This window comes from Pteronotus mesoamericanus, unplaced genomic scaffold (genome assembly GCF_021234165.1).
Source record: "Pteronotus mesoamericanus isolate MK-2021 breed Mesoamerican mustached bat unplaced genomic scaffold, CSHL_Meso_final contig_221, whole genome shotgun sequence".
Lineage (NCBI taxonomy): Eukaryota > Metazoa > Chordata > Mammalia > Chiroptera > Mormoopidae > Pteronotus > Pteronotus mesoamericanus.
The window spans coordinates 3857785-4000027 of record NW_026555092.1 but is presented as its reverse complement, the minus strand read 5'-3'; the positions used below and the strand labels follow the sequence as shown (position 1 = coordinate 4000027).

At 47.5% G+C, this 142243-nt stretch overlaps 4 protein-coding genes and 1 non-coding gene across 6 annotated transcripts in view; 1 reads left to right on the top strand and 4 right to left on the bottom strand.

Moving 5' to 3' along the window:
* The window catches only part of RCAN3 (RCAN family member 3), a 26105-nt gene extending 13713 nt beyond the window's left edge, over positions 1-12392 (bottom strand). The window contains exons 1-2 of the mRNA XM_054571731.1: positions 12181-12392; positions 5110-5364 (exon numbers count right to left, since the gene is read on the bottom strand). Coding sequence (XP_054427706.1) covers positions 5110-5304 — 195 coding nt within the window. The 5' untranslated portion in view covers positions 5305-5364; positions 12181-12392. The remainder of the gene's footprint in view (positions 1-5109; positions 5365-12180) is intronic.
* Positions 12393-20617: 8225 nt separating this feature from the next.
* Positions 20618-53331, bottom strand: NIPAL3 (NIPA like domain containing 3). 2 transcript variants are annotated; one of them, XM_054571729.1, is made up of 12 exons: positions 53227-53331; positions 49873-50205; positions 44468-44536; positions 42992-43163; positions 40367-40426; positions 39650-39795; positions 36458-36554; positions 34075-34210; positions 31957-32045; positions 29905-29968; positions 28084-28178; positions 20618-23927 (listed from the first exon to the last, which is right to left on the bottom strand). In XM_054571729.1, the coding sequence occupies exons 2-12, from the start codon at positions 49963-49965 to the stop codon at positions 23728-23730; spliced, it is 1221 nt and encodes a 406-aa protein (XP_054427704.1). In that variant the 5' UTR covers positions 49966-50205; positions 53227-53331; the 3' UTR covers positions 20618-23727. The 2 variants fall into 2 exon arrangements, with proteins under 2 accessions (XP_054427704.1, XP_054427705.1); XM_054571730.1 differs by lacking the exons at positions 49873-50205; positions 53227-53331 and adding an exon at positions 47333-47387.
* Positions 53332-56389: 3058 nt separating this feature from the next.
* LOC129069553 (small nucleolar RNA SNORA15) lies at positions 56390-56529 on the bottom strand. Its single transcript, XR_008529044.1, has one exon. It is a non-coding gene; the product is annotated as a small nucleolar RNA SNORA15 (small nucleolar RNA).
* A 965-nt stretch (positions 56530-57494) lies between these two features.
* STPG1 (sperm tail PG-rich repeat containing 1) lies at positions 57495-93823 on the top strand. Its single transcript, XM_054571473.1, has 8 exons — positions 57495-57567; positions 62553-62671; positions 70273-70374; positions 74665-74835; positions 79202-79310; positions 83699-83864; positions 91685-91875; positions 93747-93823. The coding sequence occupies exons 1-8, from the start codon at positions 57495-57497 to the stop codon at positions 93821-93823; spliced, it is 1008 nt and encodes a 335-aa protein (XP_054427448.1).
* Positions 93824-97971: 4148 nt separating this feature from the next.
* On the bottom strand, positions 97972-118691 carry GRHL3 (grainyhead like transcription factor 3). The gene is made up of 15 exons (XM_054571472.1): positions 118611-118691; positions 116078-116139; positions 114524-114869; positions 114207-114280; positions 113591-113744; positions 113278-113389; positions 111777-111871; positions 109458-109616; positions 108885-108963; positions 108623-108756; positions 106912-106946; positions 105612-105700; positions 104643-104728; positions 102100-102164; positions 97972-98086 (listed from the first exon to the last, which is right to left on the bottom strand). The coding sequence occupies exons 1-15, from the start codon at positions 118674-118676 to the stop codon at positions 97972-97974; spliced, it is 1671 nt and encodes a 556-aa protein (XP_054427447.1). The 5' UTR covers positions 118677-118691.
* Positions 118692-142243: the final 23552 nt, after the last annotated feature.

Sequence of the window (142243 nt, the reverse complement as noted above, 5' to 3'; positions counted from 1 at the left end):
GTTAGAGTCCCTTTCCGTTCTCTCATGTGCATACCCCGAAGGAGGATTACTGGATCATATGGTAATTCCATGCTTAAATTTTTAAAGAAACTGCCATGTTGTTTTCCACAGTAGCTGCGCCTTTTTACATCCCCCCCAGCAATGCGCAAGTGCCCCGCTTTCTCCACATCCCTGTCAACACCTTCCTGTTTTTATAACAGCCATTCTAATGGGTGTGAGGTAGTATCTCATTGTGATTCTGATCTGCAGAATCAGATTATTAATGATGTTGATAATTATTAGTGATTTTGAACATATTTTCATGTGCTTATTCGTGATTTATGTATCTTCTTTGGAGAAATGTCTATTCAAGTCATTTGCCCATTATTCAGTTGGGTTGTTTGTTTTTTGTTGTTGTTGAGTTTTAGGAGTTCTTTCATATACTGTGGATATTAATCCCTTACCAGGTATGATTTGAAAATATTTTCTCCCATTCTGTAGGTTGCCTTTTCACTCTGTTGCTGGTGACCTTTGATGCACACATGGTTAATTGTGATGAAGTCCAATTTATATTTTTTATTGTTGCCTGAGCTTTTGGTATCATATCCAAATTATGCCAAATCCAAATTTCAAAAAGCTTTCCCCTTGTGTTTTCCTCTAAGAGTTTTATCTCTTACATTTAGGTCTTTGACCCATTTTGAATTAACTTTTGTATATGGGATAAGGTAGGGCTCCACCGTCATTCTCTTGTGTGTAAAGGTCTAGTCTTTGCAGCACCATTTGTTGAAAACTCTGTTCTTTCCCCACTGAATGTCTCGGCACTCTTGGTGAAAACCAATCGACCATCTAGGCAAAGTTCATTTCTGGGGTCTCTGTTTTAGTCCATTGGTCAATATGCCTGCCTTTATTCCAGTACCACACTGGTTTATTTTTTATTTTTATTTTTTATTAAAATATAATTGACATATAAGTACCTACTGTTTTGACTGCTGTAGTTTTGCATTAAGTTTTTGAAATCAGGAAGTATGAGTCCTCCAACTTTGTTCCTTTTCAAGACTGTTTTGGCTAGTTGGGGGTCTCTTGAGATTCCGTATGAATTTTAGGATGAGCTTTCCTATTTCTGTAAGAAATGTCATTGGGGTTTTGAAAGGAATTGCACTGAATTTGTAGATGGCTTTTGGTGGTATTGACATCTTAACAATATTAAGTCTTCCAGTCTATGACACAGGATGTTTTTCCATTTATTTGCAGCCAGAATGGCACTAGAGATTCAATTAAACAAATATTTACTGAAATCTTATTATATTCCAGGCACTATTAAAAACAGAGTTCACTAAACAGAAACATTCTTCCTTTAAATCTGTTTTTCAGTTCCCAAATTTAAAACAAATCATTTTCTCAAATAAGGCTGACTTCTGGATTGAAGGTTGTGTCAGAAAACACACAATTGATTTAATCTAAAAACCAGAGAATCAGTGTATTAACTTCCAAAAACCATTTACTTTTCTTAAATAATATTTTCTACTCTTCTTTAAATGGAGGGCATAGAACCAAATACTTGATAGAAAGCTTTATATTGTACATATGATTGCACAGACCACAAAAGATTTTGGGCCAGTGTACCTGAAATCGTAATTCTGGATGAAATCTCCGACATACTGCTTAACCTCCTCAGCTCATAATTCTGTTTCTTCATCACAGCGCTAGTCCTCAACAACCATCATACAAAGTCCATTCATTCAAAAAACATTTAACAGGCATTACCTTGTACTGAGAATTGTATTAGACATATTACTGATCAAAAAGCAGGACCAAGAGAGCAAGCAGAGATGTTTTCATATACCCCAACTACCATCAATAGAGAAACAACTCAGATCAACGTCCTGTAGGGAGTAGGTAAGTAGAGACAGTTTTAAAGCAGTACTTTGTGAAGGGACTATAATCCAAAGCCATATGCTTTTCTTTATAAAGTCAGTCCTATCAACAGTATTGCTTTGTGGCCCTGGCTGTTGTGGCTCAGCGGATTGAGCACTGGCCTGCAAACCAAAGGGTCACCAGTTCTATTCCCAGTCAGGGCACCTGCCTGGGTTGTGGGCCAGGTCCCCAGATGGGGGCGCACAAAAGGCAACCACACACTGATGTTTCTCTCCCTCTCCTTCTCCCTCCCTTCCCCCTCTCTAAAAAAATATATTTAAAAACATTTTTAAAAAAACAATATTGCTTTGCATTAACATTTACTGCATCCCCTCAGACACACAGACCTTAAGACAGAAAGAATAGTCCTGTTTCTTTCATTATAAAAACCTAAGTTGCATTTTAAAAACCTCTCATGTTCAAATCAGAAGGCTGCTCAATTTTTCCTTAAGAAAAGGAAAACTGGGGTTAAAAACAGTGAGCAATTAAGCAAAATCAAATTGGGAAAAACACAAATCTGTTATAGAAGAACTAGGTACTAACCCTGCAGTCAGTGCTCCCGACGGGGTTACTGATTAGCTGAGCGAAGCTGAGCGAACGCATGAAACCTGACACCTGTGCAGCTGCTGCACTCAGAATTAAGAGATAAGCCTCAGTTTATTTCTTACGGCTCATTATAGTCTTCACTTTTCCTCCCCCACCTCATGCACACTATTTTCAAGAAACAGAAATGAAAATGTAGAGCCAACATGTAGCAATTTAAAATGAAGATTCACCTGTATATGAGCATGGTATCTGTGTTAGTCTACTATTCAGAAGAGGGTAGAAGCTCATTCCAACACAAAATTATAAAGACAAAAAGCTCTTCAAGTCAGGGGAGAAACACTACGATTCTTTTGAAAATAAAGTGCTTAATTGCAATTATGATTCTCCTGCCTATAAACCCACCAGAAATGGTTTTGTTTTGCTTTGTTCTCTGCACATACAGCGTGTGGATGACCTGCATAAATGGGTTATTCCAGGGGAAATTAAAGCAGAGTAAGACGGTGAGAATGATGTAAAGGAAACATTTGATTCTCCTCACATTTTATATCCAACTGATGATCCACATAATTTTATTATATAAACATTTTATATTTTACAATTTCAGTTTATTAGCATTAAGGCATTCATATATAATTTACTATGACTAAGAATTGTACATAACCTGAAGTCCACTGAACTGCTACTAGAATTTCTGCTGATATAATCTCCAATATATATTTAGGTTAGATACAAGGTATGGGCAAAAGTAGGTTTACAGTTGTAACAATAAATAATACAATAATTAATTAATAATACAAGAATGAACTGTGTTTCATGTATTCACAACTATAAACCTACTTTTACCCTTCCTTGTATAACCCCAAATAGATTTTTGTTTTATTTATTTTTTAATTGAATTTATTGGTGACATTAGATAATATAAAGTTATATAGGTTTCAGGTGTAACCCCAAATAGTTTTAAAAATGAAAAACCAATAGGAAGTCACCACTTCGGCAAGTTCAGAAAGTTTCCATGCTACAGTTAAAAAAGAAAAATTTGGAACAGGTAAGATAGTGAGGTTTCTTGAATGAATTCTTATGAATGTAATTTTAAGACAAATTGGTAATACATGTGGTTTCTAACAACAACAAATAAACAAGGTTAATGTAATTGTTAAATGGAAATGTAGTGCTCTTAGGGAAGTAGGAGAAAATTGGGAAGGATGATTTCAAAATGACCATGTTATGACTGACTAGGGGAAAGAAAAATGGCATTTGTAAATGAAAACAAACCCAGAAGATACAAAACCGGCGGCTGCAGTCCCTCTCCCTGTTCCACTCCAGGTCTTCAGTGTCTCCGGGCAGGTTTTCCACCACTCCGCCCGCACTGCGGTCAGGTGATCTTCCTAAAGCGTAATTCTGCTAGTCACTCCTCCGCTCAGATTATGCACCACCGAAGGGCAAGCTCCGGAGCTTTGCAGGATGCCCCACACTCACCTTTCCAGCTCGATATCCCTCGACTTCGGCCGCATCTCACCTATGTACCGGCCACACTGAACTGCATCCTACTCACTGAAGTGGTCCTCGGTCTTCGTGATTCAGCTCTTTCGCTCATTCTCTTCCCTCTGGCCAGAGTTCTCTTTCCTTCCCTGCGAACTTCCTACCAGCCTTCACAGCTCTACTCCAATGCCATCTCCCCATAAGATCGTTTATTCCAACTGATTGTGATCCTCTCTCCTCTGATACCCCAGTGCACTTTCTCTAAAGACATTGGTATTCCATCTTACAACAAATGACTTCTTATCTCCACTGCAGGACTTTGAATGATCGGTCTGAGACAAGCAAGTGTTTAAGCTCCTGCTCTATCCCCTGAAGCAACTAGCAGGGGGCCTTACACACTGCAGGCACTCAAGTGGGTAATGAGTCAAACTACATGGAGTTCTGCTCCAAGAAAGTCACTGGGAGAACACTTTGGGTGCAGAGATACAAAATGAAAGGGCTGCTCATAGCATTGTGAGGAAACGTCTCAGAGCGTGCAAAATTTATACCGATGGGAGAAATATTTTACTGTTGTAAGAGTAAGGCTAATACGCTTTTGTGAGGTCATGATGGAAAAATAAGCACACAAAACCTCTCTCTTTCCAGGTAAATAATAAATGAACTAAAGGAGAGTAACCTTTAAAAAATAAACGTAATCATTTTGCCCGAGTCAAAATGTAGAAAGTAAAACAAAATGTTAACACATCTGTTAAGATGAAATCATAAATAGTCCTAATTATGTAATTAGCCCTAGAAAAGGATTTTAAAAGAATCTCTTCTTTGGTGAATCTATTCCCAAGTAACAGGAAGCCACACTAAAAATCAGTAGCTTTTTCTTAACGACAGGCTCCAAAAGTGAATGAATGAATGAGTGAGTGCACTTAATAAGACCTGACTCACTATAAACCAGTGGTTCTCAAGATACTTGTGGGGAAGAACTGGTTTTTAGATATTTCCTGTGTGTTACAGGTTGATGCTCTTATAAAATACAATGAAAATGCTGCAGCAATGTCTAAAGGTTGATGCACACTTTTTGCACTTTCCATGGACCAGTAACAAACTTCGCAAACAGGCAGCCATCTGCTCCGCTCCCCCGAAACCATGTACATTCAACACACACCAACTGCAGGGACAGGCAGGGTACAGGCCTACCTTCTGCTCTTGCATCTCGAACACTGCTTCATGGACACTGCAAGCAAAAAGTGAGGTGGGCAGATCGCTGAAATCCATCATCTCTTCCAAATCATCTTCATTTTCACCAAAAATCATCTCTTCTTCCTCTTCTTGGTCGCTGCTACAGAGATCTGACTGGCTGTCATTCCAGGATTTCATAGTGTCCCTCAGCATTATCCCCTAAAAGCAGGTCTTTTCCGTTTTTAAAGTCCTAAGATGTCTACCAGGAATCTACTGTTAAAAAAGAAAACAACAGAGATTAGACTTTGAGGGCCAAGAAATGTTCCAATCAATTCTCAAGGAAATAGTTCATCAAAGGAAACAATGTTATTCACTAAAGATAAATCAGCATTTAAATCAACTCATTATAGTTTTCATAAATTAATTCTATAGGAGCTAACTGGATTTGCATGGCATAGTTTGTGCAATACAGTTCACTGGCAATGATATAATACAAAACAAAAAAAGGCAAGAAGTTTTCTAGTGAAATTGAGGGAAAAAAGATAACAGAAAATGAGATAACATCAATGTGTATGCTAGTTTACAAGCCGTAGGAAGGAAAATGTGAACCAGAACTGCCTTCACATATTTGTTGTGGGTTTTAGGTCTACAACACTGAAGCTGGCGCGGCAGCACAGAACCCACGCGGATACGCTCGCCATCTGCACCCTGAAATGCGGTCTGTGAGGAGCTCACTTTACCTTTCTTAAGCAATTTGGCTTTTTTGGGTGTACTCTCAAAGAATTCAGTTACACAGAACCAAAAGTTCTATGTAAAGCCAGTCTTTGTTAATATTTGAAATATTTACAGTAGGTAAAATCTGACATAGATGACAAACGATGTCCTTTTCTGAATGTTTAATAATCAATAATTTTAACCCCAAAGCACGGAGCTGCCAATGTCTCTCTGTTAAACAGCAGAAGAGTCTGTCTTATACGTACTGTTCACATGCGTGTCTGTCCCCTCCAGTGAACTGCACCCCACACCCCCCGAGCAGAGCGCCTTGAACATAACACATTTGAAGATGCTGCAACAGAATTCAGGAAATATCATGCACAGAAAAATTAAGTCATCATGATTATTACTACCTCAATATTACCCTATTTCCAAGAACACAAAGCCATAAATATATTGCTCAGAGTATGTTACAGAATATTATAGGATAAAAATAGTGTTTAGTTGTTGTTGTTGTTATCCTACTACATCAATTAGGAAAGACATTCTAAAAAGTAAAACCTTCACTCACTTTTATAAAGATTTTCTAAATGCCTATTGCATGCAGGGATTACTAGGTACATTAGGTAAATAAGACAAGGTTCTTATCCTCAAGGAGCTCCCTCAAAACAAGAATTTCTTCTTAACAACAATGGCCATTCCTAAAGGATCTTGTTCCAGTAACTGCTTCCTATACTTTCAATTTCCCCTTCTCCATCTGTCCCCTTTCCTCAGTAAACAAACCTTTTCAGGATTGCCACCCCCACCCAGTCCCCACCCATCCAATGCTTGAGAAAGCCTTCCTTTCAGATTCGACCTTCCCCCCAACCTACCCTCTCCCTGTCCCTCCTTCCCCTTCCTGCCAACTTCCTGGAAAGAGTAACGTAGTTGCTGCAGCCACTCCTGAGTTCAGTGTAACTGGACTTCTGCCACTGCCTTTTGGGGCTGAAACTGCCCTCACTGTGGACGGCAATGGTTCCCTCATAGCTGGGACCTAATTCCAGGCCTCAGCCTTTCTCTGCAGCAGGAGACCTTGCTGCGCACCCAAGTCACTGTGGGACTTCCCTGTGCCCGCCTTCTGGGTCCTGGTCCTTCGTGCCTCCTCTCCCTCGCCAACTGTCTTTGTCACTGGCTCCTTTTTCTCCACTCACCCTTTACAACTTGTCCCTTTAAGGTTTCCTCCCCATCCCCATCCTCTTCCTCTTCTTCCCCTTCCTGGGTGGTGGTACCCACATCCAAGCATTTCCCCACTTCACCACCAGCGCTTCCCACCTCCCTATGCTATCACGCATGCTATCAGTGCCGCCTCTCGTTCCCCACAATGATTCTTACGCCAGGAAGGATTCACCCACCTTGAGGAGAAAGCATGAGCAGAATCTTGGGCAGTGGGAGGGGTGGGGAGTTTGGAAAAAGAAAGAGACCCCAAGAGACTGTGACCTGCCCCTAGGTCTTTCCTGCCTAAGCTCACTGAAGACCACTGCTCTATATAATTTATACCTCCAGACTCAACCTCCCTCTCCTGAGTTCGAGACTTCTGTTTTTAGATTTCTATCAAATATATCTACTTGGGTAGCCCACAGGGACTAGAATTGCTTTTAAATTTATTCATTTAATTAGACAACTGTGCTGGAAATCTCCAATCTGGAAAGGAACCTGAAGAGGGGAGAAGGCGTATCTCATTGCGGCTTTCATTGTAAATCTTTCGTCAAGGCTACGTTGTGCGGGGCGGGGGGTTGCAGCTCTCACAGTCCTTTGTTTTCCTGTTATATACTTGTTTTATGACTATTTATTTACAAACCGCTCCTAGCTACAGGACCAGGAGGGCCACTGAATCCCCAGTCCCTGGGACAGTTTCTAGCTCAGAGTACATGCTTACTAAGGATTGCTGAATGAAAGCAGAGAGCACTGTGTTTACACCACTGATAGGGCAGCACAGGCCAAGGAAAACTGAATTCTGCATGAGGTTAGAGGCGGCTTCCCCAAGGTGGTTATGGTGAGACTCAAAGGGTGAACGGAATTTCAGCAGGAAAAGAATGGGAGCATTCGAAGCAAAGCCAACAGTCCATGGGCAAAGGCAAGAGGACAAAAAGATCAGCCTGCACAAAGATCCTGTGACCTGATGCGGACAGAGTGTACATGTTTGGTGGGGGTGGCATGGGACAAAGTTAGAAAGGTTGGTGTCGCGGAGGTACCCTTGAAAACAAGGTTACAGTGTTGCGACATAAAGCCCAGTCAATATCAGTAGGCCACTGAAGGTTTTCAGGCAGGGCAAGGATAAGACCAACCCAGTTTAACTTTCAGTGTCACTAAGAGTGGACCGTCTTTGTGTCTGAGCTCTTAGAGACACTAATGTTGTGAATCTTCCCTCTATTTCCAACCCATTAAAAAGAAGTGAAAAAAAATACTGCATCCATTTTTGAGGCTGGAGAGTTGGGGAGCTGTGAATGGCTAGATTAGTAAATTTGAGAGTCAAGTTATTTTTGAAAAGGTTTTTTTTTTTTTTTGTTTCAAGTTCCTTCCTCCCACCCCTTAAAAAAAAATCAGAGCACAGGAAACAATCCTTTACCTGACTTGAAAAAAATATTCTTAGAATGTTACACCTTCATTTCCTGTTTTCTACCTTTGTTTTTGGGTAACTTTTTTGGAGGGGATATAATTTCAAACAGAAAAGTTTTAAGAACAGTACAAGGAATTCCTATATACTCTTTGGCCAGGGTTACCAATTACTTACATTTTTGCCCATTTTAAAAATCATTCTTCCCCTATTTTTATACATATACTTTTCCCCTGAACCACTGAAATACGAGTGTGTCCCCATAACTCCCCTATACTTCAGTGTGTTAAGAACAATGACCATTTTCTAATGTAACCCACGCTACAATGATCAAAACCAGGAAATTTAACATTGACATGATTCTGTTTTCTAAATCAGAGTCTATATTCAAATTTCGTCAGTTACCCCAGTAATGTCCTTTCTAGCTATTTTCCCTTCAAGCTTTTTAGATTATTGTTAAATTATATGCTTTTTTTGGTCACAAGATTGTTCAATAATCTTTATAGCTTTGGTACATTTTCTTCACTTATACATTATTGTATATTTGATACAGTTTAAAAGAATGGATTGATGAAATGCCACAGTGACTGCACACACGTCGGGACAGTCTCTAAGGACAGTGCGTCAGACCCGCATCAGGCTCTATAACCCAACTTTTCTGTCCTTTGGTCCCCCCGTTTAAACTCTAGTCCCCCCCAGGGCTCTATGTTAGGTAAATTGCTTTGTTTCCTTTTTGGTTTCCTCAACTATAAAAAGGGGACAATAATCATCCTTGGATGGTAGAAGAATTAAATGAAAGAATATACGCTAAGCGTTCAGAATACTGCTTTGCATACAGTGAGTGCTCAGTAATGATTCTTACATCGGCACAATCTATGTCAATGCACTGTTGGGTGGAAAGGACCCAAATAATATCGGAGCCATCGGTGGAACTGATATTAACACAATAAAGTGAGAAACATCCATACTCAAATCATCTAATTCCAAGCTACAAAATGACTACAAAAGTAAAACCAACACTTTGTACGTGTCATTTTAAGAAAACTGTTCAAGCCGTACCTATCAACAAAACCAGCAACCACCGGCGGCAGTGATACTGCTGCTGTATGAAAATGGTTAAAGATTTAAAACCAGAGAACTAGCTGAAAAAGTCCTCACAAAATTGTATGTTGTAATCCAGTCCACATAGTATCATTCCAATGGTGGGCCTCTTGCTAAAGGCAAGCCGTGAGACTTTTTTGGCGATAGCTTGTAAGTCAAGATTGTCACCCACTTCATCATTTTTGACATTATAACTGCAGTTAGATTTTAATAGAAAGAGATGATCAAAGTCTGCCAGCGGACATGACAATCGTAGCGCGTGTGTAAAGGAATCATCTTGTGAGGTAACTCAGCTGGTACTTAAAAAGTAGCTTGGTTTTATTAAGCAAAGGAAGATTACAAAGGGATACTGTTTCCATGCTGGTATTACTGGAGGTGTCCTTAACTCTGCCCCAGCTCCAACTATCACAAGACTAATCCGCCCCTCCGTTTACTATCCCAGGGAAATGTTGACTGGTTCAACACAAAGGGCTGTACCAATTTCCTCCAGCTTCTGTAAGCAAAGTTCCCCATCACCTCCGGCGCAACTGTAGCTGTGGCTGGCTTCCGGCGAATGGTTTTTTCATGGAAACATCAAATGAGTGGAAAAGTCCAAGTAGCATGACCATCTGCTCTGCTACAAGTCTTGTGACAAAAGCAATCCATCAAGCCAAAATGTCACTCACATGGATTTGACTTTGCATTTTAAGTTCTGATCAGAAAGACTAAATTCCTTCTCCTCCAGGATTTTTTTTTTAAATAATTTTTGAAAATCCTATGCTTCTCAACTTGGTGGACATTTAAAATACCTCAGGCTAGATGCACTTATTATTTTTTGATGTGTTCAAAATGCTACTGAACAATACTGGAAGCAAACAAGTACCCCATTTCCCGTTCTACGGGGCCCTGCTGAATCACCTGGGGAAAGTCACCCGGCTTCGTGTTTTCTGTTTGTTCTCTCACACGGAACACACAGAAAATATTCACCGATGCTGTTGAACTGCTACATTCCTTTTTAAAAATTCTAAATTATAAATATAGATTAAATTTCTTTTCTACAAAAACCCTCAGGATTGTCGATGAATGGCTACCTACAAGCCTCTACCTTCCATTCCATCCTCAGTCACCATTTATAGGTAGAACTTTACTACATTTTAATAGTTACAGTAAAATTAAATTGTGCAACTGTAAACCAGGTGAAAATGAGATTTCTTTTTTTTGTATATTTCAATGACCTGTGCTCTCATTTCAGATAATCTAGAAGTGGTCCTGTTACAATCATTGAGGTTAATCATTGAGTGATCCACCAGGAACAGTGGTATTTGTTAGCGTGAAAGAGAGAACAGAAACAAACAACACAAATCAACTGCCAGAACATATGAAAATAATAGATTTTAAAGAATAACTGAAGTGGAGATATAAAAAACTGATACTATTTGTTCTGCTGTATGTAATTCATTTTCCCTCACTATAACCTCTATATTATAAGAGAAAAAATGGAGATCCACTATCTGACCTCCACCTTCTGTGGATTTTGGGGGTCTAAATAAACAAATTACCCTGAACTTTAGAGTTTCCATTATTTCACAGGCTTCATCTTAAAAGATTCCCAAATCACACTATTTTTCATGATATGTCTTTCAACCAACAAATCCTCTAGCACCATGCAAAATTTGTTCTCATTTGTAACCCTTAAGATCCACATGTTTAAAAGCTTTACAGATATTACAATTCAATAGTGGGAAAAATCTTGTTTTCCCTAAGAACACTGATATATCTTCCCAAGCTAAGAAAGAAAAGGTCTGCCAACCTCGTAAAATCTAAAACTGATGGCATGGCTAAAAAAGGGGCTGTTAGTTTTTCAGGCCTTTCATTGTCTTCCTGCATCAAAAGTGCACATCTACAATGCCATCATAAAACCCCCACCCAAAAGTACAAATTTGCATGATATACGAACATCTATATTCTCGGTCTCACTATTGTGTTTTTATAATTTAATACATAGAACCAGAGCTAATGAAATAGTCTTAAATCACATGTAATCACAGCTACAGTCATTTGCTTCTTTAGCCAAATGCAGGGTTCTGTGAAAAGTTAGAATAAACGTAGTGTGCTAGGTAATTTTCAGTAAGGGGGAGTGAAATTTTTGGCTTACCAATACACAAAAAACAGCACTTTAAATAATCCTGGTCTGCGTGTGAAACTCAGATCTGAACTGCTCCCTACACTAAGACGCCTAATCCCTGAAGGAGATGAGCAGATTTTGCACGGAAGCTGGAACGAAGCAACCTGAAAACAGCACCGTTGCTCTACCGGTCCAGGCTGCAGATGGAAGCAGATAGACAAGTTTCAAGAAGTTAGCGAATAAGTAATGCGATGGTTATCCGAGGAGGAGCGAGAGGAAGAGGGGCCTCCAACTTCTGTCCTTCTGTGTATTACCGACTGCACCTTTCCTGCCTTACGGTTTGGGCCTGTAAGCTTTTCAAAAAGTCAAACAATTGGAAGAAACAATTGTCGTGGAAATAAGACAATTTTCTTTTCTTTTGTTTTTTGTTTTTGTTGTTTTTCCAAAACACCATCCCAGAGCTGCCAGAGGAGACGCTGGCGCGAGAGGGGCTGGACCACCACCCTCCCCAGGGCTGGCTGCAAACCTTGCTTAGCGATGCCAGGGGCTTGCCCCACCCTGCGAAGGGGAGACTCACCTGTGCGCTCGGCTGCTGCAGGAAGACAAGCAGGAAGCCAAGGGAGAGGACGGGGCGCCACGAAAAGCCGGGCCTGGAGAGACACCCCGGACGGCAGTCGGGGCAGCGTCTGTGCAGGGAGCCTCACCGCCACGCCCTCGACGCCCGCGGGAGCGGCCGCCTAGACCGGGGAGCGAGCGGCTTCAGGGCCAAACCTAGGCGCTAGCGCCGCGCGCGCGCACCAGCTCCACGCGCTCCCCGCCCCGCCTCGCCCCCTCCTGCCGCGGAGCGAGCGCGGCGCAGGCGCCCGAGGTCGGCGGCCCGAAGGGGTTCGCGGGTCCCAGACGCCGGCAGGAAGCGGCCCCGCCCCTGGCGCGCGGCCTTGAGGGCGGGCGGGGTCTGGGCGCGCGAGCGCGCTCTTGGCCCGCAACGCAGGCTTTCGTGTTCCGGGCGACGGGGTGTGCGCTGTCATGCTGAGGCGGGGGCGTTAGGTACTCACGACCACAGGATCTTTGGCGACCTTTTCATCTTCCACCGTGACCAGAAATAATTTATCTCTTTTTCCTGCTTAGCCCATATGTCGGCCACAGGAATAGTAGGAATATATGAGCATTGACTGAGGGCCAGTTACTATGTACAATGCACCTCGTGCTCTGCAAGCTTTACCTCATTTAACCTCATGGCAAGCAGCGGACCGGATATTATTATCCTCATTTTATAGATTAGGAGGACTTCCATGTGCTTAATTGCCTGACGAGAGAATCCTGGTAGGTAGCTGAGCTATAGGTAGCACTTGAATGTGCAGCTCCCTGTCTTGGCTCCTAACCACGGTGGGATACTGCCAATGCCCCTCCACCTGCGCCTCCACCGCTCTCCTCTTCGCCCTATGTAAAGTCTTAATAATGTTTACATTTTTAGTTTACCATTTACAAAACACTTTCCACGCACAGTCTTGCTTGCTTCTCTCCACAGCCCTGGGAGACAGTGGAGCATAATACTCTTATTTTTACAAATAGGGCAATAGCCTAAGCTGTTCAATGAGTTGTTCAAAGTTATAGTGGTAGGACTGGGGCTTTATTTAGTAGATATTATTATTACAAGACAGCTGGACCAAGCTTGGGAGGGAGCATCTGTCTCTTTCCTTAGTTTACAGAGAGGGAAACAGAGGCACAGAACAGGAAAGGGATTTGTCTTAGGGATGTGAAGCTGAAAGAAAATCAGCTCTGATCACCCACTGGTAACACCCTCAGAGTCAAAGTGAAGCAAATTGAAGGTCAAAATCAAGGAGGCAGCCTTGTCAGGCACGGGGCACCAGGGTCGTGGGGGAGGAAGAAGGATTAAAGTGTAGAATACATCTAACCTCCGTTAGATTTAAATTAAGGAAACAGGGTTGGATTGTGGTCCCAATCAGCCTTTCCCAACTGATCCTGCACCATCAGAGAGTTATGTCCAAGGAGCACCCCCTCCTGCTTCCTGCTCATTGTTTCTGTTGTTTCTGCTGTTTGCAGCTCAGCTGCTGCCCTGCTCCTCACCTTGACCTAACCAATTCTTCTCTTTTATCTATGTAACAAATATTTACTGAGAGCCACTTCTTTCATTGTCACCCTAAGAAGCACAGTAATTTTTCTTCTCTAAATTCCTCTAACACAGCAACTTCAGCAAAAAAAAAAAAAAATTGAGTTTTTAGGTCAAATGAGTTTGGAAACTGCAGCATTCTGCACCCCTGGTTGGGGATCCATAATGCACATCAATGCAGAAATGGCTCTGAGAAGTCCCCCAATAAAAAGGCTGATTTAGCCCTAACTCAGAGTCCCCCTGAGGTATTAGGCCCTGTGCTGGGTTCTGGGCTTGCAAGGGTGAGGCCCACACAAATCTAGCCCTTCAAGGGCTCACAGCTAGGGGAGACAGGTAAGTAAACAGCTAATTGTGATACGATTTATACATGCACTCACAGAGGCATTTTGCAAAGTGCTGACAAAAGCAGAGGGAGAAGTGAGCAATTCTGCCTGGAAAATTAAGGGGAAGCTTTGCAGTTAAGAGGCTATTTCAGTAGGAGTTTTCTAGGTGGAGAATGTGGTAAAGGGCATTCCATAGAAATAACAGCATATTTGGACATATAAGTACACCTTTGTGTAGGTCTTTGGGTAATTAACTATTATTCACAAGTCTTCTCTCCTTCTCTCTCTCTCTTTTTTTGCATGCAATATACCACTCAAAATGGGTTAAGTAACAATGAAATTCATTGAGTCATGTAACAGAAAAGTCACGGACTTGACATGGCCGGATCCAGGGGCATAAACTGTGCTATCAGGATGCAGTCTTTGTTCTTCATTTCCTGTTTTTTTTTTTTCATTGACTTTTCGTTCTCTGGCTGCCTTTCCCAGTGAGATGGCAGAATGGCTGCTTACAACTTCCAATCCCATCCTTAGCAGCAGAAAGAGGGTTTCTTTTCCTCGATATTGTCAGCGAAAGTCCCAGGACTGCTTCTTGTTCGTCCGACTTGGTTACTTGTACATCACGAGACCACTCTCTTGAGAAGGGGCATGAAATATTCTCACAGCCCAGGCCTGGCCCCTGTGCTTACCTCTGGAGCTGGGGTGAAGTCAGCAGCTCTTTAATCCCATGGACTCAGAACTGGGGGAGGTGGCTTCCTGTGTGAGGCCTTTTTCTATTGGTCCCCTCAGGTCTTCTCTCCACCCTTTTCCTTCCTGATTTGTACCCAGGACGTTGACCTGAACAGGTGTCTTCTATGGGTGCCACTGGTTCACAGTTTAATTCGTCCGATAGAAGACATTGGGAGGAGGTCAGAGGGTTGGAGGAGGATGAAGTAAGGCTAGTACTGTATTTCACAGGCCCCTTCCCTTCTAGGTCACTGCAGGTAGGCTGCATACATTTACTGAGGCGTCTGTTAAGTGACTCCTCATACAGATCTCTCTCCTAGTTCTGATAGAGTCTCCCTTCTCTTGGCTCAGAGGTGGTAATGGCTCGTCTCTGTTGGGAGTTCAGAGCATCATACCATCCTTCCTTCTTGTTTCCCTCAACGCTGCCTTCATATTTGTAACCTTTACCAAGCTCCCCTCAGGTTAACCTTCTTCTGGAACCCTCATGGTTACGTTCATCAAAAACAATTTAAGTTCCGATTACCAAAAGAAAGGGAAATGGTAAGGAGCAGGCAACAGCAATAAGCTAGCAATACCGGTTTGGTAGGGCTGTTGTACTAATAATGCGTACCAGAGATGGTAGCGGGTTGGACAAGGGTCACAGGGGAGGTAGTGGTGGAAATTAGTATGATTCTGGCTATATTATAAAGGCAAGGTTAACAAAATTTACCGATGAATTATTTGTAAGTTATGAACATTAGGAGTTGGGGGTGGAAGTGGCTGGAAAACATTGATCTGGAGCCTAAGTGTGAACTCAGCCTGGGTGTAGTGGTCTGGGAGGGAGTCTTGGTGGGTAGTTGAAATCATGGGCTGAGAAGAGATGACGCAGGGAGAGCGCGTGGAATAGAACACAAAAAGGACAAAGGGAAGAATCTAAAACAGCATCAGTCTTTACACGGTGGGCAGAGGAAGAGTTTCCACCTTGTGTCTGTCCCCTGGGTTACAAGAACCTCGAGGCCAAGAATGGACTCTTCCCCATTTTTCCTCTGTGCTAATGTGTACATCAAGGTGCTGGGCGCACAGTGTGTAATAAATGCTTGTTATGAATGAACCTCACACAGTTTAACATTTCTAACACTCCCTCCCTCTCCTCCTCATCATTGTGAGGTTTGAGTTTCAGGCAGAGAAAAAAAGAGAGAGAGAGAAATCGATCCCTTGTGGCTCGATCCACTTGAAAGCTGTGCCAAGGTTGATAAGTGTTTTGCTGTCCTGGAAAACTCAAGTAGAACCTGTCAGATGATGCTACAGATCTTGAGTAGCTCATCTCTTGCCCTTCAGGAGAATTTCCAGACAGTTGATTTCATTTCAGATTTTGTCATTCTTATTCGAGTAGATTTAAAAGTCAGTACTTTAAAATGTCTGCATTATGTCTGTATTAGGTCTGTGCTGGGGAAGTAACAAAAGTGATAAAAGATCGCCATCTCACATTCATGCGTTGTTCGTGGAATGTAAAAGGAGATGACTGTTTTTGGAAACCGTTTGCCAGTTTATCAAGTTGAACGTACACCTACCCTATGACCCAGAAATTCTACTCCTAGATATATACTCGAGGGAAATTTAAGTAAATGTCCACCAAAATAAAAAAGGTTTGTACAAAGAATCCTTTTTATTCATAATATCCCCAAACTGGAAATATCTCAAGTGTCCACCAAAAAAATAATGGATAAACAAAATATGGTATATTTGAACAATGCAATACTACACAGGCTGGAAGGAGCTGCTCTTTAAATGGTGCAATCCTTGAACTTGTTAGGAGGAGATATTATTTCCTGATTAATTTGAGCTGCAGATGGGCTGAGGAGAATGAGGACCAAATGACCATAATCAGGAAGGAAGGGGTGCAAAGAGAGCCCAGGAGAAAATGGAACATTAAAAATGGGCAGCTGTATGAATAGCCCAGGAATTCAAATTATTTTGATTTTTCTTAACTATCAGTCAGGGTTAAGTTGGGAGACAGGAGTCACACTGGTGATTTGACCAAGCAGAATTTAATATAAAGAATTGTTATCTAGATACGCACAGTTATTAACTAGTAACTGAACAGGTTAAAAAGAACTCTGAGGGACTGTGGAATGGCATTTGCAGAAAACAGCTACCATTCCCAGGAGAAAAGGAACTGAGGGAAGAGGTTGCAGTTATTAAAACTTAAAAGATAAGAGCATATTTAGCCGTAAATATGAATGAAGTATGGATACATGCTATAACTTGAATGAACTGCGAATACAGTATGAAAGGTGAACAAAGCAGACACACAGTACACCTATAATGCGATTCCATTCATATGGAAATCCAAAATAGGGACCTCTGCAGAGACAAAAAGTAGATTAGTGGTTGCCACAGGCCCAGGAGGGTGGGATAGGTAGTGTAACAAAGTGACAGCTAAAGGGTGCAGGGTTTCTTTTTTTAAAAGTTATGGTAAAATATATATAAAAGTTAGCATTTTAACCATTTTTAAGTGTACAATCCAGTGGCATTAAGCACATTTGCACTGATGTGCAAACATTGCCTCCATCCACTCCAGACCTTGTTTCATCTTGCCAAGTTGAAGCTCTGTACCCAATAAACAAAAACTTGCTGTCCCTGACCCTACCCCACCCCACGCCCCTGGCAACCACCATTCTACTTCCTGTCTCTATGAATCTGACCACTTTATGTGCCTCACAGAAATGGAATCATACAGTGTGTATCCTCTTGTGGCTTGCTTTTTCCACTTAGCATAATGTCCTCAAGGTTCACCCATGTTGCAGCTTGTCAGAATTTCCTTCCTTGTAAGGCTGAATAATGTTCCGTTGAGTATATACTGCCTTCTCTTTACCCATGCATTGCTGATAGACATTGAGTTGCTTCTATCTTTTGGTTATTGCAAATAATGCTGCTATGAACACGGGTGTGCAGATATCTGTTCAACTCCCTGCCTTAGATTCTTTTTGTGTATACCCAGAAGCAGCATTTCTGAATCACATGGTAATAATTCTACTTTTAATTTTTTGAGAAATCACCTGATTTCCACAGTGGCTGTATCATTTTGTTACTTTCTTACTAGCAATATTCAAGGACCCCAGTTTCTCCACATCCCCACTGACATTTATTTACCTTTCAGGGTTTCCTTCTGAGGTGATAAAATGTTCTACAGTTGCTTAATGGTGATGGTTGCACATATCCATGAACATACTAGAAACCATTGAAATGTACACTTTAAGTGAGCGAATTGAATGGTATGTGAATTATGTCAATAAAGCTATTAAAAAAAAGAGAGAGGTAAAAGGAGGGCCCCCTGGAGCTGGGCCCAGATCTCTGAGAAGAGGGTGCTAATGTTGGAGGGGGTGCCACGAAGCTGATTGTACAGGAGTTGGAAAGGACTGTACAACTAGGTTCAGCTGCTGCTACCCTACACGGAGAAGGGTGGCTGAGGTGATATGCCAGGAACTGGGAATAGACAGGAAGGAGCCTCCTGCGCACAGGTTCCCAGCAGGGAGCAGCTGGCAGAGCAGAGTTCCAGCTGCAGCATCCCAAAGCCATCCCCCAGAAGGAGAGAAGAGAGCCTAATGACCGGCTGCTTTACTCAGTTCAGGTTGCTATGGCAAAATGTCATAAGCTGGGTGGCTTATCAACAACAGAAATTCATTTCTCAGTTCTGGAGGCCGGAAGTCCAAGCTCGTGGAACCTGCAGGATTGGGTTCTAGTGAGTACCCGTTGCCTGGTTTACCACAGTCTTCTCGTGTATCCTCATGCAGTGGAGAGCCAACTAGCTCTTGGCCTTTTCTAAATAGGGCACTAATCCCATTCTTGGAGGCTCTACCCTCATGATCTCATTTCCTCCCAAAGGCCCCACCTCCTAAAGCCACTGCATAGGGATTAGGGTTTCAACATAGGAATTTTGGAGGCAGGGGACACAAACATTTAGTCCATAGCACTTGCACCCCTTGGCGACTGGGACTTTGTCCTTTAATATGACTAAGACTGGCTTTGTAATCTCAGAGACTTGTCTGCATGGGGGTCTTCAAGAAGATGCCCACAAACTTGGACATAGGTGAAACTTGGAAAAATCCACTCACAAGTAAACAAGATACAAGACTTTGGAATAGTAATCCTCTGTCCCTAAGGTGACCACTGTAGAGCCTCAAGACCCAAGCAAAATGCAGGAAGCTAAAATCTAGGCACTAAGCTCTTGACTTCAGCCTCGTGCCTCTGTGCCTCTTATACAGCTCTCTAGCTTAAAGAGGAAATGTCGATAGCTAGCATTATTGAGACTTTACTATGTGCCAGGCATTGTTCTATATTCAGTCCTTACAACCACCTATGAGCGAGGTAGTATTATCCCAATGTTACACGTGAGCAAACTGAGGCTTGGAGGGGTCATGTATTTCCCCGAGGTTGCGGAGAGATTGAACTCCTGAGTCTGCACTCGTTGTCCTGATGTTGTTACCAAACCAGCGTTACCAAAGATCTCGATGACACTTAAAACCCACCTAAGTGATCAAGCCGGAGATCACAGGGCATGGCTTTGCTACATGTGCGACCACCTGCGTGGGCTTCAAATGCTACCAGCATTCACCTTGATGTTGCCAGTCGTCTGGAGGGCTAGACTGACATCATCTCATAGAGTGTAGGGGGTGCTTGGCGAAGGCCTTAATGAGAATTCTGAAGCTGGAAAAATCTACCATGTGAGATATTTTGTGGCTTCTATAGTGGAGGCTCGAGTCGCTTCAGTCCCTGGAGGGCCACTGAGTTGGGATTTTTTGAGGAAGCAGATGTAAGTCAAGTTCTTCAGGAGACTTGCTCTTTTTGGGCCTGGGGTCAGTCAGATCTGAACTTGCCTGTGCTTGGAGAAACCTGGTGAGGGAGAAGCAGGATGGGTTGCTGGCCCCATGGTGAGACCTACCTGGAGCCAGGGGAGACCCCTGCTTGTGAAAGGCTCCTGGGGTTGGCTTTGCTGGTGGGCTCCCAAGAAGCCATTTCCAGGGGCTACTGAGGGCCTGTTCCATGCTTTGGAGGGGGAGGCCCATGGTCAGGGCTGTTTCCTCTCTAGGACCAGGGAGTGGGAGGTGGGTATGAGTTGGAGGTCCCCAGCAGGGGGCAGCTGACCTCACTGAGTGCTGGCCTCAAAGGGGCTGCTAGAACAGAGGTCATGGCAGATGAGAAAGTCAGAACACAAAGCCCAAGAGATGTTGCAGAGCATCCAGTACACTAGAAACTGTCCCTCAGAATCTCTCAGAGAAGTCGATGTGGGTGGGGGAGAGAATGTCACATTGAAGGGGGTTAATTTCCAGCTCTTAGGCACTTGTGATATAATAATCTGGGTATAAAAAGGAAAAACATTGTTAACCCAAGTCATGGTCTGGTGAGGCCTGTAAGGATGGGTTAAAATTGAAATGCAAATGAGATAAACACATTTATGTAAGTGGGTCTTAGATCAAGCCGTAGGCTTTAGTGAGTTGACTTGAGGTGAATTGCCTCAGAGCTCTGACATGTCTGGTTCTTTTACTTCAAAAGTATCCCAAAGAGCTTTGAACCTTTCTGAATTTAAGAGTCTTCAGTTTTTAAAATGGTAGCAGCAGACTGGAAATGCCCTCAGTGGAGTCTGTTTACTTTCTTTCTTTGAATCACCATGATTTACCTCAATTAGAATGGATTTGGATTGTGGCTGCCATACTCGGCAGCACCGACCCAGAACATTTGTTATCACAGAAAGTTCTATCGGACAGCGCTGCTGTAGATAACTCTAGAAAGCACTAGCCAAATATAAGACTGACACTCAACAGATATCATATGGATTGTTTTAAAATTAAATACCACATCATAATTTTATTTGCACCTAGCACGCACATTTTTTGAAAAATAAGACATGCCATATTAGTCAAGAAGTTAACAAAATATAAGCATCCACACAGAATATATTCCAAGATGACTTCATTTACATAGCTTCTCAAAGAAACACACAAGTAAATTCTTTTTGCTTATCATCCAGTGTTGGACTAGATTTAAAATTCACAAGGCTGCAGGTGGAGGTTCCCCAATGCTACCCTGATGGATGAATTGTATCCACAGAACCATCAAGAGGGCCGGTTTCCATCAGAAAAGTAATGGGATGTCAGTCCCCAACTTCCCTACCCAGCATTCAGTTCTGTGCTGCAAACTCCCTACATGATCTGAAGCTTAATTGGATGGCATTATCAGACCTGCGGCTTCACGGGAGGGGTCAAAGGAAGTGGGGTGGGGGGCTGAACTCTTGTCAAAACCCACAGTACCAGTCTGTGAAGAACTGGTTCTAATCTACGATTAGAGTATCCAGAGTCTCTAGACAAGGGGGACAGAAGGGTAGGGAGAGGAAAACCACAGAACAGCTGAAAAGTTTAAACCCAAGTTTAACTTCATGGCTGCTAGAAAAGAGATGAGGCGTGATGTTTAATGTTGCTTGTAACATTCAACAGGGCTTGGGGATGCCAGAGCCATGAGAAGAAACAAAGATTCAGGGATGTGGGTGGAAAGTTGATGCCATCCTCCCCTGATAGCAGCAAAGCTGGACTTTAATTCCCCGTTTGTGTTCCGTTCTTGCAGGATTGCCACTTGACCTTGAAAAGTGACATTTAGTATCGCTTCAGATCCTTCCTCCAAACTGCATAAGGCCTTGTTTCCAATCAGTGTTGAGCCTGTCATTGCCTTCCTCATGAACCATCAATGACTCCCATGCCTTCTGGGATAACTTTAAACTCCTCCACCAGGCATTCAAGCCTTTTGTAATTCGGCTTCTGATGCTTATTTTTCCAGGCTCACCTCCCACCTACCTGGCTCTCCTTTCCTGTGATCTCCCTCTGTGCCTTTGCAAGTGCTGGCTCCTCTGCCTGGGGCATGGCTGTGGGGGTGACCACCTGACTTTCTATGCTTTGCCCAAAATTTAGGTAGTTTTGCCACTCATTAATGAATGGGACCAAAATCACCTCCATTTTGAATCCCTCCTTCTGAGCTCAAGGCCCAACCTTTAGCAGGATCTCCACAATTGTCATTTTTTGTGGTCCACTATTGCACGCGGCCTGGCCTGCCAGTTTCCCTTACTGGGTATTTGCCTTTCCCCCACTGCTGGCCCAGAAGGCAGGGACCATTCTTACTCTTTTTGCTCACACCTTCCAAATGCTTAACAAATAGGGAATGAATGCCTCATAAATATTGTTGCATTGAGTCCATACTTATCCTAAAGGGAAAAAGGTCCTTCATTGCCTGCTGCCCTCCTAGGCATGTCAGACACAATACAGAAGTGGCTGAGATACAATACAGAAGTGGTTACCACAGGCAACAGTCAGTTTTTGAAGTCAAGGTACTAAATCAGTATTAAGCACAATCCATAAAGGTTAATGATCTATCAACACTGGTCTGTTAACACTGTTATCTTGCCCGTTAGTTGAAGGCTGCAGAGGGAAGCAGTAAGTGTAGCTCTAAGTAGTAATCAATGAATGGAGCACTGCCTCTGATCCTAAGGGGATTGCTCGACCTGCCACACGAACCCCAGGGCAGAAACAAGGAATGGCAATTCCAACTTTCCAGTAGGAGTGGGTCGGCCCCTGAGGGTCTTAAAGCAGACCATTCCAATTGTTGGGCTTTGGAGGTGTGTGATCCTTGGGTTACCTGCCTCAGAATCACCTGCACTGTTAGTTGAGAATGCAGACTCTTGAGCCCTACCCCAGTCCCACTTAATCAGAGTATTTGTGGTTGGGGTATAGGAATCTGCATTTTAAGTAAGTTCCCTAGGGGATCCTTATGTTCATTAAGGTTTGCAAACCTTTACCTGCCATTCTTGAAAACTTACAGTCAGTCTAGGGGAAGAAGGTACACAGCCTGAAAGAAGGCTGTAGCTCCGTTCCTGAGATTGCTCATGTCTCCCAGACAAATGCATGGGAGTGAGGACCCAAACAGTCTCTCCTGACTCCAAGAAAATGAACCAGTAACCCCAGCTTGGTTTGTTGACCTACAGTGAAGAGGATGGTGGGAGGTGAGCAACGCTGTTTCTGAAACGGGCACCCCCAATCTTCCCAGAGGGCACTGGTGTGCAGGAAAATACATGTAATACAGCCAGATTTCCTGGCTATTCTTTTTAAGTGAGGCAATCACCTTTTGTAAGATGGAAAGGGATTCTTCCTCCCTTACAGGCTGAAGTGTAGTAACTCTGCCCCTGTCCTCTTCTCCTCCTTCTTCTCTTTACTTCCTAGTTCCTTTGCGGGTGGGGCAGGGAGCGAAAGCAATCAAATAGTTCACAGAACTAAAACCAAGTTAGTTTGCGGAGTAGATCCACCATAAACACATCAAGCACATTTTCACTGGGAGGGCACAGACAATGGGAAGGCAGAAGTGCATTTCCTACCGGTGAAGGGCAGAATGTCCCACCCATGGCTGGCCCACTAGGCCATGTGAAGGTGGCACAAATGTTATCACAAATATGGAATCACAAGTGAGAGGGATAGAGAACAGGCCTGCACGTGAGGCAGGGAAAGACTCGACTTAAAGGTCTCCAGTCTTTCACTGGACTTGGAGAGGAAGAGCAGAGTCTCTGCCTCGCTTCAGCTCTGAAGGACGTGGCAACCTTTGGTCCGTGGTCGAGGAAGCGCAGTTACCAACCTCAGGGTGATGAAGGCTTTCCAAGTCCCGCGTGGCTGACCAGGCAGAGGCTGAATTCAATACCACCCACCTGGAATGCTGCTTTGGTCCTCTCCCCTCACCCCCAACATTTGAAATTTCCATGACCAAGATAACATATCCTCCACCAGAGACAAAGCCTTTTCAAGATCCCCATCCGTATACTTCATGGTTTAGAAAAATTAGACTTGAAAGACAAGTTTTAGAATTAAGAGTTGGACCACTGTCAGCATGGCTTGAGCAGTTACAAGTGGAGGGGAGGCGAGTCTCCTTCACAGTGGGCTCATTCCTTCTTGGTATGTTCCAGGACTCGGTAGGGAACCCCAGAGGTGCTTCTGGAGCCGTGTTCTTCTTGCATGACAGGCAGTGTGGCAGGAGCATAGAACTCAGAAATGTTGTCATTGTTTTCCAGGGCCCCATAGGAAAAGGAAGCTTTGAGGTCAGGCTGGACTGCTGTCCCCTTGTCATGCATATTCTGCATACCTGAAATGAGAGCCATTTTCCCCGAGTCACTATGTGGTGAGGGGTGCCAACGGAAGCTGCACCTTTCTCTCTCCTGCCACAGACTAATTACAGTGCTCGAGAGATAATCATGTGCACTGTCCATTTCCTCAATGCTTTAGATTGAAAAAAGAACACCCATAAATATACACTAGAAATATTACGGTTGCTAAGCAAGAAGGGACACAACTTCAGGAAATATGCACACAGACTGGCCACTGTCTAGGGGAACCATCAGTTGACCTAGAACAGGGTGGGAATGTCTGTTGGGGCCACAGGGAGAGTGGAACCAGTGCTGTGCTTTGAACATGGTAGATGCCATCACTTTTCTGTTGAATTAAGTCAGGATCCAGAAAACTTCATTAAATTGTTCACAGAAGAGGGTAACTTTTGTGCCATGGACACATCATAGTGACAGGTGCATCATGGCGCTCAGAGGGAGAGTCTGACCTTAACGTTAACACCCCCAATCCACATACAGGGTAAGGTGTAATTTTGCTTTTACTTCTGGGCACATTGATGTTGGATTTCTACTTACATTTGAGAGCAAAGACTGAGTCATTAATTCCTTTAACCTTATGTCACAACTCCCCTAGTCAAGTGGGGACCTGACATTTTCTGAGGCCAAACTCTGACCCTGTAGGGAATTAAGACCCTTCAAATTCTCTGGCCCCTGGGCTGAGTCATAAGAAATTGCATGCAGAATGTTTTCTATGAAAGTGGGATGATGATAAAAACAGCTGACATCTGACTGTTTAATATGCCTTAGACACTGGGCTAAGTCCTTTAAATAGTAATAATAACAACAGCGATAATGATAATAGCTCATGAGTACTGAATGTTTACTTGGTGGTGACACGGTTATAAAATTTTATTTCATTCTATCCTTACAACTACCAATAAGGAAAATGAGGAAGTTGGAGGTCACAAAGCTAGTAAGTGGCAGTGCCAGGATTCATATTCAGATGGTTTAAACTCTGAAGCCCACACTCTTATTTATTTTTAGAGAGAAGGGAAGGGAGGGAGAAAGACAAGGAGAGAAACATGGATCGGTTGCCTCTTGCATGTCCCCTACTGGAGACCTAGCCCGCAACCCAGGCATGTGCCCTGACTGGGAACTGAACCAGTGACTTTTCAATTTGCAAACCAGCACTCAATCCACTGAGCCACAGCAGGCAGGGCTAAAGCCCACACTGTTAACTGGAATGTTATGTGGACCACCCTATATACCTGCCCTTAATCTCCAAAATCCTATGACGGAGATATGCTACTATCCTCATTTGCTGGACAAGAAAACGATTCAGAGAGGTGCAGTAACTTGCCCAAGGTCACACAGCCTGTTTCTTATTCACTCTGCAAATGGGCTGGGAAGACCCAGTGTCTTCCCACATTGCACAAGCCTTAGCTGATGGTCCTTTGCTCTCACATTGCACAAGCCTTAGCTGATGGTCCTTTGAAGGATACAGTTTAGGAGCCTGTGGTTTGAATTTGGGGGAAGATGAAGGGATGCCTACTCCTCAGGGGAGAGAGTTGCCTTACCAGGTGTAGTTTAGCTTTTGGATTTTACCAGTGTTCTCTAGCCAAAGACCACCAGGAACACACCAATAGTCTAGCAAATCTGGATTCACTGACTCACGGCAGTGACCGAGGTGGACACCATGGGGAACTGTGGGCTGCTTCAGTCCGAAGTTAGTAGAAAGGACTTATTACTTGGATTTGTGTTAGGTGATTTTGGGGAGGATTTAAGGAAGCAGGGCTTTGCTTTGGATTAAATGCGGTCAGGAAGCGGGGATGATTTTATAATTGAGGCTCTTAATAACTCTTATCTAAAGGAGAGGAGGCCGGATTGCGGCTAATGCTATGATTGGTGAAGAGCAGCGGTCACTCACATTAGCGGGATGGTCATGCTAGGGGGACGGTCGGGCTTTTCTGCGGTTTGGACAATGTTCATGTGCTGTCTGTGCTCCTGCGTGATCCTGGAGCGGTCCTGTTCGTGTCCGGATCCGTCAGGGTCACAGAGGGGCCTTGTCCAGTGTGGATGTTCTGTGAAATTGTTTGTGTCCCACCAGGGAACACCGAGGCCCAGCTCCTACCATCACGGACTTCTTTCCTCCTTCTCCTTCTTTAGAAGTCTTTCAGGGGCTAGAACTACTTCAAGCCTCTCCAAATTATGATGTAGAGTGAATTTTTGGGATTTGAATGCCTCTTGAACAGCAGGTACTGGTCTCTTGTGAAGACACCACTCTAGGTAGGCCCAAAGCAAGATCCTGATGCTGACCAGGGAAACCAAATAGGTGGGAAAGCCACCCTATGTAGTTTTACTCTGCAAGTTCTACTTGGCATCAGGTCACACAAATGTTTGAAATTTTCAAAGGTTTTTTTTTTTTTTTTAAGCAAAAGGGAAGTGAAACCAAATTTAACCAGGCATCTACCATGTCCCAGACACTGTGCAAGGGGCCTTTGTCATGTCATCCCACCATCCTGAAAGGAGTCCCAATTTACAAATGAGGGTCAGAGGCCCTGGAGGTGCAGGCCCAAGGTCACAGAGCAGGTAGGGGGTAGAGCTGGGATTTGAATCCAGACCACTGGACTCGAAGCCCATGCCCTTCACAGCACGGAACCCGTCTGCTCAGAAGCGTCAGACATATCACAGCAATGGGGCAGAGCCTCCTTTCTTCAATGCCTACTTCCCACTGGTCACAAGGTAAAAAGAGGAAGCAAAGGCCACATCCACACACCAGCCACAGAATGTTGATCTTTAGGACTACCTTAGGTTACCGTCTATTTTCTACCAGGAAATACAGTTGTATATATGTGTATACAAATACTTACATAGATATATACACATACACAATTTATCAAAACACAAACACACAGACACATACACATACTTGCACACACACAGAGTTGACACCTCACCTATCTGGAATTCAGCTATCCAGCGCCCTCATCTATCCGGAACACAGCAGAGAACAAGGAAGTAAGCAAAAGAGGTATCTGAGCAGCCAGGTTAGATGTTTAAAAAGTCCATGCACTAAAGCTCATGCACTTAACTCCTAGGAGAAACCTTAAGGCCCCATATCTCAGAGCTTATGTATTTTAACTTTATGCACAATTCGAACAAGCTGGGTCAAAGGACAGGACTGACACGGAGTTGCTGTGCTGGTAACGGCAGGAATTGCAGGCTGGTCACAGCAACGATGACAGACAACGGCTTAATAGCAAGAGATGAGGAAATGATATGAAGAGTAGACACATAAACTCTGGGGTCATGGGAGGCAGAGGCTCCTCAGCCGGCCCTGAGGACACACCCCCACGTCACAGAGCTCCAGAGGAAGCGGCACTCCGTGCCATCAGTGGCATTGTATTTGGTTCTAATGACCGTCTTGATGAAACGTGGGAGAGAGTTCTATCAAATATATTGAAACTAAAAAGTGTGACTTAAAGGGTGAAAGCTAGTGGCCCTGGCAGCTCAAGAGAATTTAGGGCAGCACACATGGATGGGGCTGGCCCAGCGTTCTAACTTTTCCTATCGGGGTCCTGTTAGGCTGGATGGATGCTCTCCAGTTCTCCACTGGCCCCACCACCCTTTCTGGGCAGCGCTTTGCTGATTACACATTCCTGTTACTGTGAGGCCTTAAGGGCACTCAAGCTTGTGCTTCTCAGCATGAACCCTTAGGTCCCTGGGTAATTAGGCTTTCCAGAACAATCCACTCCTTTGTGGTATAAGGAGTGAGGTTATTGTAGTTGAATTTCATTCATCCCGCTTTCCTTCCCCTCTCTGATCATTCCATTCCAACTAGACAAATGGGTTTTTCCTTTTGCAGGCATGAAGCCTGGTGCTGCAGATCATAATTAATTATATCCAGTGGGAATCAGGATTGTCTTTAAAAGATCCCAAAATAGACATGGGAGCCGGCAAGATGTGCTCAAAACCAACTGAGGATCCTCAGCCATTGCCTCCTTTTTTGCACACTGAGATTAAAAAAATAAAAAACAGAGAGACAGTCACACCATAACAGCACAGCACACCTTCCCTGTACCAAACCCAGCGACCGTTGTCTTTTTTTAAACAGGAAGTAGCAGTCATTCTATATGGGTGAGCTGGCCAGCTGGAGACAAGGGATTTTAACATTACCTGGCATGGCATCCATGGAAATATAGGGCTCAAATGGAATGGCCTTCTTCCTGTTCCGTGTGATTAAGAAGACGCCAAAGAATGCAATGAGGCACCTGAGGGATGGAGATAAGGGAGGAAGAGAAATAAGGCCAGAGTGAGATTGGGAGGGATACTTCCAAACCCAGGTAATGGAAAAACAGTAGGAAGAAGGTTGCAGCTGCGAAGGGGGGTGGTCACTGCTGAGCAGCCCGGAGAGGCTGCTGGGCCTGAGATCAGCGGGGAGCAGACGTGAGATGAATAACAATATCCCCACACGCCCTACACTCTGCACAAGGCTTAATCAGAATAAATTAGACTCTCCCAGGCAAAACTCTAGTGGTTCTTCACTTCCACTTAGCCCATATCTCAGGACCTTGCCTTTAAAAATGTTTGTTTTAATTTAAAAGGTTCTTTATAGCCTAAATTTAATCAATACAGGAATAGAAAAGGTAAAAACTGGAAAGTCCCTGTACTCCTCCAACCTCATTCCCCCAGGGAGGTGTATATTTCTCCAGAGTCTTTTTTGCTTTTTTCATTTCTCTAGAGCTTAGATAAACAAGCACACTTTCTAAAAACTGAGGTATAATTTTCATGCAGTAAAATGCATACCCCCTAATTATAGTTTCATGAGTTTTATCTGTGTGTACACTCGGGTGATTACCGCCAGGCCCACGGAGAAGACACTGCCACCCCCTCCACTCCCGAAGTGTCCTTGGGCTTCATCCCGGTCCCTGCCACGCTCCCCCAGAGGAAACCACCATTGTGACTTCTCTCACCACCAACTCGGTTTGCCTGTCTCTGAACTTCTCACAAGCGACACTGTAGCGTGTTTGACACTTATGGCTAGTTTCTTTCCCCCAACAAATGTTTTTAAGATTCGTTTACTTCATTGTGTGTATTAGTTCATTATTTTTAGTTGTTGTGGTGAATCCATTGTCTGAATAGACCACAATATGTTTTTAACTCTCCTGTTGATAGACATTTGGGTTGTATCCAATTTGCGCATATTATGAATAAAGCTACTATACATATCCATGTATAAGTCATTTTGTCAATATATGTACTCATTTCTTTTGGGAATATATCTAGAGGTGGAATTGTGGGATGGTGGAGTAGACTACACATGAAAAGAAAGAGTAACTTTTCCAGCTGATATATCCATGCCTATAGACTAGCCTCAATTTTTCAAAATGGCATCATGGTACTTTATTATACAAATATACTATAATTTAACCTATTTATACTGCTGGGCATTTAAGCTCCTTCCAATTATTTGCTTATACAATTAATTTTAAAATTAATAAGTAGCCTCATACATGTGTTTTTGTGTCCCATTTCAATTATTCTTCCAAGATAAATGATTAGAAATGAAATGCTACATCAAAAATATGCTCATTTAAAATTTTTATTGATATGGCCAAACTGTCCTCTTCCACATTAAAGAACTTCTCATGGTCTCCTCATCCTCTTGCCAACATGGAATATTATCAATCCTATTAGTTTTTGCAAAATGACGGCATCTCACAGAACTTCAATATGCATTTCTTTGATCTGAGGTCAGATAGGGAGGCCTTTCATGTATGAAAATGTGATTTTTTGAAATGACAAGGAGATTAAAAGCCAAAAGAGAAGAAAGAGGAAGGAAATGAAGGCCTTGGGGGAGTTGAGTGTTCACCTCTTGGGACAAAGCTCCAAACCCAGCTGCTCTACTGCTCTCGAGGACCGCCTGAGAGGGTGAAGCAGTAATGCGGAGAGAGGCACCCTGCCTGGAATGCTCCATGCACGGAGGATGGAACTCACCCTAGGGCAAACATGCAGATGTGCAGCGCGTCCTCTCCGATGAAGTCCAGGTAAAACACTGCGCCTGCAGCAAATAATGGAAAACACGGGTGAGCTGTTGTCAAATCACCTACTTGCCAGTCTGCCTGGGATTTGGCTAAGTGCTCTTCCCTGCAGGAAACCAAAGCAATCAAAAAAATACTGTGATTGCGCCTAGAAAAATATTAGGAGACTGGAATAAAAACCATTTAAGGCAACAGATTGTCTTCTTTCTCCCACTCCTAGGCCCCTCTTACCTCCATCTTTTTTTTTTTTTTTTTACTGATATTATTTATTTATTTTTTAGAGAGAGTGGAAGGGAGAAAGAGAGAGAGGTAGAGAAACATCAATCTTTGAGAGAAACATTGATGGGTTGCCTCTCAGCTGGCAACCCAGGCATGTGCCCTGACTGGGAATTGAACCCACGACCTTTTGGTTCACAGGCCTGTGCTCAGTCCACTGAGCCACATCAGTTGGGGCCCCATCATTTTTTAACTTTTTATTTTGAGTTAATAATAAACTCACAGAAATGTCGAGCTCTCTGTGGAGCATGCCCACAACTTCCCTCTCAGGCATTCATCTTTACTTTTCTCTCTTAAACTCTAAGGGCTCCCATGAGACTTGCAACCAAGGGAGCAATGGGCAGCAGCAGCTGGTCCCTGACTAACCCCCGAACCAGTTCCCAAGGCTGCCTTTTCTCTGACTTTGCAGGCAGTTAACAGCAGCCCCGCCTTGGCTCATTTATTTCCTGTAACGTTTGTACAGAGTCAAAGAAGCCCTGCCTAGGCTCTCTCCTGTCGCTTCTCCTACCCTAACTCCTTCCTTTGTTTCACTGTCCCCAACTTGAACAAACACAATCTCAAAAGAAAAGCCACCACAAAACAAGAATGGTACAGGATTCCCATGTACCCTTCCTCCAGATTCCCCCAATGAAACAATTCTATGAACTAAACTACAGACCGTATACCAGTTTTTACATACTTCTTTTCCCCATCTTTCTTCAGTCAGATAAACACAAGGCTTGGTGATCAAGCTGTCAGAGCTTTCAGATGTCAAGCCTGGGAGTGACATGGGCCTGCCACCCCACCTGCAGCCAGAGGCTGCCTGGACGCAGACTGTATTCCTGAGCTCCTGATTCCCTGCCTGACTTCTAACTTGACTGTGGTGTTTGCTCTTCCTTTCAACTGTGGCTGGACCAAAGTTCTTGACTGTGACTTATCTTCACATTAGGTTAGCTTTCAGGCTGCTCTGGGTCAATGCCCTACTTGATCCCTCGTACTGCTCAGGGCACAGGCTCTGGTAGGCGTGGGCCCTGCTCATTCCTACCTCTGTGGGTGGGACTAGGGCTCCACTTGTCTAACGTGCAGTGTAAGGCAGAAGGCTTCATGGCCAGGCCTTCCTCTAAGGCAGGCACATCAGTTCTTCCTGGACTTTTTTACTCTGAAGATTTTAGTCACCACAGTCACTTCAAAACAAACAAACTCTGACATGCTTGTAGCCTCTAAAGCCACCTCAGAAAGAAAATTTAAAAAAAAATTTAGGGGTGGAGGAGAAGAAAAGGGCAATACAATAATCATAATCACTGATGGAGTTCTTATTATGTTGCAGATGCTTCATATACTCATGATCTCTAAAGTTTATATGGAAGAAATCTGTGGTTACTTGTCCTACGAAGGCTATAAAGTTAGCAGGTGACAGCAAATACTGTTAAAGAAACCATGCATAAGCACTACGAGGTTGTGGACATCTGGATTGTATGTAATTCAATTTCAGGAGGCAGGTGTTATTACTTCTACTTGTGAATGTAGAACTTAGGCACAGAGAGGCTAAGTGATTTGCCCAGAGCCACACAGTGCTGGATCTGTGCTGGAGGCAAACCCAGGTCTCCACGGCTATAACCCTGCACTTTTACCATGCGCGCAGCGAGTCGGTGCAATTGGCTTCTGACCAAGGCAGGGCCTCCTCCCTCCACACTGGCGTACTGTCCCTGCTGCTAAGGTAGAAGACAGAAACCTGGCAATCGGCCACCCTTACCTGCTGTGATGGCGACGGTTGTGGATAGGATGTAGCCCACACTGGCAATCAAAGAGGAGTCATACATCTGTGAGGCTTGACTTAAAAACCTGCAACACAAAAGCACTCTCGTCAGTGGGCTGTGGGGATGCTGGAAAGGCCTAGGTGAAGCGGCTGACGGTAGCCTTGGTTTGACATAGGAAGATGACCCCTGAAGGAACATTCCTTGGGTTCGTGAAGATGCCCTCCTTGTGCCTCTCTAGGTCTGAGGTCGGTGCTTTGCTCCTGTTCTTCCCCAGACTCATAACCTGAGGTCCATCCCCATTCACCGAGCGGGCCGTGCCTTCCTGGCCTCATCCCGTTGACCACATGGTTCTCGTAACTGGAAATGCTTTTCCTAATCATTGTGTCCCCTGAGTCCCCCTCCATGAGAAAGAGCCATCCCTGGTTGCTTAAACACTCCAAGAAACTCTTATTTCACTCATCCATTCTGTCTTGTTAACAATTTTTTAAGTCAAATTTTCTTCTTAATTCAAAAATAACGTGATCACTGTAATATACAGGGATAGGCAAAAGTAGGTTTGCAGTTGTATGTGCAGCAGTTTATTCTTGTATTATTATATCATAACCTGCATGTCTTTTTCCATATGAGCAACTGTAAAACCTCCTTTTGTCCACCCCTGTATATCAGAAAAAGACAGGAAAAACTAGAATTACTCCTATTCTCTCCATCTAGGATAAACACTGCCCTCATCTCAGAATATAGTCTTGGTCCTTTCTCCACGTAGTATTTTAGTTATTACAGTTGCTTACGCTACAACACACTTCCCGCTCAATTGTAATTGTGTCTACCAGGCTTCCCCCCCGCAGGGCTGAGAGCCTTGAGGACAGTCTGTGCGTGTGGAAGGCCCGGCAGAAGCCTGGCCTCCCGTAGGCCCGCAGGGAATGTGTACTGAGTGGGTGGGCGAGAAGCTCTCAGGTGTTGGGCGGGGCATCTGATTCGTCCTTGTAACCCCTGCAGGGCTGGGCACAGAGTCTCGCACTTGGCAGGGGCTCAGTGGGGATGGCTAGAATTGTTGCAGTAGGACAAAGAAGTCATAATCGACGTAGTGATAGTAGTAACAGTCATAAAAGAAGCTGTTATCTACCAGACGTTATCCTGGGGGCTATAGTGAGGGTTTTATGTGATTATTTCAGGTGGGGACTGCTCCTTGCTTTTGTAGACAAAGCACCTGTGTCTTAGAGAAGCAAGAGGAGGTGGTAGAGCAGAGGGGTAAGGGCTGTGGGCTGGGAGTAGGATGTCAAATCTCAGCTGCACCACTTCCTGGCCTTTTAACCCCACTCTGCCGCATAGTTCCTCCCATGCAAAAGGAGGACTGTATCATACACGGGAACGGGGTGTTGTGGGGATGATACGAATTCAAGCTCACGTGGAATCAGAGAGAGCAAAGCCGGCGCACCCTGGGCATCAGTCACTCCCACGGTGCCTCGGGGCCACGCTGGTGGGCACTGACCCTGCGCGGGCCTGCCCAGGTGAATCGGCCACGCGCATCCCACTGACACCTGCGCTTCGCCCTCGGTCCCCACGCAGGGTTGTCCCATTCCCTTCCAGGCCCACTGCTGGGCACCAGGTCTCACATGTGAACAAGCCCAGGCCTGCCCGCAGGACGGCTGGTTTTGACTTAACTCTTGTGCTTAGAGAAGTGATCACCTCGCTCTTCCACTTGGGAAGATTTGGGGGAAGATTTCTTGAGGACAAGAAATGACAACCTTTTGTTTTTCACCTAGTCGACAAAATAGGAGCCTCGTGGGTCTAGAGCAGCTCCAGTGAGAAACGGATGCCGGCCTTGGAGCAGGTGGGAACCGAGGCTGCTTCTGATCATTTCTCACATTCTGAGGCAGAGGGTCAAACCCCTCCACTTCAGGCTTCGTCTTTTAAGCAACAGAGCCCCGGCACATGATAGCTCAGCAAATTAGCAGCTCCGCTCTCTCCACAGCAGGCGCCCAACCCCGGCGGCAGGCTGCATCTGAACGTTCTGTCTTTCTCACTGTTTCAAATACAATGTAATGAGGCCCAGGCCCAGACAACGGAAGAGCCCCATGTGTTGAGGCCCAGCAGGAAAAGAACTTGCAACTCACGCGGCTTGATAGACGGCGGTGGTCACCATGCACACAAACATCACGTAGAAGATGGGGTAGTCGAGCTGCAGGTTCCCCTGGATGGACAAGACAAGCATCCCGGCCACGGCCTTCACCGTCACCACCGTCATCGAGCCTGCAGAGGGCGAACAGGCACGTGGGGGCCTCAGGGACACGGAGGGGGTCAGACCCTGAGAGTCAGTGTGTCACCCCCAAGGGCTGGGTGGAAGGAATGGAGGGGACCCTGGCACAGCCAACGCAGTGATGCTCATGGCGAGGAGACACGGTTTGTCCCGGGTTTCTTAGACTTGCCACTGTTTGTACCACGGTATCAAAAGAAGTGCGGGAGGCAAAGCCCTGACACCTATTTCCAAACGTCACTTCTAGACTCTACCGAGAAAAAGCAGCGAGTTCAGGTCTCCAAACCCCAGCGCGGGGTTCATTTCATCCCCACAACATGTGTGGATGCCTGCAACATGGCGGGCGGGCCAAGCAGTCTTTGGAGAAATGAACTTCTTGAGTATCATTCTCATGTCAATCACAGGAAAAACACGTAATATGTAAAGAGCTCTTTTTTAAAAATGTCACTCAATTGTGTTTCTAAAAAACATTTCTCTGGACAGAGGTCCCCAAGTGTTTTAGAACCCTACTCCTAATGCATATGCACACTCTTCCCATGTATATGTGTTCATGTATTCTAAAATTATAGTCACGCAACACTGTGCTTAAGTGTATGCACATTACGAAACATGTGCAGGAAACACCATGTAAAAGGTGGAGATAAAAATAAATTCTAATATGCTCCTCTCACACACCTGGTGAATCGCCTCGCTCACTTCATCATGAAGACCAACTGCTGGCACGGAAACGACTCTAACCCATCAGATCCTCTCGCTAAGGCAAGAGTTCAAAGAAACCACCCCCAACTGAGGTACAAATGGAGCCCCTCATTCTGGCTGAAATGCTCTGCTTTTCTATTTTCCTCAGCTTCTGCTCATTTTGCCTTCTCCTGCCAAAGGCGCATCACACATGGCGGCTTCTGGTCCCTTTGGCTCTGAAAGCTAGTTTTCAAACAGCAGCAGCCAGTTAAGATAAGCACCTTCATCAGGCCGCCCTTGTTAGTGAGGAGCAGACAGGAGGAGAGTGGCCAATGTGCTTCAGAACCTTCTAGTCTTCCTGCTCAGCAGGAGAAAATGTTTTGGGACCATGATCTTCCAACTCACCTTTAAAACATCACCAAGGGATGGCCCACTGACACACGTTACACAACATGGACGAACCTCCTAAAACATTATACTCAGTGAAAGAAGCCAGTCGCAAAAAGCCACATAGTGTATCATTCCATCTATATGATGCATCCAGAAAGACAAGTCCGTAGAGACAGAAGGTAGATGGGTGGTTGCCAGCGGCCGGGAGGAGGGGGAGATGGGGAGTGACGGCTAATGGGCATGGGGTTTCTCTCTGCATAACAAAAATGTTCTGAAATTTAATCATGACAGTTGCATAACTCTGTGAATACACTAAAGTCCACTAAATTGTATACTTTGAACAGGTGGGTTTTATGGTATGTGAATTCTATCTCAATAAAGCTGTTTTTGAAAAAATCAAAATCATCAACCCTGTCTTACGGCGACCCCTTTCTGCGTGGTTGCTGGCTTGCCGCCGGGGTGGGGGCTCGCTACGGCAAGGACAGAAGAGAAACAACGCGTATCGGGCACTTGTGCTGATCTCACTGAATTCCCCTCTCCCCGGGATCTGGGTGTGCTTGGTGCCCACCGTCACAGGGCAGTGTGGCCTGAACAGGGAGAGAGCTAGACAGCTGCGGGGCTTCATCCTTTCTCCTTCAAAGCTCCATTTAGTAATCAAACACTATGCGGGGTTAGAGCCTCGCCCCAATCTGATTTCGGAACCATTTCCCCCATCCCCCTAAAAGGAAAGGAAAAAAACAGAGATAGCAGAATCAGTTCTTGCCTTTGAATCCAGAATGACTTCCTGAGCTCTGCCTGGTTTTATGTGGACCCTTACGGGCTCAGTTGTTGAAACCTGGCCCACCTCTGACTTCTCTGAAATAACCTCTCCACTCTCACTCTGCCTTTTTCTTCACTGCGTTCATCACTAGCCAAATGCACGTTATTATGTATTTGTCTCCTTGTTTACTGCCATTTCCTCTCTTTAGAATGGAGGTATCTGGGGTTTGTCCATCCTGTGCATTGCTGATGCCAGTTTCCAGCACATTCATGGCACTTAGGAGACTCGGTATTTAAACAAGAACGTTGAACACAGCCAGTGACGTGATGGAACTCATGGGAACTGCCTCCAGCCAGCAGGGACCTTCCGGTGCTACGCAGTGATGGCAGAAGTCATTCACCCGGGGCCCACTTACCCAGTAACGCCACCAAGAGAAGAATCACGACGATGTTGTTGGCATTCTTCTCCTTGTAGAAGTACAGCAGCAAGCAGAACAGAATGATCTCCACAAGCTATGGAAAGCAGCAGGAGGGGGTGTCAGTGGGGGCCACAGAAAGGGGCGAGACCGGGAGCCTCCGGCGGGCTGGGCTGGAGGTTACGCGGCTGATTTCATTAGCCACAGACCCTCAGAGTTGAAAGGGCACTGAAACACTGAGCACCCCCCAAACTACTGACAGAATCCTATGGAGAAGGAGGGAACGCTGAGTGAATCTCTTGAATCCCTGGACAGCACCGAGGGGGCTTTTGCTTCATGGTTGAGCTTTGAGGGTGAGGGGTTGGCCTCACATCTGCGTTGTCTTGGATGGATAAGATTCATTAGGCTGAGATGGTCTCTTCCCATCATTGCTCCATGGGTGCAATGATCCACGGGTGACCCCGCTAAAACTGGGGGTCAGTCAGAGAGGGAGACACTTGTTCACTGAGAAGCGCTCAGTGAAGTATACAAGTATACATACCCCTTCCCCCTAACTGGGCCTCCAGTGTGTGTGGCTTTGTAGAGTAGAAAGAAGAGGGCACTAGTGTCTGGGAGGCCCAGGTTTGGACTTGGATCAGCTTCTAAACTAGTTGTGTGACCTTCGGCAAGTCACTGAACTTCTCTAAATTCAGTTACCTCCTCTGTGAAATAGGAATGAAAATTTATACCTTACAGAGCCATAATTAAAGCTTCCACCTAATGAACATAGAAACATGCCAGGTACAATTCTAAGCATTTTATCTATACTCAAGTAATTAAATCAGAACAATAATTCTATGAGGTACTATCACAACCCCAAGCTAGTAAATGGCAGAGCTGGGATTTGAACCTAAGCTCCAAGGCCCACATACTTTTCCGCTAAGCTACACTGCCTGAGGACAGGTAGCCATGTGCCTGGCATTTGCAAGGCTCTCAATCAGCAGACTCACCGTTAAATAATGGCAAACCTAAAGTTTGAGAAGTTCCCGCCATCTTGGATAAACAACTCATCCTTTCTACTCCTTAAAGGCTCAGACACGGAGCAATACTTTCCAAGAAGTCAGCCCCAGCACCCAGCAAAACTAAAGCAAAACAACTTGACAATGGTTCAGCTCCATTTGCCTATTCCAACCTCCTACCAAAGTTTATTTATTATAAAAACCAATGCAGAAACACTAATGGGCACTTTAAAAAGAAAATTTTAGAAAATTCCTCATGAGAGACCACAAAACACAGCTGTGTTCATTTTCTTGTTTCTTCCTGTCTTTGTCACAGTGAATGCATATTTTATCTACTTGCCATCATAGTCAACGCACAATTTTGTATTGGGCTGCTTTTAGTTACCATAAACAATTTTCATGTTTTATGAAGTTGTCATAATTATCTTTAATGGCTGCAGAATAGTCCATCGGGCAGATGGAGAGTTATTTAACATTCCCAACCAGCATGTGTGCATCCAGGGGGGCCCTGATTTCTCGGCCGTTCTTCACGACGCCTAAATGCAAGCTGGAACAGCACTTGGCACTCTCGCAAGATGGTGGCGTAGAAGCTGGTGCCTCCTGATAGACTGTGAGTTCAGTGAGCAGGTCTCATTTATTTTTTTTAAATCCACAGTGTCTGGCACGTAAAAGACACTCAAAAGTATTTACTGAATTCGATTTGGCCAAATCTTGCTAGCTGGCAGCACCGTCTCAGTCACAATGAAAGACCAACTGAATCGGTCACTGAGCGTCTGCCAAGTGCTGGGTGGTTTCCACGCCATCTCGTGTCCCTCCCAACAACCAGTCCAGGTCCGGTGACTTGGCTTCCAGTGAAGTGACCTGGCTAAGGTCAAGCAGCACATATGGATTCGAGCCTGTGTTCAGGGTGAACCTTTTCCTGAAGAGGTGGGTCTTTGGCTCTGTCCTGCAGACATGCCTCCCCGCCCACCGCGTGACCGCAGGGGTCGGCTGGCGCTAGGGACATGACACAGCCCTCATCTTAGGGAAACCTGTTTCCTGCCTTGTGGGCAATCTGAGGAAAAGTGAGGTTCTGAGGCCTCCAGAGCAGTCGCAGGCTGCTCCCCTGAGAGGACATAGTGAATACCATTGTCACGAGGCCACGGTGAAGGACGGTGGCATGTGAGGCCAGGCAGGCCCGGCTTCAAGTTCAGCTCTGCTCTCGTGGGATTTGGAACAAGTGCGCTAGCCTCCCTGAGCTCTGGTTTTCTCATCCAGAAAATGGAGAGAACATTTACATTATAGTGTTGTTGGGAAAATCTGAGATTATACCTAAAAAAGTGTTCAGCGCAGTGCCAGGCATGGAGCAGGAATACTCATATGCCAGAAGCTTTGGCGAACACCTCAGACGTTTTCCTTGGCTGGTTTATTTGCAGACTTAACTCGGGATGTAACTGGGGCAGAGAGAAGACTGAGCTTGAGCAGCAGTTTTAGGAGATGTTTCTAGTGTCTCCCATTTCTCTCAGCTGTGTGATACTGAACAAAAATAAATAAATAACATTTTATAATTGTTGAAAACTTTTACTTACTTTCTTACCATAAAAGTTTGAAATGCTCCCTGTAGAAATTTAGGATGACACATAAAGACAAAATAATAAACAAAGTCATAATTCTATCTCCTAGAGACAACTACTGATGGAATTTATTTTCCCATCTAGTCTTTTATAGATACATTACATGTGCATCCTACAAATACCTCTAAAAAATAAAGTTATCAGTGGCCCTGACTTATGCGGCTCAGTTGGTTGGGCGATGTCCCACAAAGCCAAAGGTCACCAATTCTATTCCAGGGCAGGGCACATGCCCAGGTTGTGGGTTCGGTCCCCGGTGGGAGCACGAATGAGAAGTTGGTATTTCTCTCTCACATCGATGTTTCTCTCCCTCTCTTCCTCCTTCCCTCCCCCGCTCTCTAAAAATAAAATGAAATACAATAAAATAAAATACAATGAAGTGAAGTAATGTAGACATTACTCAGGACCTAAGAGAAAAAGCATTTCCCGTGAACTATATACTCTCTATAAGTGCGGTCTGCGGTGCTGTGAAATACATCATGATTCATGTGAATCCCCTCGTGCTGGGTAGTCAGGTTTCTGGTTTCTAGGACTCAGTTCCTTTCCCCAACATCTTAGGCAGAAGGACCAGAGGCTTCTCTTACCATGTACAAGAGAAAAGGCCAGCTCACGAGGTGCCTGGTGATGTTCTCGCCAGTCATCTTCTCGTGACTGTTGGGTGCGAATGTCACCAGCAGGTAGGTGCCCACAATGGCCAAGCCACAGCCGACAAAGGACAAGACGTAGCGCCCTGCAGGGAAGGGGAGGCTGTCACAGGGCTCACGGCAGGTGGCAAACTATGACAGGTCAGCTGTGTTGCCCCCAAAGCACACACTGCCCCAGATTACAGAGTGAGGAAGTAACTCTGGGTAAGCGTTCCATTCCGTAAACCCAAATGTTTTCTTGGGAGACTGGCGGGAGATCTAGGTGGGAACCAGGGCACATGGGGGCAGAGTTCATTTGGCTGCATACCTAAGCTGCATGTTCTAATTTAGCTTTTATGAGTAATAAAGTATAACTTTCTGATTGCCTGTGTTTGACTTCCATGTATATTTCCCATTGTTTCCGAATGCAGTTAGGGAAAGGGGGTGCCTTTTATTTGGCTTTCTAAAACCCCAACAGTAGATGCTCAATAAATATTGATCGAATGGTTTGGGAACCACTGATGAAAAAAAAACCCCAGTTCTCCTGATGAGAGGGGAATTTAGAACCACACTGGGGAGTGGGAAACGGAAGATCTCTACATTGGGGTGAGCTCATTTTATAAGGAGAAAAAGCACAAGCACAACATTAAGAACAGGGGCTCCAATCAGTGAACTTACTCAGAAAGTCTTTAGGTTTCCATTTTTCTTTGATGAATATGATTCCTATGATGGCGCTAGCTATAAAAAATAAAACACGAGGTAAAGAACTGAGGCTGCCATCAGCCAGGAGTCCCTTCGCCCATGCCCACTGGGCTGTCTCGCCTGCGTTGGTGTTTGGCACTCCCTCTCCTCTCACTCGCGCTCCCCAGAGCTCAGGCCCTTCTGTTTCCCTGATACTCCATCTCGGAAAGGGAGGTTCCCTCTGAGCCTCCCCGAGGATTTCTTACAAGACCAGGAACACTGGGTGTTTGTTGAGTGCTTGCTGGGAGACAGGCAATTTACTAAAGGTATTTCTGGTATGTTCCCCCTTTGATTTGGGTACTATTATTATTCCCATTTGAAAAATGGGGACACTGAGGCTGAGAGAGGTGAAGGACCCACTAAAGATCATGCAGCTGGAAGGTGAAGGCTGGACTTGAGCCCGGGACCGTCAGACGGCAGGGCTCTTGCGCCTTGTACTGCGATGTCTACTTCTGATATTTTCACCCTGGATCTTGTTTCTCCCTGACTTTCCGCATTTGCTGATGTGCTCAAACTTCCTGTGACTGCCATACACGATGGGGCTGGCATGCACTGAGAACAGACCTGGATTACTATCTCAGTTCTGCCTCTTCTGGCCATGAGTCCTGGGAAAAGAGTTCACCTGGGTCTCAGCTTCCAAGTCTATGAAATAGTGCGCTGGATCGAGCTGGCATCAGCTGTGGATTGCTAAATTTCGGGAAATCATTGGTAGCTTGAAAACAGCCACAGTGGGGCTGTTTACGACATATAAATCAGAAGCACTATGAAGCAGGTCTTCCTGTTCTCCCCGCCCACTTTTCTGACCCTTCCTTCCTCACTTCCTTCCTTCCTTCCTTCCTCCCTCCCCTCCACCTCTTCCTCTTCTTCTCTCACTATTTCTGAGTTGATTTATCAGCACACCATTGAAAACACCTACCTCTCTGACAGCGGCAAATCAATGAGCTAATATATGTAAATCATCTGTTACACAGTAAATGCTCAATAACTGGGCGATTATTATTACTAAAGTAGTTGGAACAGTGACTGATGAGTAATACGTCCCAATAAATGGTGGTTATTATTATTTTTAATAGTATTTAAAATAATACTGGGTGACTTGAGAAGCTCTAAGAACTTCTTAATTTCCAGTGGTGATAGTGGAAGTCCCATCATTATAATTCAACCCCTTGTTTGGGAGAATTTGATTATTTTATTTTTATTAAAATTCAAAGACTAATATTTAATTCATCTGGTCACTCAGTCACTTATTCCTCTTTGTAAATGAGGTTCTGAGAGCCCTTTGGCAAGATCAGCAATGGGCAGAGGACAAGTGTAAATAACTATAGGGGCTCGGCAAACGTGGGAAGTGGGCCAGACCCGAGACAACAGGGAAAGGCTGGCACTATGGCCAACTACCTGCCTCAATTAAAGGCATTCAAACTATATTTTTAAAAAAAATACTGTGCAGGAAAGAACACGTTTGAGGACCTCATTTGTCCTGTGGGCTGCTAGTTTACCAACGCTGGTCAAGAAAAGAGGCTCTTATCATAGTGTCAGCGAAAGCCAGCTCCTGGTAGTTGGCAGCGACTGCCTGAAGCTCCGAGAGTTCTGAGGGCCCGTCCAGGCTCGCTAGGAAGGAATGCAGTGATTGATTAATGATGTCTGCCTCGGTGCAGGAGGGGCATGTAGTTGTTATGAATATGCCAACCCTGGGGTAGAAGGGGCCCTTTTAATTCCATGCAGAATAAGATTCAAAATATGACTTTCTCCTTTAAGAGCAGGGAAGAGCTTCTAGGCAGTGTGCTACTTGCCAGCAAGATGGAAAGAAACATTTCAAAGCAAGTTCATTGTCCTTGCTCCTATGTACAATAAGCTATAGATCAGTAGTCTACTAACATCTTTTATTTAAGAAAATAATTATTTTCTAATTCTGTTTTATCTGTGACCTCACGGATTTTAAAGCTCCTTTGTCTTTTAGTTGGTCTCAATGTTCTGAGACACTGGTTCAGTGATTATAGAAGTCATAGGAAAATGGCGGATGAGGTTAATGATGTTTTTAAAGTGGTATCAGTTGATGTAAAAAGATCAGACAATAAGCTGAATTTCTTAGAGGTATAAGATATCTGAACTCTATAAGAGCTTAGATTATCTTGACAGTGTTAGAAAGAGTGGGTTACAGTTTAGCTTCTTTCTGTAGTAGAAATAAAAAGCAATTCTGATAAACTTTCTGAATCTTAAAACAGATCCTGGAGTCAGACAGCCCAGTTCATACCCCTGCCCTGCTCCTCAACAACCATGTGGTTTGGGGACATTAACTTCACCATTCTGTGCCTCAGTTTCCTCATCTGTAAAATGGGGCTAATAATAGTATCTCCCTCAAAAGGCTGCCAGGAGGATTCGGAGAATTAATATCCATAAAGTGCTTAGAGCAGGGCCCAGTGTGAATGAAGCCCTTTGTAAGTGCCAGCTGCTATTACCCAAGCAAAAGCAGGTGTGTTTAAGAGCAGCTTTGATCACTGTGGTGACGCTGTGGTCACACAGGCAATTAGTCCCTGGGGAGGAATGGGGACACCCTGATCTTACCTATCACGGAGACTGCGCCGAGGGGCACGATCAGCGAGAGGGGAGCGAAGGCATAGGAGGCGAACACGCCCAGCTCGCCCAGTAGCATCAGGAACAGGCCCAGCCACCATGTCTTGGTCTTGAAGTAGGCCCGGGGGTCCTTGGAGCCTGCCAGCCGGATGTGGCAGTACTTCTGGAACAGTAAGTAAAACAATAGCGACCTAAGTACTCGTTATTCTACGACAGTAGTTTTCACACTGGCTGGCACACCTTAAAAGTTCCCTGGGAAGGTCTGAAAAAAATACAGGAGTCTCATCCTCAGAGGAGGTGTGTATTTCTAACACACAACACAGTTGTGAGCAGTCTTGGGTGGCAGCTGCGGTCTGAGGACCCCCACTTTAGCCTGGCCTCAGGCGGACCTCCTCCCTCTAACTGCGATGCCCAGGAGCCCCCACGTTTGGGGCGCCTGCTTGGCTACGTGCTCTTCTGTAGGAGTGTTGGCATCTCTGCTGGGCAGAACATGGGGATCAGCAGACTCTGCCCTCCCTCGGGTGGAGGCTTAGCCCAAGTATGGCCAACGCTCTTTATTCTGGAAATGTGAACTTGGAGCTGAGGCAGCGACCAAGGAAAGCTGGGGGGTCACGCTGACTTGGAGGGCCAACGCTGCCTTTCGGGGAGGATCATGATGGAGGCTGCACAGCAGCAGGTACGGAAGCAGGGATGCTGGTCTGTAAAAAGAAGAGCGTGAACCAGACAAGTAGCTAGCAGGCCATGCAGCCTCAGAAACATGTCTACACATATGTGTACATGGGAGCTGAGATGCACATGTGTGTTTACACCCTTGCTCCAGGGAGGGAGAGGGCTCACCGCCAGGGAAGGGGAGTTGGCCCCCCGTTGTGGGCTTATTCCGTCCACAGATGGCAAGACTTAGTCGGGGTTTCCCGGAAGCGGTCCCTGAAACAAGGTCTTGGGAGCAGGGAGGTGATGTGGAGAGTGATTCTAGGAAGCGCAAGTAAGGGAGCGGGAAGTGAGACAGCGAAGGGGGAAGAGCCAATGAGGAGGGTATTCACGGGCGAGTTAGTACCATGAGCAAGTGGGGCTCAGTCCCACTGGGGACCCTCTGAGAACCCTGTGAACTCACCCAGACCCATCCCACCTGGGGCTGGTGCCTGACTCCCACCCGAACCCACTGAAAGCCCCAGGGGCATTATCCGCCGCCACCGCCACCCAATACACACATCGTGTTTCCCAGCTACACTCGCAGGCCAAGGATTTCTAAAGAATGGAGAGCGCTATCATTAGAGTTGAGGGGTGAGGGGTGGATGAAGTTGGGGCAAAGAATCGAGAGATTCTGAAAAGACCTGGCAGCTGCTGTCCCAGGCCCAGCCCACGGATGGAGTGGGCAGCATCGCGCAGAGCAGGGGCCACTGGGCCTGCACCAGACACCTGGCTCTCTACCTGTGTCTCTGCCCCAGACAGTGCTGCTGACGAACTCACCTGGAGGTTAAGTGCAATGCTCACCACGAGGTGCCCGAAAATCGCCAAAAGGGCGCCGATCAAGTTTTCCTGTAAGGGAAGTTCAGAGAAGCAGGCATGAGCTGGGCCTAGGCTAAGGGGCCCCAGGGCACAATTTAAACCCAACTGGTTGCTGCAGCTGAAAACCATCCCTCACAAAGCCACACCCCAGATCCCCTACTGGGGCAGACGGGAAGACAGGAAGGGAAACAGGCTGCCCTGCAGCCAGCGGACCAGCCAATACCATTCCAGGGAGGGGGTGGTGAGGGGTGAAACTAGAAATGAAACCTCACAAGGATAAACCAATCTAAGCAGCAAAAACATGGTTAAAAGGCTACTGTGATAACACAGGCTGATGCTCACGGAGCATTTACAAACGCCGGCAGGGCGCCGAGCCCTTTCTACGCATCGCCTTCCTGCTCTGGGCCGCACACAGCCTTCTGATGGGCACTACCAGGAGAACTACTGTTTGCACACAAGTTAAAAGGAGTTTATAGGTGAACAGACCAAGGCTCCGAGAAGTAAACTAACTTGCCCAAGGTGAGGATGGAAGAATTTGAAGCTGGAGGTATGACTTCCGCTCTCCTGGGGATAACTACTTCTCCAGACCGAGGCTTCAAGATAAATTAGGAAAAAAATAACCCCACCTTGTTAAGTGCTACCCTCCCACTGATGACACAGGCAGCTGAGGTTTCTTTAAAAAGCCCCATCTATAAGCATACTTGTCTCCACGAATAATAACCGGCTACAGACTCGGTTAGTAACAGCGTAACACAACTGACGCCCTGTCATCCAGGCTGTTCAAAGGGCTTCATCGACACTAGTGATGCCCCAATCCCTTGTGAAGTGGTGATTGGTGCAATTTTACGAGTATGTAGTCAAGCAAAGAGTTTGCCTCAGGCCCAGGGGTTACAGTTTGAACACACACCTATTAGCCACCCTCCATTGTCGGGCAAAGGGCAATTCAGGGTCAAGGCAACAACCAGCAGGACCCTTGACAGGAAGTTCCTCCTCCAAGTGTCAGAGCTCGAAAACTGTACAACAGGGCCGGCGTGGAGGGGGGTGGAGAGCCGTGCCCGGCCAGCTCCCGCCTCTGGACACCAGTGGGAACTTTCCCCGTCTTCGTCATTCCTCATTTTGCTGCGGAACACTCCAGGTGTTTTCGTGCAAGTTATTTGCAGTGTTAAGTGTTCATAAGGAGACAGAGGGATCCTACCCTGGGCCAGTGACTCTGTCCCTTAAGAGAAGGTGCTGACTGCAACAACGGTGTTCTCGCTGACGGGCAGCCCCAGGCCACCAGCTTCGCCTGAGGCATCTTTGGTTCTTGAGTTCCTTCACCCACAGTACCAGGTGGGGAGGATTCTTCTGAGGCAATGCGTAGTCGGATTTCAATTGAGGTGGGCCGGTGTTGGGGGTGGGGTGGGGGGGAAGGCTGTCCTCATTTTGAAGGCAAATACCTGGGGTGGGGGATGGGGGGAATCTCAGTTACCTAAGGAGGTCCAGCAGGCAGCCGAAGCCACAGAGTGAGCAAGTGGAAAAACCAGTCCTGAACACAGGTCTCACATTTTGGTCTCCCATGTACTACAGGCGAGGAAGTAAATGAGGCCGCCCAACGATCAGGAACCTCATATTTAGGACATACCTAGTCCAAATGGGGATATTTTGAGAAGGATGGGGGCTTTATTAATACATATGGACATGAGGCACAAACCAGGACTCTCGGTCACTGTACTCATAGCACAGTCTCTGAATGGGGAGTGTTTTTGGCAAGGGAAGTGGGGTGAGGGCAAAACCCAAAGCCACTTCTCTCTTTGCTTCAGCCACTTCGTGTGGACTTTGAACTTTGAATACCAGCGGACCTGGGCCAGGGTCCTGCCTCTGCCACTCGCTGCTGTGTGGCTTTAGGGGAATTACCCTGCCTCTCGGAGCCTCAGCTTCCCCTCAAAAACGGAGCTGCCTGTAGACCCTCATAGGGTTGTCATGTTATGTGGAAAAAGGCACATGTTGAAACCTTACATGACGCTTAAGAAACACTAAAACAGTTCTAGCTGTTACCATTATTTTTACAATTTTTATTTTTATTGTTATCATTACTATTAGCAAAAGTTCTAAGGACCCTTCTGGCTCTGATATCTCTGATCCGAGAATTGATCTTTTACAGCTACAACTCTGAAAGAAAATAAACTGTTCCCAGAAAAGCAGCCAAAGGTTGCAGAGGCAGGAAGCTTTGCTTGGATATCTGTATCCAAGTGAAAACGCAGCTCAAATCTCCTCTTCCAAGGTCTGCTTTACATCTGCCAACAACAACTTTTATTTAAATCCCACGGTGACAAGACCAGTCATCGCTTGTTATTGAAATTGACCTCCCACAATCCCTTGGGCTTAAACTGCTAACAGCTAAGTATAAGCACTCTGGCTTGCTCTGAGGGTTGCTCACACTGAAATACAGGATTTCCTAACCAGGCTCTGCTACATCTATAACCTGGTTTCAGGCCAGCTTCTGACGCTTACCTTCTCCAGCAGGTAAGGCATTGCCATGCTAACAGTTAATAACCAGCGTCAGGGGGAGAAGGGACTTCCCAGAGTGCTGGCATAATGCAGGCAGCAGGGCGGGTAACACCAAGGGCCTTGGCAAGGCACAGACTCCATTAGAACCCCAGCTTTACTCCACCTACTGACTGCAGCATTGGGCGAGTGAATGGACCTCGCTGTGTACCAGTTTCCTCAGATGTAAAATGGGATTATAATAGTACCTACCTTCGGGGGGAAGACCAGCACAGTCCTTATCATACAGTAAACACTCAACCAACATTAGTTACTGTTATTATTGTGAAGATGATTAACTACCATAGCAGTTGTGAATCGGCTCAGGAGGCGTGGATCAAGGACCGATCATTTCCTGCCAGGAGGACTGACAAAGGCTTCATGGAGGAAGTGATGCCTGAGCTGGAGCTGGAAGGATGGGTAGGATTTCCAAAGGCAGAAATGGGATGGTGTGGGTAGCTTCGGTTTCCTCTATGAATTCAGGTCATCTTCACGACCGCCCTACAGGATGGGTTCAAAACTGACCTCAGACGAGCTCCATGGCTTTCCCCAAGTTACAGTGCTAGAAAGTGACAGAGCAGGGATTTGAAGCCAGGTCTCTCTGATTCTAAAGGCCATGCCTCTAACGCCCTGCTGTATCTCCACTGTTGCACCAAATTCTGTCCTGCGGGGCAGGTACTTGTGGAAATAGCCTCCCCTACCTCCCTTTTAGGCTATAAGCTCCTTCAGAGAAGCGATATCTCAGCAATGTACACAACTCCCAGTGCAGGAACAGCTATACATGCTCAGCTGAACCTATATGCTAAGTAGAAGAAATTGAGGCCTGACTCTTTTGGGCTGAGGCACAGCCTCCAATGTCGATGACTGGCCACCATGCTGCCTCCAGGGTGGCTCAGTCTGTTGGCCTCTTTGACAGACCACCTCCCCCAGTGACCAGAATCCCTTCCCTGCTGGGTAGTGCAGAGGGCAGGGCTGCAACCCAAGGCAGGCTGCTCGCTCCTAACTCCATCCCACTGATAAAGTTGGACTTGGGGCCTCTTAATGTTTTCCTTGCCCCAAAGGAAAGAGACGATTTGAGGGCAGCCGGCCCAGCCCACGTGACCATTTCTCTCTGAGAGCTTCCCACAGTGATGGAGCCCCAGGAATCCTGTTTGCTGGGTGACCCCGCCTCTGGCCACCACTGACTGGGCCAATGTAGACACCAGTCAGATCTTCCCTCTTTTGAAGGTGGATATATGAGTTCTAGCACCTTCCCCACTGCCCTTCTAGTCCTTGGGTTTCATGAGCTCCCCTGTAGCCTTATAATAATTTCCCCATTTGCCTTAGCACTTCTGAAAGGGGTTTTTATTCCTTCCAACCAACATAGCCTTAACAAAATCAAAGGAAGGAGACAGTTTCCCTTAAAAACCCTTTTCCTTATCCCTAAGCAAAAATTTTTTAAAATATTTTATTTATTTATTTTTTTAGAGGAGGTAAGGGAGGGAGAAAGGGAGAGAAACATCGATTGGTTGTCTCTCACATGCCCCTAACCAGGGACCTGCACTGCAACCCAGGCATGTGCCCTGACCAGGAATCCAACCGGCGACCTTTCGGTTTGCAGAATGACACTCAACCCGCTGAGCCACACCAGCCAGGGGACCCCCAAGCACAATTAACTATACCTTCCTCTGCTCTCTGCACCTTAATGTTCTTCTTGATAACCACGAGGCGTTTCCAAGCCAAGTACCTCCTTCATGCCTAGCACTTGGGCTGGGTGCTTTTTCATTGATCCACACAGCCCTGGAGGGATGAGGGATCGAAGGAGGTATTACTACCACCATTCTACCCATAACAGAAGCTCTGACAGATTAAGCCATCATGCTGAAGGTCACTAAGTTAGAAAGGAGCAGAGTAGGGACTTGAACCCAGGTCTTTTTCCTTTTACCCTGCCTGGTATTTTAGATAGCTCACATCCCTTTGTTCATATGCTTGTCTCCCACCTCAATCCTTAAGCTCTATCGTAGAGTCACCAGGGATTATTTGTCTTTGCTTTGGCACGAAGGCATTACTATAATAAGTAACTGAATTAATTTGTGATTAAAATGGAAACATTAGAAATTTCGTCAGGGAGAGTGTTGTGTTTTCTTTGATTCTGTATTTGTCTATTTGGCATCCATCCATGGCAGGACCAATTGTATTAGTGATATTTTCTTATTTTCTGTATTCTTGATGCTCTGGCATTTGTGACCTCGCTGAGCAGGGACAGACTGCCTCTCACAGGCCTAACCATTCTTGGCAGAGCGGAGGGACATGCACTCCGGGATGTTCACTGCAGCACTGCTTACGGCCACCCCAAGGTAGAAACAATCTTAACACCCAACAGGAGAGGATCTGTCCAGCGAGTTCTGATATAGAAGCTCAGTAGATTACTGGACAATCATTCCAACTACATGCTTCCAATCACGAAATACTCCACAAACAAGGTTAACTGAAACAACCAAGGTCCAAAACTTCCTGTATAATCTGATCAAATTTGTAATACCAGAAACGGACAAGAAGCAAATAATACTGATGTATGAACTTAGCTTGTCTATGAGTAATGGGATAGGTAATTAAAAAACAAATCTTCTAAGTGTGACTGCGTTCCTTTAAAAAAATTTCCCTACCTCCCTATTTTTTTGTATTTGAGCTAGTGTTTCTTTTCTTTTGATTACACATTGTCCTGTGTGTGTAGAGAGCCTGCTCATGTCTGCCAGCGACAGGCATGCATGCCCTGGACGTCTCAGTTAGCTGAAGCTGTGCTGTGTTTGTTACTCTCTCCTTAGAGAAATATGAAATTCCAAAACCATAAAAAAAGTTCTTGCCTTGTAGGAGAAGGAGCCCTGGCTCTTGGGGTCGGTGCTGCTCGTGGGCGGGAGCTGCTGCAGGTGCAGGGCCGCGCTGTGGGCTCCGTCCATGGTGGTCTAGTGGCGCATTCCAGAAGCTGGGGCTGCACTAAACGGGACCGGAGCAGAAAGCCATCTTCCTTTGCGGTGTTCACCTCCTTCTACTGGCCATCTCTGTCTCACGCCGAAGCTGTCCTTCAAGGCTCTTCTGGCTGATTTACAGCCTTTTCCTCATCTTCACTCAGACAAGTGCCAATGTCTGTCTCTCCCGAGCAGACAACCTGGAAAGTGTTTCCCGATTCTGGCGGTGCTCTGGAGAGGGGGGTGGAGGAACATTAAAAATGCATGTACAAGGAAACATCAAGGCCAACTTTGTTACCTGAGAATACCATTAGGATAAAAAACAAACTGTCATGAGAAATGAGGCCATTTACAAAATTATATCATGCCTTGACCCCCTTAATAAAGATATGGCTCATCTGCCTCAAAATCTTTCTCCTTGGTCCTTAAAAATCCCCTATCCTCTCCTGCTCTACTTTCTTTCTCCCATTGTATCCTAATTTAAGTTGTACCTTTTCCAGGGGCTCCTGTACATAGTAGAATACTACCTATGTCTACTTCCCCAGGCCTCAAAAAAAAAAAAAAAAAAAAAGAAAAGAAAAAAGAGCCACTGCCATAAATAGGGAACCATCTGGGTTCTGACTTAGGAAAGAAAGAATGAGAAAAGTTATCTCCATGAAAGAGGGATGAACTGAGCTGATACCCAGGGTCACAGAGGTAACACTGGACTGGAAGGTGGAAGATCTATGTGACCAGCTCGCTTTGCCTCTGGGAGATTCGGGTGCCTCATCTATAAAGCGAGGGTAATAATGTGACCTCAAGTAAAACCAGCAATAATGGTAATTCCAGTTAATTTCATTGGACTGATATTTTCAGTGGGTCTCAAACTTTTCTACCAAATAGAGAAGAGAAAGTATGTCCCTCATGTTCTGGGAAGCTTGGCCTAACTGCCCCTATCCCGCACCAAAAATGTTAAGGGTTTCATTGAGGTCCTCTTATATTTTTTTTAAAAGTCATACAAATTTGGATTCTACTGCAAAGTCCATGTTTATTTTAATATACATATATTTTAAGTTGCTTTTAATCTGCCATGTGGTACTGGTTTTACCTTGGGCAAATCATTTAACTTTTCAGCTAGCTTCCTCTGCTGTAACATAAGGATAAGAACGTTCCTACCCCACAGCATTGCCATGAGAATTTGCTAAAATCATAATGTAAAATACTTGCATAATGAATGGTGAATGACTGGCAGCTGTTAATCGTATTACTTCTATTCTTATCAGTTTAATTATTTAATTTACCCATGAATACCCCTTCCTCTATTTTATACAACAGATATTTATGGAAGGCTTACCATGTGCCACTCGGACACAGTCTCTGCCGTGTCTCCAGGCTTCGGAAGGCTGCCTCCTGTCTTTTGGCAGCTTCAGTTTCTTCTGTTATCTAACGCTAGGCCCAGGAATGCTGGTTCCTGGTGTGACTAGCACTAGTCATATGTCATGGGGCTAACACTGTGTCTGGCCAGCATCTAGGAGACACCAGATGCAGGGTCTGGCAGAGGGACAGCCATGAAGACCATTTGGCCCAGGTGTCACTTTATCAAAGGGCCTTCAGAGGGGGTTATACTTCAGAATATCTATCGATCTATACACTACACTCATCAGACAACTTTATAACTTACTTCCCATAACCAGACCTCCCAGATTGTAAAGTCTTATGAATATTTATCATCTTGTGAAAAGCGAAATTATTTATCGCTTCACTTTTATGTGTGTGTGAAAAGCGTTATTGTGTTAAATGCTTTATTCCTATTTTAACTTTTTCGTACGAAAGCCTTAGGCAGAAAAAGTGGCCAAGGGTTCTCCCTACCTCAGCAAAACCCTTGGAGGCTTTCAACCTGGAGCCGAAGGGGCACAAACTCTGGGAAGATGTTTGCTGAATCCCCTGTTCAGTTGCTCCCTCCCCAGACCTAGTCCAGAACCTGGCATGGTGACCTCTGTATGTACCTACTCACAGCCTAAATAGGCAGGCTTGTTTAGCACCCGCTGCACTGTGGCTGCTTTCTAGTCGAGTGGTACACAACCCCAACTCCAGAGGTTCAACAGATACACCCAGCCCCACCTGCAGGATGTGAGAGAAAGCAAACAGACCTTGGAGACGTGCCAACGGGGTGATGGGAATCCAGGCCTGTTAACCTCCTCTAGACCAGCTAGTTTGCCCAGGTGGATGTGTTTTTGCTTTTGTTTGCGGTGATGGTTGTTGCTGTCATTTAATTTGCTTTTAAAAAGCAACTTCCCTCTTTGCCTCAGGAACACCAAGGCCTCTGAGGCACTGCCTACGGAAATGGGCTCTCCCTAGCTGGTAGGAGTTTGGACTAAAAGCCTTGGAAGAACACTTTGCAAGCTGTCCTTCCTTATAAGGCACACATTCTTTGCTTAGTGACTCCCTTTTCCTGACTTCAAAGCACTTTCCCAGGACTAACATATGCCCATGAGGCAAGTACCCAACTGTGTTGCCAGCCATCCCTTAATTCTGAGGCCCTCATAGTGAGGAGTGAGCACAGAGTTCCCACTCAAGAAAGGAAAGATAATTCACTAGGTGCTTGCTTCCACTCCACCCTGTTCACCTTATCTCAATGAATTACAATATTTCACCAACCCACAGAGCAGGTTTTACAGAGGAAAGAACTATAGTCATGGCTGCTAAGAGTAGGGTCTATATCAGAATTTAGCTCAATCTAAAAAAAAAAAAAAAAAGATAAAACATGCCTTTCCCACCTGACGATTCAGCTTTTCTCTGTTGACTGCCAGTTAGATGCCAAGTGCTTTTCCTTTCCCGGGGTTTTGCTCACTAAGGGGTTACACTCCCCAGTCCTCCCCTATTGAACTGGAAACTACAACTTCCAGCAGGCGACGTAGATCAGGAATACCTCCTCTTATTGCACCTGCTAACTCCACCATAGGCTATTGCCAGGAAGCCCGAGCCAGCGCGTATGCGAATAATTTTGGCAAAGTTATTCCATTTCACTTCCTGATTTGGTAAAGCCTGTAATCATCTTTATTGAGGCAAACCCGTGCCCCCGTCCTCTCACTCCTGATGCCAAAGTGGAAAAAATATTCTGAGGCAGTAAGGCTCACAGTGGCAAGGCTGGTGACAGCAAGAAGGAAGGGTAATTTACACTGGGGAACCTTAGATAATTACAGATGCATTCGCTTTTCCAAAAACGAAGAGTGAACTCAAGTTCCCCCACTATCAGTCTTAATTACTACTCACCGGCGGCGTTTTCTCCAAGGCCCACCTAACAGAGGTTTCAGCGAAATGACTTTGACTCTTCCCGCAACCGGAGGCACAGCCCCCTTCAATCCTTCCCCAATTCGGTGCTGCCTAGATCCAGCAGTGTTTTGCTTTCAAAAACCGTGACTTGATTTGTCCTGCCGCCTGCCAATCATAACCTGGAGGACACTTCGCTCAGGCAAATGGCTGCGAGGAGCAGATGGGCGGGACATCCCCTCTATTGGCTGCGCCGCAAAGGCTTGGTTGAAGCGTAGGACGAGAGATTTGGGAAGGCGGAACCCTGCTGGAGAGCATTATGCGCACCTAAAGAGGGTCCCCTCTACCGGCCACAAGAGGGACCTCGGAACACGCTCGGTTCCTCATCTCCCTCTGTCCCTGAGAGCTCAGGTGGTGGGCAGCTTGCCAGGTGTCCTCCCTCCTTAACCTCTGAGCCACTTCCCGGACTTTGCTCCTGCTGTTCCCCCACCCCACGCTCTCACCGCGATTCAAATCCTACACATCCTTCAAGACCCGGTTCCCCCCGACCCCCGCACCTCAGTTTCAGGGCCTGCTCTCCTGTAACACCTGTTGGGTGCAATATATACCAACCCTCCCAGCATGTCCACAACTCAACAATACTTGAAAACTTCCAATGAGCCTAGCTAGCAGGGATGTTTCCCTGATGCACAACTGGAATCATTAAGACAAGCATGGAACTGACACTTTGTCACTTACATGCATTTCGTTTCAGATCCTCACAACCACCCTCTGACTGAGAGATTGAGCCTCATCCCATTTTACCGATGAAGAAATGACATTTGGGCAGAGCCCTCAATGATGACAAAGAGCCAGTTATGGTGGAAAGAGCTCAGAGCAGATTCAGGTTGGCATATTGTGGCTAGCGCGAGAATTTTCTGGAGCGTGGGTGGTAGGAGCTGCCTTCAGAGGGATGGATCAGGGACAACTTATACTGTTTGAATGTCATCTTAAGTTTAAAAGGAAGCTGTAGGAAGGTTCTGAGCGGGGGGATGACAAGATGACTGTGACTGCTCAGAAGCTCGTGCAGAGGGACTCACGAACATTACAGTTGACTTCGTACCATTGCCCATATCAATCTTTTTTCTTTTCTTATTATAAATAGGGCTGGGGTGATTGCTATTTCTCTTAGATTCATTCCTTGAAGTCGGATTTCTGGATGGACAAAACTGTGAGACTTTTGATCTATCACAAGAGTTTTGAGGCGTCGCCTAGATAATAAGCCCCTATTAGGTGTCCCCACCGGTCCTGAGGTGGTTAACCTGAAGCCTAAAATTCTGGCAGCTTCCCTGCAATTTTTAAAACGCCTCTAACGATTGGCCAATAACTTTTCGTTCTAAAGAAACAGAGGACACCATTGGCTAGAGTTACTCAGGCAGGAAGGCGGACTCCAGAATGTTAGGTCTGTAGTTGCCATAGCGACGGGGAAGACTGGGAAAGGCCAAACTCATCCCAGGGGGACCCGATGAGGTAGGAGGCAGCTCCTGTCTGGGCACCGGTCCCAGGGTCATGGGAGGAGGACCTGGTGCACCCCATGGGACACCCACTGAGACCCCGGCCTCCAGGATGCTTGAATTTCGGTGCTTACTAGGTGATGGCCTGAGGGCGGGAAGAAGCCACCTTTGGAGATGACCCTCCCTGGCGCCCTCAGAGTCCCCGCCTGAAAAGTGGTGACTATAACGCCAGCATGCCCGCCCCTCGGAGCTTCTGTGAGGGGCGTGGGCGTCTGACTCCCCTGCCTCAGCCCCCGAGAGTGTACAAACGTTTGGGGGCCGCGGTGCCTGGCAGCCGGTGGGCGACAAAGAGCAGAATTCTAACTCTAAGAGCCGAGCTCCTTAGGTCTCCCTCTGGGAACATCTTTCCTGCTCCGGGGCTCAGTTCAGCCGTCTGTAAAACGACAGCGTGAGATTGGAATCTAGTGGTCACTAGCTGGCTGTGAAACTTTCTGACACGTTTTCTCAGCTTATGAAAAATATCAAATGGGCCATTTACCTGCGAATGCTTCAAAAAGTGTAAAACATTTCCAAGGTGCACCATAGCATTATAATTGAATGAATAAAAATCGCATAGTCAAAACTACTCATGCAAATCCCATTAAGTAACAGTATACATGGTTTAGCATATATTGATATGCCCTATACAGTAGCATACATGTATAAATGCATAAAATATGTGATAATACTATAACACAAATGAGAAAGGTTTTTTTTTTGAAAAACATAAAAATGGTAGAATGAAAACATGCCAATAGTTGTAATCATGGCAAGTAAATCTTTATAAAATGTAACTCCTGAAGGAAAGAGTTGTATTATGAGTACATCTATACACATTGTTGCCAAAATGTGTTTACTCCTAGTAAACATATTCACTAATTGGGTCCACAAATATTTATTGAGTAACTACTATGTACCAGCGAACAGACTGGGGATTCACTTATGGACATTCTCTTGGGGAAGAGCATAAAGAAATACACATAAAATAAGATATTGGGTAGAAAAAATGTTATGGGAAAAATAAGGCAGGGTCCGTGGCTAGAGAAGATGGGGTGGTGCTTCCTGAGAGTGGCCAAGGAAGTCATCCCTAAGGTCTGAGCAGAGACCCAGATGAATCTGATGACAAGACCAAAAGATGATGCCCAATATAGTGAGGGGAGCAATCCCCGTGCAACAAGTGGGTATTTCAGAGGCTGAAGAGGTCCCTTATGGAGAAGAGGATTAGTCTTTAGGTAGTACGATATCACAGCTGCCTTTAAAAACTTGAAGACTACTCACAAACAACAGTGACTTTCAAACTTTTTTACTTTGACCCATAGTTAGAAATACATTTTATATTGTGACCCAGCACACACACATACATAATAAACAGAATTAACAAAATGCTATGGACTATGGCCTGCATTTTGAAAATTACCCATGTGGAAGAAGGGTGAGACTTAATCTCGGCTGATTTCAAGGGTTGGAATTAGGCTGAGTGGGGCGGGGGATGGGGGGAGGAGAGAGAGAGAGAGAGAGAGAGAGAGAGAGAGAGAGAGAGAGAGATGCTTTGATACAGTTAGGGACTTTTTACAATTAGAACTACCCAACAGTGAACTGCCTCAAGAATTTTCTTTTCTTTTCTTTTTTTTTTAATTTGTATTCACTTCTAGTAATGATATGCTATGAAGACACATGGCATACCATTATAGGCACTTTAAAGGGAAGACTTTACTTTTGCATGGTGTCTGGCTGTGTAAACTACTGACAAAAAGAACACAGTATTCAGCCATGCCTTGCCTCAAGAATTTTCAAGCTGAGTTGTAGGAAACCCCAACATTCTGTGAAAATTCAAGACAGCCTCAAATGTTAAGAAAATGAGAAGGCAAGCCTTGGACTGGGAGAAAGTATTTCTAAAACATATATATAATAAAGGGCTGATATCCAGAATATATTAAGAACTTTTACAACTCAATAATAAGATCACCCACTCATTTAAAAAAGGACAGAAGATTTGAGCAGACACATCAACAAAGAAGGTAAACAAATGGCAAGTGAGCACATGAAAATGTACAAATCAAAGCGACAATGAGATACTACTCTAGAACCACTAGAATTGAACAAACTACTGATACATGCAACAGCATGGAAGAATCTCAAAAGCATTGTGCTAAGCGAAAAAAGACATACAAAAACAGTGTATACTGTATGATTACATATATATGACATTCTAGAAAAGGCAACTATTATAACCAAAAGCAGAGCAATGGATGCCAGGCACCAGGGTTGGGTGGATATTGATTGGAAAGAAACAGAAAACTTTTGGGACAGATGGATATATTTATATCTTAATTGTGCTGGTATTTAACGTAATTTTAAACATTTGCCAAAGTTTAGAATTGTACACATAGAACTACTGAATTATATTGTATGTAAATTATCTCAATGAAGATAAATTTATAAAATGCAAGCCTTTGATAGCTCTGGAAGCACCATCAGCCACAAACACTTCAGAGCTCCTCGTACAGGCAGTGAGTGCAATGTGCTTGCAACTTGAGGTCAGAGATCCTGGTAAATCTTGGCCTCTACCCACAGGATTACTTTGTCTGTAGAGAGAACAGAACTCAGTCAACATAATTAACAAAAACTGTGAAGTGATCCCTACAAATACTGTATCTGGCTGTTTCAGGTGCTTGGACGAACATGTCGTAGTAGAGTTTTTCATCAAACAAATGAAACACATCGCAGAACTTTGCTAAGATGAACACCTCTGCACAAAAAGATGAACAGCCTGGCCAAAAACATTCCAGAATTGTCAACAAAGTCCAGAAAGGTCTAGTGAATTTAATAACAGGTGTCTGGGAGGGAGGATTTAAATTTCATATTTGTATGTAAGTGTATCCATTTATACTCATAATTCTGTATTTTATACAGGATCCGGCAGAAGTAACGCCTCCTTGAGTGTGGTTGGTAGAGTAATAATGTAGGTGTAATAATCTATAGTTTTAATTTGAACATTGCACCTAAAATGTCATATGATATGCTTGAGTGTGATATTATTGTGTTACAGAATTATATGCTTATGATTGTGTAATAAAAGATTTTGTAATGGAAAAGGGACATTATTTGTGCCGGACCCTGTATTTACCCAAGTATTTACTATTTGCAGGGTTTTTTCATCCCTTCAGGTAGGTACAGATTCCCAACTGGTATCATTTTTTTTTCTGCCTGAAGGAATTCCTTTAACATTTCTTATAGTTCCAGTTTGCTGGTGATTAATTCTTTATATATATATATGTCTTTATTTTGCTTTTGTTTTTGAAAGGTATTTTACCAGGTATAGGATTCTAGAATGACAGGTTTTTTTCATCTCTTCCCTTAAAGATGTTTTGTCCAACAGTAGTCTGCTGTCTCGTATTTGTTCCTTTTGTATGTAACGGGTCTTCTTTTTTCCCTGCCTAATTTTAAGATTTTATCACTTTTTAAAAGCAATTTGATTTTTAAAGCCAATTTATTTTATTTTATTTTTCTAATTTATAAGTCATGTTTATTCTATTACAATTGTCTCAATTTTCTACCCTTTACCCCCCCTCCACCCATCCCACCCTCCACCCCCCAATCCCACAGTCAATTCTCACTCTGTTGTCCATGTCCATGGGTCATTCACACATGTTCATTGTCTAGTTCCTTCCCCCTCTTTCCACCATTGTCCTCTTTGCCCCTCCCCTCTGGTCACTTTCAGTCTGCTCCATGTTTCTGTGCCTGTGGTTTATTTTGTTCATTAGTTTATTTTGTTGAAAGAGTCCACTTATAGGTGAGATCATATGGTAATCGCCCTTCATCAACTGGCTTATTTCACTTAGCTTAATATTCTCCACCTCCATCCATGCTGTCGCAAAAGGTAGGAGTTCCATCTCTCTTTCTTTCTTTCTTTCTTAAATGCCCATTGATTTTATTTATTTTTTAATGTCAAAGTTAATTATAAAATATTTTTAAAAATTTAAACCATTATAAAGTCTCAACAATTAAACCAACATGACACCAGCACAGAAATAATCAAGTAGGTCAATGAAATATAATGAACATTCTAGAGATAAATGTATATATCTGATTAATATACGTATGATTAAGTTGATATTTCAAATCAATGGGTAAAATAAGGCTTATTCAACAAATAAGGTGCATGGACCACTGTTACTTGAAATAAAACAAATATAGAGCCCTATTTCACACATTACACAAGAAATATTCAAGTGAGTTAAAAATCAATATGTATAATCTAAGGAGTTTTAGGAGAAAACACAAACTAATATTTTTCATGACCTCAAGTAAAATATTCAACCTCAGAAGCTATAAAGTAAATATTGACAATATGACTATATTAAACTTTTAACTATATAGTAATATACATATAAAAAAGTTAAAGGACAAGGAATAGAATAGAAAAGTATTTGCAACACATCTAAAACATGGTTAATAGGTTTGTTTCTTTTTTTAGAGTTAAAAGTAATTTGATTATTTTATGTGCCATGGTGCAGTTTTATTCGTGTTTCATGTGCTTGAGGTTCATGGACTTTCTTGGACCTGAGAGTCTATAATTTTTATCCAATATGGAAATTTTTCATTTTTTTCTTGAAATAATTTTGTTCTCCCTCCTCTCTTTGGAGGGTCTAATTGCATGTATATTAGCCTTTGGAAATTGTCACACAGCTCACTGATATTCTGTACATTTTAATTCTTTTTCTCTTTGTGTCTTATTTGGGGTGGTTTCTATTTCTGTGTCTTCAAGTTTACTGGTCTTCCCCTCCTCCCCCTAGTGCGTAGTCTAGTGTTAATCTCATCTAGTGCATTTTTAACCTCAGATATCTTAGTTTTCATTATAAAAGTTTGACCTGGATTGTTTTTATATCTTCCATGTCTCTAATATGTGTTAATTTTTTTCTATAGCTTCTTGAACATATTGAATATAGGTATTATGGCAGTTATAATATCCTTGTGATTCTCATCTGTATCATTTGAGTTGATGTCAATGATTTTCTCCTTGTTATAAAGTATATCTTCTCCTTTCTGTGCATGCTCATTAAGTTTTTAGTGGATGCCAGATATTTTGAATTGGGTCTATGTATTTTTTGTAGTCCTGTCAGTTCTTGTGCTTTATTCTGAGATACGCTTAAATGACTTAGAAACAGTGTGAACTTTTGAAGTCTCAAGTGTAAGCTTTGTTCTTTGGAACTAGAGCAGTATTTAACCTAGGGATAATTTTGCCCTGTGTCTGAGGCAAGGCCCTTCTGCACGCTCTAGGTTCTATGAATTAAGAGGTTTTCTACTCTGACTTGTGGAGCAAGAACTATTCCTGGCCCAGGGTGCATTCAGGTGTTATTCACCCTAATTCTTTCAGTCAGTTCTTTCCCCAGCCTTGGGTTGTTCCCTCATATGCATGTGCTGATCAAGGGGACCACAAAAGGGGACCCCAGCGCACCTCTTCCGAGCTCTTTCTCTGTGTCACCCTCTCTTCTCTGGTTCTGTGTCCCATGAAGTCTGACCCTCAGACCTTTCTGGGCTCCCAGATCAATTTCCTTGGAGACCACCAAGCACCTCCTGCATGCCTCCTTCCTGTGCCGTGGCCTGGCAATTTCTCCAGTAAGCAGTAAGCTTGGGTAATCCCGATGCAAGCTGAAATGTTTCCTGATTCCAGCGACCCCTATCCTTTGTTGCTTGATGTTCCGTGTCTGAAAATTATTGTTTCATATATTTTGTCCATTGTTACCTTTTTTTCCCCCTGTTAGGAGGACAGATCTAGCCCCATTTTGGTTGGAAATGGAAGGTCAGTTATCTAGAGAGTTGTTTAAAAATCGTATTTTTTTCCTTGGTGGGTCTCATGGAGGGCTGCTCTGGTATACACTATCCCACCACAGCCAGAAGCCATAGCATTTGATCTCCTTTTCAGCCAAGGAGAAACCTTTCCTTCTGCCAGGGGAATGTCTTCCCTTTTACTTTTAATCTTTAAAAAAAAAAAATAACCCCTGTTTCTTTACTGCCTCCTCTGCAAACCCAAGTTATTCTACTGACTTGGCTTTTAGAAACAAAAGCTAGGAAGCCTTGCATCTACTGCTTTCTGATTTGCTCTCTAGCTCTCTTAAAGAAAAAACAAAACAAAACAAAAAAACGTAGCCGTCTACCTACTTAAATAGGAGATGGAGGGAGATGAGAGGGAAAGAATAAATCTACCATATACAGATATTGCCCAATATTTTCTAACCAGACATATATTCTGCTTCTTTTACTTGCTTCATCCACAACCCAGACAAATTAGGCTAGTTTGCCCCCTCCCCAGTATGTCATTCATTCATTTACTGTCTATAAGCCAGGCTCAGAAAGAGGGCACACAGCTTAGAGTTTAAGAGCCTGAGCTTATCAGACAAACTGTTCGAACCTCAGGTATTGTATTATTAAGTGTCGCTGTGTGATTTGGACGGGTAACTTAATCTCTCTAAGCCTCGGTTCCCTAATCTGTAAAGCTTGTTGGTAACAGTACCTCCTGAGGAGCCCCTGTTGGCATTGGGCTCTCCTGCCTGACATCCAGTTTTGTTTTTTCAAAAATTCAGAGATTGAGAAATGGGCCTTAAAGGCAGTTTCCATGCCACCTCGCCCCCACGCTAACACAGCCTTTCTTTCGTTCTCTCGGCTACCCTTTCTCACTACTGCACGTTTCCTCTCTGAGGGGGAGCAGTCTCGTTGAGGTAACTTGGTCCACTCTCGTGGACATGCAGCCAGGAGAGCCCCCCACCCCGAATCTGGCTTGGATGTCAAGACCGATGGTGCCACATACAGATCAAGGGATGTGAAAAGGTTTATTACTCACGTAATGAGCTTTTTCTGGGGGAGAGACGGGCAGGCTTCCTAGCCTGGCCTGACAACAGCTTGAGAGAGCAGGGAAAGGAGTCTTACCTGGCGTTTTACTGGGGTTGGGAGATGGGGCTGGAGTGAGCACAGAGGTTTGCATGGTTGAACTTCTAGCCCGTAGCAGAGGAGGGAGCATCTGGGCCTTCTCATTAGCTTACCCAGACGTGGGGCAGAAAGGGAAGGGGGATGGGTAAGGCTTGAAAGCTGTCAGCAACCAAACACTAAAAATTGGAGTCAGGTTCTCTTCCACTCATACACTCACAGGGTAGGGTTTGTAGTCAACCTGGCGCGCAGATAGATGCCGCCCGTGGAATCAATATTGTGGGCATTCTCCCATACATGGGGGGTGGGAGGAGGGAAAAGGGGGATTTCATGTATCATTTATTCATCACGACCGAGATGTATAAAATTGTAATTTGATTTCCTATAAACGATGACCTTCTGCTTTTTAACCCCACGTCTGCTCAAAGCAGAGAGCTAAACTTACCCTGTTTTGCACAGTGCCCTAAAAAGTGAGGGAGCCCCACTCTGGGATTTCCCTGCCTCTCTGGATCTGTATGGAGCTTTGCTGATGCATGATTCTGGCCCTGGGACCAGTGATGGTTTTGTGTCCCCTTCCTGCTTGGCAAGAACGCCTTCCCTGTCAGATCCTCCCTCTTCCCTGCGACAGTTCACTTCCACTGTGTTACCAAGTCTCCCTAGTTTAAGAGCTGGAGGGGGGAATCCTAATAAATTACCAAGAGGGAAAATGAAGTGGGGAACAGTTTTTTAAAAATCCAGTTGCAAGTTTATCTCTCATCAAAAGGCAAGTCTTCCTTCTATTCTATTTAAGATAAAATGTTAATATGCAGCTCTGTGTTTTCTGCATTTGCCAGCTCTTTGTTCTGTGCTAATTTTTGTTTTATTTTTGTTTAGGTTTTACTGCTGCATATCCAACACAATCCTCCATTCCTTTTAAATATAAGCCTTCAGTAGTTCAAGAATCAGAAAAAAAAGGATTTAATAGCCAAGCCAAGAGATTTTATCTTAAGACGGTAATGACATTGTCTTGGAGATTCGTTACTTGTAGTCTGGATTAGATAGACTGGGGACAGGCAGGAAAGCCCGGATGGTGCGTCTGCTCCTGTGACCAGTAGAGGGCAGTGTTATGCAAGGAGCCACAGCAGCCTCTCCAGCTTGCTGTCTGGCTTTATGAATGGGCACAGACACAGATTGCGGACTGGTTGCCAGAGGGCAGGGAGATTGGGGGACTGGGTCAAAAAGATGATGAAGGGATTAAAAAGTACAAATTTGTAGTTACAAAATAGTCACTGGGATGTAAAAAGTACAGCATAGGGAATATAGTCAATAATATTGCAATAATTATGTATGGTGTCAGGTAGGTGAGCACTGGAAAGAGCAGGAAGCAGGGGGTGGGGGAGGGGGACTTTGTAAAGTATATGATTGTCTAACGCAGCGATTTTCAACTAGTATGTCACGAGAGGCACACGAGAATTTTTAAAACATGCAGTACCTAACTATTTAGTTGGGAGCAATGACCTCTTTTCCCTTAGATTGTTAAATGAAAAAAATGACAACAGCCAACACAATAGTAGTTGTCCAGTGTGAGTGAATGAAAACTATACCTATTTTTTTGTCATATTGGCAAAAAAATTATATATATATGTGCTGCAGAATTTTAGTAATTAGCTTTGTGTGCCATGAGATTTTTAAAATGTTGAAAATTGTTGGTCTAACCACTATGCTGTATACCTGAAACCAATACAAAATTTTACTGAAAGTAAAAAATACTTAAGAATTCAAAAAAAAAAAAAAAAGAGAATGGGCTGGCAAGATGAAATCTAGGGGAAACGCATGTGACGACTTATGGTGCTGCACTGAACCAAACAACATTTTTTTAAAGAAGAAATGCATTTTAAAATTATTATAGAGATAAAACATTCCAAAATCCCAGAGATAAAAGTAAAAGGTAAAAATCTTTTCTCTTTCTCTACCAGGCTCTTTCCTTATAACATGAAAGGAAATGAGATTTTCTTCAAATAACATAAAAGGAAAAATAAAAATCTAATAAATTTAAAATGACCTCTGTTATGAGAGCCCCCCATTTTTAGACTTCTTTTAACAATGTGTTACTACTGTTCCTGCATTTTCTCCATTTTCACTCTCTCCCTCAAATTATTTCCTCTTTGATCCAGAAGGTTCTGCTTGGCTTCTTTCTGAGAGCTCCTCACCTAACTGGGGATTTCACCTGCCAACAGGCTTAGGAATCTGACCTTCTCCTCCCTCACCAGCAGGGGGCTCAAACAACTTGCAAACGTTTTGAGTTTTTCTCTAAAATCTTCATTCCTTTATTCATTTGATCAAGACCTTTAGAATAACTTTTTTTTTTTTTGAGTAATCATCATCTCAGTTACCTTTTGTCGCATTCTAAAAGTGCTTTTCCTCTTACCACCTTGCCAAGATGGTGGGGAGGGAATGAGGAGATCTAGGTTCTGAATGATGCAGAAGAGTCAGGAGGGATTTGAGGGCTTGCCAAGGCTTTGCCCCTTGCCTGTGCCTTCTTGTAAAGCAGAATGGTGAACTAGAGAACACTTACGTTCCTTCCACTTCTGGTATTTTAGGATTCTAAGAAAGCCAATAATAAAGCCTGTAGTCTAGTGTATACACTCTCTCACACACACACATATGTATTTTTAATTACTTACAGGTTTTCCCCAAAGATAATAAATATTTGCTTAGAGTTTCCTCTCTTCTCTCTGTAGTTTCTCTGTGTTTTAACTGTCCATCTGTCTGTCTCCTTTTTTGGTCTGGTTTCCCATTTGGTAATTTAACAATAATACGTTGTCCATCTCTAGGATATTTGCAGTCCAGCCTCCAATAAAAATAATAGCAGCCACCACTTACTGAACCCCACTATGGATGAAATCATTTTTAGACCACATCTCTAATCCTCAGAACAATGCTAAAGGGAAGGGTTTATTATCTTAACAGAAGAGGAAACCTGAAGCTTAGGGAAGTTAAATGACCCGCCCAGGGTCACACAACACAGGGTTTGGCACATAAGAGGCCCTACATAAATATTTGCTGAATCAGTTGAAAGACTTAAACCACAAACCAGGTCTAGCTCACTCCAAAGCCTCATGCTCTTTCCACACACTGCACCACACCTCCCTCTGTGGCCTGCAAAGCCACAAATTTGATCTATGGAAGTCAGAGAGCATGTTTCTGAAAAGGACTTAGCAAAACAGACCAAGCTCAAGATAGGGGAAGACATCAAGTAATGTGTATAAGACTCCATTCTACTTGATGTAGTGCCAAAGATGCAAATACAGAAATGGAATGGGCTGGCTTTTAGAGTTAGTGTCGTAAATTACTATTGACTTTCAGGAAATTTCTGCTGAAGGAACCAAGTTGACAGACAGCAAAATCTATAGGCAGCATCAAATATGGAGAAATAGCTCAGAAATTTGATTCGTACTTTTCAAATGTGGTCACATGGGCTTGACAACATGAAAACTATCACCTAAGTATTTGAAGACATTAGGTAAATAAGTACAAAATTTTGCGGAAAGGGCAAGGAATCCATAAATCAGGTTCCCTGTGTTCTTTCTGTTACTAGCTGTGTGCCTTTAGTCAACTGACTTTTCTGGGCTTCAGTTTTCTCATCTGAAACATAAAATTTGGATTATATAATTTTATTAGGTTCTTCAAGCTATGAAAACAGGAAAAAACAATGTCTTATTCTATGCTCATTGTTCTCATTTTTCCTGAGGGAACGGGGCATTGAAAAGTTAAGGATCTTGTTTAGCATCACCCAATAATTTAGTGAGGCAATATGAATTAAAAACAGATTTTAAAATCCAGTGTCTCACCGCCCTTCTTAAAATATTGCTCGCACACACCCTGTGCCTGATCTCATAACTTGGTTGTGGCCTCAAATTAATTCTGTGACCCACTTAGCACGTCTGACATTGGTGCCCTTTGAAATGTGCACTTACCTTATCAGTCTAACTTTGCAGGAAACGCCAAGGCCTCGTTGCCCAGCTCACTTTCCCCGTAAGAATCTGACTTCTGGGTACAGGGAATCCTTCACGGAGCTCCGTCTCTGGACTGACATTTCTGGCTGCTGGAAGTGCAGTCTGCTTCCTGAACACTTTACAGTTATTTACAGGTGTGCTGGTGACTCCCGTACGTGAAGAGACATGTCCAACCCAGGCCGGAGTGCGGCCCAGGAGCCCGCTGGCCATTTTCTTCCCCCACCTCCCCATTTCTGTCCCTGTTTCCCCCTGGACTGTGTTTACTGTTTCCCGAGCTGCGTAACACTCAGGACACCCACTTAGTGTCTTTGCATCTGTTTCTTCATCTTAAAAATAAGGATGTTGTCATAGGCAGGCCCTCTCCAGGGATTACTGTTCTTTGATTCTAAACCTGATTGATCTCTCTAGGCTCAAATAAGTGGGCAGTAGTAGGATATGGGCACCATATCCTCTGGATGGGCGCGATTTCAAAATATATGTTAATTTCATATGTAGCCTGACAGTAAATCTACCCTCTCAAATGGTAAGCAGGCTGGGGTTTAATGGGTGGCGAAATTGTACAAAGTTAATACTGTTCACTTATTAACTTGATAAGGACCGGACCAGGGGTATGTTACAGGGCAGGGATATTTCATGAAAATAGCTCATGCATAGACCACCGTGTTCAAGGGGATAATTACCCCAAGTGTGCACTCAGTGGCAGGTCTGAGCCACAGCAGGGCCTGCCCGACCTCCCCGCCCTGGAAGCCTGGCTTCTCTACATCAGTCCCAGTGCCCTCCCCGAGGGGTCTGCAGGGCACGCTCCCGGAAACAGCAGGCGCAGGCTGGCACCGACAGCGTGCCAGGCGGCCCTCAAAGACCTTTGCCGTTATGCATTCATTTCACCCCCGTAACAGCCCTGGGAGCTACCTCCCATCATCATCCCCACTTTTCAGATAATGACCCCAAGACACAAGGAGGGGTACGTAACCTGTGCAGCCAGGGTCCAGGCAGAGTGAGGACAAACCCAGGCAGCTACTCATGGTCCCCTGACACTGTACCCCAGCATCTCCCCTGGGTGGAAGCAAGCACACCCTCCTCTGAGCTCCCAAAGCCAGTCTTATGCCCCTGAGCGCCTTCTGCTTGGCCTGATGGCAGTGGGTCAGCACGTCTTATCTCCACCTGAAGGTATGAATTGGACAGAATCTATGAAATCAGTACTAGAAAGTCCTGGCTGCATGCAGGCATCTGTGGCTCCAGGCTGTGGGACATTAAGCCCTCCCATAACCAATGGAGATCTCTGGGGTGAGGAAGGAGATGCCCTGCTCCCTCTCTTCCCTCCTCTCCCTCATCCCTCTCTAAACCCATCCCAAGGTCAAGTGAATGTAGATCTGTGCCTCACCCTTGGCACATATAGAGGCTGCCCATTTGGGACTTTAATCTTTCAAATGAGCTCTCACAGTGCATTTCAACCAGATGTCACCCCGGCGTGTATTTGGTGGGAGATGGGAGCACATCCACCTGTCATCCTTTGCTCAGTCCCACTCTGACAGTCTGTAACCTGCAAGGGAAGGTCCTCGCTCCATTGAGACGGTTGTGGGCGATGCAGAGTAGAGATGGTGAGGGCAATGGCTGCGCACACACGGCCTCGCTGTAACCTCTCTCCACACGTTGACTCATTTAACCATCACACTGAGAGGCAGGCGCAGGAGGCAGCGGCATAGCACCTGGCGTTGTGAGCTCAATAGGCAATCAGTAGAGCTCAAAGAAATAGTTCTTCTCCCTTCTCCCTTCCCACACCCATTTTTGTTTTGTTTGCTTATTTGGTTTTTTGCTCTCTGGGCTAGTCTTGGCCAAGAAAGTTTGGGGGTGGCTAGGCTCACACCAGTGGCAAGTTGAATTCTTGTTCTCTGGGTTGTGCTCTGAGAGGCTTCAACTCATCCGAGTCACACAACATTAGTCACACGAACTGTTATCCCAGAGCTGAAAGGTCTGAATTTTTATTGTTCTGCCAGAGAGCCATGCCCTGCCTCTCACAGTTGTGGGAGAAGGCTTGGATTCTCTGCGGCTGGACATTTCCCTTCAAGTAACTTAGAAGCCTGCTTGGGTGTCATGTGAAGCTAGCAAATGATGTGCTGGTAAACCAGCTCTCCCCTCCCCCAAGAAAAACTCTGATTTATAGCTTTTGCCAATTTCTGTGGTGTAAATACTCCCACTTCTGAAGTGTTAGCAGTCAGCCTTGCAGGCTGCCACCTCTTGCTGCCTGGAGGACTCATCTTGGACATCCATGAAGAGCAAACAGGCAGCAATTCCCTCTCCAGGTGAAGAGGGACACTCCTCTTCTTATTTGGCCTGGACTCAAACCACTTTGCAATGTGGCAGAATTAAAAAGTGATTAAGGTCCGGTAGGGCTGCAGATTTAGCAAAATGAAAGTACAGGATTCCTAGTTAATTTAGAATTTCAGGTAAAAAAACAGAGAACTATTTTACTGTAAGTATGTCTTAAATAGCGCATGGGAATACTTACACCAAAATAGCTCTTTGTAGCTTATCTGAAATTCAAATTTAAGCGAGCAGCCTTGCAGGCCTTGTATTTTATCTGGCAGCCCTAGCTCCTCAGGCACTATAGGTGCCCAGAAACTTCTTGTGAGCTGATGGCTTTGTCGAGAGTGTGGCAATGGGCCGGGAGGCAGAGATGTGTCTCTTCACTGTTCACTCCTTAAACCTAGAAGAGAAGAAAACAAAACAAAATAAAAATAAACAAAAATAAACCTAGGAGAGTCACAGTCACATTTCTGGCTTCCTTTCCCTTGGTTTAGGGACTTTGAAACCCAACAGGTACCCAAAGACATTTAGTCCAACATCTTTGATTTACAAATGGGGAAATTTAGGTCCAGGGAGGTGACTAGCTCAAGGTCACCTAGCTAGTAGCAGCTCTGGGAACAAAAATTTCTGACTCACAGACCAGTGAAATTTTTTTCTTTTATCCTACACACTTAGTGGTGAAAAGTAGTCTCTGTACTCAGACTGCCTGGGTTCAAATCCTGGCTCTGAACAGTTCCTGGCTCTGCAACTTTGGGCCTTATCTCTTTTGGTCCTGTCTTCTCATCTTTCAGATGGGGATGAAATGAGTTAGTGCATGGAAAGTACTCAGAACAGCACTGAGCACACAGTGGCCACTTGATAAATAAACGCGGGCCCTGCACGCAGCCCCCCTAGAAAAAACTGTTCTTCGTTCCCCTGTAGCCCTCGAATCTGCACCCGCGTGCCAGGATTCTTCTGAACTGGGCCCAGGGTGCCCGCACCCCTGGCCGCGCTGCATCTCCCATGGCAGACCTCACTCTCCCTAGCACTCGGTCCTCCCTGTCCCCTAGGGATCCTCACCAGCTACAGGACAGGAGCCGGCTCCCTGGCCCCACCCACAAGGCTCAAAGGATTCACTGCATTTAAAATTCAGCACAGAAGAACCTGTGAGTAGCACAGATGACCTTCTCCTTTATATTAAATCATAATCACACACTGCTCAGGCCAGAGTGGAAAATCCTTAAGGGCCCTGATGATACCTGAAGCTTTTGTTCCACCCCAAGGAAGGCAGTAGGGATGGTGGAGACAGCAGAGAGAGCGAACTCTCGAGTCATCATTTAACAGCTGTGGACCCAGTGTCTCTGGGCCTCAGTCTCCTTAAAACGGGCCTGAAAATACCTCCACATCAAAGGAACTGTGTACACCCTGCGTTTAGCACTGAATTCAGGTGCTGCCACTCACAGCAGAGGAAACATAGGCAGATCCATCTCTACATGCTGTAGTGTCTCCATATATTAAATGAGGGCAGTAATCCCTTCCACATCAGAGGATTAACGAGACAACCTTTGAAAAGCTCCTGGCACCAAGTAGGCACCCAGTAAGCTCTCGAGACAGAGGAGCATCCTTATCATTTCATGCTTCTTGCCCAGCCAACTTCTGTCAACATTCATTTCCCCTGGTGACTAGTATGGGAAATGAGATGAAAGTTCAGTCAATGACTACAGCAGAAATCGGCTTAGAAATTAAACTTTTGTTTACTCCTCTCTAACATACGTGCATCATTTAGCACCTGAGCCCCACGCGCTGCCTCTTTTTGCCTGAGAGTTAGAAGCGGTCTTGTTTCGGATGAAGGTTGTTTTTGTTTCATTTTGCTTTATAAACAGAAACACTCCCTGATTTTTCTCCTGAAAGGCTGAGGAGGAAGCTGAGTCAGGTGAGGTGTGGTTACGTGAAATCGGTCACCCTCCCCTCCCCGTGGGCTTGGCTTACCCAATCAATGTACACTGACTTGCACATCAGCCATAGTTAATATCGCATTTTATGCTCATTTCTTTAATGGCGTAAAAACAGCAGCAGTACAGCATATAGTAAGTAGAAAGAGCAAGGGCTTTGGGGGTTCTAGCCCCAACACTTGGCAGCTGAGACAGCGCCTAGGCAGGTTAGGAGATGGTGGAGCTCAGTTGTCATTGCGAAGTGACGGTAGTGCCTGTCCTGGCGGATTATGACGAGGCTTAGTTTTAATGAATGTAAAGCTTGGGGAAAAGTGCCGTGGAACTGAATGTATCCTGATGACGCTCTGTACCCTGCCCTTTCAGGACGATCTCCCAGGACCTGGGTTCTACAATGTCACCCACCAATCTCCAGTGTCCAACAGTGTCTCGCTATCTAAGAAAGGAACGTGCACTTTTCCCTCTATGGTGAGAACCCCTGCTCTTGAGTATGGGCATTAACTGATCAGTAATTTCCTTCATTTGTTGCATAATCATATATTGGATATCTGGTGCCTTCTCTCCCAAGGCCCGTGGTTCCAGTTAGTAACCGCCTCCCCAAGTTTCATGCAGGTACATTGGAGCTCGTGTCTTTAATTTTTTTCCCCCATCCCTACACAGTGCCAGAACCTAATCATCCAAAGTCAATTTTGTCATCACAGAGTAGATTAAGCAAAAGTCTTCCTGAGATTTTTAGGCATACCTGCAAAAATTTCTTATTATGCACCTTGCCCTAATATGATGTTTTACACTGCTTAGTCTAATTGGATTATTAAAATTATTGAGAAATCTGATGGGACCAAAATGAAAGCAGGCAGAGGGTCTGAAATTTAGCAATGTTCCTCCCCTCGCTCTTTCTCTTCTTTGTGAGATGCAGCTCTTTATCTCTGTGGAGGGCTGACAATCAAGGAGCTCTATGAAGTGCCATTGTTCTTGACCAGGCTTGGGCAGAGATAGTGTTTATTTGAATATTTATAAATGGACAAAAAAAAAAAAAGATATAGCAAGGGGAAGGGTCAAACTAGGATAAGACTGACTGAAGCAAAAAAAGTAAAAAAGAAAACAAACCCAAATTCTAGTATTAACAAAACACATATGCCATCTATCCCTTTAAAAATTCTAATGATCTCTTGCAAAAATGCGTTATGATGCCTGATATTGGAGTTGATTTTTAAACACACACACACACACACACACACACCCCTTTAAGACACACTGAATGTGGCTACTTATTGGAATGCAAGTTTGGTAGAGCTGGACACTCCAGGAGCGAGCCGTCTCCGAAGCTGTCTCGCCGTTAGCGAAGCAGCTGAGGGTGCACGGCCCCCAGACTTCACAGAACAACCACGCCTCTCCTTTGTCTTCTGCCCCAGGCCTTGGGAGTAGAGACTCCAAAGCGATCAGCAAAAGAAGTGCCTTGTCTAACAATGTCCTGGCACAGGAGACAAGTCTTAAGACCTAATCCTGACTCAGCTGTGGATCCCTGAGGTGACCTCCCGCACGGCAGCCTGCTGTGTTAAGTTGGCTCATGAGTGGAGACTCCCTGGAGGCGCAGGGCACGTTAACATTGCAATGAGTGGAAAACCCTTTGAAACTGCAGAGCATTATAAACAGGTTGAATGTTATGATTGTTACCACCTGAGTCACAAACAATACTTCCTGCAACACCTAGATTTTCTCTGTGAACTTCTTTGCCACATGAAGAAGTGGCACTGCCCATTCCTATTTGGTGCCAAAGAATGGGCCAAATCAGAGGAGGCATGTGGCCCGTTCCCTGCTAGGCTCTACATGCAATAACTTTCCAAAGGGCACGCAGTGCCGTCGGGAGGAGCTGGGGCCCAAGCGAAGGCCTGAGTATTACAGAATCAAATCAGGCCTTACCAATCTTGAAAAAATTCAATCCAAACCCCAAATGAGGCAGACACTGAGTTGTTCAGGCTTCCTCTCCCCTTCTTGATGGATATGAGAATGTATATCTATGTTTATAAACACTTAAGTTTTCATATCCTTGAGCAAGGGCCTTAAGTGGTTGGTGGAAATCTGTCAGGAGATTCCCCACATCTTGCTCGGTTCCTTTCTGATCTGGATGTGCACTTCATACCTCCACCTTCTGTTAGTGACTTTCACCTTCAGCAGCTCCTCCATTTCTGGATCTGAAGACTCTGAGGGCGTTTAAAGGAGCCTTCATCAGGGAAAAATCTGCCTTGCCGACACTGGTATGGCCAGGAGGAGGGGGACTGTGGGTGAGGCTGACCAGAACACCCTGGGTCTATAAATTTGAGAAGCTTCCTGATGACGATTGGAACAGCAACACCCAACCTTTTGAGAGGACCTGTCATCTCCCTAAGTCCAAACTATAGATGAACTATATTAATGTATCCCAAATCTTTCAGAATTATTCACAGGACTGACCAGGAAGGGAAATGAGGCAGGTGGGAGGAGACCTTGATGGCCTTTCTATATTTGCATGATGGCAGGAGTGGTTCTGGAAAAGGTAGCATGTGCTGGAGAGAGGTTCATAAATGCCAGCATGTGGCCAGATTGGAGGCCACAGACCTGGCAGTTAAAAGAAAGCCAAGGGCAGGGAGGGCTGGTGAGGGAATGTTACTTCAGCTATACTCCGAGACAAATGTCAATGCTTTACGAAACATTGCCTCTGATTGGAATTTTTTAGAACAATTTCCCCCCAAATGCCTGTGAATAGGTTTTCTAGGCCAAAAAGCTTCTACGGTCCAGTCAATTTAATAAAGTCTGCACAGGTTTCTTTATTGTAGACTATCTCAGAGCATTTAATATGTCAATGAGTATTATGAATGTTCAAAATGGGAACCTGCTGTGCGATTTCTCAAACTTATTTGACTCTCAAGCTCTCCCCAGCTGCTGCCACCAGCAACACAACCTTATCTTATAGAACTGGTGCACCAAGGAACGCACGTTGGGAAATGGTGCTTTAGAAAAACATGCTTGTCCACCTGTTGGGTGACTCAAATGGTGCCACCGAGGAAGGTTTGACCTCACCACCCTTCTTCCATGGAAGTTAAAAAAAAACAACAAAACAGAGCCACAGTGTGCTGGTATCCCTGGGCAGAGGAGACATGGGGTAGTGGTTCTTCTTGAACTAAAACCTCCCACCGTCATTCATCAGCTGCTCATCTTGTCAATGACCACAGGTTTTGCTATTACTCCTCTTGACCCAGTCTCTTCAGAATGGGGTAGCTTGTCTAGATCACATAGTGGAGGCAGACTGCCTGGGTGAGAATGTTGGTTCCACCTCTTGGCTAACTGAGGAAGTTGAGTTTCCTCATGTGCAAGGTGAGGATAATCCTAATATCCACTACCCAGGGTTCCATGAGGATTAAACGCAACAACCCATGACAACTACTCAGTTAACTATTGCCCAAAATGCAAAGGCAGCCCTGACCGGTGTGGCTCAGTTGGCTGGGTGGTGTCCCACAAAGCAAAAGGTCTCTGGTTTGATTCCCAGTAGGGGCACATGCCTGCATCGCGCCCTGGTCCCTGGTTGCTGCATGTGAAAGAGGCAACCAATTGATGTTTGTTTCACACATCGATACTTCTCTCCCTTTCCTTCTCCCTCCCTTCCCCTCTCTCTAAAAATAAATAATAAATAAACTAAATGCAGCGGCAAAGTGAGTGACCTTACTTCTGGGAACGTCAATGAATCTGGACCAGTTGGAGAAGGCAGAGGTGGGACTGAAACCTGGCTTAGACTCTGAGCAGCTGAGACTCTGGACAAGAAGACTCCTGCGTCTGGTGGTACACCCACCCACATCCCAAGGGAGTCCTTGAACCAGGTGTGGAGAGCCATTGCCACTGCGCAGAGACTGAGGAGTTGGGGGAGCCACTCATGCCTTCCTACAGCCTCCCTCACTTTCTGTGCTTGTATAGTTATTGACCCCCGTCAAGCTGAGGAAACCCAGGGCAATGTTCCCAAGTGTTTAACTATAAAATAATGAGAAATATTTGGTTTTATCAGACTCGAATACTTGCCATACTATCCTAGGGTAAGGTGATGTTATCACCTAGTTTCAGTGGCTTTTGTCCCTTTTCATTGGGCAAACATTGATTCTGTTTGTTTTGTGTGTGTTTTTAAACTAAAAATAGTTTGTCATGGCTTCCTGGAAGAAGTGGAATTGGTTTTGTTGAAACAGCGAAAATATTGTAAGGTTTTATGAAATCAGTAATTAGATGGGGGGTAGGGAGTGTGGGTGGACAGGAAGTTCTCTGGAGCCTTGTACCTAGAAGGCATTAGAAGCAAACTTGTTATTTGGGCAATTCAGATTATTTAACCTTAGAAATAAGATATGATGTATCCTTCTGGGTGGAAGGAAAGCTTAGGCTGGAAGGAGAAGGTTTAAAGTTTCCATCTTATAAATTACCCAGCAGCTGATGGTGAGTCAAGTGTAAGTGGCTTGAAACAGGATTGGGTGAAAATGCATTTATGGCAAAATTATTTTTGCCAAGTCCTAACCATAAGATGAGTAATTTGAGTCCGTTTACAGAAGTTAGAACAGGTCTGAACTTGTGTTTTCCAAGAGCAAACCCTCAAAGCCTGATGTCAGTTTATTATTGTTACCTGCCAGCGCTTGACCTTCAATAAAACGCTTTTAGACCTGTTGTTGGGCACCATCACCCTGACATCTGTCCTGTGCAGCCACAGATTATGTGACAATGCTGATTCCTTTGGCTTTCTCCTCACAGAGTGCCCGACTGGACACCATAATTTCTAAGTATCCCGCAGCCAACGCGTACACTATCCCGTCATGTTTTGTTTCGAAGAAAGACTTCAGTAATTCCTGTTCCCGCATGTTCCAGTTGCCAAGCTTTGCGAAAGTTCTCAAATCTGAAACTCCTGCACCAAACCATTACAATGTAAGAACATTGCGTAGGCTTACTAAATATGTATTGAAAGAGTGGTTTACTAAAATAAAGAAAGGAAGGGGGAACTTTGGGAAACAGTATTTTAATGCAATTGGTAAACCAGTTAGCATTTGTTGGGTACCCAACGGGTACATGAGGCTGTGCAAGACTCTCAGTGGGAATTGGCAGAGCCCGGGGGAAAAGGTGGGCCACACAGAGGCCGCTGCGGAGCACGGAACGACCGCTGCCAGGGAAAATGCTCGCTGTGGTCACTCCTGCCTGGGTTCGCATCTCTAACAGCGAGTGTCATATTTACCACTTTATCTGCAGACGCTATTCACTTAATTTTTAGGTTCTTATAAGGAGAATAGACTTCTATCTTTCCATATCAGAAAATCAGTTTTTTAAGAGTAGTTCCCTGCCTATTATGACCACTTTGTAGTCACAGAGGCAGAATGGTATAATTAATGGTTAAGAAATGGAGTCAAGTTTAAATGTTGGCTCTGCCACTTTCTAACCATGTGACTTTGGGCAAGTTCCTTAACCTTTCAGAACTCAGCTTATGCGTCTGTAAAATGGGGATACATATCAAGTTCATAGTGTTAATGCAACTATTAAGCGAGGTAATCTCTGCTGAGCGCTTGGCACTGCACCTGGCGCACAAGGACTCCACAATCCGTGGAGATGGATAGAACTGTCTCTGAGGAAGACGCACTACCTCTTGAGCCTCAGTTGTAAAAAGAATTAATTATACTTGCCCTATGGGGTTATTATAAGAAGCAAATGAGACAGCAAATGTGAAAGCACTCTGAAATACATAAGGCATAAATTGTACATAAGATGTCAATACTGTTATGCCATATTTCAAAACACTTTGGACTCAGATACTTTATTTTTAATTTCCTTTTCTTTTATAATATTTATAAATATTTATTTTCCTGACTACAAAGATCCTGCCCACTTTCTAGAATTGAATTAGTTATAATGTGCTCAAAGGAATATAAGTGCCCACTAGGCCAGCACTGTCCAACAGAAGTATAATGGGAGCCATATATGTCATTTAAAATTCCCTGGTAGCCACATTTAAACGGAAAAAGGAACAGGTGAAATTAATTTTAATAGTATATTCTATTTAACACAGTATATTCAAAATATTACATCTAATCAATATAAAATTAGATGTTTTACATTTTTCTACCACACTAACTTTTTTAAATCCAGTGTATATTTTATATTTGAAGCACATCTTTTAAAAGTAGTTATTTTTAACTTTAGTTGACATTTAATATTGTATTAGTTTCAGGTGTACAACATAGTGATTAGGCATTTATGTAACTTACGAAGGGGGTCACCCTGATGACCCTGGGACCCACCGGACGCCATAGGACAGCACATCTCAATCTGGACCAGCCTTGTCTCTGATGCTCGATCCCACATGTGGCCAGGGGCTACTGTGTTGACAGCACAGCCCCAGAGAATCTTTCCCTGGGGTAATCAGAGCCTGAGAATAATGATGATGACGACGATGATGCATTTGTCATGGCCCGTGTGCTGTCATGTATTCATCTTCTGTAATATTCACAAGAATCCATGAAGTGGGTTATCTTATTTAATCTTAAATTTACAAAAGAGGAAACTGATGCTCAGAGAGGTAAAGTGACTTCCTCAACATTACCCAGCTCAAAGGAACTATTTATTTGCTTGTCGGTGAACTCAGGCAGGTGGCTGAGGCACAAAGCTGGAGAGTGGTCGGAGTCACCACGTCCTGGGCTTCCCTTCATGGGTTCTGTGGCTACACTGCACCAGACCTCTGATGCAGCTGAGATTCCGCTGGGGAGCTCAGAGCAAGAACACATGAACCGTAATTGCAAATTGTGGCCAGCTTTGAGAGAGAAAGACAGTGGAGCCTAAGAAAGACAGAATATGTGTGGAGTGGGCAGTAACATCAACTTTATACTGGGTGGTCAGGGAAGGCTCTGAGGCTGGGACCCAAGGATTGAAGAGCCAGGGCTCAGGGGAATGGCATATGCAAAGGTCCTGGGACAGCAAACAGCTTAGCCCAGGGGCAACTGCAAGAAAGTAGTTAGAGTAGCATAAAGTAGGAGGAGGGGGGCATCAGGGAATCAGGGGCCAGTTTGTCAGGGCTCTGAGACGCTGGAGGGAGTTCAGAAGTTTTTCCCTGTGTACTGGGAAGCCCTTGAGGGGGCTAGGAGGTGTGGGATAATGTCACCTGATATATTTTTTAAAGAAGCTCCATCTAGCAGCTGTATGGACTGCAGTGTGGGCTAAGAGTGGACTTTGGAAAACCAGTTAGGAAGCTGTTATGTTAACAGGAGAGAGGTGGAGGCCTGGTACAAGAGAGTGATCGTGGAGATCCTTGGTCACAGCCCTTTCCGCGTCTCTCACAGAGGTAGTTAGTGTTTCACGCGTCTGCTCCCCCAGCCCCCTGTGTGCTCCTTTGCCCAGCTTCAGGTCTCCAATGCCCAGCACAGGTCCTGGTATTCAGTAAGCATACAATAAATGTCGATGACATCAAAGGAATAAGTCCTCAGTCATTAGTATACCGTTGTTAATCTAGAAAAGAGCATTTCCCAAGTCAGCTCTGTCCTTCTGCCAATAGTTTGATTTTAGGCGCATGACTTTTTCTTATTCATTATTATTTTAATGTGGCTCTGAAAATAATGCATGCTCATCATAAAATATATTCAAGCATTATGGAAACCCATGAACTAAGAAGTGGAAGTCCCTTAAAGCTCTGCTCCCCAAAGCAAACGACCGTCCAAAACCAGGCGCAGTTCCTGTCATGGTCTCGCCCTCCCTCGCTCCCTTCCTCCAGTGTTCGAGTGATGCTGTGCACAGTGCATGTACATTTTCTCCTTATCTTGGATTTTTCCCCCCATGCAATACAGTAAATCAGCTTCCTTCTCTTTTAACCTGCCCGTGGAGCTATTTTCCTAGTGTAATGGTGCAATCTTCCAGTGACACGCACTCAACGTGCACAAAAATGCCCTCTTTTCCGTTGCTTTTCTGCCTGGGTGAGGAATAAAGCTGCAGCAGTGTTCGGTCTACAGGTGGCTTTTTTCAGACCTGGAGAACAATGGTTGAGTCAACTGGCGAGGAGTAGAAATGCGATAATCCTGTTAGCCACACTGTGCATTGAGGTCTGCCAGGCCTTTCTTCGCCTTTGCTCACCACGATCCCCGCTTCTCCACTGGAATCCTTTTCCCTGGTCCTGTTATTACTTCCTCTCCGGCAGCCTGGCTCCTCTCCCTCAGTCCAGCAATTAGCCTGCTGCATCTGATCTCTTTGTTTGCCGTCTCTGCAGGCAGCCTAGCCATTAGGACCCTGGGAAACACTGAATTCCTCCACCTTTGTCAACACAAAATCAAAATGCCATCTGCATTTCTTGAGAAACATTTTTCTGACAAAGGAGTATCACAGAAAATCAAACCATCCTGGCCCCAGCAAATATTTTCACTTATTCGGTAAATATTCCCAGCCGTGGCAGGTACAGTTTTTATGGCATGTTTTATCTAATGAATGCAGGAGACTGACTGCAAATTGGCATTTAAAATATTTATGATTCATATGTAACATAAGAACGATCTCAGGGTTCTTTTTTTTTCTTCTTCTGTTATTTTTAGAGTTCCAACACACTGGACACTCTCAAATGTATATTGTATGGATCGACCAAAAGTCTTAATTTCTGGTCAGTCCAGAGCCATCAAGACAAGAGAGCGCTTACAAATCTGATTGTAACCATAAAGCACACAATTTCCTTGTAGGCAGCAAATCCTGCATTTGTAGGACTGTTTGATAAGTAAAGAGTCAGGTGGGGATGTGTAGGACTAAGTGTTCTGAAAGGAGTAAAAACCATAGGGAAAATAATGAAAATAATTTGCATGTGTAGTGTTACACAGTTTTAAAAAAACCAAACAAAACACTTTAGGTGATTTCCATGGACCTCCTGTCCCCCAACCCCACCTCAACAACCCTCTGTCCGGAGGAGCCGGGATCATCTGAGCCGTTCTACAGACGAGAAAGCTCAAGTTCAGGGGAATGAAACCACTTGCGCAGGGTTGCTCACGCCGTGCGCAGCACAGCGGGCCTGGAAGCCTTGGAGGCCGGGCCGCAGGTTGTTGCTCGGGGCACCGTCCTCTGGGGACACTCGCTGGTGATCCCAGCTCCTAGACTGCTCCGGCTGGGGTGACGGAGAAGGCACCATCCGTGTGGCCTTTTCCTTTCACATCAGTTCATTTTCTGAGAAGGACAAGTTTAAATATGATTTTGTACCCAAATGTGACTCTTGTCCAGGCATGAGGACAAAGACAAAGAAAGGAAAGACACTGGGCACATGGTGCTGAGTTTCTCTCCCCAGGCCTCCATCTGGAGCTGCAAGCAGAAAAACAACGTCAGCGCCCGAGCCGGGTTCATGTCCAAAACCCAGAGAGGATTTTTCACTGTCACTGAAAGAGGACCTGCCCCAGGTAAGCAGCCGCCTTGCCCTGGCCTTGACCTAAAGGTTCATGTCCAGATCTGAGCTGGGGACACCCATCCTTTAGGGGAGTCTCCCGAAGGAGTTGGGCCTTGGGGAGGTGGGGGTGGAGACGGGTGTTGCCCAAAGAGGAGAAGGGTAAGGACAAGACCAGCTGTCCCCCTTCAGGGAAGAATGGCTGGCCCTCAGAACGTCCCCAGAGCAGCCTCGTTGGCCACCCCTTTTAGGGACCAGGCATGCTTGCAGGGGGCAACCACATGGGGCAGTGGCATCTCACCTCCGAAGCGTGCGCATTCCTATACCCCAGGCACCTCGCAGGCCGCCGGGGGCACACGATACACACAGCGTCCTGACAGTTGGCTGCGATCAATATTCCTTTCCTCCCACGCCTAGAGGCGACTTCATCAACTAGTCACCAAACCGTGGAAAATAGCTCCGATTACTGAGCGCCCGCTCCCTGCCAAGCATTTTCCCTGCCGTCCTCACATATCCATCCTCACAGTCCACATTCCTAGTCCCGCGATTCAGGTGAGAAAATGAAGGCTCAAAGAGTTGCGGTGACTTGCCCAGCGTCACACGGCAGACCTCAGCTCAGAGGTGTCTGACTGAGGAGACTGTTCCCGTGTCATTCCACTATGACTTCTGGGATCGCCAGGATTCGGGAACACACAAGAGTTTGCCTGCAAGTGTCTTCCCGGCGGGGGTGACTGTACCCCTCCTGTGCCCTCAGACCTCCCCCGCCCCCACCTGCCAGTCCAAGTGAAGACCTTTCAGAGAGGTCTGCACCCCAAGAACACTCATTCTATTAGGGAACCTTCCCTAATGGGGACTGAAGACCCCCAAGGGAGCGGTGGGCCCCAGAGCCCAGCGGAGCAGGGACGGTTTTCCTCCACAATCACGCCCGTTGGAGGGGGCGTGGATAAAATTGCAGCACAAGTCAGATTTCGGCAAATCCAGATTAAAGCTGAGATCAGTCTGAAGCTGAGTAACAAAAGCAGCCCTAATTAGGAGGCTAAACCCCAGCTAAAGCTCCCCTGCCTTGCATCATCTGTGGGCAAAGCCCCACCTTGTTTGTTTATACAGGAGAACAAAGCCGGTGTCCCTGGGGTTTGGCCAGAGGCCTGCCGGTGAGCCCGGGGTTGTGGGCTCGCAGGCTCGCAGCCTTACAGCCAAGCTCCTGTGCCCACCCCCTGACTCTTATAACAGAGAACAGGAGTGGGGAGGTAGGCACCAGTATCTGTTAAACTCCTACTATGTGCCAGAGGCTTGACATTCATTACCAAATGCTCTCAAAACCCCTGCAGAGCACTTGCCCAGCACATGATCATGTGCTCAGAAGGTGTGAGCTATTATTATTTTATGCCCATTTTACAGCTGAAAATGATCTTTAGAAAGCAGGTGACTAGCTCAGGGTGCCATCGGATTTGAATCCAGGCCTATTGGCCCTGAGGCCGGCCTGGAGCCTCAGGTACCTCCTCCGCCTCCACTTGCCAGGGCCAGAGCCTGGGGAACCTGTCCTTCTGCCAGAAAAAAATCTGCTTTGACCCCTGGAGGTAATGCTGTGCTTCTACTCCCCGCTCGGTGGGACATGACCAGATGTGGAGCAGAGGTGGCGTCCCTACTCTGTCCTGCTGCCCCGAGTGCCCTGCCTCGGGCCAAGCGCCTGGTCTGCCTGCCCGGCCTGCCCTGCCTTCCATTCTGGGCCAAATGCTCACCTTCGCCCATTTGCTGGTTGGATTTTCTAAAGTTTAAATGCACCAACCACATCACCAATGTCTGCCTGTATTCTTCCTTTTAAAAAAGGGTTATTAGGACGTGGAGAAATGCCTACGTTAAAGTGTCATTTAAAAAACATGAGTTGCAGAATTGAATCTGCCGTGTGAGCTCAGCATCGTGAAACAGAGTCTGGCTGCACTTGGGAACTAGAATGTCACCCTTGGTCCTCTCCGAGCCATGGGGGCAGGAATGCCTTTTTCCTTTACTTCTGCTTTTCAGTGTTTCATAATGAAGCATTGCTGTAACCTTTAGTTAGTTATTTTGCGGGGGAGTAGGAGTACATGAGAGAGAGGAAAAAAAAAAGAAATGGAAAGATAACATGAGAGATATAAGCCAATATTATAAATGCTGCTAGCTGGACATGTGCTTTTTTTTCTTTTCTTTTTTTTTTTTTTAACTTAACCATATACTGGGAGTATCCTTTCAAGTTATTAAAAATCCTCCTAGAACATCATTTTTTAAACAGATACATAGTGTTCTATTGTATGGTGAACCATAAGTTAAGGAACAAATGTCCTCGTATGTGGGTTGTTTTAAACTGATTACTAATATAAATATAGTGGCAGAAAACATCCTTGTAGTTCACAATTTGTGTACAAACAAGATCATTTCCTCATATGAACTGCTTAAAGTAAAAATGCTAAGTCAAAACACATGTAAAGTATTTCAGGCTTCTGCGATTTGCGATCACATTGCCCTTCGGAGCAGGCATCATTGGTCCTCCTGCTTCCAGGAGGTGCCTACTTCCCTTTGCCCTTGCCATCACTGGGTGTGACCATCTAAGTAAAATCTTGCCAATCAAGTAATAATGCCATTTTCAGTACTTTTGCAATGAAAAGTACATTTTCTTTAAAACAAAATTAACTTTTCAATGTTTAGAAAATTTGGAATATTTTTCCCATCCAGAATGCCACCACTAAAATATATGAGGTCCGTCCAGAAAAAGTCCAGCCATTGTTAATATAATGAGAACTGTTGGCACAACATCGAGGTAACCTGGCAGCCAGGGAAAGTGGACTGGAATGTGCATGTGTGAACAATGACGATTTCACTGTACTAGTCAGTCGTGACAGTAGATGCCGTCGAGTGAGCATGTGTACTGTGTGGCCGTTGCATTCAAAATGACTAAATGAGTAGAGCAACAAATCTACATCAAATTTTGCATTAAGCTTGAACATTCCTCTGTGGAAACTATTCGGGTGATTCAGAAGGCCACAGCTGTGGGCAGCTGGTGATTGGCAGCTTCATCATGACAACGCACCCATTCATGCATCGCATCTTGTGCAGAGTTTTTTGGAGAAACATCAAATCACCCAGGTGACTCAGCCCCGCAACAGTCGGTATTTGGCGCCCTGCAACTTCTGGTTTTTCCCAAAACTAAAATCACCTTTGAAAGGGAAGAGATTTCAGACCATTGATGAGATTCAGGAAAATACGGTGGGGTAGCTGATGGTGACTGGGAGAACTGTGTGAGGTCCCAAGGGGCCTACTTTGAAGGGCACTGAGGCATCATTGCCCTATGTACAATGTTTTTTGTAACTTGTATCTTCTTCAAAAAAAATCTCTATTTTTCATATTACACGGCTGGATACCTTCTGGACAGACCTCATAATTACTTCCTCTTTCCTGGGCTCCTGCCTGTTTTTAGTCAGATATGTCCATTCATACACAGATGTCATCATAAAACATATGGACTTTCAGCCTTTCTTTTACTTTTTCACTCACCTGTATTTTCAGAAACTCAGCCTTATGGTCTTCGTATTTATCATCTTCAGGGCTGACTTCCACCAGATTGAGCTGTAGACATTTAGACTGTGATGCGTATCCTTATGCTCAGAGCTTTCCATTGTGTTGAATCATTTTCATAATTTACAAGTAATGGGAAGCTTGGGTGTGCAGACCTCTTCGAGGCTTTTGCCTAGTACTGCCGCTTATACTACAAAACGCCTACACCCACTGACAGGGCTATTGACAATTTGGGGGTGAGGCTGCCTCCTGCAGACCCCAGCTCAGATCATTCTGTTCTTCCCCAAAGGTTTGTGCACAGTCAGGTTAATTTGATTCTGCCACAGTTTCCTGAGACAGGGTATGGTGGAAAAGCATGGGCTTTGGAGACATGTAGCCCTGGGCCCACACAGTAGGTGTTCAATAAATATTTGTGGATTGCAAAATAGTTATGAAAGAGCTACTATGTGCCAGGAATCTAAAATGTGATTCAACTATTATAACCACCCTGTTGTTGGAAGGATTTTTCTTCTTACTGTATAGAGGAGGAAGCTGGGCTTAGTCCCTGGTTAGGCAAATGTCTTTGGGCAAATTATTTAATATCTCTGAGTCTCAGATTCTTCACGTTTAAGATGGAGGTGATAATACCCATATTGCTGGGCTGCTGGGAGGGTCAAATGAGCTAAGTATGTGTTGAATGTGGCACGTGTTCACTAAATGGGGAGCGTTATTTTTAGCTATTCCAGGAAGCCCTTCCATTTGATCATCTTGGACTGCTATCACCTCACAGGCATTAAATGTATCCTCAGGTGTAAGGTATGGCTTTTTATTTACTTGGGAAGAGTTTCTTATTCTGTTTCAAAATTTCTTTCTGTTTAGGGCATTATAATATCAATGAATCCCTTGTGAAACCGTCGCCAAAGATGTTAATGTCCTGTTTTAAATCAAAAACTGGCCGTGGATTCCAAGTGACATCAATAGGCCCGGGACCCGGTTATTACAACCCAAATGATTGCATCAAAATTCCAACAAAGACTCTTATCCCGTGAGTGCTGATTTTTCTGATTTCTTTTGAAAGGTGGTTGTAGGAAGGACCCCAACACGGGTGGAAAAGAAAGGGGAGTCTGTCCGGACACTGTGCCAGGTGGATCTCCAGGACCCTTGTTGACACAGTACATGCTCAATAAATGTGTATTGAAAGCATAATATTTATTGAGCAACTACTATGTACCAGGAACACCACATCTTATTCAATTATCATAATAATCCTGCTGTGAGAACTATTCTTCCTAGAGGAGGAGGTGAGGCTTCAGTGGGACCGAGAGACTTGCCTAAGGCCATGCAGCCAACCTGAGGTGCTTCTGGGCATCGGGCTCCGGCCAGCTGGCTCTTCCCACCGTCCCCGCGAGGCCACACTCTCCTGGTGCTGGCTTTATTCTGTTTTACAACATAAAACCTCCCCTGGGGTGGCAGGACTTGCGGAAGCAGTGGCGCTCTCCCAGTTTTGTGCTGATAGGTTAAAAGCCTAGACTTTGGAGATGGTCAGACCTGGATTGAAACTTCGGCCCTGCTGTTTTCATGTCACGTGGTCTTGGGCCCTGTAGTAACCCCTCTGAGCCTCCATGCCCTCATCTGTAAAGTGGGGATAATTCATGCCTCATGGTGTTGTTTGCAGATTTAAACATACACATTTTGCATATGCCCTGACTGGTGTGGCCCAGTGGGTTGGGTATTATCCGGTAAACCAAAAAGTCGCCTCTTGGATTCCTGGTCAGGGCACACGGCTGGGTTGTGGACCAGGTCCCTGGTTGGGGGCGTGCAAAGAAGCAACCGATCAACATTTCCCTCCGTCTCTTTCTCCCACCTTTTCCCTCTAAAAATAAATAAATAAAATCTTTAAATACACACATACACATATATATTTGGCATATGTACAGTAGGTACAAATGGTGACTTAATATTAATACAGATTTGAAAAGTGAAGACATGGATGTGTGTTACCATTTTTAATATCCTGTACATATAATGTTACTTTCACATAAGAGGCTAAAAAACTCACAGGGCTTATTTATTCCTCACATGGTTCTAGAACTTCTAAAGCTAACTGCGGTCAAAGTCAGGCCTCCTGTCACCATCTAAGACCTCAGCCCTGCGTGGCCTTCTCCAGGCAGGACTGGCTGCTGGGAGGGCTGACCGGGGGGCTGGGACCCAGCATACAGGCACCTGGCACCTCGGAGCAGGCGAGTGGGCTCGTGGCCAGCGTAGGTCAGACGTCTGGGTACCCCAGGGAGGCTGGCGGCACTGGGCACTCTCTGACCATCAGCGCAGGGCAAGGAGACGGCCGTCAGGGAGAGGAGCAAGGCGGGAGCCCGGAGAGGGCAGCTCGGTCCAGAGGAGGGATTCAGGCCTCGCGTGGAGTCCACAGGGTAAGCCGCTTCTGCCCTTTGGTGCGTGGGCTCTGCACGCTGACCCTTCACAGGACTCGGGCAGGAAATTCTCCAGGAGCAGGCTGTCTCCACACCCCAGGGACTTCCTGCCTCCGGGTTGGCTGCGGGCACCACTGCGCGGCACTTGTCCCCTACGCTGTCAGGCAACAGAGTGGGTAACAGGCCCCGCTCGGCGGACCCGACTGTGAATCCTGATTGTCCCTTGTAGACGCTTCTCTCTCCGAGCCTCCGTTTCCATCTTTTTAATTGGTTGGAGATAAGAACCTTATCTCATAGGGGTTCTGTAAGGATTAGGTGAGGAAGTGCTTGGAAATTGCTATTACTAGTATAGCTGCTACTACTCTACATCCTACAGGCATATTAGGGTATAGGAAGCCGCTGTTATTTGGCCCAGCAACTCAAGCCCCCAGTCCGCATCTGGAAGCTGCATCAGGGAAATGGTGAAAGGAGCGGGGAGGATCCTCGGTGTTTAACGGCTTTCCCCAGAGAAGTGTCGCTTGGCTTTGCTTAAGTTTGGATGAGTGGTTTGAAATATTCTCATTTAATGGCATTTGCATCTGTCAATCAACAGGCTCTGGAGGTTTCAGGTTCTATGCTGGAGGCTGTGGAGTTGCTCAGGTGAACAGAACACCATACACACCTTCAGCCAGGTTCGCCTGGGAGCAACCCAGGGCAAGGCAGAGGAGCACAGCATGCCCCAGAATGCCAGCCTTGTGGCCGCACACCACCCCTGGGGCATGGCTGGCCAGTGCCGTGGTGCCCGTGCGCTCGCAGGCCCTCTGGGATGCTCTCTGAACAATGGGTCCTTGGTTAAGAAGCCTTGGAAACACTGCTAACAGACCCTCTGCCCCTGCGGACGACGCAGTGCACACAGGCTTAGTAAAGGCTCTGAGAAAGCCTGCAGGAAAGGAACCTGTTAAGCCCAGCATCTCTTAAATTCGGGTTTTCCTTGGTGAACGGATGGTGTCCCAGTGTCTGAGGCAGAACATTGGTGTGAGCTGGCTCTGTGGTCCGGGGCTGCTCTCAGCACCTCGCTGGGCCTTCGTTTCTGTACATGTGCAAAGAGGGCGCGCGTTTCCTTTCTGACACTCCGTGACCCCAGGGTGCTCACGTGTCGCTCAGGAGAGTGCATAGCGGGCAGTGAACAGGGAGCCAGCCTGGACCCACAGAGGAGGTCCAAAAAACATGTTTTTAAAATGACAAGGAAAGGATGAAGGAGAGAAATCTGTGACTTCATTTAAATAACAAGGACACAGAGCTGAAGTGAGCTTTGGGTTATTGTAAAAAGGCATCCATCCGTTTCTGTTGAATGATAGAGAGATGATGATATATGAAGAAAAGATACAGCTGAATATTGTAGTATGGAGGGAATGTCTGAACTCTAGGCCCTTAAATCCAAATTTTGTGGGCTCTCCTGTGTCCCTGGAGGGAGGAGGGACAGGGGTACCTGGGCACCAGTTGTCTGGGATTGTCAGTCCCCTGAGAAGTTCTGTACAGCTTCCGGTCACCTGCACTAAACATACATGTGACCATGTGTCTTGGGTTGGAAGTGCTTGGCTCCCCATATTGAGGTAGGGCCACAGCTTGCAAAATGATATTTGGTGCTGCTTTCTTTAGGATATAAGGGGAACAGGGGAGATCCCTGGAGTGGTTAGTGCCAGGTTCCCCACCAACAGAAGCGGAACCCAGAGCGGTGGTCGGTCGGTGGTGGGCAGGAGCGCTCAGGAGGCTGGCCAGCTTTGAGAACCTGGGGGTGCGGGTGGGGTGGGTCGCTTAACTCCCTGGCAAATTCAAATTCATCCTCTGTGAACTGGAACGGATACTCACAAGGTGCTTACAAGAGTAAAATAAGATATCCCACATAGCACACCAGGAACGGCACACGGAAAACTTTTGGTACACGTTGAGGAGGGTCCCCTACCCTGGACTGACGCTTCCTGAGTGGCCCCTGTACGGCAGATCTGTCCTTAGGGGGCAGGTCCTTAGCGGGGCCATTTCTGGGGTCCTTGGTTGAAGACCACACCACAGGGTGGCCCACAGGGTGGCCCCCCTTGCAACTCAGAAGCTAAGAGGATTGACCAGCTTCCATGGGTCTTCAGAAGAGAAGCGTCAGCCATGGTGTCGCTTCTTCAGGGCCGTGTCACAGGAATGACTCAATCAATCCGAGTGACTCAGGGTAAGGGCTTTTAGAGATCAAAACAGTTCCTCCCAGCTGCTGCCTCCCAACTCCCCGGCAAGGAGGAACACCCACTGACATCGTCCTCACCTCTGATCTACTTCCCGGAGGTTTAAGCCTCGGGTTTTGCTCCGACACGCTGCGCTGTCACAGCCAGGGCCACAGAATCAAGCCTGCTGGCCCCGCTTCAATTTGGCTAATTACGAGGGACCCACCTAAAGTTCCCCTGGGATTTTCAATTAGATATGGGGTGCTTCTTCCCAAGCGCTGTAATCTGTCACCTGCTACCCTGTTAAACAGATACTGCATTCCACCCCAGAGGCATCGGCTGCCCTTTAATGATGAGAAAAAATTGCCCCTTTATCCCTCCAGACCCTGGGAATCCCCGAGGCAGAGTGAATGTGTGCCTGGGAGTGTCCCGAGGGTCTCCGGAGCCTTCCCCCAGTGACCTGCTGCGTCCCCGGAGACATTCATTATTCTCGGGAGATTTGCAAACAGCTCACGGTGGAAGCTGCAAACAGACTTAATCCAGTTGTGGCCAACTCAGAGCCTTTGATAGATGTTTTCTTTCCACGGGGCAGGACCAGGTTGGCTTTTATAACTGAGCAATGAGGCCCATAAAAGCCCCAGTCACAAAGCACTGAGGGCTGCCCCAGGTTTGATCCAGCCTGACCTTTGGATCTGCCCAGCCCCGCCGCCGCTGCAGACGGAGCAGCCCTGGATGATGTTAAAACTGGGGGCGGGGGGACATTTGTCTGGGCTCCCCTACTTGCTTCAACCCCTCTTCTCTGCCTTTCAGCAAATATCCCAGAAATAGGGACAGGGCCTCAGAGATGAGTCAGACAGACACAACCCCCTCCCTTAAAGAGCCGAGCAAGTGAGGAGCATAAAAAACATAGCATGTTTTGTGCAGAGAAAAGAATGGCTAGAATGTATGGAAGGGCCAGCTACACTGATGTTATCTAGGGCCAAGCTTCCAACTCTTCTACAGGTCGGTCCTGTTCATAGACTTTACAGATGAAGTGTGGACTTGCCCAGGTGCTGGAGCTTGGAGGGGGATCTGACGGCAGACCCCAAAACCCATGATCACCTGGAGAGAGAGGTGGAGGAGCCGGTGGGGGAGGGGAGAGGGCCATCTCCCTGCAGGAGGCGAGCAGTGAAGACTGAACCAGAGTTTGCAGGGAAAGGAGGTGCTCATGGCCGAAGGAACCGCCTGGGCAAAGGCACGGAGTTGCTGCAGTGTGCTGTTGGGTGTTTCTAGAATGTAACGTGGAAGCAGGGGCATAGGAGATCAGGCTGGATTGAGGGCCATCAATAGAAGCTTTTCCTGTGGCTTTTCATCAGGGTCTGCGAGGGTGATCAGAAACAAATGAACAACCCAGAAATCATGGGGGGATTGAGGTTTGAAGGCAGCCTGGGTGGCTCATTCTTTGTCTCCTTGTGTCCTACTTCCTGTCACGTGGGGCCACAGCTTTTGCCCCTGCTGTTTCCTCTGCTGGAAACGCCCCCTCCCCACCCATTCTGCCTGAAGAATCCCCTCTTACCTTCCAGGGCAAATGCTGTCTCTTTAGGGTACATTTCTGGATTCCCTCGGTTGGAATTAGTGTCTCTCTTTCTCTCTCCTCCCAATGCAGTTTTTATCTCTAGTCTAACATTTCATATTTAAAAAAAAACAAACCCCAAAACGATGCAGCTATAAAGCACTAGCTAATTTTCGTAACAACGCTGGGTGGCAGATATTATTATCCACCATTTTACAGAGCAAGAAACAGGCACGGAGGGGCCAAGAGACTTTTGTAGGGACACTCAGGTAATGACTGGGGAAGTCTGAGTGCAAAGCCGAGTGCAAACCGCCTTAAGTTGTCACCAGCATGGTTGTCCCTGGCAGTGGGTGGCCAAGCCCTCAGGAGTCCTCGGGGCTCCTGCCTTAGCACAGGAGAACCTGGACTTCCCGACTGCCGAGTGCCGACGCTCTCTACAGATCCGAGAGCTGAGAGCGGAGCAGGCGGTGCCACGCCCGCCTGGGGAGGCTGGCGGGGGACTTGCTTTCTCTGGGCATCAACTTCTTTAGTGGAACAAGGAGGTTGGATACGACATCTCTAGGTTCCCACTTGCTCCCAAGTTTAAGAACGCCTCTGTCCCAGAAGGAGCCGCTCTCGCCAGGAATGCTGCCGAGCCCCAGGCCCTACTGCTCAACCTCCTGCAGGCCGTCCCTGGTTAGGAGAGTGGACACCTCAGAGACTCGGGCTTGGTGGTGACCCAGACAATGGAGTGACCTCATACAGCTGTTGGCTCATTTCAGATCTAATGTCCAGGAATCAAGCCTGTTTCTCAAGGATGCCAGTCACACAGTCATCTGATTTCTGAGGGTTCTTTGAAGGGGTGACCCAAGCCAGAACAAGGAGCAGCCAGCTTTTATTTATAAGGGAAGAGGTTGTTGATCACACACCATAACCAGTTCTTCCGTGCCAGCTGGAGGGGAAAAAAGGGAGGCAATGTATTTTCCCCCTTTCCTATGGGCACCTTTGTTCTAAATATAAGCGTCAAAGCCAGCTGTTCGAGGCTCAGGAGGGTTTACTGTGGCTTCCACAGGCCTCGCCTGGAGCAGGAGGGCCCGCCCTCTGGGTGAGTCTGGGAGGGAGCCTCCAGCCTGTTTCCTGAGGCTCGGTGGCCCCTCTGAGACCAAGCCACGGGCAAGAGGTGCTGCAGGGGTCGTAATAATGACCATGACAACTTTCATTGAGCACTTACCATGTGCTGGCACTGTGCTAGGCCCCTTACATGCCTCTTCCCCGTTCATCACTCCTTTGTGAAGAGCGGGTGTTGCTGAGCCTCGCTGTGGGCGGGCAGGTCAGGGCGGTGGCCCAGGCCTCGCAGCCGGTGAGTGTCACGACCAGAATTCAGACTCAGGTCTGCGTGGCTCTAAAACTCCAAAGCTCCCCCGCCGCCACGATGCCTTCCCCCTGTTGTCAGGCACCTGACAGCTGAGTTCTGATGCTGGCATGACCACTAAAGTGCTCTGCCCTTCGGGTGACTTGTTTTCTCTGGGCATCAACTTCTTTAGTGGAAAAAGGAGGTTGGATATGACATCTCTAGGTCCCCACTTGCCCCCAAGTTTAAGAACGCCTCTGTCCCAGAAGGAGCTGGCCAAGGAGCGGCAGAGCTCCAGTGGCCGGGAGTCCCCGTTCCCTCCCCTGTTCCGAAGGCTTGGCCTCAGGCTGGGGTGAGTCTCCTGTGGCGGCTCAGTGCTCTGAGGACCTCCTCTTCCCTGTGGACAGAGGCCTTAGGAGAAGCTTCAGAGGTGAGGCGGAAGTAGGCAGCCCTCCTGTGGCGTGGCCAGGGGAGCTGTGTGAGCCCCGTAACAGTCCCAGAATTCCCTGGGAAACCCGGCGGACCCTCTTTGAATCAAGGCTGGATGGAACATCACAGCTGGAAAGGACCTCAGAAGTCATCATGCTCAACTCTACTCATTTTACAGATGGGGAGACTGAGGCACAGAGTGAATTATTGTCAGAGCCAAGACTTAAGTAGAGGTTCCATTTCTCTTTCATTTATTCTCTCAATGCCAGACATGAAAGACCTTTCTGAAAGAGAGGGAGACAAACCTGAAACAAACAATGGCAGTGTAAGTGGTGAGTAAGGGATACAGACATCCCTTAACTTCCAACCCAGTATTTTCCTTGTCCCATGTCCTGCCTTGACAGGGAGGTACTGGGTAGGATTCTGGAATGTCAATCCTGGAATGGCCTCTAGAAATCCACTAGTCTTGGCACAGCAGTTCCCGGGAATTTGGGAAGCCTCTTTTCTCTCCCTAGCCATGGCAGACATCACAAGTAGATCGCCAATGCTCTTCCCCTAGAGCCTGCGTGAAGCCTCAGTCTTTACAGAGAGCCCCAGCCAGGCACTACCAGTTGCACAGAGTTGGCAATGGGCTACATGCTGCCTGCCATTCCTGACTAGCTTGGTAACATCGTTACAACCGTGTGTACTGAGCTGTCACTTGGCACTGGGCTGTGTCTGTGACTTGGGTGTACCCATCTCAGTGAACCTTGATAGTGAACCTGAGGTCCCAGGCCCCCCGCTCACCAGCGGTGGAGCCACAAGAAGCAGCATGTCTCCCGGTGCCGTGTCCAGTCCCCTTGCAGACGGTTTGGTGGCGGGCAGGTCTCGGCTATGTCTAAAAACTCCCATTTCCCTGATAGACTGCTTTAGTGACACCTTCACATTTTGTCTTTTCTGAAGGAGAAACCCCACCCTGAACTTCTCTGCCTCTCCTTTGCCTCTGCCCCCGAAGCCGCCTCTCCCAGGCCCTGGTCAGTACGAGATCGTGGACTACACGGGGCCCCCCAAGCAGTTCATCTCCAGCGCATCGTTTGTGTCCAACACCAGCCGGTGGACCGCAGCGCCGACCCAGCCAGGCCTGCCTGGCCCAGGTCAGGGGAGTGATGGAAATGACTGCAAAGTCCAAATCGGGAATTGTTTGTCATTCCTGGGCCATCAGATGCCACTGGTTTGTAAGCTCTTTGCCAAACAAGTTATAGTGGTTACAGCAGATGTAGGAGACTTTTCAGCTTGTACTTTCAGAGTATGAAAGTTTTTTTTTTTTTTCTCCAAAAGGTGAAAGGGTTCTCAGGGGTGATCCCGGCCAGGGATTCACAGCCAAGGACCATAAGCATACAAGAGGCTGAGAGATAGGCTCCAAGGGCTCAGTGACCCTGACATTGTTTGGAGACATTGTTTTCTGGGGACAGGGGTCATTGTTATTGTCAGGTTGTCAGAAAAGTTCACGTTCTTAAAAATGTTGAGATCACTGGCCTCTTCTGGCTGAGTCACTCTATACACAGGACGGCCTGTGAGCCAGGTCTCACCGGGAAACCTCAGTGAGCAAGGGGCAGGGCAGGGCACAGCCCACTTCCCCACATGCCTGGCTTGTCATGAAATGAACTGGGGACTCTGCACTGGAGCAGCTCTTTTAAGCCACCTGGTCCCATTCCCTTTCCACAGGTGTGCGTCAGCCGCGATACCCTGTTACTTCTGGGCACTACCTGAGAGTTAATAGCTTGAGTGGCTCACTCTGGTGGGTGGTCCCTGTGCCCACCAGCCTCTCTGTAGCTGTTTGTAGAGCCCCTCAGTGATTTACAAGCCCCCGCGGACGGGCGGCGTGGGAGGAGGGAGGCCGAGCTGAGGCAGCTGCCAGGTCTGTCACGCTCAGCCTTTCCATGAGCGTGGCTGTCGCGCCCCCCCGGGGGAGGCGGAGATGACTTAAGCCCTGCGCTTGCCGCCAGGGTGTCAGTCTGGTGGGGAGACACCCTCCCCTCCAAACACACAGGTGGGTAGGACGGAAGGTAGGCAGGACAGGGAGAAAGCCATTCTCATAGCTCTGGCCTTGGCAACGTAATCCAACCCACCAGACTGCAGAGGTTTGACCTTCAGGTCACCTGCTCAGTCCAGGCAGAACTTGGTTTGGTTCAGCAGATGTGCTAATGCTCCGGCTGAGTGGTGAGCGCTGGGGGGTGGTCCCGGAGGCCCGGGGGCCTGCAGACATCCTCGTCTGACCCTGTCTGGCCCAGTCCCCGAGGAGCTTTTTCCTCGGTGTCTTCTCTGTGCCGTGCATGGGGCGAGACGCCTGGCACAGCGGTCAGGCCAGCGCCTGCTATGACCGTCCGTGCCAGGGTGGGCTTCCCAGAGGGGCCTCCTGGGCGTGAGCAGCAAACATCTGCTTCCTGGCCTCCGGTAGGTACAGATCTGCCTGGACCACCATGTGCCCCCAGCAGTTCCCCAGGTAACCAGCTGGGGCCATGCATGGCCCCTCAGTAGCCAAATCGGCATCAATGGAGAGTCCCCTCCCGCCCCTCCACCCCCCACCCCTTGGTGGTTCCCTAGCCCTGTGGGGCCCTGGCTGCTGGTTGCCTGCAGAACCTGTGGGGCTTTTGCTTTTCTGGAAAATTTCTGAACTAAATCCAAATAAAACCCCACCAAGCTGACACCTTACTTCTTTAAGAGGAGAGCTTCACTCAATATACTTTCTTCAAATTCCATAGAAAGACCTTTTGTCAATTTTCTTTTGTTAAAGAAGTTAAAAGGAGTTAAAGGAGGTGGGAAGCCATGTTTGAGTCTTGCTTTGGCCAGTTAAGTGCCAGGTGACCTTGGGCTGGTCCCTTCCTCTGTCTGTCTCCCCACACGTGTGGCACAGGGGCTAGGATGGGGGGGGGTCCCCACTGGCCTTGCCAGCTCTGACGTAGGAAGAAAGAGCCTCTAGCAACTGGCTATTTCTCTCTTAATGTACCCTGTTCCCTCCTCACAGCCACGTACAAGCCGGAATTCCCTGGCAAGCAGTCCTTTCTCTACAACGAAGACAACAAGTGGATCCCCGTGCTGTAGGGACCTCACAGGGCCATGGCCACAGCCCTGGCCACCAGCGGCCACGCCCAGGTTCCCCGGGGCACTCATTCGGAGAACGTGTATTTTATGTGTGACAGCAGTCAACTTGGGGGACAACTCTGCCACCCCTGCCTGGCGTTAGAGCTGGGCTGCTGCGCTTGTCCTGGTCTCGGGCTGCCTTCTGGAGATTGGATTCCCACCCTCGCTGACCCCTGGTTTCCTGAGCGGAAGTGAGGAGCAGACAGAGCCATGGGTCCGGCAAACTGTGGCCAGATGTGCAGATCTTTCAACAGAACCTGGGAAATCTTTAAAACATGCAGTCTCTTGATTTGAGGTATTTACAACCATATTCCAATTTAAAATGTTTTTGTTCAGGCCAAAGGAAACTCTTCTGCAAGCCATTAGTTGTCCCCTTGGGTACTAGACGTTCTGGAAGACTTATTCAAAGCTGACACTTTCCTTGATCCCAGACTCTTGACAATGGGGCTGGACCCCAAGGCCTTGGTTTTTAGGTCCCTCTGACCCCAGGGGACCCTGGCAGGCCACTGGGTTGGGAGCAGCCAGCCCTGCGGTCACTGTGGGCAGAGGCTGGCAGTGACGCTGCTGCGAAGACAAGGCAGCCCCCTCCTCCCCGAGCGCAGCTGGGCTGAGCACTGGTGGGTGAAGACCATCTCTCCTGGAGGAGCCCCCTCCAAGTGGGGTCAGGGAAGAAGGGGCCTGGGAAGAGAGCACCGGGCTGCCAGCCACGCAGGATCTGTGTTCTGCGGAAGACGTGACGGGAGCTGAGGCCCTGAGCTCTGAGGGGCTGGGTCATCGCCGGCCTCCCTTAGGATGACATCGGCTGCTCACAGCTCCATGCAGGCCGGCGGCTCTGAAGGCCTGGCTGCATGTTAAGGTCCCCTCGGGGGCTCTCATAGGAGCAGCCTGCCCAGGCCCTGACCCTCGGAGTTCTGATTTAATTGATCTGAGGTAGAGTCTGGGCAGTGGTATCTTTATTCAAGTTTTCAGTGTGGTTATAATGTGTCTATTTAGGGTTAGGATACACTCACAGTTTAATAAAGTGTTTGCAAGTGTGAGCGTGCATGCAGGTCACTTGGAGAGCTTGTTAAAACACAGATTCCACAAGCCTGGGGTAGGGCCTCAGAGTCTGCATTTCTGTTTCCTTTTTTTTTTTTAATTGAAATATAGTTGACATAGAACATTGTATTAGTTTTAGGTGTAAACATTTCTTACATGCTCCCAGGTGGTACTGATGCTGCTGGCCAAAGGTCTGAAAATACGCCCCATTATTCTGCTCTTCCTCTGGCCTTCCATTTGTCCTTCTTCCCTTCCCCCTTTCTTCCTTCCTGTTTCCTCGTGTGCTCACTCATTCTTTCCTCACTTGGGCTTTCCTTGTTCACCGCTTCCTCCCCTCACCGGCTGACCGTGTGTCTACTTGCCAGGACCTCCCTGCAAGCAGGGGGTGCTCTCCCCACCAGCCAACAGCTACCTTTCTTTAGTGACCCCCTGTTGGACTTAGCTTTACTTCTTTCACCTTTTTCACTCTTTGGAGAGAAAGAGCCCCAGAATGGCTGCGGTCGGGTTCGGGAGCATCTCTCCCGGACCGTCTCGCTCTCCTTGAGGTCCAGGGGCCTTTCTAGGCCTCGACAGCCCTTGTCTCCTCATGGGGAGGGGAGGAGAAGGGGGCCCCGGGGGCTCTGCCGGAGACGGCGGTTGTACAGTGGCTGGAGCTGCCCGGCTCCTTCCCTGCCCTCTGCAGCAGGCTTTGCGCAGAGGCTGCCAGTCCCTGTGTGCATTAGCCCAGCCAGCAGATCATAAAGGCGTCAAGGCCTGTGCAATTCTGACCCCCTTGGAGCAGCAGTTTTCGAACCTGATCGTGCAGCTCAATCACCAACGGGGCCTTCAAAGGGACCGAGGCCTGGGCCTTACCCCGAGAAATCCTGAGTTAATTGTTCCACGGTGGGGTCTGTGTTGAGCTAAAGGCTGCCCAGGTGATTCCAATGTGCAACCAAGGTTGACAGGCATCACCTGCCAGCTTCCCAGCTGGCTCTGTGAGGGGAGGTGGCAAGAAGCTCAGGAAGAAAGGAAATGAACTGGGGTGGGGGACCTCAGGGTGCCTGGCCACGCATGTGCTGACACTCTGCACCCACTCTGCCGTTTCGCCCTCACACGTCACGCTGCTTAGGCAATTCAGGTGATGTCACAGCAGCAGCGGGGCCTGAAGTGGACAGGGCAGCTCTGGGTGCTCCGCGGGGTCCTTGAGCCATGCCAGGCAAGCCCTGTTGGAGCCTGAGGCCAAAGAAAGCATCAGTACTGATCCTGGCTTCAAATTTTGATATTGTCTTCATTGTGCACTTTTTTGCCTTAATTATTAAAAAAACACAATTGCATTTAACTATGGTTTATTTGCCCTTGGGCTTCTGTTTCTGCGCCTGAGGCTAGAGCCGCGCTTGCCTGGCTGTAGTCCTGGCTCTGGCTCCAGGCAGAGCCTCAGGGATGAGGGCCATGCACCCTGCCGTTGGGGCTGGGAGGCCCTTAAAGACGTCCATGGTCTTCAAACTTTAAAAAAAAGTATTCTTCAGACAGAAGTTTACATGTACATGGAGAAAAGCAACACTGCTCTGATTAAGTCCCGGAGGATACTTGAGGGCTGCCTGCTGTCCCTTCTCCCACATTGCAGTGGCTTTTGAGACCCATCAGTGAACCCCGGGGCTCAAAGGTGATAGTTAGAAATGACCCTCGCAGACCACGCTCCTTATTTTATAGCCAAAGAAACGGAGCGCTAAAGGTGGTAGTGTGCTGGTAAGCCAGAAAAGGAAGGGAGGGAGGAAGGAAGGGAAGGGATTTGTGACTTGTTCTTTAGGGAAAATAAAGGCTTTGATTTGCAGCATTTGTCAATTCCCATGGTGTAAATACTCCCACCAGCATGCGGTCTCTGACCACTGAGTTGAGAGGAGAGGAGCACAATTGCTTCTGTGAGCCAGCAGGAGCAGGCTCCAGGGAAAGGGACTTAGCCTAGAGAGCAGGGGCAGAGTTGGCACAAGAACTCAGGGCCTGCGGTTCCTACCCCTGGGCTCTGCCCACTGGCCCCAGCTACCAGGTCTCCCTGGACCCTTCTTCCAGGACTTCTTCATGTCCAGTCAATGATCCTAAGGCCAGAACCTTCAGCCTGTGGGACCACACAGGACAGAGATCTGGGCATCAGGAGTCTGCTGCCCTGCAGGTGGAGACATCTGCTTCGCCCGTGCCCAGCACTTACCACTATCCTTTAAATCCAGGGCAGACTGCTCGCAGGATAGAGAAAGAACGAGGCCTTGTCTACTTTCACCCTCCCTTCCTGGAAGACTTTCACAAAAGGAACAAGAGCAGAATTTGAAGTAATATATAGACAGCATTTTATTACTAAACACTATATGAGTATACAAAATGTGTAATTGAATAACAACTAAAAAAATAGTCCAAGAAATGTGAAATACACATTTTTTGAAATGATAAAAATGTATCCATGAAAAATATAAAATGTTGCATATATGTACAATATATACTTATATATATATAACATAAATGAATTGAGTGAGAAATGTGTACAATAGCCAGCAGACATGGCGGTCCGTAGCAGCCACTCGGTTCTGGTGGATCAGCTCCGTTATGTACATCTGGTATGGAGGAAACCCACGACAAAGAGGTGTATCCACCACAGTGTCTTTTAAAAGTCATTTGCACTAAAATCAAGAGTGTTCAAGTTTAATTGACCAAAGGTTGAGAACTCCTTGGCCTGAAGTCGACAGAATAACCATGGATGGGAGCCGAGTCAGTCTGGGGAGAGCAGGCCTGCCTCCCCCACCTGGACAGGCAGCGTGCAGAGCGACTGCAGAGGAGGAAGGTCTGTTGGGAATGTTAACCAAGACGACACTGCCTCTGGCTGAGCAGTGGCTGGCAGGAGTTCAGCGAGCAGATTCACGCATGAGATGGGGGTTCAGATCAGGACACCACCGGGTCCCTTCCTGGCCCTGACCTCTGTGACTCAAGGGCCTCTTCCTGCAGGGAAGGCGTTCAAGTAACAGCACTGAGGCATGAGGAGAGGTTGTGTGTGGCAGGGGCCACTTCGCAGCGGAGCGGCTCCTTGCCTGGAGCTGACCCCGGGGTCCTTACAGCTCCTTGAGGGTGATCTGAATCTTGCCGTCGAGCTCCCCCATGTCCAGCAGGAAGGCAACGTGGTTGCTGTAATGCTGAATGATGTTGTTGTCCATGTTGACCAAGATTCTGGAAGAGAAGAGGTAGGGCTAAACTATGGGAAGCCCCTTGTTTTCAGGGCCTCTAAGAGACCAGGATGATAGTCATGGTTATTACATATCAGGCACCCCCAAAATTTCAAGCACTTCACAGGCTTTCTCTCTGACCCTCATAGCAGCCTGCAAGGTGGGCGTTCCCTGTCCCACCTTACAGGGGATGGCATGAGGCCCACGTGGCCAGGCCACCACTCAAACCGGGCCTGCCAGTTTTCATGCCCACCTACTGGGCCGGGGCACCTCTCTTAGAACATATGAGTGTGGGCACTTCTGAGCAACTGTGGATTTCAAGCAGCAGCCGTGCTCCTTAGTTACCAGGCCAGACCGAGGGCTCGGGCACAGAGTGTGAGTCCAAGTGTAGGAGTTGTGGTGGGTGGACCGGTGCGGTTTCGGTTGAACTGAAGTCTGCGATGTGTTATTCAGATGTGCCTGCCTGAGCCAGAGGCAAGTACCACGCAAGCCCACTCTGAGTTCCATCCCCATAAAGCTGAGCTCTCAGGGACGGTACAACAGACTTGAGGTACCTGGCCTTCTCCTTCCACATAACCTTCCAGCAAGGACCTGGGCCAACCTGAGAGGGTCAAGGCCTCCGTGGTGCTGGCCCTCTGCAGGGGGGTAAAGCCAGACATACGCCTGAGGGCACCCTGATGAAGAACCCACAGGATGTGACCTGACCTGATCAGTCAGCTTTCCCTCTGTAATGGAACTGAGTATTCTCATCCATCCATTCAGTCGCCCGTCCCACCAGCGTTTGCTGAGGCCTTTCCACAGGCAGGGCCTTGCTCCAAACAAAAACAAGGGCCACATAGAGATCCTAGATCCTGTCCTCCAAGGGTTTAGACTCTAGTGGGCCTGGGAGAATGAAGCCTTGTAATCCTATTACTCTAATTCATAGATGGGGGAGCTGAGGCTCAAAGAAGTCAAGTCATTTGCCTCAGGTCACACAGGCGATAGATGGCCTAGCTACTATTTGAATCCAGATTTTTGTCTGTTTCTACTGTATCATTTTTTAAGAAAGAAAATGCCAAAAAAACCCAAAAACCCCTATAAATGCAAGTTAGAAGTGGCATATATAAGGAAGGCGAAATTCGGGGCTTGGGGAGAATTCAGGTGCGGAAAAGATTCCTTTAAGAGGGGCAGGGGGGTGAGGAGCCCAGACCACCGTTCCTGGCAGGGAGCTCTCTCCCGAGGACCCCGCAGGGGACGTGGTTGCCTTGTCCCCACCACCCCAGGCCAGGGGGGGCCATGGAGGCAGCGGTGAGCAAAGCTGCTGCCTGTGTTTGGCTGTCTCTGTAGCAGCATTGAGCAGCTGCTGCTTTTCGGAAGGAGGCCTGGGCTCAGGCTCTGGGACCTGGGTGCCGGCTGCCAGTGTCTAATCACAGGCTCCCATGTCCCCAGGTCTTGTTTGCAGTCCCGCCGTTTCACAGAGGGATCTTTGGGGGTGAAGGGAGGCCAGGGCCGGGGCAGGGGGTGGATGCTTTGGCAGCAACAGGGTCTTGTTTGTTTCATAGGGTGGCCTTTGTGGGGTGGGTCTAGTGCCTGGAGCTCTGTAGGTACCCACATGCACAAACTGAAGACTGTCTCCCTCCCGCTCCCAGGCAGCCCCCGCCCCCGGCCGTGGGCCCAGGTGCACACCTGTGCACAGGGGATCCCAGGCAGGCCTGTGGACCTGATCCCCCACAGGTCAAGGACAACTGGGCTCTAGAGGCAGGGGCTGGTCGGGACAGCTTCCCTGAAGGGGGCCCCTTGGCTTGCTAACTTCTAGCTGTCTTCTGTCCTGGTTCGCATGAAACCACTGGCCAGCGGCCAGCAGAAACAATGTATTTGTTAATCTTTCAAGCACTCAGTGGTGCTTGTAAAGCTGATTGTATCTACCTTTGTCCAGAGGACTTTTGGGAGGGCTCTATGAAAATAAACTAGGCCACTGATTAGAATTCCTGTTCCTCAGATGGGGAGAGTCTGACTCTGCGGGACGTGCCAAATGGGCCTGGCCTCGCCCAAGAGGTTTTTTGGGGACTCTTCTCATTGGGCATCACAGACAAGCTAGACCTGAGGTTTCTATGGTTAGGGATGTGTATGGGGCGTGGGGCGCCTTTGAAGGGCCTCTGAGTGATGCCCTGGGCTATGGGGCCGGCCTGGCCTGAGCATTTATTTGCTCATTCCCAGCAGTTAGAGGAAAAAGCAGGAGGCGAGGTGAAAACAGTGAGCGTGTGCACAGGCCGGGGTTCTTTCTGCAGCTACTTACTAATTCTGTGGCCCAGGCACTACTCAGAACCTCAGTTTCCTCTTCTGTGGGAATAGAAATAATCACACTGAACAATGAGATGACCTCTGGGGGTGGTCTAGCCCTGCGCCTGGCACCACAAAGGGCCCCACAGATGGCAGTTACTATAACTAGGGTTTAACTAATTGGCTGGGTTTAAGGGAAAGACTTGCAACTCAGCCTGTGGAGCTAGGGGCTGGGGCATCCTTATAGCATTACCCCCCGACACCACGCTCCAAATCCCATACAAGGGCATTACCCAGCCCCTCGGCCCAGCCTGCGGTGGGACCTGGAAGGGAGGCCGCCAGGGCGGGGCTGCAGTGGGGGGGGGGGTGTGGGCACTGGCACCGAACGGGGAAGTGGGGCTGGGCTTGTCTGGGCAAAGCAGAGCCTGCCCTCCACTGTGAGCTGGATTCTGCTCCAAAGGCTGTGTGAGCCCCAGTTTGAAACCGAAACTTGGAAGAAAAAACACATACAAAAACACTAGACACATACAACCAAAACCAAACAGAGCCTTTCCCAGGGGCTGCAGGGCCGCACGCCTTCCCCACAGCCCGCCCCGCTAGGGAAGATGGGTGGGAACCGAGGAGGCAGGCCGGGCCGGGCCCCTGAGGAGGGAGGCCACCCCTGGGCCTAACAGGAAGGGCCCCAGCCTGAGCCCAAGACCTGCCTCACTTCACAGCCTTCTAAAAAGGAAGGGCCACAGACAGTATCTGGGGACAATGCCTCAGTACCTTTTGGGGGCGGCCAGTAAGTGCAGCTGTCCAGGGTTGGAGCCGTGGACAGGGTTGGAGCCAGGAGTATGTCCCCGAGCCCTGGCAATTCCTCATCGCCTGGGGCCCCACACTGGGCAGGCGGAGGGACCTAAGTAGCAGGGGTTCTGACCAAGGACTGAGGCCTAGGAGGGCGGTCACCATGTGGTCCTCCCGCTCCCCCTACCGGGGGGTCCCCTAGGAAGATAACAAAGGGCACTGCAGTCCTTAGCATGGATCCCCAGGGGCCCAGGGCCGGGACAGGCACTGCCTGACCCCCGGAGGGTAAAGCTTTACTCCGCCAGGCCTCGTGCAGACCTGCTGGCGGAAAAGGCCTGGGGAACATGCCTGGGGGGCTCCCTCAAAACCACACCCAGTTATATTCTAGACACACTGCCAGCCACCCCCTTCTGGGCACCCTGACTCAGCAGGTAGCACCGCTGCTGGGGCTTTTGCTTCTGAGACTTTACTCTGCTGCTCCTGCCCCTGAACGCTGCGTACCCCGCTGGAACCTCAGTTTCTCTGTCTGTCAAGTTGTGCGTAATGGTATGACTGTGTGGGCTAAATGAGGTATCTTTAGCACACTATCGGACACATAGTAGGTGGTCAAGTGAATGGTAGTCACTGTCATCATCATTACAATCAAATGACTTCGTTATCCAGCAGCCTTGGGACTTGAACTCGAGTCTCCTGACACATGGCCCTGCACTTCCACCTGTCTCCCACTCCTTTCCTTCCCAGCGGCGATCACTGTCTGGCCCCTTTCAGTGGCCTTGGCCTGCCTGGGAGCGCCCTACCCAACGGCACATCCCGTCGTCCTCCCTACGAAGCCCAGTACAAGGGCCACGCAGCACAGAGCAGCCGGCCTATGCCTGTTGGAGCAGACCTGCTGGGAGCTCCCTGAGCCAACATTTTAGAGGCAAAGGGGCAGAGAAGGGGGAGTGGGGAGGGAGAGCTGTGCTGGGCACTTACCCCCGCTTGCACTTCTTGTAGACTTTGTAAATGTTCTCTTCGGGAAGCCCATACTTCTCAGAGATCTGGAAGAGAGCGGCAGGGGGTTCATTGTCTGCTGCCCAAGTGCATGTACACCATTCTTTTATATCATGACTTTTGCTTTCCTATTTATAAAATTAATACATGTCCAGACTGTGGAAAGACACACGGAAGAAAATCACAATCACCCATAATCCTGTTTCCCAGAGATGAGAACCATCCACATCTGGGTGTATTCCTGCCTGTCATTTGGCCGTGTATGTAGATGTTTTTATATTCCACGTAGGTAATTTTACTTATCATTGTATGTTATAAGCCTTCCCACATCACAACAAACAGCATGTTCGGTGGCTATAAAGTATCCCAAAGGGCACCTAAACCCCCCGCAACCCCTGCCTAATGCCAGCCGTTGCTCCAGTGCGGAGGGCCCCCCTTCGGCCAGCCAGTGCAAACTCCTCATGGCAATGGCTACAGTGCATAGCTCATTAGGTGGCTGGCGGAATTGAATGAATTGGTCCATGTACCACGCTGAGGACAGTTCCTGGTCTGTACTGGATAAGTGGCCAATACTCAGTAAATGGTCATGTTTTTGTTTTAGAAGCACAGCAACAAGGATGCTCTTGTTCCATTGGGGTGGGGGGGGGGCTGTTACCCAAACATTCTTTCCTTTGATCAGGAATTATTAATCTCATTTGATGGGTGTGGATGCTGAGCTCGAAGAATATAAGGCACGTGCCCAAGGCCCAGCCTAGAACCCAGGTTTCTGGCCCCCATCGCACCCCAGAACCCCGGAGCTTCTGCAGCAGATGAGGAAGCTGCAGCTCAGAGGACGCTCACGCCGCCTGTCCGCCATTTCTCCCCAGAACGCCTCAAGTCTGCTCTGGGCAGGTGCAACTGGCCTGGTCACAGCTTCACCACCTGGGGTTGCAGAAGTCTTGCTTTGCTGAGCCTCAGCGTCCTCAGTTTGTAAAATGGGTGTGATGAGGTGATAAGGGGATGCACCAACAGGGTGGGTCTGCTCACGAATTGGGACAATGATGTAAAGGGCCCAGTGGGTGCGGGGCCCCTGGTGAGGGCTCAGTCAAGAGCTGCAGGTTCGTACTACTGGCTGCCTTGGAGCCTCCGTGAACCTCAGGCCAAGGGCTGCAGGCTGAGGTTGTCCTCACTGAACCTTTTAGGATGAGGACTAGGTTCAACTCCTCAGTTATTCTCTGCTTTGACAGAGAGCCCTCCAGGCAAGAAAAATTCTTAGGCTCTCTTAATGGTGATGTGACTGGAAGCTACCAGGAAGATCTCAGGTCAATGTAAGCAAGAACTTAGGAACTTTCTAATCATAAGTTATACAAAGACAACATAGCCTGCCCTGCTAGTTAATAGCTCTCCGTCCCAGGAACTATCCAAGTCAAGAGTGGGCACCCACTTGGAAGAGCTACTGCGGAGTGAGCTCAAGCACTAGATAGGGAGCTGCCCCTTTAAGGTACTATTGAGTCTATATTCAAATGACTCAAATGAGATTGAGTCTATATTCAAATGCCATTTACTAGCCTTTTGTGAGCCCAGCTTCCTGGGGCTGGTGCCAAGCAGGGCTGATGACATGTGAAGAGGACAGAAGAGCAGAGCAGAGTGAAGAGAAGCTGGGCTGGAATCCCAGCTCTATCACTTCCAGTAACCTTGGCAAGTCACCTGACCTCTGTCTGGGAAGCTGCTTCCTCCCGGGAAACAAGGAGCTAATAATAGTACCCACTTTTCAGGGTTGTTAAGAGGATAGGGTGCGCTGGCCAATGCAGCATGCCTGACAAAATGCCTGGCACAATGTGGGTCTTCAAAAGGTCGATAATGTTATAAGCTGATTCATTTTTTCCTTCCGCAGCCTAAGATTTGGCTGTTCTGAGTGGGTGAGTCTTTAAGCACAGCTGGCCTTGGTGAGGCTGTGTGCTTAGTTTTTCATGGAGCTACAAGACTGTGGCGGGTTTTGTTCAGGGCTGTTTCCCCTGCTCTCTGGTGGCTGGCGGGGGGCGGGGGGCGGGGGTGGCGGGGGAGGGCTCCTTGCCCAGACACCACCTCCAGTCTCCCCAGGCCAGCGCCCCGCCGCCCCCAGCCCCGGCCAACCACAAGCTGCAGGAATGAGGCCCCCTGGGAAAGAAAAACTGTCTCTGGGGCCTAGCCTTTTTGGGTTTCATTCCCATTAAAATAGAAACAGGTTTGCAAAGCCAACAAAAAGCCCTGGCCTGTCAGACAGCAGCCATCAGATTAAGGAGGATTTATGGTGTGTGGCTCCTGGTGGAGCCAGGGTTCTGGCCGCCAGATAACATCATCGAGGCGCACCCCCGCCCCCAGCCAGGCCCGGCGGGCCCTCCCCAGTGAGGTGGGCTGGTGGACCACCACAATGCCAAGGTCCCAGTATGTTCGTCCCCAGAGCCTTTCTGTGGGAAATCAGAACTGTGTGGCAAGGAGGGAAGTATGTGCATGGGCGCAAAAGAGGGGGGTCTGGCCAGGCAAGGCGGGGTACACAGGCCTCTTACCGCATTCCTCAGTCCCTTCAGGTCTGGGGTCTTCAACATGAGGGCATCAAACACCTCCTCAGTCTCCCTCCGCACATAGAGCAGAACTGAGAAGCAAAGGGGTCACTTTTAGCGCAACAAGCAGGACCAATGAGCCTGGGATACCTTGCAGGATGGGGGACTCTTAAAAAATAATACTCTTTTTTAATATAAGATTGATTTCTGCACCCTCCCTTGCGGAGGGTCCGTACGCAGCTGGGAAACGCCTGGGCTCTGCAGGCCCCCACACTTGCTCGGACTGTGCTGACCTTGGCGGGCGTGAATCCCCACTGTCGCACCTGCCAGCTGTGTGACCTGAAGAGGTTATTTTAGCATCATCAAGTCTCATTTTATCCAAACAGAAAACAGAGGGGAAGCCACCTCTATTTCACAGTGCTGCTGTGGGAATTATCAATATGACATTTGGAAATGCCAAGTGCAAGGCAAGGCTCAGTTCAAGGTCGCTGGAAGCTTCGGATCTCAGCAGCTGGTCGGGGTCTTCCTGAGGGTCAGCCACAGCCCCCAGGGTTTTGGGTATGTCCTTCTACCCCAGGAAATCACGGATTTAGAGTGTGCAAGCCAGAAAGCCAGCTATGGGAACCCCACCCTGCTCCCATCTCCATTAGAGAGGGTGAGGGGACCTGCCCAACACAACCAGCCTGCTACCTTCAGCAGCTGCCCCAGGACAGCCATGTCTGACAAGGTCAAAGGAGGCGGATGCCCTCCAGCTCCATGGCTGTCCCTCTCAGCACCTTGGGTGCCCTCCTCACTCCTCCTTCCACACTCACGTCTCGGCCCAACCCCTGCTCTGAGGCATAAAGCAGCCCCTTGCACCCTCTCTATGGGGCCAGGCACTGCCTGGGCCAGGATCAGTGGCTGAGGCTTTGGGGAAGGCTTCCCGGGGGCTGGGGCAGGTGGGCTTAGACAACAAAGGGGTGGGAGTGAGGCTACCTCTCTGCAGATCATCTTCCTTGGCCTGTTTGGAGGGCAGAGGCTCGAACTCCTCAGCGAAGGGCAAGCAGGCACGCTTCAGAGGCAGCCTGTGGGGTGGCAGAGGGGGCTCATCAGGAACCCAGGGGAAATCCCATCAGGAACCCAGGAACCCATCAGGAATCCCAGAGTCCAAAGGGCCCACTGAGTCTCAGAGGTGAAGGAGACCCCAAGAGGGCAGGCACAAAGCAGTGGAGCAGTGGTTAGAGTAGCATGTCTGGAGTTGGACTGCCTGGGTTCAAATCCCAGCCCTGCCGCTCACTAGCTGGGTGACTTGGGTTAAGTCTCTTAGCCTCTCAGGTTTCTCATCTATAAAACGCAATGACAATAAAGGAATAATAACAATATTTCATAGGGCTGTGAGGCTGAAGGAGATGATACATACTGCTGTTGAATGGTGTGTGACCCACAGTAGGACCTCGATAAATGTGGACTATTTTTTTTATCATCAACATTAATTTTTGAAAGAATCAGATTGGGTGTGAGTCCACAGACGTGTTGTGGGATTTAGAATAAGACTGAGGTTCCAGCCCGCCTCCGCTCCTTAACAGCTGTGTGGCCTTGGGCAGGCCACCTCTCCTCTGAGCCTCAGCTTCCTCATCTGCAAGCAGAGCAGTAACCCCTGCTTGTCTGCCTCACCAGGGCTGTTTGAGGGGGTAAGTGACATAATTTGGTATCAGAGCACCTTAGGAAAAGTACCTCTTATTTACAGGGAAGAGACTGGTATCAACAAATGATCTTGTAAAGTGCTTCCTATTCACAAAGATTCCATTTACACTCTGCTCTCTCCCAGCAGCCTCATCCCCACGAGGACGTCTTCCTCATCTGACAGATTTCTGGGCTGAGGCTTAGGGATGTGGAGGGACTGTGGCTGATGGGGGAGGGTGGAGGCCCTTCCGGTCCCCTCCCAAGGAGAGGAGGGGCTCTGATCCCTTCAAGTCCTCCAGCACAGCTTCCCCTCCTCGCCCTCCAAATCGGCACCACCATCTCTGAGACTTTGTCTTCCCCTTTTTACAAGCAAATGTCTCGCCAGAGATTCGCCAGCTTTTCACATAAAACAAACCCATAAAAACCCAGGCAGTTTCAGTGAGAAAGGAAAATGAATCTAGGAGCGTGAGGTTGGGGACAGAGTCCCATGGCTGCTTCCTCTGAGCCCAGCCCTTGGCTTGGGGAGCAGCAGAGGGAAGGGCAGGTGGGGGTGGGGTGAGCAGAGATGGGAGGACAGGCAGGGACGTGAGGCCCTGAGCTGTTGTCTCCGTACCTGCTGGAGCTGCCCTGTCCTGCCGAGGACACCACCTGAAATAAAAAGACGAGACGTTTTCTGTCACATGCAAGATGAGAGGAGCCCTCAGCTGCTGGAAGCTTTCGGGGAGGGACAACCTTTGGCTGGGGCAGAGGAGGGAGATGCAGTTTCAATGCCTTCTGGCCCATTCTGCTCAGATAACAACCCCCAAGTGAGCTGAGGTCCTGAGTTGAAAGGAAGCATCCTGCCCAAGTGGGATGGGTTAGGGACTCAATGACACAGGAGGCGCTGGAGAGGTGCTGGCAGGGTCAGTGAGTCCCACCCGAGCCCCAGCAGGCCCAGGAGGGCTGGCCCAGCAGGCTGTCCTGCAGCAGGTGACTAGGCGTGGGAGCTGAGGCAGAGGAGGCGAGGGAAAGAGGCAGCCTTTTGCCGGTCCTGTGTGCCTGGCACTGCTGTCTGGTGCGGTCACCACCAGTTCCATGGGAGGGGACACTGAGGCCCAGAGAGGACAAAGAGCCCCAGAGGAACCCCAGCAGGATGCAGTCAGGATTCAGGCTCCAGGCCCGGGTGTCCTTCATTCCACTTCCCGGGGCGTGCGCCCCCCTGGCTGCACATGCAAAAACCGGTCCCTCCTGCTTCCCCCACAGAGGAGCTGTTAGCCTGGCCACAGGGGCCTTAATCTTGAGGGGTCATCTGCCTACTTGGCCTCTGGTTGGGGAAAAAGAGTGGGTTAGTGCAGCTGCCTATGCTACGGAGGCCACAGCACATATTCTGGGGCAGAGCGAAGGGCGTACAGTGCACGTGGAAAAGGCTTCACATGTGAGCCAAGGGCAACGCCAGGGCTGGCTGCTCTCCCAGCTCCATCACCTGTCCCATACGCCAAAGGCTGTTTCTGACAACATCCCCACCTGAACGGTGGTGAGCTATGGCCTCAGTGGAAGGAAATCATCAAATTGTTTAATGTAGAAGCAAACTAGTAGGCAGGCTCTGGGATCTTGATTCTGCCAGTGACTCACGTGACCTTGTCTGGAAAACGGGGATAGCAAGTCTCTGCCTCAAAGGGTGGCTGTGAGGGGACGTGACACGGAGCAGACAGGGCTGGGCCCAGCACGCCTGGCACGTCCAAGGTGCTCAGGGAATGGCCCCGGCTCGAGAGGGGCGAAGGGCGCCGTTTCTGAAGACAGGCTGCCTGGCTCCAGCTCGGCCACTCCCTGTGTAATTTGGGGGGCTCTTTGTGCCTCGGTTTCTACCCCACAAATCCAGAGAGAACAATACTACCCATTCCCCAGGGATGTGGCAAGTGTGAGAGGAGGTGACGCGTGGAAAGCACTGAGCCTGGGGCACAGTGAGCGCTCACAAGGGTCCCTGCCACGGTTATTATCCTCCCGGCTTTGAGGGAGCTCCGACTGAATCTGGGGCTCAGACATCAGAAACCTCCTCTGTGTGTGCTCCAGGCGTGGACATTTTGATGGCTATAAAGTCCATTTCCTCATTAACATTCTTCTCTTGAGTAGAAAAGGTCACTGAAGTTAGGGGACCAAGTATGTATGTTTGTTTAATTCCCTGGGATTCAATCCTAAGATATTTTTGTTTTGATGTAAAAAATATTAGGACCCATACACATCTCAATGGGCCTGGATTGGCCAAGTGGCGGGTTGCTCCCCGCTGGTCTGGGCTAAGGCAGGCCCTACCCAGGCGCCAAGATCCTCCCTCAGCCCAAGGCCCTCACCCCTCCAGGACGCTGCAGGCCGGAGAAGTGCACGTTAGGGATGAACAGCACCGGTGGAGTCTCCAGGTCAGCCTCGGGCCGCAGGTAGGTAGTCTCATTGCCCCTGAAGCCGGACAGCAGGCAGCCCTTGATGCCTGATGGGAAGAGGGAGGCTCTGTGACCTGAGGCCCCACCATCCATGTCCCCAACCTCTGCCCTCTAGTCTTCTTTTTCCTTTCACCCAAACCCAGACCAGTCCAGTCCCTGACTCATCCCCACTGACCATTGTTGCTGGAGTCAGGGCACTTGACTTTCCTCCGGAACTGCTTCCGCTCATCATCCCGCATTTTTCTCTCGGCTCCCTGCAAGGGAGAAGGGAAAGAGGGTCATCAAGTGTCTTTGGAGGGCCTGGCTGCTTTGCCTTTTAAATATAGCCAGCCTTCTGGTGCTGCTTTCTACCCAGAGACCAGGAAATGGGAAGGTACCAGTGCCTGGCCCAGCCTGGCCCTACCCAGCCCAGCCCAAGGTCAATCCAGAGAGGGGGAGGGAGAGAGAAAGAAGGAGAAGGGAAGGAGGGAGGGAGGGAGGGAGAAGAAATGGAGTCAGAGAGAGATGAGAAGAAAAACGTGAAAAAGAGAGACATGGAGAGACACTTATAGAGCTCTTGAAAGACAGCTTCAGAAAGAGATAAAACAGGAATGAAGAGAGACAGAAAGAGATACTCAGAGAGAGACCAAGACAGATGACAAGCACACAGGGATGGAGAGAGAGAGCAAATAAAGAGAGACAGACACCCCCAGAGTGGCCAGAAAGGACACCAGCTCTTCCCCCCACTCTGGGCCCAGCAGAGGGTCACCTTGTCACAGAAAATCTTGATCTGGCAGACAGCGCGGTGCACCAGGCGCTCGGTGCCCGAGCCGCAGTCGTAGGTGTCTATCTGCAGGTTCAGGGGGACACCCTTCACTCCCTTCTGCGAGGAGAAGTCTGTGCTGAGGCAGTTGACACCGATGAACACCTGGGGACAGACAGGGGAGCTAAATAAACAGCCCGCCCACGTCCCCAGCTCTGCTGCCCCACAGGCCCCTTTATTGAGCCCAATGTGCGCTTGGTGAGCGCCTTCATCTCCCACTTCCCCGGAAGGCAAACATCACCTCTCTTTTACAGAAGGGAAGTGATGCTCAGAGAGGTGGGACAACTGTCCAGGGTGATGCAGGGAGGGTGTGGGGAGCCAGGGTTTGAGCCCAGGTCTTCACCAGCGGATGATGCACTGGATGCCAAGGACAGCCTACAGGGGCAAGGCCCTGGGAGGGACATGAAGGGTCCCTTAGCCACTTAAAATCAAGGGCCTCATTGTTCTGCAATTGAGAGGCAGGAGGTGGAGAAGGGCCAAATTCCCACCCCCTGTCTCCCAGGCTCAGGAGACCACTTTCCTGCCGGCCTGGGCCACAAGGAGTGAGACGCTGCCCCTCTGCTCCCCAACCCCCAGCTCCAGCCATCCCAGAACCAGTCACCCCTGCTTCACAGCCAAGGAAATGGAGGCTCTGGGCAGGGACATGACCTTCTGACGTTTCCACTGGGAGTCAGGCAAGGTGCGCAGTGTAACAAGCCTGGACGTGGGCCACCCAGACCTGGGGTGGGAAGATGGGCTCTGCCACTCACTACCCATGCGGCTTTGGACAACTGCTTTTACCACATGGAGCTCAGTTTCTTTGTCTGCAAAATGGGGACAATAAAACCTATCCTGCAGTGCTGGGAGGATCACCTGGTAGGCTTGGTGTGCAGTGACAGCTGATGTGTAACTGTCGTCATTGGGACAGTGGGACTCTCACCCCGAAGCCCATGCCCGACTGAGGGCAGCCTAGCGCCAGTCTCAGCTGGGCAGTCCCTGGTCTAGGCTGGCCTCTGTTCTTCAGGACAGTTCCCTTGGAAATGACCCTGACCTGAACAGCAGGGGTGGGGTGTGAGCAGACCCCCTTCCTTCCCAGGCCGTGGGGGCCCTGGGCACATGCCAGACATACCTCCCCCTCGGCCAGCTCAGCCCTAATGCAGCCCCCACCCAGCTCGCACCTGAGAAAGACCCAAGCCTGGGGGCTTAAGAGGCTGTGAGAAAATCCCAACCGAAACCCACCTCTCCCTTCCCACGAAACTCTTTCCCCACCTCCCTGAACTGGAGGCCCCAGCTCCTCCTCCTGCTCCTGGCGTCTGTTTGAATAATAATAATCCCTGCCTTTGTGTTTTCAGAGCCCCTCACCTCCATTTTCTCCAAGCTCCCTGGACAGATGGGGAGACAGGGATTAGCTCCCAGCCTGTCCAAGGCCAGAAATGCCCTTGCCATGAACTGGACCAACCCTGCTCTGCTGGAGTAAGTCCAGGCTGGGGAGGGGAAGGGACAGGCGCAAGGTCACCCAGCCCCCGACTCGCAGACTAGTGCCCTTTCCACGATGCCAGCTCTTCAAACAGAAAACCAACACAGAGAGAGACCCAGAAGCACACAGTAAGTTTGAGGCCGGCCTTAAGCGCTAAATGGCTTAATTGCTGGTATGAAAAAAATCACCAGAGCCTCCGTCTCTCAGGCCTTCCTGATGGGTTTGGCAGTGGGCCCACCTCTTAGACATGCATGATCTCGTGGAATCTTCACCACAACCCTAAGAGGCAGATTACTGTTTCCTTCCTATGGGCCCAGCAATGGAGGTAACTGGGATTTCAGTCCTCATCTCTGGCCTCCAAAGCATTTCTCCTACAACTCTCTGCACTGACCTGCAAGTCAGGAAACCTGGCATGATCAGCAGCTTGCTGTGTGACTTTGCGCAGCGCTCAGGTTTCCTCTCTGGTCAATAGGTGGATTAGGTTAAGAACAATAGCCACCACTTATGAACCAGGCTGCACTCTGCGTTTTACTTATCTCATATGACCTTCACGTCAGCCACACAGTTGGTGCTATGATAACATCCCAATTTTAAAGCCATGGCACTGGCCCAAGACCACAGAGCTGGGATGTGGGCCCAGCCTTTCCAGTGCAGAGCCTGTGCTTCTTGACCACTCTCTATCTATCCTGCCTGCTCCACTGCTGCCCTCTGAGGAGCAGCTGCTGCCATCCTAGGTGCAGGCAAGCCCTTTGCCCCGATGGCAACTTCCACAGCGCAGCCCCATCTGGGCCATGCCCCCCGGCACTGACCTTGGCCTCCTCATTGACATTCCACACGAAGGACAGCGCGTTGTAGGCCACTTCCTCAATGTGTTGCACGGTGTTGAAGTTCTCTTTGCAGTCAGCTGAAACCAGGAGACCAGCAGGAGAGTTAGGAGGGAAAGGACTTGGGGATACCACGGGGAGGAGGCATTTAGATGCTGGCCCCCATTCTTGGCAGGGACTTACATCGTTTCCCCCAAGAACCATGCTTCGATCCAGAGAGGAAACTGGTTACTGTGCCCTGGGCCACAGGTGGGAAAACTGAGGTCAAGCCTGGGTAGCAGGTTTGCCCAAACCCTGGAAGGAATCTCTAACTTTGCCAACTAGGCCACAGCCTTCATTGTTTTGGAGTGAAGATTATATTTTCATTGATATTGTAATTTAGGAGATCCTTCAGATAAAGAAGTAGTAATAGTAGTAGCAATAGTGGTAATGATACCAGTACTACTAATAATACTGACCTATTGAATTAATATTGAACTACTAATATTAAACAAATGGTGGTACTACTACCACTTAGGAACATATATGGTATGGCAAGCCCTTGATTAATCCTCACAAACAATGGCACTATGACTATCAGTCCCCTTACACATGAGGAAAATGAAGCTCAGAGAAGCTTAGTCACTTGCTCAGGGTCACACAGCTCACAGGCAGAGCAAGGAGTAGAGCTCAGCTTTGCCTGGCTCCTGAACCCAGGCTCCTAACTGCTCTGCTCTCCAGCCTCTCAGCTAAGTCACTGAATTGTTCCTCTTTGTATCACGTTCTCCAGCACACACTGCTCCAAGGCAGAAACAGAGCAACGGGAAGGCAGGGCAGCTGGCCTTAGTCCATTTGACAGCTGAAGAAACTGAGGCTCAGGAAGGAGAGGTGACACACGCAACACACCAGAAAGAGAGTGATGGAGCCAGAACCTGGAGACCTGAGCATGGTCTGTGTCTTCCACCCATTTTAGGGCCTGGGACAGGGACAAGGTGGCACACACAGAGGACCTGTGCCTGCCCCCTAACTTCTGACGAAGGCTGCATCCTCACTCCTAACACAGAACTGGCCAGTGCTGGGCCTCCAGCCTTCCAAGTCCCCAGCAACAGCCTGATAGTGCTGTTATCTCATGCATCTGTGCCTCAGTCCCTGAAGGCCCCTGATGGAGGCGAGCTGCCCGCATCCCAGGGGCCTATTTATCTGAAACAGCTGGGATCCCCACAGCCCTGTTTATCCCCAAGCACACAGCAAAGAGGCCGCTGCTTCCAGACAACAGACACAAATCCCTGTAAACCCCACAGCCTTTGGCCCAGAGACAGGGGCTGGGCAGGAAGCCGGGGTCAGAACTACGTGCTGCGGGGGTCAGAGGGGGCTAGAGAAAAGGGCCACAGAAGGAAAGGCCTGAGTAGGGGGTGTGTGTGTATGTGTGTGTGAGAAGGGGAGAGAGAGAGAGAGAGAGAGAGAGAGAGAGAAAGAGGCTGCGATGGGCGCTTGGGCCGGCTCTCACCCACGTCGATGACCCGCTGTTTGGCGGTGGGTTGCCGGGAATGCCAATGCTTCCAGAACCGCAGCTGCTCTGCCGGGCCCTTCTCGTTGTCGAAGACAACCATCACCACACTCTGCAAGCACAGTGGTCGCTTTGACCCCCAGCCTCAGGAAAGGCCCCCTTCCCTGAGCGTGGCTCCGGTAGCCCTGCCCCTTCGCCTCAGCTCCCCCACTCCACGACCGCTATCCAACAGAACCCTCTCCTTGGGCCCCTGGCAGGCAGGGCTCTCCCGACCACCCAACCCCCTTCCCCAGATGCTCTAGGTCCAACGCACCTTGACTTTGTTGGAGGACAAAGTAAGGCCTTTGCCGCCTCCTGGGGTCCGCAGGGTAATGGGGTAGAACTGGCCCTTGTTAAGGTAGGCCATGGGCGACTCGCCTGACTTGATGTGGATGGCTTTGGGGGAGCCCAGGGTGTACTCAAAGTCACTGTGAGGAGGGAGAGGACAGTGAGGCTGGGCTCCCAGGCAAAACCCTTCCAGAGGGCAGCAGGACAGGAAGCCTGAGGCTCTGCTGTGGACTTGCTGTGTGACGTTGGTAAATCGCTCTACCTCTCTGGGCCTCGGTTTCCACATTTTGGGGCATTCTATTTAATGGCTTTGTTGAATCACAGTCCTGCTGAATAATAACTAATGGAAATCAGAGAGACCTCAGAGAGGTGACAAAGCCACAGGGAGACTGGGGGCAACAGAGCCTTGGTTTCCTCACAGGGCGCTGAGATCCGAGCCTAGGAAAGGGATGGAGAAGTCATCCCTTTTATGCCAGTTCTTATATATCTTCACTCCCCAGTTCTCATTCACTGATAACGCCTGCTCTGGGGACAGCGTGAGGCTCTGCCTGCCGCCCCCTGCCCACTGCCCAGTGGCCGAGGGTTCACAGGCACTGAGTTACCTCTTGGGGCTGGGATAGTCCTCTGGACACAGGGGTTCTGGGGACGTTTTCAGGATGTCCGGGAAGAGCAGCGACTGCAGAGAAACACAACCCACAGGGGATAAATGACCCTGTTCAGGCTGCTGGCGCCTCAGCCTCGGGTGGCGCACGTGGCCGTGCGGGCTGTGCAGTGCCAACCTGGACAACAACCTTGGCACCCCCCACCCCCGCCCTAGGACTCTCTCCCATGGACTCCAAAGCTCTGGCCTCCTCGCTGTCTTCTCTCCTTCTGCACAGGTCCTTCTGGAAACATGAGGGGGGCGGGGAGGGGCCCTCACCTCTTGCGGGTCATCTTTGAAGGTGCTGTCTGGCTGCCAGCGCTGTGTGGGCGGCACCCCGTGAATGCCCTCAAACAAGGAGTTGAGGGAGCCGTTGTCATACACGTCACTGGTGGGCAGCAGGTAGCTGTCCACAGAGCTGGCCTCCAGCTTGCTGGGGCCCGCGGGGAGGGGGGCTGCCTTGCCCGGGGAGGGCATGGCACCCTCCAAGCTCATCAGGTTATTCTTCTTGAGCACATCTGGGTACTCCGGGGTTCCAGACACGTTCTCTGTCAGGAATTTCATGAGGTGCGTGGGACTTTCAAGGGGGGCGAGGTCCACCTCATAATCCATGCCATGGTAGTACCTGGGGAGAGAGGAGGGCTAAGTGAGTGCGCCTCTTCCCTCTGAGGGGTGGGGCGTTTGGGGCTCAAGTGGAGGGTGACCCTACACTGGCACACGGACCTTCTTTAATCCGATGTATGTTCGGGTGCTTGCATGAAACAAGACGTGGAGGAGGTCAATTTGTCACAGGGATGAACAGGGATGAGGGGGCCAAAAATGGAACCAAGGACAGGCGCAGGGTTGCTTTATTCATTTCAGTCCTTGGCATATTAAAAACTTAAAGTTTATTTCTTAGCCAGAGTTAAACGTCCCACTCTAAAACAACTGCTGTGTCATCCACGGGTGTGTGTGCGGGAGTCTCTGTGAGTATGGTTGGTTAATGGATGCTGAGAAAAAAGTCTAGAAGGATATGTTCTAAACTTTAAGGGAGACAGAGGAGTAGGATTACAGGAAACTTTTTACTTTTTTACGTTGCTATAGAGTTTGGATATTTTACAACAAGCAGGTATTACTTTTATAATCAGAAAAGCTAACATTTTTAAAAGTTAATTTTGAGAAAAGTCTCCATGCACCAAGACCACTGTTCCCAGCAGGAGAGGGCCCAGCGGCTTGGACTCCCCGGAGGGCAGAGAGGAGCCCAGAAGGTTCCCCCGCAGAGGACCTGCACGGCGGTGGGAGAGGAGAACCTGGAGAGGGACCGGCTGGCAGAGGCCCAACAGAGCCGGAGGGAAGAAGCACTGGAGCCAGTGTCCCCTCCCCAGGGTTTTGGGAAAAGCTGCCTTCAGGGCTTTTCCACTGCTGTGGCTTTGAAGTTTGTTTTCAGTAAACCCCAGCCCACATGGCTGCTGGCGTCTGTGTGTGTCTGTGTGTGTGTTGGTGTGTGTGTCGGTGTGTGTCGGTGTGCGCGCTGTGCGCATATTCAAGTAGGGGCTCATGGACTTCTGTCAGCCCTAATGTATTTTGCCTCCACAGGTCCCTTCCTCCACAAGAAATATTCTGAAATACCTTTTACCATTGCATTGGTATAAAAACAAGTATAACCCAGGTTAGATTATATCTGTTTCTTACTAATTTTAAAAGGCATTAAAGCGCTTTTGTGGGCCCCTAAAGAAACACCGTGGGTGCCAAGCACTGTGCCTTCTGTGCTCAATGGCTCAGAGGCCCGCGCTGGAGGTGGAGGTGGAGGTGGGAGGGGCAGAGAGGCAGAGATGGTGGCGTGGGGGGCCTCACCTCTTTCCTTGGTCGTTCCGGCCCCCAGTGCTGGAGGACAGTATCCGCTTCTCCTTGGGACCCTGAGAGGAGAAAAAGGAGGGATTTGTGCACGGCTGTGGGGTGAGATTTGGCTGTCAGGAGCCTCAACCCGCTCCAGCCCACTTGTCCAGGCAGGGGAACAACCTTGGTCACTGGAAGAAAACCGCCAGCACTTCTAGACGGCAGGAGCTCTAGCCCTCATTTAGTCTCAGCCCCACGTTATATAGTGGGAGGATTAGCAGTTAGAAATTTTGGAATGTTGGAGTCAGGCAGGCTTGGCTTAGCATTACCACTTTAAAGTGCTTTGTGCTTTGAATAAATGACTGCATCTTTCTGAGACTGTTTCTTCATATGTCAACTGGGGGATTATAATGCCTTCATGGACTCTGAATCCAGATTTCTTGGGTTCAGTTTCTAGATCTGCCACATGCTGGCTGTGTGACCTCAGGAAAGTCCCTTAGCCTCTCTGTAGCTTATTACCCTTATTTGTAAAACAGGGATAAGAGTAACACCAACCTCAGGGTGTGAGTGCTTAGACCAGCATCTAGCACTCGCAGAGTACTACATGAATGTTACGTTTTGATTATAATTATAATATTGTTGTATCTTAGAGCATCCAGGTCATTTCTCCCTAAGGCTAATGAAGCCGGATCCAGGTCTCCAATCCTGTCTAGTTAATCCAACACCAGGGCTATTAATCACACCCCATGGAGAGTATGAGGAAAGGCGCCTGGCACAGTGCCTGGCAATCAGTAAGAAACAGTAAGTGGTGGCCTTCAGGACTACATTGCCCAAAGCCACATTGCCACAGCTAGATCTCAAACTCCCAACCTGGTGCTCTTTCCACGCTGTTAGACTACCCACCGGGCTGCTTTGACTCTGCAGTGCCCTGGGGTGGGGTGGGTATATCTCACCAGGACACTATATTTCAATAAACCTGTATTTCATGTGTCACCTTCAGAGCCTGTCCCCACCATTCTGGCCCTGGGAATGGCCTATTGTCCAGGGGAGGTGGTGTTGGATTTTATTTTATGGTTGAACCTTAAGCTAGAAACACGAGGCTGGTGTTTAAGTCCAGACCTAGAATTCTGGCTCCTACCATGCCCCCAAGCTGAGGCAGCCTATTTAAATTTCTTCTCTATCAACCTGGTCTAAATGCTACCAGGATGCTATTGGTCTGGTGGGGAGGAGGTAAGGTAGGATAACCACACCACTCCAGGGTGACAACCAAAGCCAGAAAGATAATTTGGGGACTTCACATACTTGGGACCATTTCACCCCTTCACATCTAAATTTACAGTTTGCCTTCCTTCTTGTGAGGGTAGATAAAATACTGCCTGGGCCAGTGAACATGAGGACTTACAAGACAGCTCTAAATCTTCAAGTTCAGAGCCAGATATCTCAACAATTAGCTATTCATGTTCTCTACCCTCAAATTTGAGAAAGTCTCTTGGAGCAATCACCCAGCCCCAGGATAGCAAGAAAGTTTGCTGTCACATGACAATTTAGACAACTGGGTAGAGGCTGCCTGAGTTTAAAAAGATTCTGTGGCCTCATGTACCCTCAGTGAGAATGCGAGCTGTACTCCTGTAGCAATTTCTGGAACAGGCAGTGGGCGGGGGTGAGGATGCTGTCATATGTGTTACATACTTGTGATTGCTACCTGGTCCAAGCCCACCTATCAGATATGGGAGGACCTAATTCCTATTCCCAGTAACTGGCAGCCAAGGCCCTGGAAATAATTAGAGAATAAAAAAAGATGATCTGTCAGAGGTATTACAATGCACATAATGGCAGCAAGGGTAAGAAGGACAGTAGGAGAGGGAGAAGTGATGAGGCAGGGCAGCTTCCAAGAGAAGGTGGGCCTTGGGAAGGGCCCCAAAGGAAGGGAATGGGTTCAAGAGCAGAAGACATGTTCTAGGTGGTGGGGTTCAAATAGGTGGGCGTGACTGACAAGGCAATTGGGGTGACCTGAGGGGTAGGGGCAGAACGAAGGCGGCAGGTTGGGGCTGTTGCTGTGGTGGAGTGAGTGTGGATGAGGCAATGGGCCATTCCATCAATACGTATTGAGTACTATGTGGCAGACAGCATGGGGTGCTGGGGATTAGGTAATGATCACGACATAGTTCCTGACATCCGGGAGCTCAGTATGAAGGGGGAGATGAAGAAATAACTGCACAAATAGAAAGTTTCTATAGCCCGAATCAAGGATGATGATAGTGGTTGCTTAGGATGCCTAGAGGAGGCTCAGAATGGGAGATCCAAGAAAGCCTACTCCCATTTCAATGAATGAATAAGGTAACATCAGAGCTGAGACCCAAAGCTGAGAGTGGGGTTTCGCCGGGGGAAAGGGTAGGGTGTCGGGCAGAGGGCAGAGCATGTGCAAAGGCCGACAGGTGAAGGAGAACATGGTGACGGGCTGGGAACGGTCCTAGGCTGTTGAGCTGTGAGGCCTGAAAGCGAAGACACACATCCAGGCAGAGTGGGGCATGCCCACGGGCGGCTCACATACCATGTAGTAATCATAGAGGAAGCTCAGGGCCGCCACGCTGTCATCATCCCCATTGACTCTCATCATGGCCTTCGTGGCAGCCGTCAAGGGGTTCTCCAGGTAGGTCTTCCAGGCCTCGTCTTCATTAGTGTAGGGGAACTTCTGGAAGTTGACTGGGTCGTTCTTCAGCAGCCGCACAGACCTAAAACTGGAAGGCATGTGAAAAGGGTCAAATTTAGGCTGTCCCAGAAGAAGGTCCAAGAATGGCCAGCCTCAGACCAATGCCCGGGAATTCAGAGAGTAACCTTGAAAACTTGAAACTCCTTCTATTATAATGCACCAGAACTCTGGAGCTAGATGCTCCAGGTCAACACCAAATGTTGCCATGTAGAGGCTGTAGACCTGGGGCCTCAGTTCCCTCACCTATAACATGAGGACCACAGTCTCAACCTTGCAAGGCTTCAGAGAGTATTCAAGAAATGCTTCCATAGCAGATATTTTTCAAGGGGAATGTGTGTAACAAGGATGCGAAATAACAATGACAAGCTGCAAAAGAATAAAATTTCCAGATAACCAAGCACACATGAGTTCTTCTGAAGAAGTTCTCTTCAAAGCCATAGGTGCAGAAGGTGGGAGATCATTTCTAGTCACAGAGAGAGAGAGACAGAGTCAGAGCGATGAAGCCCTTAGGTAGAACCTGGTTTTGGGAAATGGTATTTCAGACCAACATGTATTGTAGTGTCCAAGCACATGTCCAGAAGCCAGGAACTGGAATGCAATACTGCTGGGCACACCAAGGCAAGCAGAACCTGGGCACTGTGCTGAGAACTTGGACAAGTACAAGGCATGTGGCCCAAGAGTCAGAGTCAAGCCACATGGGCTCAGAGAGAATCAGGGAAGGCTCTTTGGAGGAGGTAGACATTTTAGTTGGGGACATCCAGCACTGGGGATTATCTTGCTCAGGAGTATGTGTGGGAGGGGCATTGAATAGGGATATACCAAATAATGATGATGATGATAAAAATAATACTTAATCTTTTTTGAGCATTGACCATGTTTTAGGCACAGAGCTAAGCACTTTTCACAGATTCTCTCGGCAACTCTGTAAGGCAGGTACTATTATTATTCTTATTTGATAGGTGAGGAAGCTGAAACTCAGTGAAGTTAAGGTTGTTGCCCAAGCTCCTGGCCCAGAGGGGGGTCAAGTTTAAGTGGGATGATGCTGTAATACAGAACAGTGGTCTTGAACTTTAGTTCCATCAAAATGACCTGAAAGGCTTGTGAAAACACAGATTTCTAGGCCTCACACTTACAGTTTCTGATTCAGTATGTCTGGGGTGGCCGAGAATTTGCTTTTCTAACAAGTTCCCTGGTAATGCTGATGTTGGAAGCCTGGGAGCCACACTCTGAGAATCCCTGGTGTAGAACATGCTCTTCTTTATGAGCAAAGGCACAGAGGTGGGAAAGTTCTGTTTGTGTTTGGTTTAGAGCGAAGAGCATGTAAAGGACAGTGTTAAGTGAGAAGCTAGGGACAGTCAGGCTAGGAAAACGTGCCACAGAGATGGTTAAGTGGGCACTGATTGGTCTCCTGGTCCCCAGTACCCTCCCTTCTAGGTGAACCTGGTAGACTCGCTCATGGTAGGTACCTGAGAACAATGTCAGCCACTACTCACTGAATATATATGAACACTCTCCATTCATTAACTGTTTCCTTACAAGAACACTACCAGGTAAGGATCATTTGCTTCATTTCATAGTTGAAGAGACCAGAGACTTGGAGAGGATAAGAACATGCCCGAGATCAGTCTGCTAGTCCATGACACAAACTGGATCTAATCCCAGGCTTGTCAAGTACCAGAGACACATACTTCCCTCTAAGCCACACTGCTTTACCATAATGCACGAGGGCAATCCTTACCACAGCAGGAACATGCTCTAGTGGTGAAATTTCAGGCGCTGTGGCAGGTGGGCAAATCGTGTCACAGGGAGGACCTTCCTGCTGCCCTGCAGCTCAGGCCTACATTCTTAGACACAGAGTGGGAGCAGCAGCCAGGCCACGCCCGGGCGGGCCGTGGGCCGCAGCCCTCCCAGGGGCTTCATCTAGGGCACAGTGGCTCCCATCCCACTGGGCCCCAGGGTGCAGGGCGTTGGGCTTTGAGAGGCAGGGAGGGAGAGGGAGCTGTCACACAAAAAAGAGAAATGACAGAAACCTTCCTGCTCCAGGGGTGCGGAGAGGGAGGCACACCCCGAGTTTCTGCTGCTATAAATCAAGGGCCTCAAGATGAGAGGTGAGAAGAGGCCCCTCCCTCCTAGCTGCCTCCTGGGCCTGGGGTTAGAGGAACTTAACAGAGCAAGCCCAGGGTGGCTGCCACAGCCCCTCCCAGCCCCAGGCTGTAGGGAACTCCCAAACCGAAGGGCATGGGAGAAAAAGGGAAAGGCCTTGCAGACCTCACCCTCTTGGTCAGTTGGGACCCCCAGTGCGAAGCATTGTTCCTTGTTTGTAAAACGGGTCTCATAAAAGCACCTACCATGTGGAATTAAGAGGATTCAGTACATTGCCAAATGGAAAATGCCTAGAACTCTTTCTGGCACGTAACAAGTGCTTGATATATTCGAGCTATTATGGTGCTCTGGGCCTGACTTAGAGCCAGACATCAAGGTGTTGGAAAGTGGTACAAGGCATGGCCACCCTGCAAGTCAGTGGCAGATTTGGGCCTCAAACCCCAATTTGCTGACTCTAGTGGAATGACCATTAAATTTTAGAAGACGATGATAAAGTCACATCAGAATCAAAGAAACAGACAATGTTTGCTGTTCACCTGAAAAGCTTTTCTGGCCAGCAAGGGTCTCCAATCCACCTTGCTGGGACCCCAAAGTCTGATTCCTGGATACACAGCAGCTGCCATGCCTTAAGCATTTACCATATGCAGACACTGTTGCCAACTTTCTCTGTGTCATATCTTCTGATCTGCACGATAGTCCTGAGAGAGCTATTAGGGAAATAGAGACCCAAACAGGTGCCATTACCTCTTCAAGGTAACTCAGCTAGCAAGTGGTGGAGGTTAACTTGAACCTGGATCTGTTGGACTTCAAGATGCAGCTTTTAACCCCAAACGAGCCTCCTTTTAGATGTCTTTGCTATTGTGAAAAGTCCCCACCTCTGGAATACATTGAACTAATTCTCTGCTGCAAGACAAAAAGGGATTTCCTACCCATACAGTGCAGGAGGGACTAAGCGAGAACGTGAGAGGACTGGAAGAGTTTCTGGCAGTAGCAGGAGGCATAGTGCCCTGGTCCCAATGCCCCGCTCACGCTGCCAATCAAGTTTATGTTCCAAGACTAAGCATTGGCTTCTAACAAGTCTTGACCATGGATAAGGTTAACATGGCCTCATGTGCCAAATCCTGAAATCCAAGAACCTGTTCTCTTAAAGGTTGGAATTGAGGGTTGAGGGCTCAGTGGGTAAGAGGCATGAAAAGAGTTCCAAGAAGGAGTGAGGCCACCTCATGGGTGACAAAGCCAGAATAAAGAGGGGAAACCAGGTGACTCCCATTCAATGCGGACTCCTTTCCTGGGGCCTCCACAAACTCTCTGTTGGTGTCCCTGTCCAAAGCAGAACTCCTCAGCTATCAGAAGATAAAAAAGGAATGGGGCGGAGGGACTGGAGAGAGAGGACTTGGCCCTGGGCAACCTTCTTGATGTCAGATCTCCACCAGGGCACAGCACAGAAGAATCTGTAGCACCACGGGAGGAAGTAGCACTAGATTCATAGCCTGACAGACCCGAGTAACTGTCTGTCCCTGGGTAAGGCACTTAGCCCCTCTGAGCCTGTTTTTCCATCTGTTAAATGGGTCTATTGAGTGTCTTCTCGGTGCCAGTCAGAGAATCTTCTAGGCACTGGGCAATCAGCCAACAGCAAGACAGATAAGGCTCTGCTCCCACAAAACTTACAGTCTAATTGGGAAGACAGACCATAACAAGTAGGTAAATAAGTTAATTTTACTCAGTGATAAGTGCTGTGAAGAAAATTAGAACGCAGTCATGTGATGGAGTCACCAGGGCTGGCTACTTTAGAGTGGGGCTAATCTTGTGGGTTGTTAGGAGAATTAAGTGCATTAATGTAAGAAATGTGCTTAGCCTAGAGCCTGCCAGAGAAAAATCGCTCAGTAAACGATAGCTATCATCACCACCACCGCCACCATCATCATGACCATCATCATCTCAGAACCCCCAAATGAGAGTAAAGGGGAGACTCTGCCTGAGGTCCTTAAATTAACATCCTCCCCACGCCTCCTGTGAACGAGGTTCTGAGTGAAAAACAAGAGACATGTAATAACCCCTTGCCTTGACTTTCACATTCATTATCTCACAGAGCCTCCCAAATTGCATGATGTATTATTACCTCTACTTTACAGGCCAGAAAACAGACAACAGGTAACCTGTTCCAGGGGACTGGTCAGTGGGTTACAAAGCCAGACTTCCTGGGATCTGGCCTGGGAACTAGCTCCATGACTAGACACTTTTCCGTCAAACCACCAGTTTCCAAGAGGGAATGTAGAAGAGAGGGAAAAAATTAGTGATTCTGGGAGGCATCCATCTCTCATTTGAACAAACATTTATCAAGTTACCATTATGTGCCAGGTCTCGCCCTAGGCGAACAAGACAGTAAGGTCATCTCGCTGTCTCAGAGGCCGCATTTTAGTGGCAGCAAGACAGAATAACCACAAAAACAGCTAATATTGGATGGGTGAAGACAGCTAGGAAGGAAAAGAAGCAGGGGGACCCCTGAACTCTGGGGAGTGACTGGATGTTGGTTGAGAAAGAGGCTAAAAGGGGAAGAGGGAGCATGGATGTAAGCGGAGAGGACTTTGGACCTGCCATGAGAGGAAAGGCAAGATCCAAGACCAAGCCAGGGACAGCTCCGAGAGCTTGTTTGCCTACTATGTGTCAGGTATGAGCCAGGTCTTTTGCATACATCCCCTTGTTTCAAGGAAGGGCAGCCTTCTGAGGAGGAAATGCAAGTCTAAGATTTGATAATCCCTCTTATTTACATATTGTGTTATATTTTTCAACATGCTTCTCATGCATTTGTCATCACCTCTGATCCTGCAACACCCCTGTAAGGTAGGGAGGGAAGGTATGACTATCCCCATTTGACAGAAGGAAAAACTGTGCCACAGAGAGGCCACTGGCTTGCTTAAGGCCACTCAGCTGGTATCTTGTGACTTCAAGCCTAGAACAGAGGCCTCTGGCTCCTGGCACTGAGAACCTTCACAGGGCTGCTTCCTCAGAGCGTGCCTGGTCTGGCTTCTCTCCTGAGAGAGAGAGTTGCATACAAAATCTAGCGAGAGGAGCATGGGCATCTAACTGACAGGCTGCACTTTCCGAGGCCTCCTATCCCTAGTGATGAGAACGTGCACACCTCCTAAGCAGGGGCCCTCGCATGGGTGCGGCCTTTCCCCAGCAGGAGAGGGGTGTGGTGCCCGCTGCTCCTTGTCCAGTCAGACTCTTAGCCTCCCACTCCAGCATGCATCATTCCAGGCACCAGAAGAAGCCTACAGTGGTGAAGTGGGCTTTCGTCCCTGGAAGTCCCTCTGGATTCTGAATGCCAATTGCTTTCCGGCCTAGCCACTTAAACCTCCTAGTAAGACTGAGTGAATGTATCGCAGCCATTAGTTGAAGCCTTTTAGTTTCATTCCCTTCTGTTAGGATCCTAGCAATTTAGGGCACAAAGAGACCTAAGAAGTCTCATCTCAGAGAAAAGGTGTGACTTGCCTAAGGATATCACAGAATTGGGACTCAGGCCTCCTAGCTTCCTATCCAGTATTTTGTTCAACCACTGCCCTATGTCAAATGTATCTCACTGATTCAGAGACGGAGAAGTAAGGACTCTCACTCAATTTTGCAGAAGGGGGAAGAAAACCCACCAGCAAGGGGGTGACCTCAAGACCCACCCAAAGAGGTCCTGGCACAAGACAAATCCGGCACGCTGGACCCCACCGCCCTCCAACCTGCGGAGGAAGAGTTCCAGGGGCCACCTGGGCTGGGTGTTGACATCCAGATACACCCAATGACTTGCCAAACCCTGCTGTGAGCCACCCAGCCTCATCAGTAGTGATCAATCACACTCACTAATTACCCACAGGGAGGCCCTGGCACAACTGCTCACGAAGGAATCATTTTTCAGCCAGCCCCACGCACGCTGCTCCCCTGGCATGACGGCGGCGCTCGGGGGTTCGCATGCTTGCCGGCGGCCCATCTGGTTTCTGGAGACACAGGTTGTGAAATGTGCTTTGTCACATGCTGGGGCTCCCATGGGGGCTTCAGTGAGAAAATGGCGGAGCATAGGGGATAGCTCTGCAATGATTCCAGTTTGAATGAGGTAGTATCAATTCATGGCTGTGGGGGTGGGCCCCAGATCTAGGCAGATCTGGGTTTTTGGCTCTGCTACTTACTAGCTGTGGGACAGTGCAATTTGACCTCTCTGTGCCTCAGGGTTTTTTGTTTTTTGGGTTTTTTTTTTTCCTTGTTAAATGGGAGAAGATGAGGGTACTAACCTCATGGAATTACTATGATAGCTACTGTTCATTGAGGGTTTACCAAGTGCCAGGTGCTGGCGCAACAATTTCTTGTCATTGTTTTATTTAATCTTTACAACAACTCTGTGAGGTATTACTGTTGGAAAATGCAATGAGATAATGCAGGTAATCAGCATAGTGCCAACACATAATAATGTGAACTATTATTCTTATTACTAATACTTTTCAGGGTAGCCCCCAGCATGTTGCATGACAACTCACAGCCTCACTTTCTCCCACCTATAAATGGGACATCTCTCCCCAGTGGCAGAAGGAGACCTGATGCTTGGAAATTCCCAGATAAGGGGGGCAAGCACTGCCAGCTTCATCATCTGGATCCAGGTGGGCAAGTTGAGGGCAGTCAGGTTCCAGCCAACTCTTCTAGTTGCGTGAAAATTAATTATATGCCATTTTCTAATTATACCAGAAACTCGCTTTCCCTCTGAAAAATTCTTTCTATGGGAATTTTTCTTTCATGCTCTATTCTTCTCTCGGTTTTTCGGTCTAATATTCCTATTTTTTTCTTTATTGTTCAGGAAAGTTGTGAAAGAAGTTGAAATAAACCCAGGGTGCCCCATCTTTTCATTCATTCACTCACTGATTGATTTCACAAACATTCACTGAGGGTTACTCTGTAACAGGACCTGTACTGGGTACTGGGATACGAAGGTAAATACCACGCTGTCTCTGCCCTCAAAAGTTCCCAATTCTTGCTGACCTCCTAGGAAGGTCCAGTGAAATAACAACAAATACTGGTAAGATAATTTCCCTTCGGAACCTTCACTAGATCATTTGCTCTGACCCTTTCATGAGGCAAAAGGAATAGAGAGACAGGGAGGCAGCCAGCCAGGATTTGCTCCATTTTACAAATGGGAAAGCTGAATTGCAGAGAGGGGAGGAAAAGGAAGGGAAAGGGATGAAATTATTTAATGGTGTCAGGCACTGAGCCTTTTCATTCTCATACATACATGCCCATGGGATGTGGGTGTTATTGCCATTTTACACAGGCAGAAACTGACACTTCAAGAGGGTAAGGAGCTCATTCAAAAGTCATCCCCTCTGTAAGTGGCGGAGCTGGGCTCAAACACAGTAGCAAAGTTCTCAGCCTGCTGACTCAGCAACTACACTGTAGGTCAGCATGGGATCTGGGAACCTCCTGCCTCCCAATTCTCTGCCAGGTCTTCTAGGCCAATGGTTTTTAAACTTGAACATGCATCAGATTCACATGGAAGGCCTGTTAAAACACATATTGCTGAGTCTTACCCCCAGAGTTTCTGATTCAGTAGGTTTAGGGTGGGGCTGAGAATTTGCATTTTGAACAAGTTCCCAAGTGATGATGATGATGACGATGATGTCGGTTCAGGGGCCACATTTTGAGAATAGTTTTTAGGTGAACCAATAATTTTCTCTTTTAAAAATTACTCCTTTTCTTCCCCCTTCCCATTTCAAAAGTAACACAACTTTGTAAAACATGATGTATAAAATGTGAAACAAACAGAAACATAAGAGGTACATACTAGAATTCACCTGTTTTCCTCCACTCAGAGATTACCACTGTTAACAGTCTGACGTAGCTCCTCCTCTTTTTTTTCAATTCCCGTGCAGATAGGAAGCAAGGTGGTACATTGGCCTGGAGCATCCTTTTGACCCCTCAGTTAAGATCCCAGCTATTCCATGAAATCCTGGGTAAGTCTGAGTCAAGCCTAAATCCTCTTCTTTGCAAAATTGCATTTATATTCCTTATCCTTCATTGGATTGGTGGGAGGGTTAAAGGAGATAATGTGTTTTTCAAAGCACTGGACACTGAGTCAAGTGTGGAATCCACGCTCAATAAATGCTTGACTGTTATATTTATTTTAACCAAAGTAGAGCTTTGAGTATGCTAATAGTACTTCAGCGCTGCGGTCTCAGCGCAGACCCTGAAGACCCTCTTGGCTCCAGGCACCTGACCCGGGCCCTCACTGGGCGAAGGCAGTCCCGGGGCAGTCCACGGAGTGGCAGAAGCCTCAGGAGTGTCGCGCGCCCCGGGGTCCCCACCTCCGTTAGGGTTGTCTCAGCCTCTCCGCCCAGTCCGCCTGTTTTACAGCCTGAGCTTAATGAGGGCTTTTAACTTTTCATTCACCACCAGCATACGACTTTTAATAACACACCTTGTGCACGACAAAAATTTGCTCCTGGCAATCATGGTTTCGACCACAAAACCACAGCGGGGAGGCGTTCCTGGTTAACTCTTTCAGTGCTCCAGGCAGTCTGGAGCCAAGCCTCCTGGAAATCAGATGGAGACTCGCCCGAGGCCCGCAGTCGCTGACTGGGATGGCTCTTGTCCCCTCCTCGCACCCTCAGTTGCGTCTCTCCAAGGCTTCGGGGGCCCAGACTGTGGACCCAGCGAGGCTGTAGAGGGGAATTTTGCTGGGCCTCCCTCACTTAGCTCTCCATTCATAGACATACTATGTGCTCGAAACTTAATCTCGTAACCCTCATTTCCTCGAGGGGCAGGATGAGATAGCGCAGGTGCACCTGGCACACAGTAGGCTCTTAAGCACCACTGCACGTAGAACCCCCAAGCGTCCGGAAGGACCCCACAGCACCCGTCCTAAAGCCCGGGCTCAGGCCACCAGGCCTGTGGCCCCTCAAGCAGCACAGATAGTGGGAAGCGTGCAGAAAACTCGCGATCTCCCCACGAGAGGAGGACTTCCGGCAGCAACTTCCGGTGCCCCTGCCGCCCCAAGATCCCCTGCGACCGGCTCTAGCCCCGGGGCAGCCAAACGCTGGCGCTGGCGGAGGCCTGTAGCCTGGCTGCTGCTTCCCAGCGGGCTGGGCCTGGCCGTATGAAACGCCCCTGGACTCCACCCAGCAGCTGCCTGGAGCTGAGTTCTAACTACACCGCCCTGGCCTCCGTGCTCCTCCACACCGGGCCCTCGAAGTGGGCCTTCCACCAGGGGCCTAGGAATCAGGCTTGCTTTTATGGAGCTCCTGCTCTGGGCCGAGAGGCCCACACAGCACCACTGCCAGGAGAGTGCCTGTAGTCTCTACTGGGCATAGGAGGAAACTACGGGTCAGGGAGGAGAACCCAATTCTCCAGGATCCTGCAGTTGGTAAATGACAGAATTTAGAGTCATAACCAAGTCCAGCTAAATATCAAGGCTGGAGATGGACTCCAGGACCAATGCGCTTCATGCAACACTTTTTAGGGGAATGAGGCAGCAAGAATGTGGCCAGGGCAGCACCAGCAGCAAACCAAGTACTAGATGCCCTGAATCACCTCCCCACACTCAGTAACCCCCCCACCCTGCACCCCCCCCCCACAGCAGTTAGGGAAGCCGAGCCCCCAAGGCACTGAGGCTCTGTCATTGTAATCTTAAATGGTGGCTTCAGAGTCGGCCTGCAATTACTCGGCAGGCACCAGGTCCCCTCACCCCACCTCACATGGAGAAGCCCCAACTGACAGCCCATCTGACTTCAAACTCAAATCATTAAGGAAGAGAAAAGCAGGAAACCTTTCTGTCAGAGTAACCCAGCTTCAGGACACTTACCCGCCTCAGGGGCATCAATGAATAGATGCTGCCTGCAGCCTTTGCAATTTTAAGCCGCAGATCTAAGTGGGATACAGACACATCACAAAAAACAATTTTTTTGTTTTTGTTTTCAAAGTATGGAAAAATAGCAAGAGGTTCAGAAATGTGCATTGATTAGTTATTTGTGTATGAAGTACCAAGAGTATTATTAGCTTGCTCCTTACCATATCACTTTAGATCACTTTTCTAAAGTTGTTGGATCCCCCCAAGAACTCAGTGAGGTAGGTACCATTGTGGCCACAATTTACAGGTGAGGGAACTAGCTCAGGTCACACAGCTAAGTAGCAGCAGAGCTGGGACTTGAACCCAGGTATTGGTTCCAGTGCCCCTGCTCTAATTCCAGCTGTCAACACATTGCCAACTCTAGGGAATTCATTCAAGAGAAATCTGATGCCTAGTTATTGTACTATGAACATAGTTAGCTAACCCAGCAGAACCCAAACGCTAGCTGGTATCATGGAACTGTGTCTCAGTCAGGACCCACCAACTACTCTGCCCTCAGGTCTTCAAGTTTTAAAAACAATCTGTTGAGGAGCAGCTGGGATAAAAAGATTGTTCAAATCTCTGAAGGTGGCAGGAAGAGTATATTTTAGAAGCCTGGCTTCTACCAACTTCCTGAAGCCAGGCTAAAGAAGCCCAGTATCCCAGCCTCATCCCACCTTCTCTGAGATCCAGACCCCAAGCACGGGGTCTAGGCAAAGGCTGAAGGATTCTAAATCCCAGATGTGAGAGAAAGGCACCCAAACCCTGCCAGGCAATAGAGATGACTTCACTGAAAACCACATCTCAGCTTCCTCAGCCTTAGAACTGCCTCTGAATAAAATCAACCTCATTTTATTGAATGCCTCTTTAGACCTTGGCTTTGCTAAGCATTTTATAGCCTTTATCACACTTAATTCTCTTAAGAATCCAACAAAGCATTCTCGTACCCATTTTCCAGATGAGAAAAATGAAACTGAGATAAGTTGAATGGCTTATCCAAGATCACACAGCCCAAGAGGAGCCGAGCCCGGATTTGAACCTAGGTCAGGCAGACTGCAGAGTATGTATGTTTAACCATCACACTGTAACCTTTCCACTTGGGACTGTTCCAACCCAACAAACAAGTCCCTTTGGAGTAACCCAACTCTCTGCCTAAGACAGCTCTTAGAACTACCTCAGAGAAGTTTCTTTTGGCAAGAAGATAGAAAGCCGAGATGGAATTGGGGATGTCTCTGATTTCCAAGGCCCCTTCAGAGTATCAGAAAGTGGTGCCGAAAGCCTTCACAGTTTCAGTCCTGTGTTTCCCTGCCTAGCTCGAAACTTCTCAGCAGAGACAGAAAGAAAAAAAAACACACACCTATTTTCCCAGGGAAACACTCAGCTCTCCCTTGAGACGGTGCTTGCCCCTACATGCCGAGGTGAGATCGTCAGCCCATTCATTTACCCTTACAAATTGCTCTGTGAATCCTGGCGCCGGCCTCCCTGCTCTTTCCCCTTCTGGAAATCCCATCCAGCCTCCACGCTCTCAGAGCGCCAGGCATCCACGATGTTTACTCACTCAAGTTCATTCGACATCTTCCTGCTCCCAGGCTCCAACAACAGGCACCGGCACCGAGACTCTGCTGACTTCTCTTGTCTCTATTTCTTGCCTGACACAGACATTCCCTGCCCAGGGAAGTGTTTGATTTATGTTGAGGTTTGAGTGTCGGGATTTTGCTGACAGGTAGGTTCCTGGCAGCGCTGGTGCTGATTGGCTACAGGTACAGGTGCCGGCGACAGCAGGTATACCTCAACAGGTGCAGCTGTTAACTCTTGGCCTGCTGAGTTGGGGGCGGAGCCATGGGGGCAGGCTGGGTGGAGCTGGCCAATTCCTTCCTTGGTGAGGGTGTGTGGGGTGGAGATGAGGGAGGAGAGAAGGAGGAAAAAAATGTTGGAAAGAAGATAGCTAGAGGAAAAATACAGGGGCGAACAGATACTTGGCTAAACGAAATCTCCGTTCCTGTTTCTAGTTAGTATTCTGGATACCCAGGAACAGTCCCCCTCCCCAATTCTTTTGCCCCCTCCTCTATGCAGCATCATACTTTACAACCACTGGGGAATTCTCAAAGGAGAGAGGAGATCCCCTTGGTGGGTCTCTGTATAAGTTCCCTTGCTTTTTTTCAGATTATTATCATCTTTATAGGTGAGAAAATGGAGGCCAGAGAGGTAAAGTGACTTGCCCAAAGGCACAGGCTAGTGAGTGTCAGAGCCCAGATCCAAACCTTCAGCCACCTCACTGCAAGTCCAACCATCCCTTTGAGCTGCACTCAGTGGCCTCAATTCAACATTCATTGAGCACCTATTGTGTGCCATGCCCTACTCTGGGTTCTGAGACCATAGGCCAAAAAGACAGGATCTGTGCTCCGGAGGAGTTTACAATCTGGGGTGTGTGCGTGTGTTGGTGGCATGGGGTGGGGGAATAGGGTGGGAGGCAACCTTTTATTTGGTGTGATACAGATCTGAATGAGATGTAAGCAAACCACATACCTCTGGCCAGCACAGGGAGGATGGAAAAGTTGGTCAGCCACCTTCAAAGCCTTAGCAAGCTGGTCGTTTCACAAACTCCAATACGTGCTGCATTCCGCATTGGAAACAGGAGAAATCAGACGCCTGTTAGACTAAGTAATTGTGGAATAATTGCCATGAGCTGTCTCTGTAAAGAACAAGGCTGGTAAACCCAGAAGATCCACAAACACAAACAGGAGAATGCTAGAGCTTTTTTTAGAGCTTACCCCAGGATTAATTTGAAATTAAATCTAAGCCAAAGATCTTGGCATCTTCCCCCCCCCTTCTCTCTTTCTGTCCCCCGCCTACCCCCCTTCTCTTTTGGCAAATTATTCCTTTGCTTTGCTTTCCTGGGAGCCTTACTTTGGCCCACTCCTTTCTCTCTCGGGGAAAGGCGGGGTTTCAGTTACTCCTGCCAGTTTGATGGAGGTGTTCAGGGTAAAGTCAGAATCCAAAGGAGCCCTCTTGGGGTGGGGTCAGGCCTAGGGAGAGGGAGTACTAGGTTTGAGAACTATGAAAGGCTGGTTCCTAACTGGAGGCTGTGTTGGGGGCAGTTTAGGAGGGTGCCTGTCAGATATTAGTAAATAGTAATGATAATTGCTAATAAAGTTACCTCTTTAGAGCAAGCCTCTCCACCCGCCCTTATTAAAGTAGATCTTGAGTCACTGTGTCACTCCACTTGGTTCTCTGCAAAGCCCTTAGGACCTTTTGATAGTTTTCTAATTATTTATCATCTATCTTCTCTTCTGGAATGTGTGCTCCATAAGAGCAAGGATCTTGTCTGTCTTGTTCCCTGTTGAATCCCCAGTGCCTACTACGCTGCCTGGCATACAGCAGGTGCTCAATATACCACACTGTGCTGAACCTTTACTTATATTGTCTCATTTAATCCTTGTAGCTACCCTTTGAGTTAGGCCCTTTTATTATCCTTGTTTTAGAGATTAGCTACTCAAGCTGCGGAGCCTGGGGGTGGTAGAGCTAAAGCTGGGATGTGATCAGAGAGCAGGGTCTGGGTGTCCAACCATTTCACAGAGGTAACTGCGAAGCTTACTGGAGCCCAAAGGATGGCACACTTGTCTGTGTACCTGTCTGCCCACCCACTGGAAGGCTGTGGAGTTTCTGTCAGCTGTGTTGCAACTCACAGGTAAAGGGCTGTGGGGGTGACTCATGCTGGCTGGGCTCAGGTGGAGACTGGGATTTAGGTGGCGTGTCTGTGCTCGCTGGGCTTTTTAAAATGGGTCTCTCCCTCTACCTCTGAATCTTGCCTCTTTAATCGCCTGCACCCATCTGCAGAGATCAGCAGAGGCCCAAATCATGGGGCAGAGGGTTGCTGTTCCTCCGCACACAGGAGTGCCAGAAGGCGCCCTGGATGGGATGGAGGGTCTCGTGGTCTAGGATAGGGCTAGGCTCGGTTCTCGGCTTGCTTGGATCGGCCTGGTTCTTGGATTCTTGGCCAAGGAGACTGAAAACAGAGACCAGCCAATCACATGTGACATAATAATTACATTCACAACATTAACAGTAAATAATGATGGCTGCTATTTTGTGTCTGTATGCTGTAAGCACTGTGCTGAAAGTTACCCATGTTACCTGATAGTATTGCTCTGCAACTGACAGACCTGGGTGCAAATCCTGGCTCAGCCAATTGCTACTCTGTGGTGTTGGGCAGACAGTCTTTGTGAGCGTCAGTTTCCCTACCTGTAAAACCAGATATAAAATTAGGATCCCCCTCATAGGGTTATTGTGAAGATTAAATGAGATAATGTATATGAAGTACATTGTGCAGTGCCTGATACATAGCACTTCATAATCTTTAGGAAAGCTTTTTTTTTTTTCTTATTTAATTCTCACTTAAATCTAATGAGGAAGCTGTTACCTCATTTTACAGATGAAGACACTGAGACTCAGAGGGATTAAATGATTTGTTAAAAATCAAAAGTTAATAAGTGAAAGAGTTGAGATTTGAACCCACATCTTTCTGCCTCCATTCTTATAGGACTAGACTAAGTTAGAGATTGCCCTGGATTCAAGTTCTGCCTGACCACTGGCCATTTACTAGCTGTGTGACTGGGTAAATCTCTTCTCTCGGAGCCTTGGTTTCCCTCTATATAATATAAGACAAAAATGAGTGAATCACTATAAGGGTGGTGTTGCAGATGAAATCACCTAGGTTTTCTTTTCAGGACTACTTCTGGAAAAGAAATGTTCTTCCTCCTGACATTACGATCTGCTCCCCTGAGGAATGGCCCAGTCCATTGTCCCTCCCTCTCCTTTCCAGGATTCTGGCTGCCCATGAGACACTGTTTGAAAAGAGTGCGATACTCTCAGCGTCTTGCGGAGGAGTCGAGGTTTGGGCCACTAAGTTAAGCGCTAAGAGCGCTGCTTCCGATGCCTATGAAGTCGTGCACTGCAGTCACAGTGCCATTTATAGTTTGGGGCTTGCGCTGTTGGACGTGATAGCGTTGCGCATAGCCCTTCCGTTTCTAACACTGGAAGACTTCATGGTTATCCAAAACAATGAAAACCCATTGGCTTCTAGGAAAGGACAAATACCAAAATCAGTGGTGCCTCTCTGGAGGTTCCAAAATGACAGGATTTAAATTTTTTCTATCTCCCCTCCCCAACCAAGTTTTCTGCATTAATCTTCCATTGCTTTTGTAATGAGAAATTCTATACAAAAGTCCCAGTTTAGATGTTATTAACCAAAATAAATGTCCATTGACTGAAAGGTCATTGTGTCCCTATTTTTCCTGGAGCAAAGGTGCAGATAAAGACAGCAAAGATTCAGAATCCTGGCTCAGAGCTTCCCTATGAAGTACACTGCTCAGCTTGCAGGCTCTAAGCAGTGAGTTCAGGAATCAGATCTGATCTCGACTTAATTAATATCATTTATTGAGCATTTTATGATGCTTGCTTTAGATATTTTGTCTCATTCCTCCCTGTAAAATAGGGTCACATTATCCACCCCAATGGAACTGGCTCCTGGGGTATTGGCCAGGTTACTAAAGATGTAAGCTCTGGAGTTGACTAAGACCTTGGACAAGCAATTCATTTCCTCATACCTAAGTTCCTCCTTAGTGAAATGATTGTTATGTGGATTAAAGGAGATAATACCATGTCCTTTGTATGTGCCAGGCACAGTGAGGGATGCTTTATGTACATATTCTGGAATTCTCTTGAGTCTTATCAAGAAGTTGTCATCATTATCTTCATTTTACAGAAGAGAAACAGACCAGCGAGGTGAGGTAACTGGTCACCTGGCTATCTACTTGGAGACAGAGATAGAATCAAACCAAGGTATGTCTTACCACAAAGCCATGGAAATAGTTCCTAAAGACTCCTGAATTCTTTTATGGAACAAAGCCTAGGATGGATGGGTGGGTAAAAGGAAAGAGGGAAGGAAGAAAGGAAAGAAGAAAAGTAGATGTGCTGTTGATAGGATTTGTAAGGTAGGAAGGGTTTGTATGCTTCTGGAATATAGAAACTACACAAGGAAAAATAAATTTCACTTGGCACTTGTCCCAGCTCTCAGTATAGTAAGCTTTCAATAAATATATGTTGAATAAATGAAAGAGAGGAATGTGTATAAGTTACACAAGATAACTGATATTATAGGAAAATCAGATGTTGCCTCGACCCCCAGCCCGCAGGGAAGACCTCCTATTAGTAATTTGAAGTCCTGTTCTCCCTCTTACTAGTATGTACATTTGGCCCAATGACTCAGTTCTGTACGTTTTAGTATGCTCCCCATCATACCTCAGTGGGCTGACCCGAGGATTACAATAAATAAGATCTCAATGGGAACCAACAGCAAGTAGCGGGAATGCAGTAAAAGAGAGCTGGTGTTATAAGTGAGCCTAACTTAGGGGTCCTCAGCCATCATAACCTGTTTCCAGCCTCAATACACAGCTTAGTTCATGGCACTCAGCTCTGGATCTCACTTAAAAATAGCCCCTTCTATGTGTAAAGCTCTCTTCAGTTTACAAAGTGTCTTCCTTTGCTTATCTCCTCTGAGAAAGCCACGGAGTGGGAGAGGGGAAAGTGTATTATTGGCCCCATTTGACAGATAAACAGGTTCAGAGAAAGCACCCCTACTTAAGCAAAGGAGTTTGGATTGGAACCTCAGATTTTGGATAAAGCATCACCCTTGATACCATTATGGATCCTAATGGGTTCCAGAAATACTATCCTGGGTGCGCACGTAGAGCTCTGTAAACATTTCATCATAATCTCTACCCTATCAATGGACTTAAGTGGAGGGAGAGGCCACACACCCTACATAGAGAATATGGCCCTAATGTGAAGGCATGGAAGGACTTGGAAGTTGTGCTTGTGGAGGGTCAGGAGGTAGGGGCAGTCTCCAGGCCCTTTTACATTCTGTACTTTAGATTTTTATCACAGCTCTGCCAATAACACCACCTACATTCCTTCCAGAGTTTCCTTGGACACGAGGAACCATGGGGTCTAAAGTCATTCTAGCCCTGGCTGGTGTGGCTTAGTGGATTGAGTGCCTGCCTGTGAACCAAAGGGCCATGGGCAAAGGGCATTATGCCTGGGTTGCCGGCCAAGGCTCCAGCAGGGGGCGTGCAAGAGACAACCACACATTACTGTTTCTCTCCCTCTCTTCCTCCCTTCCCCTCTCTCTAAAAGTAAATAAATAAAAATCTTAAAAAAAAAACACCAAACTTCCACAACCTTACTCAAAATAATAAATAAATAAATAAATAAATAAAGTCATTCTAAAGCTCCATTTAAAAAATCCAAGAGTCTCCCAATACCCTGGAAACAAACAAGCAGGTTTTCTTTTTTTAATTATTGTTTTTTAATCAAGATGATAAGGTTGAAAGAAGATGCTAAACCTCAGTGCTGGCACTGGTGAGGGGGAACCTCTCTTCTTGCTGGAGGGAGTATGAATCAGTCCAAACTTCGGCCTCGGATGTGAGCTCATCCTTTGATCTAGCAATTTCACTCACAGGAATTCAGTCTAAGCAAATAATCTCCGTGAGCAAAGAGTTATCTGCAAAGATGTGCATCAGAGCACTGTTTATAATCCTGAAAAATTAGAATTAATATAAATACCCTTCAGCAGAGGCTCAGCGAGAAACATTAAGATAGCTGAATGGAGTTGCACCCTGAGCCACGTTTGAAAAGGATGCTGCAGAAGGCCTCTTAGCGCCATGGAGGTTATTTCCTGAGTTTACAGCACAGTTGGTAGCACATATGAGTCCCTACTATGTGTGAGGCACTGGGCTCTGTGTTGACTCTCATTTAATCCTCCCAACAACCTTGTAAGGGAAGTACTATTATCCTTATTTTACAAATGAGAAAAGCGACGCTCAGAAGTGAAACAATCTACCCAAGGTGACTTCCAGGGAGTCTCTGAGCTGGGTCTTGGACCTGGGTCTGATTTCCTACCTTTAAGTTTTTCACTTATCTTTAGTAAATGGGTCCATTCCTATTTTTAGAACCCATTTATGTGAACCGAGAAAATACAGGAAAGATACACATCAGAATGTCATGGATAATGGAGCGGGGGGTGATTTACATTTTCTTCTTTTATTTTGTCTGTTGACATCATTTCTTGTGTTACCAGGAAAAAAGAAACTGTTTGCAGCTATGAAAAAGTAACAAATCAGAGCAGGCTTACCCCTGAGCTGGGCGGTGCAAGCAGCCAGAGGTGCTGCCCTGGACGCTCCGTCAGGTGCCAGGAACTCACCAGAACAGGAGGCAGCAGGGAGAGGACTGCCAGGAGGCGTGCAGCCTCAGCCTTGGAAGGAGAGGCCCCTGGACCGAGCAGAATCCAGGGGGCTCAGCCCCGGAGGCCCACTCTTTCCTGGGGCCCTAGCAGCCCACCTGCTGTTGCAGGGCCATCACCAGTCTGCATCTTAGAAGGGCCAGTAAACAAGATTCTGCTCACTTCCAAATACCGGAGTGCTTCGCTGGGAAGAACCTACTTACCCCACTACCACCATGGCAAACTGCTAAAAATGTATTTCCCCCCGTTTCATCCATCTGAAGTGGTCCAGCTGAGGGCTTGGAGGGTTTGAGTGAGGGTTTCCTTGCAGAACTGCATCCAGAGGAAAAACGCCCAGTGCCTGGCTTGGACGAGGTGGCGGTGCTTGTGCCCCAGTGCTGAACAAGAGTGGGCGTCTGGGGACAGTGCTGCTCTTCTAGGTTAGTGTGAGGTGGGGTAGGGCTGGGTGGGGCCTGCTCCAAGCTCAGAAAAGTTCAAGTAGACACAATTCACCCATGAGGTCCTTTCTTAGTCCTTAAGGGTTTTCCTTCAAAGGTTGCCCATGGTGTGTGTTTAGAACTGATTTCACTGGAGGTGGGATGAGGGGGAGTGATTTGCCAGGGCCTCTGGGCCCCACACCCTCTCAGGAAGACAGAGGCCTTGCGGTCCGAGGTTAAGTGCTTGACCTTGGACCTTGGACACTCCGGTGAAGGTTTTTCTAAATCCACGGCTGACCTGCCTGAATGATTTTTAAGGCTATAAATTTGGGTGTTGATGGTTAAGCAGTGGGGAACGAGAATGGGAAGGACTTAGAAACCTGCCTGGAAGAACCATGTCTTGCACCAAGATCAGGCCCCTCTGGCTCTTCCCCCCGGAAAAGGCGCCACCAATTCACTGCCCTTGCTTCTGCTCCCCCTTTTAGACCAAGCTCTAGACAGGCCACCCACATGGCACAGGCCTGCACCGTACCGTGGTCAGCTTCCCCTCCCTGGCAGGGCTCATTTATTGGGTTCTATGACCCCCACCTTTCATTCTCCAATTGCTCTGGGATCTCCTCCATGTTAAGACCCAGCTCTCTCTGCATTATTCACTTATTCAGTGAATATAGAGATTTGTTTCATCTTTTAAAATTATAATGGTAACTCTCATTTTTGAGCATTTAACTGTGTACCAGACTCTGTGCCAAACACTTCACCTCCCTGTTTCCTACAATTCTTACAACTGCCCAAGGATTTAGGTACAATCACCACCTTTATTTTACAGATGTGGAAACTGAGAGGCTAGAGAGAACTTGATCAGGTCAAGCTGGGATTTGAACCTAGGCTGTTTGGCTCAAAAACTCGAACCCTGATCCAACACTTTATATTTCCTCACAAGCAGTTGTTCTGTAAACTCAAGAATTGTCCTGGTCAAGCGTCTGTAGCACGGGCTGGGGAGAGAAATGAATAAGGTATACCTCTGTCCACAAGGAAGCCTGGAGGGGGGAACCTTCATCAACCCCTCTATTCTACAAAACCTTTCCTCCTTTATCTGCAACTGGGTTTTTTCAAAATTCATTTTGTTGTCAAATTTCAGAGATTCTCCTTTTGGAGGATTCCATGGGAGTTCTCTAATCTCACCGTCCAGGTGATGCAGGAATCTGCACTACAGAGCGCCTGCCCCAACGTGCGCGCACACACACACACGTGCACGCACGGTAGAGTGCTTCCAGTCGAGAGCTTGAGTTCTGGACCAAACTTGAATTCAAACCTTGGCTCTACCATTTAGTACCTATGTGACCTTGAGCAAGTCCTTTGATCTTTCTGCACCTGAGTTTATTCATTTTTAAAGTAAGCATCACTCCTACCTTGTAGGGTTTTTGCAAAGATTAAACGAGATAACACGTGGAAAGCATTTAGCACTTCCCTTATTCACCAAGTCCAGATAATGTCAGCTATTGTTGTTATCTTTAGGGAAGGGCACATCTCGCCTCCCCCATGAAACAGTGAGTTCCTTGTCTCTTCCTTTGCTCTTGCTACCCAGGGCGCTCAGCCCAGAGCAGATGTGCCTAGTGATGGAGGTTAGTCACCAGGTTCCTCAGCTTCAGAGGGCAGGGAAGCGTGAGTGTTCCTTTCTTCCCAGGCTCCTTCAAACCCTGAGTCACTCCTCCACCACTCTCCCTAAAGAAGTGTTTCCTTGATCCTCAGCTCTCTCGCCTTTCACAATAAACTCAGTCATTTGCTCCTTTCTGCATGTTGAGGTCATAAGCAGACATGTTCAGTATTACCCATGGCTGGGCCTTGGGGAAACCTCCAAGGAATTAAGAGTCTTGATAGGCAGATGACAGTGACTTGACTCTTTAGCAGGAGGCTTTGGCTGTTTGGCCATATTTCAAAAATACTAGTGGCCTCTGAATTGACTGATGACCCAATGTTGGGGCCCAGTGTTTCATTTGGCTGCCCTTGGACTCAGGGATGACTCAGACACAGCCCCATCTGGATGGGACAAGTCTGGGGGCTTTTTGTTTCATTCTCTGTTACTCTCCAGGCCCTGGAGGTTCCCTAACTCCTGTGAGGTGATTTGGGGCTATTGAAAGTTAAGGCCCTTAACTATAAGACTTAATGTGCCTTCAATAGCTTAGCATTCCGAGCTTCAGATTTCTAGACAGACCTGGGTTTGAAACCTGGCTCAGCTTTTTGTTAGCTGTGACCCTGAACTTTATCATCTGTTTCTCTGAGTCTGTTTTCCCATCTGTAAAATGGGGATAAGAGTATTTGCTTCATAGGTTCTGAGGATTTAATGCAGGCGAAGCACTTAATATAGTGCCTGGGACATGGGTGTAACCAGTGCCATTGTTCTGCAATGGGAGAGGGAGCACCGGGCCAAGAGTCAGGAGTGAGGGTTGTTTCAGCTCCACTGCTCACTAGCTGTGCCAGCCTTGGCAAGTTAACCCCCTTCTCGGAGCCAGTGTTTCTTCAGCTGTAAAATGAGAGGTTTGGATTTGAAGGTCACTCACGTTCTTTCCAGCTATCTACGGTCTGTGACTTTGAAGGTGCCACCCAAAAAAAGAAAAAGAAAACAGAAGGAAGAAAGAATTAGCACCAGATGCCTTTGTCTGCCAAGATCCCATTTCACAAACCCCAGGGCCTTGGTGCCATCTTCTGAAAGCCACCCCACCCAGCAGCCTCTAAGCCAACCTCCCAACCCCACAAACTGTTTGCAAGACCCCAAAGAGGCTCTCAGGAGTCACCGTGAGGCCTCCAGGGAGGCGTGAAGCTGGAAGGCAAGCGCGCATCACAATGAAGGGCCAGTCCCAATCAGGGATCTCTCCCTTCAGTGCCTTGGGCAAGTGTCACCCTTCGCTTCACCAGAATGGATTAGTTTATGACAAGGGAAGGATGTTTCTTCTGGAGCCTGCGGGTGTTCTGATCTGTTGTAAAACAGTCCCACCAGGGAAATAGAACTGTTTTTTTCCCTTTTTTTTTTTTTTTTGGTCTAGTGACCTCTGACCCCTCCCCCCTGCAAGCACACCTAGCAATCTGAGTAACCCACAGCAGGAGACCAATGCTGGGAATGGAGGAGGCGAGGAGGCGAGGTGTCCAGAGCCCCAAAGAATAAGAATAAGACTCCTTCTTCATAAGAGTCTCTATTTAGACAGAGTCCCACTGAGTTATTTTTTATGCCCAGTTTGAACTCAGAGGGGGATAATATAGATGGGATTTACAGAAAATAAAAAAGAATTGGTTTCAACTAGTTCTACCAGTTTTTACCCCTCCCCCCACAGCAAAACATCACTTAACCATTTTAATGTAACACATTTTCCTTTACAGAGGCAATGGGTTTTAGAGAAATTTATTGGTGGTAACTAACAAACACAGGTAGCTTTTATCAAACCCATAGTGTCCAAACTGTGCCAAATATTTTATACCCATTAACTTATCTAAAAATATTACTGGTTTCGCCATGGGGGAAAATATGGTTTTAATTTTTTAGGTGGGAAAACCAAGGCTTGGAAAAGTAAAGTGATTTTCTCAAAGTAAGTGGTAGGACTTGAACCCAGGGCCCATGAAACTCCCAAACGTCAGCTGCAGCGATGGCTTCATGTGCAAACTTGACTGAAGCCTTGTTGATAAAGCTCTGCCCAGCCTGTAAAGGCACAGATCTACCCACCTTCCAATAAAAGCTCAGACTCTTGTTTTCTGGAAACTCCACCTGATCACCTTCTAGTGCTTTGACAGCTCGGGGAACTGAAGCGCAGTGAGGAAAGGTGGCTTGTCTGAGCCATATACTGATGGGGCAGAACTCAGCGGTCTTCTCTGCTCTCTCTCCTCTCTCTGCAGGCATGAGGCCAGCCCGGGGGCGAGAGTGTGAAAGGGGACACGTTTCCCAGTCATTGGCATGTCTGATGGCCAGTAACCATCAACTTTTCACTCCTTTTTCTTCTCCCCAGCAATTGCAGGGTCCAGATGCAGCCAGTTTTGAAGATAAAGTTTCTGTAACAATTCTGCAATATTGATATCCTTTCTAGGCCCCAGTCCACACCGGAGCCAGTTCCCTTCCAGCTTGAAAATTTCTTTCCTCTTCCTACTTCCTTGCAAGTGCTAGGCTCAGCTCAAGCCCACTTCCTTTCCCTGTGTCTTCCTAAGGAATTTGCTCCCTCTGCTTCATGGCACCAGGCTCTAGGCAGTTTGCTCCATAACTCTCCTGGACCCAAACCCCCAAGTCATGATTCCCCGAGTCATGTCAGGGAATCCCACAGATGCATTTTGCGTAACACAAGAATGTCCAAGAATACTCCAGGCAGAAAGGATTCTGGGAGCAAAACATTTGGGAAAAGCTTCATACCAGGCCCTCTTCATAGAACTTAATGCCAGTCAGCAAGTCAAGCTCTGGAAAGTCCTGCCTTCAGGAAACCTGTTTTGTTTGTGCTTTTAACCCAGAATTTCCCAAACTGAACTGACTCTGAAATCATCTGCCTCCTCACCATGTACCTATAGCGACCCAGAACCAGCAATCCTCTGTGGAACACACTTTGGGAAATGGTGCCCCCAGCCCTCTATCGAAGCATGGAGTTGATCTTCATTGATTTAAACCCTTCCTGTTTCTCTGGGCTAATCTCATATACAAATAAACTAAGGACATGTCTGCTCAGTAGGGTCTTCAAGAAAGACATACTCAACAGGGATGAAGACTTTTTTTAAACAAGATTTAATGAGGCTGCTATTAGAAAAGATCAAGAGTTTTCCAGAATTTGGGAAGGAG

Bases quoted from the DNA above. Each gene is read 5' to 3' on its own strand.
- NIPAL3 (XM_054571729.1), bottom strand. From the start codon at position 49,965: ATGGACGGAGCCCACAGCGCGGCCCTGCACCTGCAGCAGCTCCCGCCC. The intron at 32,046-34,074 runs GTGAGTTGCAAG...TTTGTGTTGCAG, and splicing joins ACCGCCGTCTATCAAGCCGC to GTTTTTAAGTCAAGCCTCAC. The intron at 29,969-31,956 runs GTAAGGGTGGCC...TATTTGCTGCAG, and splicing joins AACCGTCGCCATCACAGCAG to GCGCAGTGTTTTACCTGGAC.
- STPG1 (XM_054571473.1), top strand. From the start codon at position 57,495: ATGAACACCTCTGCACAAAAAGATGAACAGCCTGGCCAAAAACATTCC. The intron at 83,865-91,684 runs GTGAGTGCTGAT...TCTTTTCTGAAG, and splicing joins CCAACAAAGACTCTTATCCC to GAGAAACCCCACCCTGAACT. The intron at 91,876-93,746 runs GTCAGGGGAGTG...CCCTCCTCACAG, and splicing joins GCCAGGCCTGCCTGGCCCAG to CCACGTACAAGCCGGAATTC.
- GRHL3 (XM_054571472.1), bottom strand. From the start codon at position 118,676: ATGATGAGAGTCAATGGGGATGATGACAGCGTGGCGGCCCTGAGCTTC. The intron at 114,870-116,077 runs GTGAGGCCCCCC...CTCTCTCCCCAG, and splicing joins CGGAACGACCAAGGAAAGAG to GTACTACCATGGCATGGATT. The intron at 108,964-109,457 runs GTGACCCTCTGC...TCTCCCTTGCAG, and splicing joins TCAAGATTTTCTGTGACAAG to GGAGCCGAGAGAAAAATGCG.